At 31.7% G+C, this 128171-nt stretch overlaps 3 protein-coding genes across 6 annotated transcripts in view; all 3 read right to left on the bottom strand.

Annotated features, from left to right (window-relative positions):
• Positions 1-6709: 6709 nt before the first annotated feature.
• Positions 6710-48521, bottom strand: LOC143055449 (uncharacterized). Of its 3 annotated transcripts, none has more exons than XM_076228592.1 (18): positions 48188-48508; positions 38859-38947; positions 36665-37160; positions 36295-36395; positions 35338-35830; positions 33549-33650; positions 31968-32075; positions 30618-30719; positions 28921-29028; positions 27572-27673; positions 25874-25981; positions 24436-24537; positions 18667-18774; positions 16921-17022; positions 15596-15698; positions 13172-13607; positions 12577-12755; positions 6710-9980 (listed from the first exon to the last, which is right to left on the bottom strand). In XM_076228592.1, exons 2-18 carry the CDS (start codon positions 38872-38874, stop codon positions 8595-8597), a joined length of 4152 nt encoding a protein of 1383 aa, XP_076084707.1. In that variant the 5' UTR covers positions 38875-38947; positions 48188-48508; the 3' UTR covers positions 6710-8594. The 3 variants fall into 3 exon arrangements, with proteins under 3 accessions (XP_076084707.1, XP_076084709.1, XP_076084708.1); XM_076228593.1 differs by having other exon boundaries at positions 9838-11664; positions 48188-48521; XM_076228594.1 differs by lacking the exons at positions 27572-27673; positions 28921-29028; positions 30618-30719; positions 31968-32075.
• Positions 48522-82695: 34174 nt separating this feature from the next.
• On the bottom strand, positions 82696-107961 carry LOC143055435 (uncharacterized). 2 transcript variants are annotated; one of them, XM_076228578.1, is made up of 11 exons: positions 107781-107961; positions 98890-98980; positions 97975-98470; positions 96071-96168; positions 95001-95496; positions 94636-94733; positions 92519-93017; positions 88140-88242; positions 87180-87618; positions 86643-86821; positions 82696-86553 (listed from the first exon to the last, which is right to left on the bottom strand). In XM_076228578.1, exons 2-11 carry the CDS (start codon positions 98903-98905, stop codon positions 85156-85158), a joined length of 3822 nt encoding a protein of 1273 aa, XP_076084693.1. In that variant the 5' UTR covers positions 98906-98980; positions 107781-107961; the 3' UTR covers positions 82696-85155. The 2 variants fall into 2 exon arrangements, with proteins under 2 accessions (XP_076084693.1, XP_076084692.1); XM_076228577.1 differs by lacking the exon at positions 107781-107961 and having other exon boundaries at positions 98890-98998.
• Positions 107962-118355: 10394 nt separating this feature from the next.
• Positions 118356-128171, bottom strand: part of LOC143055447 (uncharacterized) — a 21130-nt gene continuing 11314 nt past the window's right edge. The window contains exons 8-11 of the mRNA XM_076228591.1: positions 126944-127046; positions 125923-126361; positions 125355-125533; positions 118356-122164 (exon numbers count right to left, since the gene is read on the bottom strand). Coding sequence (XP_076084706.1) covers positions 120767-122164; positions 125355-125533; positions 125923-126361; positions 126944-127046 — 2119 coding nt within the window. The 3' untranslated portion in view covers positions 118356-120766. The remainder of the gene's footprint in view (positions 122165-125354; positions 125534-125922; positions 126362-126943; positions 127047-128171) is intronic.

Raw genomic sequence — 128171 nt, 5'->3', positions numbered from 1 at the left:
TCAAGGTCAGTTATAATTGATTTGTCTATTTTTAGAAACGTAAACTGGAAGTTTTATTTTTTTCACTGCAGAAAGTGTTATCAATTTTGACAGTGATTAATGCATTTCATTTCATAAAAAAAACGAGTATTTTAATTATTTTTTAGGGATAATGCATTTGTTACGGTCGACGGGAATAAAAAAGCATGAAAAGTGAATTTTATTTTTATTCTGGAAATCGGCAAAATCGGTTAAAATTAAAAAATTCTGGCCCTAGCATGACTTTAAACTATACTTGCTAAATAATAGTATGCAAATCAAAATTCTAAAAATCAGGAATCCAATGTTATTGACCTTGATGAGATTTACTGAAAATTCATAAATTATTGTGTGAATTTATTATTGCTATTTTGTCATTTTACATGTTTAGACTAAAATCAATTTTAATTTTTGCGATATTGAGAAAAATCCTGTTTAATTCATAATTTTGTTTTCAAAATTTGTGTTTAAATTGTTGCGGTTATAACCCTGTAGAATTTTTGCAATAATTAAAACATCGCAATAATTTCTGAATTTACAGTAGTTTTCAATCAAACTCAACCAACCGCATTCAAAATGATCAGATGCTATTGATATTCCTGTTTATTCCAATGGTATACACAGGCAAATTTCACTCACATCAATTTCACGTGAATTTAAATTCATGTGAATCTCACGTGAAATTCACATCAATTTCACCTCAAACGAGCTTATACGTGAAACTCGCGTGAAAACATTTTTTGTGAGTTTCATGTGATTCTCATGTGAAACTCATGTGAATTTCACATGAAAATCACGTAAAATATTTTCATGTGAAATTCACATGAATTTTTAAAATAGAGTAATTCAAATAACATCTAAATTTTTAAATTTAATTAAAATAATGAAAAATATCAAATTTTTTTGTTGTAAATTTCACGTGAAATTCATGTGAAAAATTTCACATCAGATTCATGTGAATCTCAATTCACGTGAAATTCACATGAAAATTTTCACGTGAGTTTCATGTATAAGCTCGATTGAGGTGAATCTCACATGAAATTTTACCCTCTCTTTTTACAATTTACAATGTTTTATACAGTACTTAAAATAAAAAAAAGAACAATTGCCAATGTTCGTTTTACCCATTGAGATGACCCTTCTCAAAAAGGTTAACTGTAGGCATAGTTAAAGATGTATTAAGCACCCTTTTCAAATTGTTTTTTAAGAAGTTGCTACCAACGTACGGTAAACGATAGTAGTATAATAAGTTAATATTCATCAATGACTACTTAGAATTTCAATAGTCCTGCATAAAAAAACACTAGAGAACCAATACCATCAGCAAAATATCCTTGTGTAAGTATACACCACTATATATGACAAGAGGCCTGGGGTAATGGTAATTTGTAGTTGTAATGCATTGTAATATTTAGATTTCTGAAATTTGACGTTTCAGGTAGTATATAAGTCAGCAATACTTGGTGATCCGTTTTCAGATTAATCACTCAACAACTTCCTGTTTACCGAACACTTGTATCATTTTACACATGCATGATAGCCAAATTGAAAATTTTCGTCACATTTTTCTCAGGAACTACTATACAAGATTTCTGAAATTTGCTGTTTCAGGGGTTATATAAGTCAGCTATACCGTTTGATGCGTTTTCAGATTCATCACTCAAGAACTTCCTGTACCGAACACTCGTATCATTTTACACATGATAGCCATGTTGAAAATTTTCGACACATTTTTCTCAGGAACTATAGCTACTATACACGAATTTCTGAAATTTGGTTTCAGGGGTTATATAAGTCAGCTATAACGTGTGATGCGTTTTCAGATTCATCACTCAACATTTTCCTGTTAACAGAACGCATGCATTTTACACATGATAACCAAGTTGAAAATTTTCCTCACATTTCTCTCAGGAACTACTAAAGAATTTCTGAAATTTGGTTTCAGGGGTTATATAAGTCGGCTATACCGTGTGATGCGTTTTCAGATTCATCACTAAACCAACTTCCTGTTTACCGAATGCATGCATGATATTTCCACATCATAGCCAAGCTGAAAAAAATCGTCACATTTTTCTCGAACTGCATTACAAGGATTTCTGAAATTTTGTTTCAGGGTTTTCTAAGTCATCTGTGATACGTTTTCAAATTCATCACCCAAGAACGTCCAGTTAACTGAAATATTTGGGCGGGGGTATCATCAGTGAGCAGTAGCTCGCAGTTTTACATGTAAGATTGCGTTGAAACTCCCCTTTTCTCCTGGGAATTGCTGTCTTATTGGTGTATCCAAAAGGTATAATTATATTCGTGATTTAAAATTTCATGCTTTTGTCATTATTGAAACTAGGCTTGTATGAGGAATACTGGGTCATGAAGCACGTGTATTATTGCGAAAATTTGAAAGCAAAATTGCACATAAAAATATATGTAACCCTCCCTAACGTGTCCTTCTTCCCAGACGTGTCCGAAAAGTGTCTGTAATGTTCAATATTCCCCAAACGTGTCCAATTTCATAACCCCCAAATGTGTCCGATAATTGTTATTCGCCAAAATGTGTCCAATATTTAACGCCAGAACGTCTCACGTCTTTTAGCGCTAATACAAGTATCTCCTAAATAAAATCGCTGATAAAGTTTACGGCAATTCTATAATGGGGGACACAGGTGATGAAGTTGTCCTTTATTAGCTTCAGTTAGTTCAATGTAGGATTTTTATGATTATCATCATTTCAAACTTAATCTGTTCATTAACTTGTAATAAATTTTAGATTTCCAGCATCACTAAAGACTCACGATCAAGAGACATAACGTCCAGTGCCAAATATTTCATGCTTTGGTTTTATAGATTCTTTTTATTGATATGACTGTTATGTGATCAACGCCGGTTATTAGTGATTACCGTAATTGCAAATTTAATTTGTACTGTATAAATTAACTTTTAACTGTTAATTGCGTGTTGTCAAGTTGCAAGTAATCTATGCATATTTAGAGCTATTTTTTTTAATTTACTGTATGAATTAACCTTAGAGTGTTGATGGCGTATTTCCAGTTGCAAATATTTCATGCATATTTAGAGAAAACATACATGTTTTAATGTTATTACTGTTCTACTGTTTAATAAAGTAGAATAACTTTAGACTGTTGATTGCGTATTGTCCAGTTTCCAGTATTTCATGCATATTTAGAGATAACATGGGCTTCAAGTTTTTTTGTTTTTTTTTTACATTTGTACTGTATAAATCAATTTAAACTGTTGATTGCGTATTCTCCAGTTGCCAGTGTTTCACGATATTTGGAGAGAACATAAAAGTTTTAACGCGCAGAGAAATGACATTTTGACCCGTCAACTGTACATTTCACTAAACATGTTTACTTACAATTTACATACGACATAGCCGAAATGACGCCCCCACTTATACGCAGTTTTTTTCTGCCGGTTTGAAAAGTACTAACGCTCTATGTGGTATGGGCTTTGCTCATTGTTGAAGGCCGTACGGTGACCTATAGTTGTTAATGTCTTTGTCATTTTGGTCTCTTGTGGACAGTTCTCACATTGGCAATCATATCGTGGCCACATCTTTTTTATACTTATCTATATTTTTAATGAAATGGTTAAATTAGTATACGTTAATGAAATAGCAATAACCAAATAACGCTTGATATGGACAAGTTTTTGGAGTTGGACACGTTTTGACGTTTATACAAATGACACGCTTTGGCTCTGTTTTTCAACTAGACATGTTTTGCAGTTCAGTGACGCCCATGTGCACACGTTTGGGTGGAAGGACACGTTTCTGAGTGGTACATATATACTTTACTTTTTTGTGTTAACACACTTTGTGGACGTTTAGTGGATACTTGCATCGGATATCTACTGTGCACATGTCCATAAAACAGATGTTCCGTGGAGAACAGACTCTCAGACATAGAGAGATAATAAACTGATTCAAATACAAAAATGTAGTTATTTTTTATGATATTAAATGGGCTCTTTGTTCGGTGTGAGCCAAGGCTCCGTGTTGAAGGCACGTACTTTGACCTATAATGGTTTACTTGGATGGAGAGTTTTCTCATTGACATTCATACCACATCTTCATATATCTCTTAACATTTGTTACCTCTAGATTTCTTTTGTTTTGATTTCACATCGTGAACATTTTGACTGTAAAAATTGTTTGCATACTTTGAATTTTTCGAAATATTATCCAAGGAATCCTTATCTGTATTTTGGTACCTGTTTGAATATTTGGATTTCAATGCTCTTTAACTAATTTTTTTAGAAAGTCTTTTTGTGCCAATTGTCATTTCTAAACGTACTTTTTGCGCCAAATGGATTTTTTTAAAGTTTAATTAATTGCACCAATTAACGGAATTAATTTGCTAAAGTTTACTGACCTCAAATTTATATAATAATAAAATTAAAGGTATTATATTTACAATAAATGAATTCAGGAATGAATATTGCGTTCAACTGTTTTTTATGCCTTAATTTAGCATGATCACCAAAGCAAATAGTTTTTACCTTGACCAGGCATATACATATATATATGGTGGGATAAACTACTTTCGTCCCTTAAAAGTATCAGATATACGAGAGGAGAACCGAGTCGTAGAGATCAGGTGTACTACAATTTGATTTCTGGTGTTGGGGTGGGGCCAGGGGTATTTTGTAAATGAGTTTGGTAAGAGTTTGGTCTGGAAATAAATAACCTTGCATATGACAGAATGTTCTGCAATACAAAATGCTGGAATCAACCAACCGTGTACATAAGAGCAAATACAGGTTTGTTGGGCTAACACTAAAAACACCGTGCTTATCATGCGTAGCATCAGAAAAAATAAATTGTCAATCCGAAAAAAATATCCTCCTGCGCCCCTAGCTTATAAAATAGTCGTCCTCTTTTGTTTGTGTCAATAATAGCTTCAAAATTGAACCTTTAATATTGCTTTCTGGCTAGTTAAATAAATTAAGTGAACTTGAAATGTCTTGTCAAATGACTTAAAACAGCAATTAATTCAATTTCGCTATTGTAAACTGCCAGTCCATACCTGGATAAAAGAAGAGGTTCAAATTGTCGCAAACATACACTTTTTTTTTAGCGCAAATGCTACAATGAATTTTGGAAAACAAGCAGCTCAAACGTACGATAGGCGCAAATGAGTAGTGGCGCAAAAAGGGTGTATTTTTTGTGAACATGGATTTCTCCTGTTCTTTTTTTAATTTAAAGTGTTTTGATTCGAGATTAACTGGTGAGTATTTTGTAAACGAAGTGTGGAGTGTATATAAATACGTAATCCTGGTATCTTTTATGAGTTACATTCAGATGGTTATATTACATGTACACTGTTTTTTTTGTACATTGAATTTTGGTGGTGTAAATCGTTAGTTTTCTATGTGGTGTCTCGGTGATAGTTATTCTAATTGTTGGTTGTCTTTTCGTCGGTTTGATTTGGCTTGGTATTGTCTGTTTTTTAAGGACTTATGCTTTTTTTGATAACTCGTATTGTCTTCTCTACATTTACCCCTCTATCTCTCTATTTGACTCTTTCTTTTCTTTAGACTGATAAACAGAAGTCTATAAACGTCTATCTGCAACACGCAAACACCATAATTACTTGGTAAACCGACAGTCTGAGGTGACACTAGTGACCCAAGTGGTGCATGAATGCTGTCTATAGCTAACATTTCAGTAATTGTATGCTAGTGGTTCTTTGGTAATTTATGTTTATCATTAACATATTGCTTAGTTCCTCCTGTTACCTATCCTTACACCGGATAAGGATGTCTTTTAAACTGACTCGTTTTTACTGCAGTTTTAAACATGTTCAACCCCGCATAATGTTTGAGCCTGTTAAAAGTAAGCAGCCTCTAGGTGTTGTTAGTCTTTTGTTTGTTCTTTAAACTTTTGGTTAATTTGTATGTTTCTGATTGAAACTTGGTGTTCATTTCGCTGAACTTAGTTTCAATAAGTTTTAGGGACCATCGAAAACCTAAACTTAATTCATATAGTTTTTTCACTTATCCCATACACCCCTCTCCTAACTTCATTTGGGAAAAATTGATTGACCAAAAAAGGATATATATAAAATTGATGTCAATTAAACAAAACTTGCAGCAATTTTGACCCCACCCCCAACTATTTGAATTAAGTTTTTTTTTTTATCCTTTATTGATTTTTTTTATGTGGTCCTTTATTGTATGAGTTCAAAGTGTTTTGTGGACATTCTATCGTCGTGTTTCGTTTTCCCTTTTTGTCATTTTATCTCGACTTTTGCGTTATAGATATCACCTGTTTTTTTTTATGTCTCTTGTAACTTTCATCCAAATTTATAATGTTTCAGAAATGTTTTCTCTCGTACGAATCAGTGCAACTATGATTTTCATATGAACCTCGAACACAAATAATTTGAGTTATCTCCCTTTTAACACAGTTCAAATCGTGATCTATATTAATTTTAACTGAATTTTCATCAGATTATAGTTTATTAAAAGAAGATCAAAACATTGTAAGTGCATACCATAAATCAAAATGGTTCTTTCCGTTACCTAGACTGAACAGTAGGAAAGGGTGAGTACTTTCACAATACCATTTTAATGCCTTTTTACTTATGTTCTAAAATTATTTGTCCTTTTGGTAATTACGGATGATATACACCAACATTGCTGTTAGGTAAAAATGTTGATTGAAATAAACTACATTTGTACGTACATTTTATTTATAGATTTTACAAAGCAACTAACTCATATAACATGTATAATTATAGCTCAAACTTTCAAACCACAATAATTGAAACCATCAATGATTTAATTTCAGTTGGCGTCCGTGCACAAATGGTGTGCAATGCAAGTTTCTTTTCCCATCTGTTTATGTTCCAAACTCTTTTGATGAGACTCATTTCGCAGCATAATGTCATTAAAATATAACATATTGGAATCAACTGTTCAGTACATTAGTTTTCTTCGCGTCATTATTAACACTAAAACCAGACCGTAATTATACATTAAATATAACTGAAATTCAAGCAAATTATAAAGTGCAATTTCAAAAGTAAAACTCATATCACGATAAAACAATTACACACATGAATATAATGTAAAGAAAAATACAATAATGTACTATGTACTAATACGTTAACGTTCTTGATGCAATCTGTTTCAAGAGTTGATTGAAATCGGGCTTAAGTACATGTTGTCCTCTTGAAACACCTTTTAAACCTACTTAATTTATTGAACTAGTCCGTTTAAGACGTAATGGGCGTCGGTAACTAAACATCATTACTTTTCTTTTTGAAAAAAAATACGCTAGTTTGGATGATAAACATTATTTCTCGATTGATGACATTTTCAATTCGTTAGTTTTTTAAATAGGGAGTCCAAACGAGTCTATACTGTTTCATTTTAAAAGTCATATATGTTATGCATTTCAAACCAAGATAAAACAAGACAGGCTAGGTTAACTATGCTTGATAAATAAAAAAAAAAAAACACAAACTTACACACAACGATACATTATAAAATTAAACAAAAGAAAATACAATGGAAAAGAAGCATACAAAGTCTTTGGCTTTTCGTCACTCAAGTTAACCTATATAAATATTAAGAGTCTGTATTTGACTTGGAAAATTTCATAACTAGCTTGGAAGGTTAATGCATATAATTGCATTGGTTGCAATGAATTACCGTGATTTCCCAGTGAAGTAAAAACCGACAGTTTCTGAAATAAAACCATGATTTCACTTCTCTGACGTCTTGCAACAATGGGTGTTATAGATACGTTGTTGATGATATTGCATCAAAACAAATTAAAAATGCGTTGACGTAGGTATAGTGTCTGTCACTTTTTTTTTTATTTCCTTTGATATATGTCCATGATAGATATAATAAAAAGAATAACTAATCCAAGAATTCAAATATCGATAAATATTACTGGCGACCGAACAAAACTATAATTTGCCCATGCGCTACCCGAATTCGTTACCTTATGTGTTGTTCGGTCACTCAGAATATTTTTCTACAGTACAACCTTTGACCAACTCTTAGTTATGCCCAACATCTGATATGATCAACATCCAATGGTGGAAATTTTTTAGGGTCATATAACCTTGGGATGTTGGCCATTTATACGGGTCATAAACCATGGACTGATGGTCAAGATAATTAGGTTACCGGGTTAGATTCACAGATTTTTATCTATTAAGAAGATGTGTAAATGCATCAGTACTCTACCTGTATATGTAAATTGTTTTTGTCCTAATACGTTTTGTTTAAAGATTAATATATAATTATATATTTTATTTATTCATTTCAAAAGATTGGAAATCATCTACATGTATAGTTTTCAATTTATTATTATTTTTTTCACATGTGACTTTTTTATTCTGTATTTTAATTAGATTCAAGTTAAACACACAGCATAATGCACAGTATAAATTAGTTTATAAGTAGTCCGAGTCAAATGTCAGAATAGGTAACATAGTTATGTAGATATTCAGAACTGATATGTTATTGATACTATCATCCGAATAAGTTTGATAGATATCGTCGGTTTCATGCCAAATTGCCTGATGCTTGATATACGACTATCCAAAAAGTAATTTAGAAAATTTGTCTTTTGCCTTTTTTAACACACCCCTTTCATCTTGACCTGATGCCATACTATCATCTGTAGCAGTAGATGCTTTCATAGAAGCTCGGGTATCACGTAATCGATGTTCAAAAATTTGAAAGGTTTTCCCAATTTCAGCTCTCTTTTTACATTGCTCTAAGGTTTCTACTCTCTGATTAAATCCAGATTTTTTTTCTCGCATTTCACTTTTTATCATTAGTTCGATATACTGTACAGTACTCAGTGGATCGGGACGAAGAGCTATTTCTTTCAATCTATTACCATAGTCAGATATGTCTTCTACCTTGATTTGAATACCAACCTCTAATACTTTGATTTCTTCGTGCATTTTTTCCAATACTTCTTCTTGTGACATTTTCCTCTGGTGTGCCTGTTGGTATTTATCTTTCATTTCCGAGTACGTCTTCTTGACCTTCTGTGTATACCATTGAAAAATATAAGGGACGTTTGAATGTTGTGTCCAATGGCAGTTTTTAGGACACTCGGTGCAATTGCCACCTTCACCCATTGCACAACAGTTTGCTTTTTGACTATCGTTGGAGAAAGCACAACTGTTATGGCAGGTAAAATTACAGGTTAAACAAGTAGTTGTATGTATTCCTTTTCCACTTATATCTACTTTTTCCATCTTACTTTCCTCAACCTCGTATTCAAAGTTCTCGTTGTCCTGTATTTGTTTCTTGTATTTTGTAAAGATATCAAACAGGTTAATTTTGGAGAGACCTAAGTCGATTTTTTCTTGCAGATGTAGAATAGTATTTTTAAGTTGCTGCCTTTTTGTCAAAACTTCTGAAGTAAGAAGTAGACTTTTTGTTTGTAAACCATTGAGACTTTCAAAGAAGTCAGAACAACTTTTCATCCCCATTTCCCAGAAAAATGATGAAAGGGCACATGGGTGATCTGCTCTATTGTCTACGAATAAAGCCGAGTTGTTGAATGGAAAATAAGTATCAAAGGGGAGTGGCTGACAGTCTAATTCCTCCAATGCAGCAAGAACAGGAGGTTTTTGACCATCAGCAAATGTAACAAGAGTGCAAATATTATTCTTTATATCATTTCCGAATAATGCTAAAATTGATTCAAAGATATATTTTTGATTTGTTGTCAATCTTGCATCTGGCGCTTTGAGAATAAAACAAACAGCATCTAATGTGGCAACACCTTTCGCACCATTTGCTGTAAACATGTCTCGAATTTGGGAAACAATAGTGGCATCTTGTTCGAGGCCACGTGTGTCTCCAAATCCTGGTGTATCTATAAAATTGATGGTGTAATGAATTCGACTGTCTACGTCACTGCATATAGTATAACATGTTATCCATTCGGTCTGTGATAATGCCTGGAAGAAAAATAAAGTCAATCAAATCTTATTAACAGAATTGAACATAAAACTTTAATGCAATGTACACTTATTTCATATTAAATTTGTTCACATCTATACATATTAATTTTATAGTCCTATATATTCACCTTTGTTAGAAATTGAGCTGTATATTTGAGATATTCTTGCAATGATATATTTCCTCATACAACAGTTACTATTATACGAGATTTTAACACCTACCGAGTTTTTCCACGCGCCCATTAGATTATAATGACTAATGTATATAAGTTTAATAATGTTATATCTTGCATTTCTATCCAAAATTTATTTGTTTAAATTCTTTTGCCTTCTTCAAAACGACCCTGTCAATTTTATTAGATAACCGATTATCATATGCAGCAGAAGAAGATTACACTGTATCTCGAATGTTACGCAATCGATGTTTCAAACTGTGATAAGTGTCCCATATTTTAGCTCTCTTTTTGTATTTCTCTAAGGTTTCCACACTCTGAATAAATCCCAATCTTTGATCTCGCCGTTCGCCTTCAATCAGCAGTTCGATCCACTGAATTGATCTTTGGGGATCCGGACGTAGGGCTATTTCCTTTAGTCTGTTACTGTAATTGTTCGTGTTTTCTAATTTAGACTGCATCTCAATTGAAATTTTTTCAATGTCTTTCTGTATTTTGTTCAATACACATTCTTGTGAAATCTTCTTCTTATTTGCCTCATCATATTTATCCTTCAGTTCAGAGTTTATTTTCTTGACTCTTTGCGTATACCATTTAAATATAAAGGGTACTTTTGAATGATTATTCCAGTTGCATCTTTTAGGGCATACTGTACAGTGGCCATTTAAACCAATTGAAGAGCATTTGGCTATTTCGCTACCATTAGAACACTTACAACTACTATGACATTGGCAATTACAGATTGCGCAGATTGTGGTGAATATTCCTTGCCCACTTGTGTCTACTTTGTCCATTCTATATTCTTCCACCTCATATTTGAAGTTCTCGTTGTGCTGCATTTCTTGTTTGTATTTTGTAAATATATCAAGCTCTTGTTCAAAAACATGAATAAGGGATAAAGCTATTTCGATTTTTTCTTGCAGATGGCTAAGGCTATTTTCGAGTTTCCACCTTTGTATTAGTACATCCGAAGTGAGACGGAGACTTGTTGTCTGTAAAGAAACAAGACGTTGAAAAAAACTGCTACAGCTTTTCCTTTCCATTTCCCAGAAAATGTGACACAAGCTGTGTTCTTCTCTGTTGTCACGTAAAACCGCATTGTTAAATAAAAAATACAATTCAAAGGGTATCGGCTTATCATCCAATGCCTCCAGTGCAGTTAACACAGGAGGCCTAGGACCATCAGCAAATGTAAGAAAAGTGCAAATATTATTCTTGATATCATTTCCAAATAAGGCTAAAATAGATTCAAAGATATATTTCTGAAAAATTGTGAATCTTGCATTGGATGCTGGCAAAATAAAGCAAACAGCATCTAAGGTAGCAACACTTTTTTGATCTTTTGCATTAAATAGGTCTCTAATCTGTGTAACTATCTTGGCGTCATGTTTTAGGCAGCGAGTGCCTACAAACCCAGGTGTATCTATAAAAGTGAGTGTGTAATCAATTTCACTGGCTATATCATTGAACAAAGTATAACATGTTATCCATTGTGTCCGAGAATTTGCCTGTAAAAAAAGGAAAAGTTATTCAAAACTTTTTTAAGGAATGACTGTAATATTTTTCTGTCTATGAAGGAATAACATTAAAAATGTGGTACACAATGAATAACCCGCGTATTTAAAGTGTGCACCACATTTTTATGCTATTTCGAATAAGCAGAAAAAATATTACAGTCATTTCTTATAATTAAATTCTTAAATCCATTTTAATTACATGTAGTATCAAAAGTACCGGGATTATAATTTAGTACGCCAGATGCGCGTTTCGTCTTCATAAGACTCATCAGTGACACTCATATCAAAATATTTAAAAGCCAAACAAGTACAAAGTTGAAGAGCATTGAGGACCCCAAATACCAAAAAGTTGTGCCAAACACGGCAAAGGTAATTATATGCCTGGGATAAGAAAAACCTTAGTTTTTCGAAAAATTCAAAGTTTAGTTAACAGGACATGTATAAAAATGACCACATAACCGGAGTAAATCAGGAAAAAACAAGAATGTGTCCTCAGTACACGAATGCCCCACTCGCACTATCATTTTCCATGTTCAGTGGACCGTGCAATTGGGATAAAAACTCTAATTTGGCATTAAAATTAGACAGATCATATCATAGGGATAATGTGTACTAAGTTTGAAGTCGATTGGACTTCAAATTCATCAAAAACTACCTTGACCAAAAACTTTAACCTGGAGCGGGACAGACGGAAGAACGGACAGACAGACAGACGGACGGACGAACGGACGGACGGACGAACGGACGCACAGACCAGAAAACATAATGCCCCTCTACTATCATAGATGGGGCATAAAAACGTTAATGACGTCACTGTCACATGACAAAATCATGTCTATGGGATGATAAACAAAACGACGACAGCCAATCAGAAAACGCGTTAGAGAAAGAAATTTGACGTACCTCATTTACAACTCGTTCATGCTCGGAAGTCTCTGTATGTGTGAGTGTGAATCTGAATGGATCTTCAAATCGTACACCCATCACATAGTTTGCCATTACGTTAATTAAAGTAGTCTTTCCCGTTCCTGTGGCACCAACAATCATTATTGTTTTCTTTTTTGTCGTATTTCCTGGTTTTCCTATAAAAAGAAACTACCAAAATCATCATGGATTACAATTTTGAACGTCAAAATAAATAATCGTCTTAAAATTGACTTATTGATAAACATTTATCAATGTTTGTGTGTAAGATTTTGCCTTATACAGCTGACATTATTTATTTCTAGGGTATAACATTATTAGTAATTTAGTTTTATGTTAATATTCATTTCATATTACGCCGACATCAACGATTATCTTTGTCAACAACAAAGAATTTGTACACATATATATTCCACTGTTTAATCCATTAAGTATGCGCCCATCATATACCACTTAAAGAAATAAAAAAAGGATCAGTTCATATTTACGAGAAAGAACTAAATTCTACAATTGACTAAAGGAAAGAAATTAAGAAATGAGTGAGGTTGAAAGTACATGCAGAATGTGAACATACCAAAGGTAAACTTTCTTATTTGTGATCCTTCATTTTTTTCCTGTTGCAGTTCTTGAATTGGCAATCCATACACTGCAGGAATACCTTTACTTATTAGAGTGCAGTTCTTAATTATTTTGAAAGCTAGTGATTCGCCGGTAGTAATCATGTCACTTGCAGGGCCGAAGCATCCTTCTTCATCAGTTCTATTGTTTGCTACCCGAACTTTGAATACGTAAGATGTTTCTGGTTTCAGACCATCAACGTTCATAAACGGTTGACTGCTTTGCTTTGGTCTTTGGAAAATCCTCCATCTGCCTTCAGGATGTTGCTTTATAAATAACTGATAAAACTCTTCCTCTCCTAATTCCCTATTATATTCCCATTTGAGATTGACTTCATGTGATTTGTTCACCTTCTCTCTAACATATGGTTGATAAGGTTTTCCTGGCGTGTCCTGAAAGCAACAACACGTTGCCAGTTTTTACTTTTTTCAATTAATCTTAAGTTTAACTCAAATCTTAACAGAAAAATATTCATATGTAAGCTCATCTATCATGAAACCAAGGCATTACTGCCATCACATTCAACGAAGTGGTTTTAAACTAAAACAAGCAAGCATGAAAAACCTATAATGATATCTAATAATCATGATATTATCATCCATCGGATGAAGTTAGGATATTGTTGTCAGATCATTAAAGATGGCATATGTTTCACATTCACATTGCGATAAGACGTGTCACGGTACTTGTCTATCCCAAATTCATGTATTTTGTTTTGATGTTATATTTGTTATTCTCGTGGGATTTTGTCTGATGCATGGTCCGTTTCTGTGTGTGTTACATTATAGTGTTGTGTCGTTGTTCTCCTATTATATTTAATGCGTTTCCCTCAGTTTTAGTTTGTTACCCCGATTTTGTTTTTTGTCCATGGATTTATGAATTTGAACAGCGGTATACTACTGTTGCCTTTATTTGTATTACTATTAATTCACTCATAGGGTTTTTGCTTCGGATTTGCATTACACATTTATTGTGGAACCAGTAGTTGGCATGATACAGGTTATGTTCTCCTCATATATTCTATGATGGAGGGAATTTGCTTGATTTTCTTATGATAAAGACAATCTTTCAATCAGTTTAATTGAGATCTGGAGCAGGCATGTCAGTAACTGCTAGTAATCATTTGTTAATTTATGTATCAATGTCATTTTCCTAGGTTTCTAAGAACTTTTAATTTTTCTGATATCGGACTCGGACTTCTTTTAAACTGAAATTATGCGTATTTCTGTGTGTTTGTGTAATTACCACTAGAACACACCCGCAAAATTGTATATTTTTATATCGCACGAAAACTGGGTTTTTAACCCTCCACAGATTGATATGTTCTTGTCTTCTATTTTTCTGTATACTATGAACATATAAATACTATAAAATGTCACTGATATATTACATAGAGACTCTTTATATAATACATTAGTGACCGCCGTCGATAGTAAACTATTGGAATTAATAGTAAATATCAAATACACTTGATTTATAGTATATGTATGATCATAATATACAGAAAAAACGCAAAAAAATTGTCCTGGCCCCAAATACTTTTGAAATTCAACCCGACGTATCTTGTCGTTATATTCCAACTTACTATCGATCGACACTGACCAATAGGGGGCGCGGAATCATTTGTATTAAATGTAAGTTATGTGTACTTTAAAAACATTTGAAAGTCTTTTATTTGACTCAAAAGTCAGTCCGAAGACGGGAACAATATCCGGAGGCCTTTATTGTCGTTTTCCTCTCAAAATAATCTAAACTGAATAAAAAGAATAAAGGATGATAAATTCCACAATGCATTGCACATAGGGTGAGGGGTGAGACCTCACTTAACAAGTTTATCTCGGCTGCGTTTTTATTTTGCACCTATCCGTCAAGATCCTCTTACCTTTGTTTGTTTTGATTTTTTCTAAAATTCTTATTCATATATATGTATCGAAGTTTGTCAATTTTTTTTATATAACAAAATGTCTGTACCAAAGTAAGAATATGACAGTCGTTATTCAGTCGTTTGATGTATTTGAGCTTTTGATTATGCCTTTTGATTAGAGACTTTCCGTTTTGAACTTTCTTTGGAGTACAGTATTTTTGTGATTTTACTTTTTTCGTACACCGTCCATTTTCACTAAAACCAGTACATATGTTTCTTTCTGGCAAGGTAAAGTCCGCATGCGGGTACGGGATTTTATTGCTGTGTTGAAGATCTATTGGTGGCCTACGAATTCCTTTAATCTTTGGTCGAATTGTTGTCTCTATGGCTAAGGGAAATGCAATAAATATCTGGCTTACTTCAAGATGAATTGGATCTTCATATTCTAGACAATTTTAATATACTTTCGTTAGTGTAAAGAAACAGCCTACAAATAATATGGAATATATAAGTTACCAAATAATGAGGTTTAACATCCCGAGTCGTTTTCTGTATTCTTTTTTGGTCTTTTAGAGTTTGATTTGTAGAGTGAGTTGGATATAGGTCATCTCGAGTTTGGCTGCAAAACATTTATAAATTCTTTCTATTTAAATATTATTTATTTTGCAAACCAAAGCAGTGAATATCTGTGAAACAAAAAATTGTCAATATCTATGTAGGACTCTAAAGTGCGATTGAGATGCTAATGTACGCTGGTCTATGTTAAAGTACGATGCCTACATACGCTAAAGTTCGATGGTCCGCGAATGTATAGAAGTAAAAACGTAGTTGGATTTTGATGTTAAATGTCGCTTATAGTACCAAACATTAATGTACATATTGGATGATAGACGACGTATGTTTGATTAACAACGTTTAAACCGCCATGTTCAGTACCTAATTTCAAACCTATCGTGCTTTGTCGGCTGAAACGAATGTGTTTGTTTTCTGGTGCTGGAAGAAGGACTTGTGTCCTGCAGTTGACCAAATTTCTATAAAGATACAAAAAAGTATACGCATATGTATCCTATATCCTGTTTCAATTGGAAACGAACAGATACATACACATCATTGTTTACGTTGCAGTCCACTTAGTGGTTCCATTTTAGTGTGATATATCATCGTGCAATAGCAAACATATCACTTTAGCGTGAGACACCATCGTACTTTAGCGTAGACCATCGTCCATTAGAGTACCATGATTGCACTTTATAGTACCATCGCCCTTTAGCGTGACAATCGCACTTTAGAGTTATACATATATACACACAATAATAAAATCAACTCTAACATCGTTATGTTGATTTTCTGGGCACTTCATATAAATATATATACAAATTACGAAAATCTAAATGTAAAAGAGACCAATTCACGAAAAAATAGACAAATATTAAATGTATATATTTTGACAACTAATATCAAATGATGGTTCCTATCTTGACATGAGTTGTAGAACTGAAATATACCTAATCGTTATACCAATTACGAATATTCAATGTATATTGATGTTTTGAACGAGTAATACATTGGTTTAAAACTGTACATGCGAAAAGCCTGTACTAAAGCCTGAGTAACAGGACACAAGTTATGGTAGGGACTCATTTATTGTTTGCTTTTTTTCGTAAATTCCCGTTTTCTTATCCAAAACATCTAAGCAACAAAAATCCAAAAATATACCGTTGGGTATTAAAACATTCTTTGAATAACAAAAGATTTTCACATGAAATATAACAAATGGAAATTGAAGGCAGCTTTAACCAAATCATATTTTTGATATTCATTTTTTTTTAACTAAAACTCACTTTGATAGTTTTTCTATTTCATCTTGTTTAAATTTGATATCGGCCTTTAGTTTTTCATTCTCTCCTTGTAGATATTTTATTGTCGTCTCTTTCTCTTTTAATCTATTTGAAAAGAATTGAACATAATCAAAGCCAAAAGTAATATGAGCTAAAAGAGAGACGAAAGATACCAAAAGGACAGTCGAACTCGTTAATCGAAATAAACTGACAACACCATGGCTAAAAATGAAAAAAAAACCCAAACAGACAAACAATAATACACATGAACCAACATAGAAAACTAAAGAATTAACAACACGAACCCCACCAAAAACTAGGGGTGATCTTAGGTGCTCCGGAAGGGTAAGCAGATCCCGCTCCACATGTGGAACTTGTCGTGATGCTTATGTGATAGCAAATCCGGTAAATAGTCTAATTCGGTAGGTTAATCAGTAAAATGCTACATTAATCACTAACAAAGTTCGTTCACATAAACCCTAACAATATTTGGGAGAAAAACATAACTGGAAGAGCAAAACGGCGTTGTATGATTGATAGAAATTCTGTGAAAGTTTTGATAGATTCTTAAAACGGTTGATGTGAATGCAACATAGTTATTTCAAGATGAAACAATTACATGCTATGTTAATAAACCACCAAAATTATATTTGGTTCAAGAAATAAAATAAAAACATGTTCACAGTTATATCATGGTGAAGATTGTGATACTTTCTGATCAAATTTGATCTTTTCTACTAAAGGAAGAGACAAATTTCACTGAGCCGCAACTCCTCTGAAAACATAGATAGTCGGGAATATTTGTAATATGACGTTTAAAAGTAGTAATTTGTACTTCCTAAAAGAGAGGCGAATGATACCAGAGAGCCATTCAAAAACATACATCAAAAATAAATTGACAACGACATGGCTAAAAAAGAACAGTCAAACTGACAAACAATAGTATACTCGACACAATCCAGATCCTGCTTCACAGGTGTCACCATTGATGTTCTCACGTTATTACAAACCCGGTAAATAATCCCAATCGGTAGGTCACATTCGTGATAAGAGAACGGGATTCCAGTTACGACATTAAGAACATATCCGATTTCATCTGTACAAAGATATTCCAAAAACAGTCTATCAACTCGTGATGTTGTCCGTAAAATTTACATACGGGTGATATCAATTTAACCATTTGGATCTCTTGGTTAAACAGCATCTTATTGAACACCTACCCTCTGTCAAAGAAATTATAATAGGGAATACAAGCCCGGGTATATCGCATCAATTTGGAGATACATACTCGGTATTCTGGCTCTTTGTGAATGTTGCTACAAAAAAATGCAGAGTTCACCATTTGGAAGCTGAAATCATTTCTTTTGTAAAGTTTTGTTTTCAATTTGTTTTTAAATATGTCTTTGAAACAACATTTTGTCTGTAGAAAACGCCATTTTATTTTGGAAAATATCCAACTTCAGAGACCGTTATGGTTCCGTTTTGTATACGCTTTCGAGCAAGCTATGTCTACGTATTTCAAAAGAAATTTTAAAACTGTTTGTTTATAAACTTCTTCTAGTATGCTATACTGTCTGGTTCACATATGCACTAAAGCTGTGTTAAGTAGGGTCTCTTTATCGTGAAATAAAGGCTGTTGTTTGCCTTTGGTCTCTGCACTGTTTGTTTATGTCAAGTTCCCATATATGGAATCTTACATTTTAAATCTGTCGAAAGACGAAGAACGTAGTGCATTAAAAAAATACCTACTGTGACAATTCTTTCAAATATCTTTGCTTTATCTCATTTTTTTGTTCTTCATTCTCCTTCCGTAGCTCGGTTACTACTTTTTCCGTTTCTTTCAACCCTTCAAGTGATCTAAACAAGTACAGATATTCATTTGAACATGTATTAAATATCCTAGTGCATAAAAACTATGACTTGTTATGATAATCTTTATTTTGTTGTTAGAAAGTGTTTTTTTTTCTTGCATTGTCACTATATCCTTATTCTACATAAAGCACTGGGGTAAAGCTGATGACCGTAACTTCATTCACGGTCATCCCAAGATGTCGGATGAAAAATTAGGTCAGTATTTGTATTGTCTGTTTAAGTGTTTCTATATCATTTTCTTTACAAAGCATACATTGGTACGATGTAAATATATAAAAGATTCACACGGAATCAACAAATTACTACGGAGAAATGTGTATGAAAGAGGAAATTGCATTTGAAAAAATTGCTAAGTTGATCGTAAATCATAATCGAAATGACCGTAACAGGATCAGCGATTCATAACAAGGGTGACCGTAATTGGCTAAAAGATGACCGTAATTTGTAAAGGATGACCGTAACTTTTAAAGGATGACCGGTCCGTCAATTCATACAAATATCCATATGTGTATTCATAACTGTTTGTTGAGTTTGTCTCAATAGGGGCTCAGCTAGCGATTATAAATAAGTTTTGTCAATTTCATTTCAACTAATTGCCGTATTTAAAGTTTATGACTATGATATTTGATTCCATATTCCAAGTAAATAATTAAATATTTATTGATAACGACGTTAAAATTTGAATACAAATCAAATAAATCAAATATTTTATTTTTCCAATCATGGTCACACAGGGTGCATTTACAATTACCAATAATGATACAATAAGCAACAAACATGAGACATTGTACATTATATAGATGAAGGAAGATGTGATGTGAGTGCCAATGAGACAACTCTCCATCCAAATAACAACTTATAAAAGTAAACCATCATAGGTCTATGTACGGCCTTCAACACGGAGCCTTGGCTCACATTGAACAACAATCTATAAAGGGCCCCAAAATAACTAGTGTAAAACTATTCGAACGATAAAAACCAACTGTCTAATCTATATAACGCGACAAATATTATAATAGACAAATGAAAATAGCATTAATAACAAAAATACATTAAAAGTACCTTTTCCCCTTCCTTCCTTATTACCATTATTATTTCTATGTCCAGCAATGCACACAAAAAAAACTTATTAAAAGTAAAGTTTGAAAGACTTAAATTATAATCTATAAATATGGAAATTTGTTCATCTCAGTGCAGACACCAAGGGACGGTACTCAAGGATATACTGTTGATTGCGATAGGCAATAAAAACAATCCTCTCCGTGTCAGAAGCAGATGAACAAAATAAATAGAGAAACTGAATCCGGTCAATTAACAAATAATTTTTTGAATCAAATCAAATAATTTTATTGACATATGAATCAAAAACATGATCTGTGACAAACATAACATACATACAAAAATAAACAATACAATTTTAAAACACAAAATGTATTAAATAACAGCAATAGCTGATATTGCAAAACATGGAATATAAATCTGCTATTTGCAGTGTTTTACCAGGAATATACATAACTCTTTTAATACAGTTGAGTTATCACAAGACAACATACTTAAATTTCTCTTACGAATTTAAGTTTATGAAATTGGAACATGAAGCAGAAATAATGTGATATAAATGGTGTATGTCTTAGTTATATTTTGTGCAAAAAAAGAGAAAATGAACTTCATTTTCAATATTACCAAAATTATACATTGCATAGTCTAAAGTTTGGAGCACGATTTATACTGAGAAATTAAAGTTTTAGAATGCTGGTATGCATCTTGCACAAAAGGAAATGATTCTAAAATTTTCTATTCTAGGCCAATAATTCAAAATAGACTTAACTAATTCAAGGTACAATGAAAACCGACCATGTTCAGATAAGGTTGCAAAATTTGTGTGTTTTTTTTTGTGCACACCCAGAATGAATTTACAAAATTTACTGTGGCTTTAAACAAATTAAATTTGGATAAACTTTATCCATGCAAATTAACTGGTTTCCATATCTAAAGTTTGCTATCAAGGGATTGAATGAGCTCCAAATTTCACTTCCATAAAGAAGAATAAGCTTAATAGTATGATCAAAAACATGTATATACTATTTTTTAAGCTAGGATTTAGTGATAATAATTGTTTTCTAAATTTAAAATATGCTTTTAAAGCTTTCTTGTATAATTTATTCAGGGCAAAGGAGGATGTACCTGAAGCACTAAAATACACACCTAGATATTTACAATGTTGTAAACATTCTATATCATACTTTTTGTATTTAAATTTGAGGCGGATATGTCTTCCTACCGAGTTGAAAATCTCAATTTTTGCTTTCTTTGGGTTGAAAATAAGACACCAATGTTGACAATATTATTTTCCAATAATTTAAAGTTTTGACTGAAGACCAGTAGCTGTAGAAATAAGTAAACTGATATCATCGCATACATCAAACAATGGTTAGGTCGCCAATTAATATTTACATGGTCTAGAGATTTTTCCAAATAGATGGGAAGGTCATTGATAAAAATATTAAACAGGCTAGGACTTAAGTTATCTCCTTGTTTTGCACCAAGCTATATAGGGAAAAATATAATACAAATTGACAGCGATACGACGTAAAGTTGAAAAAATAACCCCATTAATTAAACATATGATTATCCAGCGGAATCAGATTAAAATCTTAACATCTGCCAAAAAATCATAAACAGTGCCTTGACAACACTGGATCCGATGGAACTGCAAAATTTATTCTGCATTCAGTTGGTTTGACTGAGATTAAACCCTTCCGACATTTAGTAACAAATGAAAAGCAATATGTTTAGTAATTATTCCATTAGATATGTAAGGATTTCAATACGGAAATGAAGTCTTCGTATAGCCCTATCTCTTTTAGTTTTGCATCAATATTTGGCAAAAGTTCATAAATATAAAAAAAAAAAAAGAAATGGTATGATTGCCAATGAGACAACTCTTCAAAAGACAACTCATCACAGGAGAACAAAATGACACAGAAATTAACAACTATATGTCACCGGACGGTCTTCAACAATGAGTCGACCAAAGAACATACTGGGTAGTCAGCTATAAAAGGCCCCTAAATAACAATGTAAAACAATTCAAACGAGAAAACTAACGACCTAATAAAGTTTATGTTTAATTCCGTTGAACACCCTTCTTTGACACAATCGTCACTGACTTTAAAATTTGAGCAACATCTTTTGAATGCTATATTTTGATCTTTTAAATTTATATTTGGTTTCACTTGCATGTTTTTTTACAGTACTATATAAATCGGATAGATTTAGAAATGTAAATATGGTTGAACACTCCAACCCCCTTGTACAATATATAAGGTGCCCGCCAATAATATATATACAACACTATCGTACAAAGCAGGTGCAACATATATACACCCGTTTCCTTGAGTTATACTACAGGCAGGTTAAAATGTTTAAATAGTAACTAAGCACATTGTCTACAATATAGCTCATGTTCAAAGCTAGCAAGATTCTTCTTTCATTCGGATACGATTTTATACAGTTGATGAACCGGCTATCATGGTACTTGAAGCAAGTCTTATTTTCTTCTACCTATAGGATAATGCAGTCTTAACAATACGTTTTATACCAACACGATTAATTATTTGATACAAAAAAGGTAATAAAAATACGGATATTTCTTAGAATTGATGGTCATCCTTTAAATATTACGATCATCCTTTACAAATTACGGTCATCTTTTTATCAATCACGGTCATCCTTGTTATATGTTACGGTCATCTTGAAAATACTTTACTGACGATTTACGGTCATCTTAGCGGTTTTTTTCAAATCCAATTTGCTCTTTCATACACATTTCTCAGTAGTAATTTTTGATTTCCGTGTGATTCTTTTATACATTTACATCGTACCAATGTATGCTTTGTAAAGAAAACGATATAGAAACACTTAAACAGACAATACAAATACTGGCCTATTTTTTCATCCGACATCTTGGGATGACCGTGAATGCAGTTACGGTCATCAGCTTTACCCGAGTGATAAAGAAGGTTTAAGTCATATAAACGATTGAAAGAAGACAACTAAATAGTTTGAAGATTTTCAGGGAAACATATAAATGCGATGTTATGAAGTAAACGATATCTGTTTATTAATAAGAAAGTCAAGATACTAGTATTCAGAACTTTGATAGATGTGGTTAGAAGTTCTAAAGGTTATGTCTGATGGTCCAGCAATTAGGGTGAGTATATTGTAAACGAAATAAAAAAAAAACTTTAATTTGTAAAGTATAACTCATTGATACTATCAAGTACAATGTAAATTGATCCTGACACATTTTAATTAAACATGTTAAAGTAACTGAAATTTTACAATTATTAAATCTCGTCAATCGCCTAGGACAAGATAAACTAAGGTATGAAATATATCAAACAACATGAACAAATACCAGAGGAATTACACAATCTCCAGACGAGCGAGATAAGATGCGTCGACAGAAAAGTGTTTCCTGTTGTGCATGCATCTCCCGCAGTATAAATCCAGGCTATGTCAGAAATGACAAAAGACAAATAACAGATAATGTATTACTTGTTATTTATTATTGTCTGTTGATTTTCAGTAGCAGTTATTACAAGCTTGGTAAAGTTTAAGCATGTTGTTTATAAAACGAGATAGGAAATATGTTAAATCAACAAATGTATAAAGTGGAGACAAAATTACTACGCCAAAAAATATATCAAACTGTAAAGACTGAGGAACAGAATTCAATTGAATAATAATTGAAAGTGTTTGTCATTGTTAAGGGTATTAATCCTTTAAATTCACATCGAAAGGAGTAGGTCCGGTAAGGGCCAATTTCGGCCTCAATTTTCAAGTTCATCTAACGAAAGATTGTAGACACTTTCTAAACACTTAAGTGTCTATTTCAATTGATTCAATTAGTTAATGGGGAAGATTTTAACTTAATTAGTCATTTAAAACTCCCCGATTCAAGCTTAAATATGAAAAATCTATCAAATATGCCAAAAATCGTCACTTTTCAGATGGTTTTTGTCACAAATGAAAGTGGCCGCATCCGTGTTCATCCTCAACTTTTATATATATTATGTATTATCATCAAATACAACTTACATTTCAATATTATGAATGAACACGAATGCGGCCACTTTCATCTCAGACGGAAACCGTCTAAAATTTAACTAAATTGCTACAATTGTGAAGATTTCAGTAATTTAGCATGACTTAATGATGCTAGTACCCGATATGTGTGCATTGTTTTGTCAAAAACAGCCAATATTTATGTAGCAGAAGCATTCTACTTTGCAATAAATATCTAAACGATTATATTTTCACAATTTTCTAAAACTGCTATATTTTGAGGCCAAAAAGTGGTCTTACTGAACCTACCCCTTTGTAGCATACACAACTAACGTTTGACCGTCAAATTCAGTGCCCGTTCGCGAACAGCACCATTACAAGTCAAACAACTTGAAAAAAGACTAAATGCTGATCAGTACAAGTCCAACCGATTTACTTTGCATGTGTAATCATATTTTTTTCATTAGTTTTTTAATTGCATATTTTTTTCAGAAAAAATGTTATTGATGAAAATAAAAAGGCAGTTTTAACCGAATCATTTTTTTGATACTCAAAACATTTTTAACTAAAACTCACTTTGATAGTTTTTCTTTTTCCTCTTGTTGAAATTTTATGTCAGCCTTTAGTTTGTCATTCTCTCCTTGCAGGTCGTGTATTGTCGTCTCTTTCTCTTGTCTTCTATTAAAATGTTTGTACATGATTAAACCCAAAAGTAATGTGAGCAAAATTAATTAAATACAACACTAGTATGCATGATTTTTTTATTAGTTGTTAGTGGCTTTGAACTAGCTGTCAGATAACTGCGCCTACTCTCAGATCTGTTCATTGTGTCTTTTTGTGTATGGATGTACAAGTACCGGGCCACGTCCACTTGTAATTTTGTCCATCTGATGAGTTTAGCCTTTTTAAACTGATTGGTATAGTTCGTTCTTATGTTGTACTGTTAAACCACTGTCCCAGGTTAGGGGGAGGGTTGGATTCCCGTTAACATGTTTAACCTTGCCACATTATTTATGTATTTGCCGGTCCCAAGTCAGGAGCCTATAATTCAGTGGTTGTCGTTTGTTTATGTGTTACATATTTGTTTTTCGTTCAATTTTTTTCTCACATAAATAAGGTCGTTAGTTTTCTCGTTTGAACTGTTTTACATTGTCTTATGAGGCCTTTTATAGCTGACTTTGCGGTATGGGCCTTGCTCGTTGTTATAGGCCGTACGGTGACCTATAGTTGTTAATGTCGGTGGCATTTTAGTCTTTTGTGGATAGTTGTCTCATTGGCAATCTACCACATCTTCTTTTTTATATTACAGTCCCTGAAAAAGTTTGTGCACATATCCAAAAAACATTTGGGATCGAAACTTAACTGGCAGAGCAAAACGGCATTGCATGATGGCTTAAAATATGGTTAAAGTTTTGAAATATTCTTCAAACAGATCAATATGTAAAAAGAAACTAAACATATTGATCTGTTTGAAGAATATTTCAAAACTTTAACCATATTTTAAGCCATCATGCAAACAGATCAATATGTTTAATTTCTATTTTTTTTTAAATATATCTGTGAAGCAACCTTTTTTCTACAGAAAACGAAATTTGTTTTATTTTATAAAATACCAAACTTCGAAGACCGTAATCGACCCGTTTCTTACTCGCTTTCGCGCATATCGACGAACTTCCGCGAATTTTTAAAACTCTTTCCTTTAGTATGTTATAGTTGCGGGTACATAGTTACACTAAAGCTGTCTTAAGTTGTGTCTATGTAACTCGAAAGCAAGGCTTTTGTTTGCCTTTGGTCTCTGCACGGATTGTTTTAACACTTCTTCTAGTATTGCAATAATTGCTGGTTCACATATGCACTAAAGATATGTTAAGAAGGGTCTTCTTATCTTGAAATCATGGCTTTTGGTTGCCTTTGGTCTCTGCACTGTTTGTTTATGTCAAGTTCCCATATATGGAATCTTACATTTTAAATCTGCAGAAAGACGAAAAACGTAGTGCATTAAAAAAATACCTACTGTGACAATTCTTTTAAATATCTTTGCTTTAACTCATTTTTTTGTTCTTCATTCTCCTTCCGGAGCTCTGTTACTACTTTTTCCGTTTCTTTTAACCATTCCAATGATCTAAACAAGTACAGATATTCATTTGAACATGTATTAAATATCCTAGTTCATAAAAGCTATGACTTATTATGATAATCAATATTTTGTTATTAGAAAGTGTTATTTCGGTGTTTTTTTTTTTGCAAAGTCACTATATCCTTATTCTACATACAGATGGTTTAAGTCATATAACCCATTTAAATAAAAAAACTCAATAGTTTTAACGATTTTCAGGGAAACATATAGATGCGATGTTGTGAAGTAAATTATAACTGTATAATTTAATTTTGGATGCAACGCATCTTCTGATTGGCTGTCGTTATTTTGTTATCAGCCCATAGAAATAATTTAGTCATGTGTCCGTGACGTCATCATCGTTTTTTTATGGTTTTCTACGCTTTAAAATTGAATTTAGAATTAAATTATAAGAAATGACTGTTATATTTTTTCTGTCTATTCGAAATAACATAAATAAATGTGGTGCACACTGCTAAATAACCCGTTACGTGCGTTATTCAGTGTGCACCAATTTTTTTATAATATTTCTTCATAGACAGAAAAAATAGTACAGTCATTCCTTAATTATTAATAAGAAAGTCTAGATACTAGTATACAGAACTTTGATAGATGTGGTTAGAAGTTCTAAAGGTTATGTCTGATGGTCCAGCAATTAGGGTGAGTATATTGTAAACGAAATAAAAAAAACAACCTTTTTAGTTTGTAAAGTATAACTCATTGATACTATCAAATACAATGTAAATTGATCCTGACACATGTTAATTAAACATGTTAAAGTAACTGAAATTTTACAATTATTAAATCTCGTCAATCGCCTAGGACAAGATAAACTAAGGTATGAAATATATCAAACAACATGAACAAATACCAGAGGAATTACACAATCTCCAGACGAGCGAGATAAGATGCGTCGACAGAAAAGTGTTTCCTGTTGTGCATGCATCTCCCGCAGTATAAATCCACGCTATGTCAGAAATGACAAAAGACAAATAACAGATAATGTATTACTTGTTATTTATTATTGTCTGTTGATTTTCAGTAGCAGTTATTACAAGCTTGGTAAAGTTTAAGCATGTTGTTTATAAAACGAGATAGGAAATATGTTAAATCAACAAATGTATAAAGTGGAGACAAAATTACTACGCCAAAAAATATATCAAACTGTAAAGACTGAGGAACAGAATTCAATTGAATAATAATTGAAAGTGTTTGTCATTGTTAAGGGTATTAATCCTTTAAATTCACATCGAAATTTGTAGCATACACAACTAACGTTTGACCGTCAAATTCAGTGCCCGTTCTCGAACAGCACCATCACAAGCGGTAATGATATCATAATCTCATGAAAATCGAATACAACTGAGAACGCTCTGATAAAAAACATCCAAATGATTTAAAGTCAAACAAATTGAAAAAAGACTAAATGCTGATCAATACAAGTCCAACCGATTAACTTTGTATGTGTATTCATATTTTTTTCATTAATTTTTTAATTGCATATTTTTTTCAGAAAAAATGTTATTGATGAAAATAGAAGGCAGTTTTAACCGAATCATTTTTTTGATACTCAAAACATTTTTTACTAAAACTCACTTTGATAGTTTTTCTTTTTCCTCTTGTTGAAATTTTATGTCAGCCTTTAGTTTGTCATTCTCTCCTTGCAGGTCGTGTATTGTCGTCTCTTTCTCTTGTCTTCTATTAAAATGTTTGTACATGATTAAACCCAAAAGTAATGTGAGCAAAATTAATTAAATACAACACTAGTATGCATGATTTATTTATTAGTTGTTAGTGGCTTTGAACTAGCTGTCAGATAACTGCGCCTACTCTCAGATCTGTTGATTGTGTCTTTTTGTGTATGGATGTATAAGTACCGGGCCACGTCAACTTGTATTTTTGTACATCTGATGAGTTAAGTCTTTTTCAACGATTTGTATAGTTCGTTCTTATGTTGTACTGTTAAACCACTGTCCCAGGTTAGGGGATTGGGATCCCGCTAACATGTTTAACCCCGCCACATTATTTATGTATTTGCCGGTCCCAAGTCAGGAGCCTGTAATTCAGTGGTTGTCGTTTGTTCATGTGTTACATATTTGTTTTTCGTTCATTTTTTTTCTCACATAAATAAGGTCGTTAGTTTTCTCGTTTGAACTGTTTTACATTGTCTTAAGGGGCCTTTTATAGCTGACTATGCAGTATTGGCCTTGCTCGTTGTTGAAGGCCGTACGGTGACCTATAGTTGTTAATGTCGGTGGCATTTTAGTCTTTTGTGGATAGTTGTCTCATTGGCAATCTACCACATCTTCTTTTTTTATATTACAGTCCCTGAAAAAGTTTGTGCACATATCCCAAAAATATTTGGGATCGAAAATTAACTGGAAGAGCAAAACAGCATTGCATGATGGCTTGAAATTCGGTGAAAGTTTTGATATATTCTTCAAACGGATCAATATGTTTAGTTTCTATTTTTTTTAAATATATCTGTGAAGCAACCTTTTTTTCTACAGAAAACGAAATTTGTTTTATTTTATAAAATACCAAACTTCGAAGACCGTAATCGACCCGTTTCTTACTCGCTTTCGCGCATGTCGACGAACTTCCGCAAATTTTTAAAACTCTTTCCTTTAGTATGTTATAGTTGCGGGTACATAGTTACACTATTAAAGCTGTCTTAAGTTGTGTCTATGTAACTCGAAAGCAAGGCTTTTGTTTGCCTTTGGTCTCTGCACGGTTTGTTTTAACACTTCTTCTAGTATTGCAATAATTGCTGGTTCACATATGCACTAAAGATGTGTTAAATAGGGTCTTCTTATCTTGAAATCATGGCTTTTGGTTGCCTTTGGTCTCTGCACTGTTTGTTTATGTCAAGTTCCCATATATGGAATCTTACATTTTAAATCTGCAGAAAGACGAAGAACGTAGTGCATTAAAAAAATACCTACTGTGACAATTCTTTCAAATATCTTTGCTGTAACTCATTTTTTTGTTCTTCATTCTCCTTCCGTAGCTCCGTTACTACTTTTTCCGTTTCTTTAAACCATTTTAATGATCTAAACAAGTACAGATATTCATTTGAACATGTATTAAATATCCTAGTGCATAAAAGCTATGACTTATTATGATAATCAATATTTTGTTATTAGAAAGTGTTATTTTGGTGGGTTTTTTTTTGCAAAGTCACTATATCCTTATTCTACATACAGATGGTTTAAGTCATATAACCCATTTAGATAAGACAACTAAATAGTTTTAAAGATTTTCAGGGAAACATATAGATGCGATGTTGTGAAGTAAATTATAACTGTATAATTTAATTTTGGATGTAACGCGTCTTCTGATTGGCTGTAGTATTTTGTTATCAGCCCATATACATAATGTAGTCATGTGACCGTGACACCATCAACGTTTTTTTTATGGTTTTCTACGCTTTAAAATGGAATTTAGAATTAAATTATAAGAAACGACTGTTATATTTTTTCTGTCTATTCGAAATAACATAAATAAATGTGGTGCACACTGCTAAATAACCCGTTACGCGCGTTATTCAGTGTGCACCAATTTTTTTATAATATTTCTTCATAGACAGAAAAAATAGTACAGTCATTCCTTAATTATTAATAAGAAAGTCTAGATACTAGTATACAGAACTTTGATAGATGTGGTTAGAAGTTCTAAAGGTTATGTCTGATGGTCCAGCAATTAGGGTGAGTATATTGTAAACGAAATAAAAAAAACAACCTTTTTAGTTTGTAAAGTATAACTCATTGATACTATCAAATACAATGTAAATTGATCCTGACACATGTTAATTAAACATGTTAAAGTAACTGAAATTTTACAATTATTAAATCTCGTCAATCGCCTAGGACAAGATAAACTAAGGTATGAAATATATCAAACAACATGAACAAATACCAGAGGAATTAAAAATCTCCAGACGAGCGAGATAAGATGCGTCGACAGAAAAGTGTTTCCTGTTGTGCATGCATCTCCCGCAGTATAAATCCAGGCTATGTCAGAAATGACAAAAGACAAATAACAGATAATGTATTACTTGTTATTTATTATTGTCTGTTGATTTTCAGTAGCAGTTATTACAAGCTTGGTAAAGTTTAAGCATGTTGTTTATAAAACGAGATAGGAAATATGTTAAATCAACAAATGTATAAAGTGGAGACAAAATTACTACGCCAAAAAATATATCAAACTGTAAAGACTGAGGAACAGAATTCAATTGAATAATAATTGAAAGTGTTTGTCATTGTTAAGGGTATTAATCCTTTAAATTCACATCGAAATTTGTAGCATACACAACTAACGTTTGACCGTCAAATTCAGTGCCCGTTCTCGAACAGCACCATCACAAGCGGTAATGATATCATAATCTCATGAAAATCGAATACAACTGAGAACGCTCTGATAAAAAACATCCAAATGATTTAAAGTCAAACAAATTGAAAAAAGACTAAATGCTGATCAATACAAGTCCAACCGATTAACTTTGTATGTGTATTCATATTTTTTTCATTAATTTTTTAATTGCATATTTTTTTCAGAAAAAATGTTATTGATGAAAATAGAAGGCAGTTTTAACCGAATCATTTTTTTGATACTCAAAACATTTTTTACTAAAACTCACTTTGATAGTTTTTCTTTTTCCTCTTGTTGAAATTTTATGTCAGCCTTTAGTTTGTCATTCTCTCCTTGCAGGTCGTGTATTGTCGTCTCTTTCTCTTGTCTTCTATTAAAATGTTTGTACATGATTAAACCCAAAAGTAATGTGAGCAAAATTAATTAAATACAACACTAGTATGCATGATTTATTTATTAGTTGTTAGTGGCTTTGAACTAGCTGTCAGATAACTGCGCCTACTCTCAGATCTGTTGATTGTGTCTTTTTGTGTATGGATGTATAAGTACCGGGCCACGTCAACTTGTATTTTTGTACATCTGATGAGTTAAGTCTTTTTCAACTGATTTGTATAGTTCGTTCTTATGTTGTACTGTTAAACCACTGTCCCAGGTTAGGGGATTGGGATCCCGCTAACATGTTTAACCCCGCCACATTATTTATGTATGTGCCGGTCCCAAGTCAGGAGCCTGTAATTCAGTGGTTGTCGTTTGTTCATGTGTTACATATTTGTTTTTCGTTCATTTTTTTTCTCACATAAATAAGGTCGTTAGTTTTCTCGTTTGAACTGTTTTACATTGTCTTAAGGGGCTTTTTATAGCTGACTATGCAGTATGGGCCTTGCTCGTTGTTGAAGGCCGTACGGTGACCTATAGTTGTTAATGTCGGTGGCATTTTAGTCTTTTGTGGATAGTTGTCTCATTGGCAATCTACCACATCTTCTTTTTTTATATTACAGTCCCTGAAAAAGTTTGTGCACATATCCCAAAAATATTTGGGATCGAAAATTAACTGGAAGAGCAAAACAGCATTGCATGATGGTTTGAAATTCGGTGAAAGTTTTGATATATTCTTCAAACGGATCAATATGTTTAGTTTCTATTTTTTTTAAATATATCTGTGAAGCAACCTTTTTTTCTACAGAAAACGAAATTTGTTTTATTTTATAAAATACCAAACTTCGAAGACCGTAATCAACCCGTTTCTTACTCGCTTTCGCGCATGTTGACGAACTTCCGCAAATTTTTAAAACTCTTTCCTTTAGTATGTTATAGTTGCGGGTACATAGTTATACTATTAAAGCTGTCTTAAGTTGTGTCTATGTAACTCGAAAGCAAGGCTTTTGTTTGCCTTTGGTCTCTGCACGGTTTGTTTTAACACTTCTTCTAGTATTGCAATAATTGCTGGTTCACATATGCACTAAAGATGTGTTAAATAGGGTCTCCTTATCTTGAAATCATGGCTTTTGGTTGCCTTTGGTCTCTGCACTGTTTGTTTATGTCAAGTTCCCATATATGGAATCTTACATTTTAAATTTTCAAAAAGACGAAGAACGTAGTGCATTAAAAAAATACCTACTGTGACAATTCTTTCAAATATCTTTGCTGTAACTCATTTTTTTGTTCTTCATTCTCCTTCCGTAGCTCCGTTACTACTTTTTCCGTTTCTTTAAACCATTCCAATGATCTAAACAAGTACAGATATTCATTTGAACATGTATTAAATATCCTAGTGCATAAAAGCTATGACTTATTATGATAATCAATATTTTGTTATTAGAAAGTGTTATTTTGGTGGGTTTTTTTTTGCAAAGTCACTATATCCTTATTCTACATACAGATGGTTTAAGTCATATAACCCATTTAGATAAGACAACTAAATAGTTTTAAAGATTTTCAGGGAAACATATAGATGCGATGTTGTGAAGTAAATTATAACTGTATAATTTAATTTTGGATGTAACGCGTCTTCTGATTGGCTGTCGTTATTTTGTTATCAGCCCATAGACATAATTTAGTCATGTGACCGTGACACCATCAACGTTTTTTTATGGTTTTCTACGCTTTAAAATGGAATTTAGAATTAAATTATAAGAAATGACTGTTATATTTTTTCTGTCTATTCGAAATAACATAAATAAATGTGGTGCACACTGCTAAATAACCCGTTACGCGCGTTATTCAGTGTGCACCAATTTTTTTATAATATTTCTTCATAGACAGAAAAAATAGTACAGTCATTCCTTAATTATTAATAAGAAAGTCTAGATACTAGTATACAGAACTTTGATAGATGTGGTTAGAAGTTCTAAAGGTTATGTCTGATGGTCCAGCAATTAGGGTGAGTATATTGTAAACGAAATAAAAAAAACAACCTTTTTAGTTTGTAAAGTATAACTCATTGATACTATCAAATACAATGTAAATTGATCCTGACACATGTTAATTAAACATGTTAAAGTAACTGAAATTTTACAATTATTAAATCTCGTCAATCGCCTAGGACAAGATAAACTAAGGTATGAAATATATCAAACAACATGAACAAATACCAGAGGAATTACACAATCTCCAGACGAGCGAGATAAGATGCATCGACAGAAAAGTGTTTCCTGTTGTGCATGCATCTCCCGCAGTATAAATCCACGCTATGTCAGAAATGACAAAAGACAAATAACAGATAATGTATTACTTGTTATTTATTATTGTCTGTTGATTTTCAGTAGCAGTTATTACAAGCTTGGTAAAGTTTAAGCATGTTGTTTATAAAACGAGATAGGAAATATGTTAAATCAACAAATTTATAAGTTGTAAACATAATTACTACGCGAAAAATATATTAAACTGCAAAGACTGAGGAACAGCAATTCAATTGAATAATTTTTGAAAGAGTGTTTGTCATTGATAAGGGTATTAATCCTTTAACACACAAACTGAGAACGCTCTGACAAAAAATTCAAATGATTAAAAGTCAACTAACTTAATAAAAAAATAAACACCGATAACACGAATCACATCGATTTACTTTGTGTCTTCAATTTGTTTTTGTTATTCTTTGAATTACATCAATTTTTCAGATAAAGTATTACAAACGGAAAAAGAAAGCAGCCTTAACCAAATTTCTTTTTTTAAATTCTCTATATTTTCTACTAAAACTTACTTTGATAATCTGTCTATTTCATCTTGTTTAAATTTTATATCAACCTTTAAGTTTTCATTCTCTCCTTGCAGGTCTTGTATTGTCGTCTCTTTCTCTTTTAAGCTATTTGAAAGAATTGTTCATAATTAAACCAAGAGGTAATGTGAGCAACATTTAAAAAAAACATACTTCATATGTCCTTGACAAGTTTTGTGCACATCAACCCCAAAATAATTGAGACATATATTTAATTGAAAGGACATGATGGTATAGCATGACTATTCCAAGATGTAGCAATGCCATGTTATGTTACAGAAACACCAACAACATATTTGGTTCAATAAATACAATAAAATGTGCACACAGGTATTGCATAGTGAAGATTAGAATAAAGAAACTTATCAAATAATATATTGTATAATTGGGAACAGTTTCGGGAACATATTTGCTCGTTCATGCATATAGTTAGAGAATATTAAAATAGTATAACATATCATGCATATGGCATACTTACTTACATCCCGAAATCTATATAGGGAAGAAATGAAATATCAGGTACAACGTTACATTATGGGAGACAGTTTCACACGTTCTGCCAAGCATTACAAGGGAACACGACAGGTGCCACATGTAGAGCAGGATCTGATTACCCTTCCGAAGCTACTAAAATCACCCCCAATATATGGTGGGGTTAGTGTTGCTTACTCTTTAGTTTTCTATGTTATGTCTTGTTTACTACTATTTGTCTGTTTGTCTTTTTCGTTTTTAGCCATGGCGTTGAAAGTTTATTTTTTATCTATGCTTTTCGCTGTCCCTCTGGTATCTTTTTCCCCTCTTCACATGAAGGGACTTATATCATATAATACCCTAATAGGAGAATGGTACAGTATTCGATAATCGATTGATTCAACATTTTTTATGTAGTATAAAAAGTTATCAAATGTACAAAGATTATAATTTAGTACGTCGGACGCGCGTTTCGTCTACATAAGACTATAATTACTTTCTTCGTGTCTGGATATTTCAACTTTGTCAACTGTGCTATTTTATTAATCAATTCTATCAACAATATATTCCTGTTATATTCGGAGCACGATCCTATCATTTCCGTTTACTCTATATTAATAAAACCAACCGATACTCAAGTCAACAGAACAAAGCAGCAACATCAAACACATCAATTCGAAAGACACAAAGTATAATACGAAAATACTTGCAGTAATAGACAGCTTGTTAAAAGTCAATATCAGTGGCCGATAATAATCGTATATCCAAGACTAAAATATAAATCAGTTCACATCCAACTTCCAATGGATTACGTATGAGGATGGCATTAACAGTAAAAAAAATATAATCTTGTGCAAAAGCAACAATATTAGTTGAAGAACTTTAAAAGTACATATGTGTAAACAAATAATATATCGTTTAGTTTTAGCTTATTGTGAAAATAACAAAATCTATGCTGATAAAACCAATACTCCAAGATAGATATAACAACAGTACTAGTGTGCAATTGGTAACCATTTGGAATATAGTTATTCAAGGATCGATAAGTTTGACCTGAACCTTACTTAATTTACCGGTTTTGAGGTTAAACACATCATCGTACAAATTCAAACGTGCTATTCCGTTTGTTAAAAATGTTTGCTTCCATACTTCCAAACTATATATTTGTATTTATCAAAATATTGAGAGTGGGTTAAGGATTCGGAGTAAACAAATTCTTGGGTTACTGATTTACCAGGAATACAAAGTTTACGTTAATTGAAATTCAAAACACGGGCATAACACAAGAGCAAATATGTATTACCGTTCCGTGAATGTAAAGATTTCCTTTGAAAATAGGTGATTTTTATTCCGTTTCATCATAGTATGTTCTTCCGCACATATTGAACATAACGGTTCTGGGTATTTACAATCCAAGCAATAACATGTGGCTTGTGAATGTTCTCCAAGTTCACAACAAATGGCGCATCGTACAATTTGCTTTGATATGACTTGGATCTTATGATCTCTGGACATATTTTGTGATTGGTGAATTTTCTGGCAATTGCCGCATAACATGTCTTCGCAATTTTCACAAAAATAGTTTGCCGCAGTAACGATGTTATTAAATTTACATAGATCGCAAGTATAAACATTGTTTGCATCATGTGGTATATTGCCGAGACGATGATTTCTAGTGTTTTTGCTAATCGTGTGTTTTTTCATGCATGCTTCGCAATATCTTTCTTCGCAATCGTGACAAAAATATATAGCTATTGTTGGTTTTCCTCTTTTTTCACATGGTTCACACTTTGGTTCTACAAATAACAAAACAATACTGGAAATTACAATGTAGTAATGCGAGCTCATTTCGGGAAAGGGATTGAAATATATAAAACTGGTAGTGAAGACTTTGGAAATCACGTGTTTCCATTATTACAGTATATGTTTTTAGATGCAATTAGTATAATTTTGGTCTGAACTTTCTTGGATCTAAACTTTTTTCATTTTCAGGTTGTTCTTTTTCATTAATTTTTCACCAGAACTATTGATACACAAGCACAATCTTAATTACTAGTATATTTATGTCACCGTGATGCAAATTATATTTCGTATAAATTCTGACTTAAAATAATATGGTAATGACATAATGCTGTTATCGGTAACAAATTTCGATTTCAGTCAAAGTAACAATCATGCATAAACTAATAAGACAGAGGATAATTTCATAAATATAAGTGATCCCTTATATTTTAAAAGAAAATAACGACAAATCACTGACCTGTACTTTTTTCCTGTACATTGGTGATCAGTTTTTGAGCCTTTACAGTTTCAGTTTCATTCTGAATGTTGGTTTCAAGCCTTTCTATCTTCTGACTAAATCTGAAATGAAATTTTCACTTTATCTGCTTCAAAGATTACATAAGAACCATAACAACATGTCTAAAGGTTTGCAATTATATGTTTCATTTAGCAGTTTGTCAAAGAAATGCAATCTCAATTTGTGATGAAAAGTTAATTAAACCTTAAAGAATACTTTACTGTAAGGACTTTAACTATCATATTTTATTTTAAATTATTCGTTTGTTTACATAACAATTAATTGGTACTTATCTCTTTTAACTACCAAAATATACAACAACACAAATTACTTCAGATTAAGTGTAAACTTGTTCTTGTTCATCTTATGATTCTTTGTTTTCTTCATTAGTTTGTGTTGGTCTGCACAATCATCACACAATGGTTCTGGATCTTCGCAGTTTAAGCAAAAAGCTGTTGCAATTTTGTTCGTATCATTAGCTGAACAAGGATAGCAAGATACAGGCCTTGGTAAAGGTTTGATGGTATGTCCTTTATTCTGTTTTTGAGATAAATGTACCATTGTACAGCTTTCACAAAGGTATTCGTCACAGTCTTCACATCTGTTTACTGGATTGACATTGTGTTGATTTTCGTAACATGGTTCACAATGATGAGTGGCTGGTAAAACATCTTCAATGGTCAGAACATCATGGGCTTTAGATGATTTTTGAGAACTATGGCTAGCAAAACAACGTCCACAATAGTACTCTTCACAATATGTACAGTAATATTTTGAATGCTCATTTTTGTTTGTCAGCGAACAAGGTTCGCATAGTGGCAGTGACTCTAAAATTATTAGGTATATGCTATATGATATAATTATGTATTACTATATTGTTTTTTTTTAATTGACTTTGCTAACATCATTTTCTTTACTAATCTAATACAACATTTATGTACAAGTTAATTTGAGTTGATTGTCTCTTGCAAGTATCAAATTTGAGTCTTTTAAAGGACAGGGCCACATTAAATGAGTAACTCATATCGACATATATAGTCATGGTAATTGTTTTGATTTGTATTGTGACAATAATTGTATGCATTTCAAGATTGTATTCGTGACAAAATTGTGTTGTAGTTAATGAAAGATGTTCGTTGTTTTTGTGCGGTTTACATGTTTTACCGTCTTTTATTCTATTTATTTGTGCGTTTCTCTGTGCTGAGTTCTCTTGCGTTTGTTGTTGCTGTATTTCTGTCACATAGTGTTGTAATTAAAGGTATATTTGTCACCATTGCCATATCAGCGTGATGTTTGGCTGCCATCAAACCAGTTTAATCCATTTCTTTTCTTAAAATATCCTATACCAATCAGGAATATGGCAGTTATCATCAGATAAATTCTTTTCTATGTGTGTTGGCTTTTTTTTTCACTTCAATGTTTCTCTTCTTTCGTTGTTTTCCTCTTATAGTTAATGGGTTTTTTCTTCGGTTTTATTTTGTAAACGGATTTGATTTCTCTTTATCGAATCATGACTTTTGAGAAGCGGTTAACTATTGCTGCCTTTATTTATCGTGATTAGGTACATACAACTGTTTTCAAATTTTTCTAATATGACATTAATGTACACAAAAATCCTGAAATCAGAGGAAAATTCAAAACGTTAATTCACTTATCAAATGGCAAAATCAAATTCTCAAACAAATCAAACGAACGAACAACAACTGTCATATACCTGACAGGGTACAGACGTTTTCTTATGTAGAAAAGGGTGAAGTAAACCTGGTTTTATAGCTAGCTAAACCGTTACATTTTTCTATTTAAGCCATTGCTGTTGCTTAAAGGACTTTCATCTACTGTTTCATGTTCAATCGATATTTTCATTAAAACAAATCCAATATTATGACATAATCAAAAAACGGTATGATTTAAATGAACAAGTAATATACTAGCTTAATGAAGTAAAATATCTTTTTTACAAAATCGATTTTTTTTGCAGTATGTCGTTATATTTGAGATATAATGATTGGCTTTTATATTGTGTAATCCAATGATGTCGTTAAAACCTTAATGACCTCTGGATTAAAACTTCAAGTGATCATAAAAAATGAATTATAAGAAACATTTCGATGATCATTCATGTCTAGCATCTTATATGAAATCTCTGGGGGAAATGTGCTCTTCATTAAAAGCACGTGATAAACATACAACATTAAGTTTGAAAAGTGACTGTAAATCTCTCTTCTTAGAGTCTTCCTTATTTTCATATACTTTTTTTTAATAATTCGGATGACAAAATATGCATGAATACTGGCATCTTGAAATTGTAATGTCTTAAACCTTAGATATTGATTTGACAGAAATAACACCATTCTAATTTTTTTTATGGCCGGGTATAACAAAACAGTATAGATAACAAGCTTTCAAATGACTAATAATATTGCTATGTGTTAGACGGCTGTATTGAAATTTTATGGTAAATTTATATCCATTATATATTCGATTTATAGATATATCTTAAAAAGGCATTTCAAACTTTTATTTACCTTTTGCCCGTTCCATTATCGATATTCTTCTTATATAAATAGTTTTGTGAGCTATTTGTTTTTCACAATTGGTCAATATCTTTGTTATCCTACAAAAATGAGTAAATGTTTATAGTTACATCTTCAGATATAAATTTTGTTGCGTTGTTTAATATTTACTATTCGGGTGTATCAATGTCGATCGCGATGTTAAATCTCCATTAACCTTAACCATATTAACATTTAGTTGAGATTTGACTGCACACGTTTACCTGGTAAGGTTTCTAAAGTATGATTTAAATGTTAACAAAGCGTGGCGAAAATGGTTATTATTAGCTTGTTTATTAATATCTTAGTTAAATTAATGTGACGAAAAGACACAAATAAGTCCACAAAACACTACATAGAACATTTCATTACTAAGCAGCAAGTTACTCACCAGGATGATCGTAAGTCCTTCAGAAGTACGAGATGAATCTGCCCAAATGGTGGCTCATATCATATTGATCATGATGAGCACAACCAGTAAATAAAGTAATTGAGATATAGTGTAAATACAAATTACATCCATTTCGTACACAATTACATATTCGATGTGACTTTTTATTAAAAATACTGCGTCTTATTAGAAATAAATGATATGTTATCTTAAAAGACCATTTTAACAGTGTCCACATTTGAACTGTACATTACATATTAAACACCAATTACGTAATGGATTTTGTATCTCGGACAATGCTTCAGGATAGATTTAACAATTGTACTGACGCTTGTAACAGTTGTATACAATTGTTTATGAGTGACAACAAATTTTCTATTTAATCAAAATAGTGTGCAGATTATAAAGAAAGGTTTGTGTTCTTTCTGAACAATAATACAATGGACATATTTAGATGAGAACAACTGCTTTATACTTCACGTTGTGGAGTTCTAATGAAGAATATATAATATGTACGAATTCAAATTGTGATGTACGTAATATCAAAGATAATTTTTATATGTGCAAAGAGGGACGAAAGATACCAGAGGGACAGTCAAACTCATAAATGTGATGCAAGATTTGTTCAAGAAATGTCATGAAAAACAAAAAAAAAATCCAAATAAAGCATAATGTTTAAGCCATAAACAAATTTTAGATTGGGATTTTAGAATATAATAAGAACATTTTGAATTTATAAATTTTAAAAATGATGCAAGCATGTCAATACGTTCTGTATTTGAAATGAAGTGTATACAACAGAATAATGAGAGCTAGTATCCCATGAAACCATTCAAAATGAGAACAATTGTCCAAATGGCAGGTTAAAAACGTCTGAAATCTTTTTATATTTTTGAAACATCGATATAACAGGAAAACGAAAAGTACTTCTGAAACTTTGTTACATCAGGTGGTTTTAGAGCCTCATTATTCCCTAAAACTAATTGTTAGTGAAAAATGTGTATTGTTTTAATCACAGTAAATTCAAATTTTGAACAGTTTCGCTGACTCTTTAAAACTTATATTTTCTACTAAAAGTACTAATAACACTATGAGCATTTATAACTGTACAGTTAAGTCTGCCTTATATCTTGACTTACATCTATAAATTGACATATAAAATGAGGGTCGGTTAATATTAAAACGTTACGACAAATATGATTTCAGCTTCCCAATTGTTAATTTTCAATTTGTATTCAATACATTCCATGCGATTGCATACGAAGTATACTGTCAATAATTCGGGTTTGTATTTCCTATCATGATGTCCTTGATCGAGGGTTGCTAATCACAAGGAAGCTATTAAATCAAGCGTTCCAAATTTTACGGACGGCATCACCAGTTGGTTGATTGTTATGGAATATTCACTTTACAGATGATAGTGAATATGTTCCTGAAGTCGTAACTACAAAATGTATCATCCCGTTCGCTAAGAACGAATGTGATCTACCGAAATAGACTTTTTACAGGGTTTGTACTTACATACGCAACACGACGGGTGCCACATGTGGAGCATCTGAGATCACCCCCAGCTTTTGGTGAGATTCATGTTTTTTAACCTTTTTACTATGTTGTGTTTTGTGTACTATTGTTTGTCCGTTAGTATTTTTCATTTTTCGCAATGACTGGTATTTTTTGCTCCTATAGTTTTAACCTGATATCTGAATAACATGAAGTTATTGTAGAAAACAATTAACATACATTTTGTCATTATTCTCACAATTGACACGCTATCACTTAGATAGGGAAACACATCAAAGGTTTTCTACTAGTTGTCTTTCATGGGGAATGAGAACAGGAAATGTGAATTCTCACATTAACTGGTATCTCTTGCATGTGTCTTGTGTAAAATACAAAGCTATAACAACGACACTCTCATATTACCTTTTTCACAGTGTAGAAAGAAAACGATATACATTTCATTTGACTGAAGTGTCGGGAAAGAAGTCAAAGTGAAACCAGAAGGTTTACTAATTTAATTATAAATGCTAGATTGTTAAAATTCAACATATACCAGAAACATAGGTATTATATGTTGCAATTATCAGGAAGGAGCTTCTTGCAAGACAGTAACTAATGTGCCACTCCGAGAGTCTACAATACCTTCTGGTTGAAAGCAAGAGATGTCATTTATATATGACCTGTTAAGCATAGTCCCTCGCATACACATACACACATAGAGAATTCTGGATGATCGTTTAAAAATGCGAGATGGCGCAGATTTGGTTAAGCTTGGATGGCTTTTGGATCAAAGATAAATTTTCAATCGTTGACAAAGCCTAAATCCATTAATTCTTTTCTTGCGAGAAAAAAATTATGCTAACAAATAATTTCTATGTTGTGACCCTCAGCAATACATTATAAATTTATTTTACACAAAATCCAACATTTATCCCCTGAAACTCATTAATAAAAGTCTTATATTTTTTGTAGGTGTTTATAAAAAATTAGTATTTTAGAAAGTGAGTATATTTTTTTCTAACAAGCCTTCATACAAAACATTTTGACGTAAATTCATTACAGTATGATTAAGAAAGAAAATTAGGTAGTACATGATTTCCTTAATGTAATTTGTACCTATCTCAATTGCTTATAAAACACGTGTCTCATCACAGCGTAGAAAAGACTGTCGTTCCGTTAAAGCTAAGGAATATATATATAATTTTTTGCCCTGAGTTTAGTACAAAGTGCACGAATTGACTTGTATTAAATATAGCGGCTGCACTGATCTATCAATTAGGATAAGACATACTCATAATTCTGTTATCTTCCGCATATTGATGAGCCCATAATATTAAGTGATGATTGTAACATATACGGTATTTAATATTTTTTTAAATAATGCAAGTTTGTTTTCATTAATATGTTTGCTGTCAGACGTAAAGAAGTTATGTACGTAATGAATAATTGAAATCAGTAGACTTTTCATTTTTGATTAGATTCAGATAGTCGACTTTGTATAAACATTTCTTTGAATGTTTGTAATGATGTTTGCATCTCATTAAAGTTATCAAACAGTAATCTTCAAAACACATCATAATTTATATTTTCCATAAACATTGGAGTTTCATAACACTTGACAACCAAAGTACATACAAACTGCTAAGTCTTTTTTCATTAAAAGTGTATAAACCTCTGCATTTTTGGGAAGGCATAATCAATTCTAAAAATAATTGTGATCATGAAAAGTTTATACATATTGTTTTATGCAGATTTTAATCTGTTATCAGATACAAGATATAGTATAACAGGTATTAGATTTTCAAAGGATTAATTTTTTTATTCATACATATAATATATAGAAAGTATTGTAGAACTTACACAGGTACTTTTTGATATAAGATTTTATAAAGATTTAATAACACAAAATATGATGTTATGCATTGTGTTGGTGAATATACAAACCAAAGTCTTCAATTGATTATTTAATATACAAACATCTTTTGTCAGTTGACACAATCATCTTTAGCAATATAGTCGTCACAAACTTACGTCACTGTTATGATTTGAGTTGGATTGAAATTAAACCCTCACAAAAACACAAAGACTCATGTATCATTATGACTGATTTTATTATGCTATGCTATTTTTAAAAAATGACTTGATAAAGCAAATGTTATGGCATGAGTTGTCGTGGTGAATACACACACCGTCTTCAATTTATCATTTGTTATATACAAACATCTGTAATATTTTGACAGTTGACACAGACAACTTAAGCAATATTTTCATCAAAAACTTACGTCACTGTTATATTTTGAGAGAGGTTGACCTACACACCTTATAAAATATCAAAAAGAATCATATATCATTAGAATCAAACAAGTGACTAAAATACATGAAAAGTATTTTTGTTAAAGAGACTTAAACTGGTTTGAAAGCAATACATAATGTAAACTTCTCTGAATTACCAAGACAAGTACAACATATGTACTATTCTCGTTTTTACAAATTAAGTAAACACATGCAATGGATGAACTATGCAACAATATTTTAAATCATAACCTTATATATGAGGGTTTATGTTGTTATGGCCGATTCAGTTTAATACCGTATAGAAAAAGCCATCGATCTAACGTACGCACGTTCATGGTTATTTTCAGAAGAGGTTCTTCTCATGATAAAACCTACATGTATGTTTCTGTTTATCTAATTCAGAAAAATATGTATGAGCAAAATATTAAATTTAGTTCCAATTCTATCATACTGATCTTTGTGATAAATCAATGCGTCCAGTGCTTGCGATTCAAACGTGTAACCTTATTTGTTTTCTATTTTTATTCGAGTATCCCTGAGTAATCTTTTTTGGGGGAAACGGGTGTCTAAAATACAACATTTATGGAGAGTGAAGTTGTAAAATATTGAGACGTATTTATTACTTGAAAGGAATAAGATACAATATAGGAAGAACGTCTGGCCTAAAATTATTACATGTTCAGACATATACATCAAAATTAAACTTTGATTTAACAACAAAGTAAATATGTTATCGACTTTACGCCGGACACAGCTGGTTTGAAAGATATTTCAAGCTACCTGTCATTATAAATCATGTAATGTAGATACAATGTAGATAAACAAAGACGTGGAAAAGCATATATCGATGCAGGCACTGTTGTCATGATGTCACAGAAATAAGGGTTTAGATCCCGCTGAGGAATGAACAAACTTTGATGGCACGCTGATCTAACTTTGTAAGGCCTGAAGTTGAGACGAAATTTGAATACATACTGTATTGTTATGCCATTGTTTTTCTTCATTGACTAGTTGTTAAGGGGGTTGGTATCCCAAAGTCATGTTTAACCTCGCCGCAATTTTGCGCCTGTCAGGAGTCTCTGGTCTTTGTTAGTCTTGAAGGATTTTAAATTTTAGTTTCTTGTGTATAATTCGGAGTTTATTATGATGTCCATTATCACTGAACTAGTATGCATATTTGTTTAGAGGCCAGCTGAAGGACGCCTCTGGGTGCGGGAGTTTCTCGCTACATTGAAGACCCATTGGTGGCCTTCGGTTGTTATATGCTCTATGGTCGGGATTGTTATCGCTTTGACACATTCCCCATTTCCATTCTCCATTGTATGCCAATTGAATCCTGCATGACTTACTTACATTCTTAGCATTTCATAAGTACTTTAATTTGTTCACAACAATTTACAGGCAAAATGTGAATTAGTTTAACTACAAAACTATAGAAAGGTACATAACGTCAGTATTAATTTCAAAGAGTGATGTAACGGTTCAAAAACGTTCTATAGTATAAAATGGAAAGCCAATTGTTACGCTTTTGAAGACACGTCTGTAAGTTTCGATATATATTTTTGCAGATGCAAGAAATGGGATAGAAAAATCACTACTTAGTCGATTTGCAATCTTTGGCGTTTTAGCTTCCGTAACATTTATTTTTTTAAACAATAAATTTATTTCTATGTGAAAACTTTGCTCAAACAAGAGGAATGTCTTTGGATACAAAATGCGGCACAATTAACCGTACACTTGTCACGTTTTTTTTTGGAACATAACTGTACCAGGGGATGAAGGACAATTTCGGTATAGAACATGTCGAAATATCCTAGAAAGGTTCCAAAAGATATATATCGAGACGACTGCAGTATCATTCGAATGACGGACAAATATTCATTTCCTACATTATAAACAGCTTCCAGAGACCTATTAAGTTTATCGTGAAAATAAAATTTAATGAACTATACATTGTGTATATTAAAGCTGTTAAAGAAAACATAGAGGTGAACACCGATGCTTTCTTATAAGACCCCAACCCGCACAGAAATTATAATTTCATTCCTTGTCGTTATTGGCCTTGATTTTCGTAAGTGTGATTAGCTAGTAAACATGCAGAGTATTTGATGATTAAGAGTAAAGGGAAGAACTTTTAAATGAAATTTTAACATTTCCAATTTTACGGAAAAACAGGCAAAATAGTCCCTCGAGAATAAAACGTAAATTTGTACACACTCAGGCAACTCTTTGCTATACGATTTAACATGACTGAATGAATCCAATATAATGCTATATGATTTTCTTGGTATATACACGAACCGTCTTGAACTTTTTATTTGTTTTATACAAACATCTATAAATTTGATAGTTGACACGGGGAAATTTAAATCGTCGTGACAAAATTACTTCACCGTATTAATTCGAGTGGATATGCACTCTGAAACTTTATACCAGGATAATCAAACAATACCAATGTACAAGAAAAAATATCAAATAAGATTTTTAAAGATAATAAAAAGTGTATAAAACTTGTTTGAAAACTATGCATAATAATTACTGTTTAAATTAAGAGAGACAAGTACAACACGTTTAAATATTTCCTCTTTATAAAGTTTGTTGATTAAGACAGCACTACAGTCTAACAGTGATTTTTTAATATATTTGTTTACATGTTTTATCACATAATTTTTAAGTAAGTATTATTCTGCACAGTTTGTAAAAATTCCAAAATCATAAACACATCACAACAGGAAGTAAACTGATAATGAACTTATGTAAATAAAAAAAACATTGTAATCATTATAAATATATAGGCATTAAGGAGGGGCTAATATGTCAATCATCTGTTGATACAAGTGTCCAGCTGGTTATCCCTAACCACATGATATATAGTGTGATCTTATCTCATTGTATCATGTTTATTGCAACGAAGGTACTTTATATGAAATGAAAGTAAACTTAGAAAAGGAAAAAGATATGAAAAGAAGAAAATCTAAAGGGAAAACATATAACCAAAATGAACACAACTCTAAAAGAGTGTGAAAGTACCTTTTAGAGCCTCTAGCTGACAAACACTTTTAATGTTCTTACTGCAAAGAAGAAGAATATGTCTCTGAATCTGTCTTCTGTTGGGAGTTTTAGGCATATAAACCAAATTTCAATTGATGCGAAATTTTACACTTCCATAAAACTCAAAAATCATGTAGGACAGTCTATTTTCAAGAAATGAGATGGCCTTGTTCTTTTTTTTTAGCATGTCTTTTATTGATATTTAATAGTATATGTTTCTTTTTTAAATACAAATACAAATTATTCTTTATAGTGATAATAATAATGTTAGATATTGATAATATACAGCTGGTAATTTCTGTTATGCTGTTATATTAGACTGTCTGACAGAGGCGGAGCTTTGTCAATAATTTAACTACTACATTACAGATGGTGGTCAAATCTGTGACATCAAACTCCCACTAAATTCAAAGTAAGTGTTGGTCAATGCACACATGATGCACATTATACAGTATTAGAGCATCAAAGAAACAAAGTGCGTGGTTCTGTTGATGAAATATTGGTGTCAAAACACTTCTGAGAGTTCTCAGTGGAATGTTTGTATTTATGTTGCATTAATAGCTGTTATAAGGGAGAAATTCAGTTTTAAGGTAATTTCTCAGAACAATTTTTTTTGAGAATTGTTAGCGAAAAATGAAAACAGAAACTTGATGAGTTGGTACCCCTGTTGGTTTGACTTTGTAATTAAAGGGAGTATTTTCTACAATACCGTGTCCCAGTTTTTCGATAATTTGTTTCTAAATGAATTTATAAGTCTCCATAAATGAAAGGTGCAATGGCAACTACATGTAGCAGTAAGATCAATATATCTTCTTACTAGAGGCATATATAAAAAATCTGATAAACAGTGATTTAGCTTGTGTATGGTTGATTAAAGTGATAAAAACAAATTTTTACTACCATTTGATCGAATGTGACAATTTCGTCCAAGTTGGAGACGACTTTTTTGGCAATTAATGATCTATATTTTGAGATTACTATTATAAAAAAAATATTTTTATATAAAAAGGAGTAAAATTTCAGCTTTAAAAATGAGTTAAAGTTTTTAGAAATGAATTTAGGAGTTTTGGAGAAATTAATCTTAAAGAATTGTTTTTTTTTTGAGTCAGATAATTCTTACCTTAATTAGAAACATGCACATGCAAGCAATGGACCATCTCAAGCAAGATATATTTATTGCTAACAGCTTAAGAAAGTCAATGCGCTAAAAAATGCATTGATCTTACGGGTAACGGTTTATTATCATTTTTAGAAAATAGTATTTTTTTTTCATGCAGAAAATTGTGAAAATTTTAAACATAAAAAATGCAAGTAACGTCATTGACAACTCAAACATTTATCATTTGTATCAACAGGATAAATTGACATAAAAGTACGAGATGATAGAACTCGCCATTACTGAAAGCTAGTTAAAAGCCATAATCATTATCAATAAAAAAAATTAAAAAAATCATGCACCAAAGACTAAAATCAATTAAAACACATCCAAGGGATTTAGTATTTTAACGTCATGGACAGTCAGAAAAGATATGACTTGAGCAATGCCAAATGTTATAATATCGACCGGCTGTAGGGTAGTTTGGTATTAACCACAACATTGAAAAAATGAACCTGAATGTGTATTTGAAAATCCAGCTTGAAGAAAAATTACATAATTCATGTAATTTTGATTTTATTTGCTGATGACAAAATCGATATTTGTGCCAATGTAAACTATATCCAAAAATATAATTACAACATTTGAACGCAACCTTTAGCAATAAGCATGAAAGACATAATTAAAAAGAGTAAAACGATATGTTGGAAATCGTTAGACACTTTCAAGCTGTCATACATTCTATTAGACATAAAACAAATAAACCGTTTTGTAAATTGCCCATAAATCTTATGAAAAGTGAATATTTATTAATTAAATGCAATTTAAAGAATGATGCAATTGTACATGATCGTTGCAAAATGGTTAAAATCTATATAATGACCCTTACATTGTATTAACTCAATTATCTTGAAATAACATAGAACCAGATTTATACATCTAACACTAAAAAAACAGTACTTTACTTACTCTTACTGTTACAGAGTCCTACTAATGTGTGTATCAAAAGCCTGACCTGTATGATCATTTCGATAAAACAAATTGCGGAAATATGTCTACAGGTCTAGTGTTATTTTCAACAACATGCAGTTCGAACGTTGCCATTGGAATTTTCCATTGAGTTGTTAAGCAAAAAAAAATATAAATGTAATCCTTTTGTATTTAATATCCGATTGATAGTTAGATTTTCAGATTTTGAAATGCGCCATAAATATCGTTAAGATGAACTTACTATATGTGTGTTTCTATTTATATAGCACTGAAACTAGTTTAAGGTCAAATTCTCAAAAGATATAAATAGTAACATGTGTAGCAAGATGAGAACTATGTGATTTAAAAAAGTTCTGAATTATTCATTTTTTTTTAAAACAAACTATAAATAACTGGATCATGAAAAGAAAAACTACAGTGTCAAGGTTATTGTAGTTATTTTCACAGATAAATTTCAAATTCAACACTTTCATTATAAAATGGATTTTACATAATGTCCCTTCAGTGTAGCAGTGTGTAGCTATAAATTAAAAAAAAATATTATTAGCATTAAAAACCCAAACTATAGTACACTTGGTTTTTATTTTCCAGCTGAATAACTCCTCCAGGTGTGGTATTTTCTCGCTGCATTCAAGACCCATTGGTGGCCTTCGGCTGTTGTCTGCATTATTGTGGGGTTGTTGTCACTTTGACACATTCACTATTCTGAATTTTAACTTTTGGTAAATTGGTCCTACATTTTTTTATTCAATACTTTTACAAAGAGCTTTTAATATTGTACTTGTATAAATAGTTGTCTAATGCTGAATACTATCTATCGATCTTAATAGAGATCTAATGGTAATCTTTGTTGTTGCGTTCCTGTTAACATCTCCATTTGTCATTACAAACAAGAAAGGAATTATACAAAGTAGATAGAGTTGATAAAGTTTTCTAAGGCAGAACATAAAGTCGATATGTTTTGTCCATGTTCTCATTTAGATTATCGCGTTGTTCTAATTGGGTGTGCTCATGATCACGTCATGGCGTTTGAATAGTTTGTAATATCAAGACTTTTTTTAGCTTGCTATGCGATATGGGTGTTGGTCATTGTTCGTGTTGTTGGAGTCTGTAAAGATATAAGGAAAACTCAAAATTACTGAAGACATTATTATTGTCAAACTTACGTACTATTTCTGTTTGTTGATCTGCAAATTTTGTTACCATAACGGAGCCATCAACAATCAGAAAATGCTTGAATGAAACTATTAATAAGAAATGTGTTTTTTTTCAAATTGTCCGCTGGGTGATAAAATCTTACGTTTTATTTTGTTAATAGTTTACGATGTGTATGGACTTTTCAGTTTTTAAGTCACCTTGCAGCTTAGCACTTTTATTATACTTTTGTATTAAAAGTAGGTGTAATTATATTTGTATTTCAAAAGCAATGTAAAAGTATTAAAAACTTATAAAGACATCTAATGTTGCCATTTCAATTTTTGTCGCTTATTCCATTCTCTTTATAGTTGGTGAGGAAATCTGACAAAAACGTCAGAACTGTTGTTAATCGGCATCTAAGTGTTTTCATTGTACTGGCAAACTTAGCAAACACAAGCATATGAACATTATATAATAAATAATCATTTCAAAAGGTATGATGCTAAGTATGTTAAATTATTTGAATACGTTAGGACACCTGTTTCTGAAATTTCTGGGAAGCCGATTAGCAAGTTGCTTTAAGAAATCACGATGTGTATTAACTAAATAATATAACAAAAGCATTTCCAGAACACAAATAAATGTACTTATAAAATTAAAGCTAAAGGTAAATAATGATATTTTATGAACAGAAGTTTACAATGTAATAACCAAACATCCAGTATATACAAATAACAAAAAAAAAAGGTAACCCTGACTTTTGAACATAACTCTTAACGAACATTGTACAACTGTATATGCCTTTTGAGTGTTGTTAATGTGATTCACTATATATCCAGGTTACGGTTTTATAGCCGAATCGATATGCGATGCAACGATATTTTTCTTTTTGTACAATTCTACATAATCATCCAACATTGGTCTTTAAGAAAGAACTAACTGTCTACATTCATTTTATTCTTAATTAGGTCAAGCAAATTCATACATATAGAACACTCTATGCAAACTTATGGAACGCCGGAACTGTCTTATAGTGTAAATATTTAATGTGTTTTGTCGGTTTGCCCTTACGTCCTGTCATTTCTTCTTTATGTTATGTGCAGATGCCTTTATTTCCTGACACGGCATATCTGTCATGTATGTGTTATGTCAAATTAGTAATTTGTTTGGTCAAACAATTGTATGATGTGTCATTGCTAAACTTTGTTGTGTAAAATATGCATTACAATATGCTGTAACTACTATATATTCTGTGAATACTTCGAAACTTTATAATCAACTACCTTTACATTCTCTCATATTTTATCTATCTTGTGTCTATTCTTCTTTTACGTAAGTCAGTTAATAATTGCGTCAAGCGTTATTGTTATGTCAAATGTTCTAAACGTTTTGTTTTGATACACCTTTGTTCTATGTAAATCTCATGATATTATAGTCTTTTGGCGTTATTTTGTGTTTATACATATGTATCTCCAGTGAAAAACATAATACATCATGGTATAATTCATATGCGTTTTGCCGTACAGTTGATACTCTCTGTTAGCATTCATTACGTCATGTGCAAATGCCTTTTACATTATGTGCAAACAACTTATACGTTTTGTGCAAACCTTGTTTACCTTATGTGCAAACATCGTTCACCCTATGTTCAAACATAGTTTACCTTATGTGCAAACACCTATTGCGTTATGTGCAAATACCTATTAAGTTATGTATAATAACTACATCATTATGTGCAAACACTATTATGCTATGTGCAAATACCGCTTACATTATGTACAAACACCATATAAGTTATGTGCAAATGCCTATTACATCATGCCCAAACATCTATTACGTTATGTGCAAACACCTAGTACGTTATGTACAAACACTTATTACGTCCTGGTAAACGCTTTTTTGACACAGATTAAAACAAAACGCATCAATGAAATGCATTTTGAAAAAATAAAGAAGATTAAAAGTTTGACCTTTCTAACAAACTTTGGATTTTTATATATTGATTGGTGTAAAAATGCTATATACATACGGTGTATCTAGTTTTATGGGAAATTGTTTTGCTCTACTTTAAGAGTGTGCGTTATGCATCAAATTGAGAAAGAAAATGGGGAATGTGTCAAAGCGACAACAACCCGACCATAGCGCAGACAACAGCCCAAGGCCACCAATGAGTCTTCAATGTAGCGAGAAACTCCCGCACCCGTAGGTGTCCTTCAGTTGGCCCCTTAAAAATATGTATACTAGTACAGTGGTAATGGACGTCATACTAAACTCGGAATTATACACAAGACACTGAAATTAAAAATCATACAAGACTAACAAAGGCCAGAGGCTCCTGACTTCGGACAGGCGCAAAATTGCGGCGGGGTTAACCATGTTTATGAGATCTCTTTATCCACAGTTGTTGATATGAATTTATCTTTTTGTTCAATATTTCAACGATTTTCGTATAAATTAGAAACCTCATCTTATTTTCCAAACGGAGAGTCATAAATTCACTGAATATTATTGCGGGATATATGGTATAAAAGAGAGACGAAAGATACCAAAGGGACAGTCAAACTCATAAATCTAAAACAAACTGACAACGCCATGGCTAAAAATGAAAAAGATAAACAGAAAAACAATAGTACACATGACACAACATAGAAAACTAAAGAATAAACAACACGAACCCCACCAAAAACTAGGGGTGATCTCAGGTGCTCCGGAAGGGTAAGCAGATCCTGCTCCACATGTGGCACCCGTCGTGTTGCTTATGTGATTACAAATCCGGTTAATAGTCTAATTCGGTAGGTCACATTCATGAAAGGGAAGGGGATTGTAGTTACGACGTAAGGAACATATCCGATATCATTTGTGAAACGGTTATTCCATAACGGTCAACCAATTCGTGATGTCGTCCGTAAAATTTACGAAGGGATGATATCAACTTCACCATTTGGAACTCTGGGTTTAATAGCTTCCTTGTGAGCAGTAACCCTCTATCAAGAAAATCATGATAGGAAATGCAAGTACGGGAATATCGTATCAATTGGGAGATATATACCCCGTCTGCAGGTGCTGCTGGAATGTTGCTACTTAGAAATGGAAAGTTCACAAGTGGAAAGCTGAAATCATCTCTTTTGTCGTAAAGTTTTGTTTTCAACCGACCCTCATTGATTTTCTAGATGTAAGTCAAGATATGAAGCCGACTTAACTGTATCTGTAGTATCCTTTATCTCCAATTCGATGGGATAGATGCGTTCCACATAGTCACCAAATTTTGAATTGTTTAGTGAAAGAACGTCATCTATATAGGGGAAAGTAGAGTTAAAGGATATTGCTAACTTCTTATCTTTCTTCCTAAGAAGTTCCTGCATGAAGTCAGCCTCATGATAATAAAGAAACAAGTCGGCAAGTAGAGGGGCACAGTTTGTTCCCATTGGGATACCGACAGTCTGTTGAAAAACACGTCCTCCGAACGTTACAAATATGTTGTCAATCAAGAAATTAAGCATCTTGATAATATCGGTTTAAGAGAATTTTTTGTTTGAATCAGAGTGATTCTTTACAAATTATGATTTATCCCTCCCTAAGACAAGATACTTGTATCTACGTTGGCCATTCTTTTTTATGAAGCAAAGTAATACCAACTCTTTCAATTTGTCTTTTAGTTTGGAATGTGGAATACTTGTGTAAAGAGTAGAAAAGTCCAATGTTTTAATACTGTTACGAGATGAAAGAGAGTTAGATTATATGTACTCTAAAAGATTTTTGGAATTTTTAAGTATCCACATCTGATTCACGCCACCTCTAGAATAGGCAGTTTCACAATAACTTTGAAGCCCGTCTTTGATTGCTGATAACATATATGTTAATAATTTAGAAAGAGGTTTCGTGGAGCATTTGGAAGACCCAGCAATATACCGTTGTTTGTAAGGACACTTATGTAGTTTAGGTATCCAATACAGTGATGGAAGATCCAGTTCTTCATCTTCGGTTGAAATACCAAAGGAACAAAGAACAGACCTATGATTATCCAGGATTTCCTCTTTGGTAAGTGTCGTGAGGGTATATGTTGAGTTTCCAAGTGAATTGTCTACACCTAATTCGTTTATCAAGCAATTAATGTAGTGACTTTTTCAGACAAAAACGATGTTATTTGTGGCTTTGTCTGTGGGGACAACAACATATTTATCATGGAGGTCGGATGAGTGTTTAGCAACATTTGGGTCTTTAAAGATTGACGTAGCATGGGCATTGATGAACCCATTCAGTTTATTGATTCTGGTTTGTATTAACGACCTCACTGCCTTAATCCATTCGGATAGAGTGTCTACGTCTTCCTTTTCACGTTTAGCTCATTGCCTGGCATAATTCTCGACTAAGTCCATCAAAATTTTAAAGTTGTATTTCCAATTGATGGATTTAGGGTTTCGATAACACATTTCGTAGAGAAGTGTTATTAACAATGTTAAGGTCACCGGTAATAACGTGGCCAGCAGGATTATATATGAATTGGGAACTAACACAAGTGCAATCAGGAGGTTTAGACTTGAAGTCGTCAATATCGAGATTCTGCAAAACGCGTGTGTAATTGAAAATTTTAGTTGCAATAGGTTTGGTATAGGTATAAGAAATTATTGGTACAGATTGGTATTTAAAATAAGGAGATATTTTCGATTGAACTAATTTATGATGAAGGATATTGCCTAGGTTGACGCCATCGAGACCTTTGTTGGCAAAGGAAAGATTTAGAAAAGATCTTTTCTCTTTTTCATCTTTTCCAATGCGAACTGGCTTGAAAAGTCTGTGACTTGCAATATCCAAAATTATAGCTTGAAGTTTGTATTGGTTTGAATGAGGGTTTGTAACAGTGGATTCCAAACATAAATTGAACAGAGAATGAAGTTTTGAAAGGGGTAATGAATAAAGTTTCGTGCGAATGTGATGAATACCTAAGGGCTTTTGTATGAATGACAGCAAGTCATTAATAGAGACATCATGCAGAGAATATAATGACGATGACCATGACTGTGTCTACGTCGAGGAGTCGAGTTGAAAATATTCATCACATTCACCGAGTTACACGAAGGACTAGATAGAATACCTATACCATCAATTTTGTCATTGCAGCCATACGGTGTTGCAGTTCCCAATTGTCTAATCCAGTAGTCTTCTTTTTGTCTACGGAGAGTCGTTGAAAGATTAGGATTGTTAGAGCTATGGTATATCTTTTCGATAATGCGAACTGTCATAGAAACGATGGAATGATCGGGCTGATTGAAATGCTGGTATAGAATGTCGTTAGCATTGAGGTTAATGTCTGATCTATGACCGCACATACGTTTGTTTAGCCCTTCCTTTCGTTTCACCGACGTATACCAATCCGCAAAGGTTGCACTCTAATCCGTAGACGACATTTATCGATTTACAATTCAGATCATCGTAACTTCTGGTAAAATATGACTTCTTGGTCAAATTACTAGTGAATTCAGCATCTGTAATTAAAATATCACATGTTTTGCAGCCTTTGGTCTCACATTTTGAAATGCAACAGTGTTGTACTGTCTCATCAAAAACCAAAATGTCTTTAAGGAGAACTGAACATGGCTGTATATGTGTAATATTGCTATTGTCACTAGGACGATGATCTGAATGAGTCGTGTTTCAGATATTTGTCATGTCTGGTGATGAGGGGACACCTGCCATATCAGACGACACCATGTCCATGGTGACGTCTGTTTCGGACCTTTTTATACTGGGCGACGTTCGAGCCAGTTTCCTGTTTGATCTTCGTAAGTTCATGCAATTGTTGTTTTGCTACTGGGAGGATGATGTCCTCGGGGACAAAATGTCCACCAGCAGAGACATCAACCCAGTGGTAATAAAAGAAGGACGAAAAATACCAAAGAAACAGTCAAACTCATAAATCTAAACTCATAAATATAAACGGTAAGCTTCGATGCGTTTAGTTATGAACGCGAATGGTTCGATAAATATAGCTAAATACACAATTAAATGTCCATAAAAAGGATTTGCGGCACATCATTATTTTAATCAAAGTACTGAAGTACTGAACATCGGATGAGCGCAGGTTCTTGTGGATGGTCAAAAGCACATGTCACAGAAACAGATCACATCTCTATACCTGAAACTTGGGTTAATTTACAGAGATATTTTTCTCTGATACAAGTTCGTGTTTGGATGATGAATAAATGACAGGAAATTCAACCTCACTGTAATAACTATTATTTTGTAGTGCAAGAAATCAGTATACCTTGGACTATTATACTTGTATAATAATAGTCGTAGAGAATACACTGGTTTGTTGTTATATATATTATTAATATTACGATTGCATGTATGTACCGATTATCAGGTTGTCTGCATGTTGATATCGTAAAATATCAGCTGCGAGACATAATATTAAGCTTTTTGTCGAGTAAGCGCAGCGAACGAGATCAAAAAGCCTTCATATTATGTCGAGCAGCTGATATTTTACAATATTAATATGCCGATAACCTGATAATCGATTTATCGGACTGCATTTGCGTGCTTTGGAAGTATTGTCTTGATAAGTTCGGGTCAAACTTATCAACGTCGGTTCAAACATTATGACGTCGCTGATATGTCCGGGTCAAAGTTATTAAGGCCAGGTCAACGTATTTGACGTCACAAAGCCGTGATATGGAGTTTTATTAAGAGCTGAGCAGATTGATATAGACAGTTGGACGACCGATAAATATCATTTTCATCTATTTGTATATATGATAATTCTATTCTACTATTATTATAGTGCAGTGCAAGTGCATGGTGGACACTCTTCTGTAAAAACAATCAAAGCCTTAAAGGCTGTAAAAGCAATTGCTGCCATGTTAATGTTTTGGGACACTTTTATTTTTCATCTACATATATAAGAATTAAACCTGACAGGACATGGTTGTCTAGTGAAAAGCAGGTTTTGACTTTATATCAACAAAAGACCTAAGTAGGAAATCATTTTTAATATGTTTTATATTTCACAAGGAGACAACAAGTTTACCAGGCTAAAATTGGGGGTAATTATGGATTATCCCCTGGTAGTGTTTGTAACTGGGCAATAATTACTTTTATTTATCTAATTTTAACAATTTTCATGATCAATTTAAATTAACCATTCAGTTAAAACATTTCACCTTTCGAGACGCTAATGTTGAAAAATGGGGCAGAAATAAAAAAAACTTACAAGACATAAACATGTAAAAAATAAATATATATTTCAGCTTACTAAAAATATTTTCATAGTGTTACTTTGACATCATTTCTTAAAACTAAGTCCCACACATAATTGTTCATTTGATATGTGTCATCCTCATACGGTACGAGAAGTTTTCATGTCGCTAAATAGTCTTCTTGTCGCTTAATTTATTCTTCTTGTCCGTTCTTGACGCTTCTTGTCGCTAAAAGTTCTTCTTGTCGTTATCAGTGAGACCGCTATTTTTAGATTACAGGGGGTCATTTACACTACACGTATAACCTGTGTAGTGATTTTTATTTTACGATAAATTTATGAATGAACGATAATTTTATGAATGAACAAGAGCACCTGACCTCTTTCTGAAACACCAATTAAACATATAAAATAGTATTTATTGGAATCCAATCTGAATATTACGTTCACTACTAAAGTCAAAATCCAGTATGATGTCGTTTGTAGAATTAAAGTTTCAATCCAAATGCTATGAATATTAATGTCTATCGATGTCTAAGTCCAAGAGTGAGTGTTTAACTTTAGTGTCTGTATATATATATAGTTGTCATGGAAAATTCTAGAACAGTCTATAATGGAACGTCCTAGAAAGTGACAACGGAAGTTTCTAGAAAAATGTAGAAGTTTATATAACACGTCTTTTATTATGATCATTCTGGAAAGTTCCAATCATTCTGTAATTGCTCCATTGATTTCTAAACTGCACAGTTCTAAGATTATTCTGTAAACAACTATCAGGCCACACAACACAAATCAGGCCAACATTAATAAATACAATAATTACAATATCATAACAATGTCGCTTAGATATTTCTCATATGATATCGTACAGTTTATGCGCTTTTAAATTTCACCTTGCTAAGGCGAACCGTTTTCTTTGTAAGAGTTATCTCCCTAATCACTGTTTATCATCTGTGTGCATCTCCCTCGCAACAAAAAAAGATAGCGACAAAATTTCGTTTACAAATTGTTCGTCACATCCTCAGGATTTTTTGGCTAATTTGGATCGAAGCGATTCGAAGACATTTTACAAAATAAATTTGTTGGTATGTTTTTTAAACTCATAAACAGTTAACTATATAACCCTGGAATGTTTTTATTTGAGGCCCCTAGGTCCTAACTTAGAAAATAAGGACAAGGTCAAAGGTCAAGGTCAAGTTCTCAATTTTGATTTTTCCTTGTTTTTGCATTTTCACCGACACTTCGAAAGATACATATAAAAGAACAAGTGCAAAATGTCTGCTCGATTGTAGCGAAGATAAGCTACATTAACTCTTATACAATTTGATGGCATCTTCTTGGAGTTAGTGCCCCTGAAATGTCTTGATATGAGGTTATTTGATTATAACTTCAATTAAGTTCATTATAAGGCCATTTCACCTTGTAAAAAAGTTAGGTGATACATGACCTTGAAAAATGACTACCGGAAAAGACCTTGAGAAAACCGGAAGTAGCCTTTTTTGCAATGTTTTCATATAAAGTACTCAGAATCCATATATTTTTTTTCATATAGCTACATAAACTGATCACTGAAGACTAAAAATGACTCCCAACAAACCGGAAGTGGCCAATTATTTCCCATTCTACATTCAAAAGTATAAAGAAACTTTATATTTTTGGAATCAGTGTAAAAACAGCTATCATATGAGACCGGAAGTGGTATTTATTTCACCGGAAGTAGCATAATATCTCCCTTATTTCACTCATAATTATAACTAAACCATTATTTATCACATCAGTATGAAAAATCTATCTTCTTTTCAAAATTTTTTTGATGTGGAAAGACTTTCAATTGTTCTCTGAACAATTGGTATTTAATTTTATTTTTATTTATTGTCTAAAAGATATGCACTACGAAATAACTGTTTTCTCTTACCTAATGTTCAAACAATCGTTATTATGCATAATATAATCCCGTTCTATTTTTTTCTAATTGTCCATCCCCAATTCATACTTATCATATAGTTTTGTACAACATAACTCGTGTCACATATGAAGCAGAATCTATAACACTTTCGAGACATCTGTTCATGAGATTAACATCAATATTAATAGGGTCGTTAAGGTCAGTCTTTAGTTTGTTTTAGATGCTTGGGTATTTACATTTTTTTTTTAAATATTCCTTTTGTATCATCCACCTTTCTTTTCTATTTTAATGTCTATTTACATGTATATCATTTTCAAGATTGTTTAACATAGTCTTTACCCAAAAAATAATAATCATAAAAAAAGAGGAATAACAATATTGCATGTTCATCACATGTTGTGAAATAAGTGTTTCAATCATTGTCAAAGATGGAGATAGATATATGTTCCTACATATATATTACATGCATATTGCAGAACCAATAAGAATACGAGTTTTATAAATGAAGCCTTTTTGTATACTTTAAACTCACTTATGCAAAAGAAAAAAAGGAAATCACCAAAATACTGATCTTCAAGGAAAATTCAATCGGAAAGTTCTTAATCAAATGGTAAAATCAAAAGCTCAACCACATCAAACGAATATATAACAACTGTCATATTTCTGACTTGGTGCAGACACTTTTCTTACGTAGAAAATGGTGGGTTAAACCTGGTTTGAAAGCTAGCTAAACCTCTCACTTGTATGACAGTCGCATCCTATTCCATTATATTGACAACGACGTGTGAACAAAACAAACAGACATAATAGGTTACAATTGTCACAAAATAGGTACAACAGCAACACAAACCCGACCAAAAAATTTGGGTGATATCAGATGCTCCGGAATGTTGAGCAGATCTGCACCGCATGTGGCACCTGTCGTGTTGCTCATTTTATTAACAAGCTGGTAAATAGTCTACTTCGGAAAACCTATAGTAATTTCTCGCTTTATAGTTAGAAATTTGTCATTATCATAAAGAGTCATTAATTCACGACACGTTAAATTTTAAGTTCTCATTGGGTTAATATTCGATTAGTCTTTCTGGTATACCACAAATTTTTATATCGACATTTAACAATGGTTAATGATGATAATTATGATAAGAAAAGGTATAGTAGTATACTGTGTAATTTAAAGGTGGCATCACATATTTTCAAATATGTTTTTCAGGGAGTAAAGTTTTGGTAATGACGTGATATTTATGTTATACAAACCAGCCTAATTCTATTTTATAAATCATGGCAGGTGCAATCGATGAATTATGCTTGTATATAATGTGCACGAAATACTGATTCCATTTGACAGGTTGATATATTTTTTCAATTATTGTTCTCACTTTTTTGACATTTGGATATCGTTTAACTGTGTATATATCAAATTCTCAAATTGATTCAAGTCGTTAACAAATGCAAACGGAGAAACAAGATAATAAGTAAATAAATAATAAAGGTAAGACTAGTTATAACAAACTGACCTTGTAACTCGTACATTATATCGGACAACTTCATACTTCTCATTAGGTGATTTTTCAGCATAACTCTCTTCTACAAAAGAAAACGATTGATTCTAATTGACATATGATATGTGCGTTGATTTGTTTTTGGGGGGAGTGATATCTTTGTATCTTTATTGATTTGATTTTCGTCAAAGTTTTATGCTATCCCTTTGATCTTTTGTACATTTTCATTAACTTTTATGCATTAAAATATGTGTTGGCAAATATGTTGCTAGTTCATTGTTTTAACATCTATTTTATTTCACGTTCAGATATATGATATATAATAACTCACGAAGCATCCCATAAGTTCTAGCAAACCTAAAGATTAAGAAGAAAATGACACAAGAAGATTTGCTTCATATCTTGATCGATTCTTCATACAGATGATCTGAAACTAAAATCTATGAAACACATGTTAATTTTCGGCAATACATACATTTTTTTTCTATCACGATATCAATTGGTTGGCCGAGCGAATTATTGTTTTGTTAAACTGATAAGCATCATCATAATCGAATTTTAAGACTGTACGATACCGCGAAAGTCTAATCTCAAATTTAGCTTTTTTATCAATCCTGAAATTTCGACTGAGTGTTTATGTGCTAGCTTCGGATCAATAGGCTGTTTAAGAATCTAAAGCACTATGGGTAATTTTATTGTTTGAACCCCAAAATGAAAACAGCGTCAAGTCATTGGTTGAATTTCTATTGTTAAGGACGTTTTTACCAATCACAACGCTTTGGTGTACACTTTCAAATTATTATTTTAAATACATTCTGAAATGGGGCATTCATAGCATCAAGCGTCTCTTTATCTTCTTATATGAAGCCATGATCCTTCTGGCATTTTGTATATCAAATTGTTTTCTTTATCAGTTTGTTATTGTGAGATTTTATCAGTGGTTTGATTTGGTTTTCTGTCTTTTTAACGCCACTTTAAAGCACCGCTCTTTGATTATTTCGTGGCACCCACTATTTTTTTTGTGGAGTAAGCCGGGATGCCCGGAGAAAACCACCAATTTTTGGTAGGAAAACTGACAATCATAGTCAATTAAAATTGAAGTCTAATGCACCCGCAGTAGCAGGGTTCACACTTACAATCCAGTGTTACTGACTAGTGATTTTAGTATTTGCTACTTAGACCACTCGACCACCGATGCCCTTATTTGATCATTGGAAAACAACTGTGTATAAAGACTTCTTGAGTAAATAGATAAATATAAAATTTCTTTAACATGTTTAAGTCATTTGCAAAGATTATTTTCAAATAGACCTATGATGTTTCATTTGGTTGTATGACTTTTGATGTTACTCTGCATTTATGCACTCCGCAATCGGGTTTTTTAAAAAAGCAGCGTAAACTGTATACTAATTTAGAAGTTCAACTTGTAAATTCTAAAATAATTAACTATCGGACTCCGAAAAAAAGGAAAGTGCTAATATTTTAAATCTAATCAACGTCCAATGTAACATCATGTATTGCCAAAAATAATGTTCGATCGATTGAATAAGGGTCTGTTCTATTGAATTCTTGTAGTATCTCAACAGTTAAAGACTTTCCATTAAGAATTTATTTAATCCGAAAATGTATTGATTTTCATTTACATAAGATCGAAGACTCAGCAGTATTGTTATAAGAAGATGAAATAGAAAAATTATCAAAGTAAGTTATAGGGAATAATCTAAAATACAATTTTTGGATACACTTTCTTCTTCATTTTGAATTATTTTATCCGATAATTTGATAATAGAATTATTCAGTGCTTTGTACATACATGATTTGAAAGATACTTATCTCATATTTTTCGTATACAAATGAGGAAATTATTAAGAAACAGAGGTTTCAACTCTTGCAATTCAATTTGATCCGGGATAAGGTTGATTATTTCAGAAGAGTCTATTTCGTACGCCTCTACAAGTATGTATTCTGGGTTAGTCAACCAGGAGTTGTATTGACCTAAAAACAGTTAATAGAATGATAACAAATTTCGAAGGTTAAAAGTGTGTGCAACTAGTGTTAGATTTTATAATTCTTATCCGAAACGATTAGGACCGATAGTTTGTAAAATTGTGATACGTCAATATCTTTCGGGTCTTCATTTTGTATTTGTTCAATATGTTATGCTGCTGATATACGTTGACATAAAGTTCCTACATTAAATGAAGACCCAGTTTTTTCTGTCTTAACCATAGCTGTGTGGATTATGCTTTTAGAATGATTATGACGAAAACCATTTTAAACATAAATACAAAGCTTGATAATGCTCATAATATGAATAGATTGGTAAGTGTCGTATTAGTCTATTAATCAAAATTTTATTACAATATGGACCAAATATCAAAACAAATTAAATGATGATGATGATGAGAAGAGGAGGAATTCTTGTAATAAAAGTTAGATCACAAGTTCCAGTAGATCGTTTCAATTTGCAGATGAGATCACGATGTCGCCAACAAAGAAAACACTGAGAGTCAATATCAAGAAAGACAGGAAGCAAAACTGGAACTGCGTCCAGATGTACAATCTCACCTTGTGGTAATTTGCATATAATAATATGTTATTGAATCTTATTAAACTTAGTCTAATGTTGAGAGTTGATTTACCTTAACACCAAGTGGATCATCATTAACTAAAAACCGTATTTAAGCATCAATAAACCATTTCCCCTTGAAGCAAACGTAAGCAAAAGGTACATTTGTTTACTGAACTAGATGTGTTTTTCCACAAAATTGTCTATTCAGTGATGTACGACGTAAGCGTATTTAAATATCCAAAATTAACTGAAACCTTACAAGATAATAAATCAAAAACAACAACAAAAAGGATAAGAAATCATATCGTTTCATCAAGGCGATATGGGGAAAGGGAAAACTTAAAATATATAACTTTTTTATGACGTGGACCTACAATAAAATTCCACGTTAAGACAAGGAACACTATTTTATTGAACTTCATAAGTTGACCTTAAATAATCAATTTCAACTAGTAAGATCTCATTCGTAAGTTTACATCGATATTAAGTTGAAAACATCCTATCTCACACTATTTCGTACAATTTGGGAGTAGCAACTCAATTGGTTTTTGACTTTTGAACACCCTTATTCTACTTTTGTCTTTATAAGATGAACCTGTTTTGATTATATCATCGTTACTGAATCCCCATATGTCTGATCCATGTAACAGAACCGCTTTGACTACTCTATCAAAAAAATCTAACTGACAAAAAACTGATAAGATATGGAATTTTCTTCAAATTTTATCTCGTACGTCGCTTTTGTTCCTTTTTAAAGATTTAAGGGCCTTTTTGTAATTTACTGTTTTTGGAATTAAAATACCAAAACGATTTCTATCTTTTGATTTTCAAAATCAAAATGTAAATTGACATCCGCAAGAAAACATAATATTTTGGTTTTAGATACATTATCTTTAAATGTCCTTCTTTTACAGTATGCATGCAAAATATATGAATGTGTTTGAAGATTTTGTGGTGTTTCGGCCACCAAAACATTATCATCTGTATATAATGATTAAAAAGATATTCTGAAATATATCAAGTTGATGTCCTATTTCTACTGTGAATAGGCATTTACAGTTTTTTGTCTAAAATAATTTCTGATTCATTTTAAAACATTGCAAAGTAAAATGTGGACATGTTTTCCTTTTGCCTTACCCCATTTTATATTTCTGTTCATATTTTGTATCATTAACATTTAACATTTTCCCATTTACATTGATTAACAGTAAGTTATTGTCTTATGCCAAAGTATATCCCTCCAAATTTTGTCAAAAGTTATAAATGCAAAATAAAAAGGAAGTTTTTTAAGCATACGATTAATCGTTTTGAGTTGATAAGACCTTGTGACCTTGAGAGAAAATGGAGGAGGTAAGGAAATTGGTCCCTGCAATCGCAGACATAGTAACAAAAACCTTCAAGCCTTTCAAAATTTAGTTACTATGTAAATTCATTGATGAATGAACGGACTAATATAGTAAAAAAAGGCACTTGTAATGTCATTGCAATTTTATATACTTTTTAATTATGAAATCGATCTATTTGACCTGAAGTAAACAATTCGCACATAGTTTTTTTAACAATATAGATATGAGCATCTACTTTAACCAAAATAATATTATACACACATTTATATCTCTGTAAAATACATTTTGTAGCAAAATAACTTTTTGTTTTTAGATTTTCGTCATATCTAAGTTATCTACGGATCATTTCAAGATCCAAAAATGCGGAAAATTCGACAATTAATGATACATTTCAAAATGTTAAATAAAATTGAGAATGGAAATGGGGAATGTGTCAAAGAGACAACAACCCGACCAAATAAAAAACAACAGCAGAGGGTCACCAACAGGTCTTCAATGTAGCGAGGAATTCCCGCACCCGGAGGCGTCCTTCAGCTGGCCCCTAAACAAATATATACTAGTCCAGTGATAATGAACGCCATACTAATTTCCAAATTGTACACAAGAAACTAAAATTAAAATAATACAAGACTAACAAAGGCCAGAGGCTCCTGACTTGGGACAGGCGCAAAAATGCGGCGGGGTTAAACATGTTTGTGAGATCTCAACTCTCCCCCTATACCTCTAACCAATGTATAAAAGTAAACGCATAACAATACGCACATTAAAATACAGTTCAAGAGAAGTCCGAGTCTGATGTCAGAAGATGTAACCAAATAAAATAAACAAAATGACAATAATACATAAATAACAACAGATCTACTAGCAGTTAACTGACATGCCAGCTCCAGACTTCAATTAAACTGACTGAAAGATTATGATTTCATCATATGAACATCAGGCACAATCCTTCCCGTTATGGGTTTAGTATCATACCATCATAACATATATGAGAAGAACACAACCCGTGTTATTACAACAACTGTTTTTAGAATAAATGTGTTTAGTTCCGATGCAAAGACCTTATCAGTGACTCAATATTAACGCCAAAATATGCAATCTTTAATGACTTGACAACAGTATCGTAAGTATATCCCTTCCTAATAAGTCTATACAAAGGTTTTGTAAGTTTCTGAGGTGAATACCGACACCTTTGTGCTTTATAAAGAATATTTTCATAAAAAATTGGATGTGAAATACCTAAACGTATTAGAAGTCTGCATGTTGAGCTATATTTACGAATGATGTCTTTATACCGATAATGAAATTTAGTGAATGTTTTGACTAGTTTGTGATATCGAAAACCCTGGTGTAATAATTTTTCAGTAATACATAAATTTCTCTCGTTAAAATCTAAAACATTGTTACATACACGAGCGAATCGTACAAGTTGAGATATATAAACACCGTAAGATGGTGACAAGGGAACGTCACCATCTCAAAACGGATAATTAACGATAGGAAATGAAAAATCATCCCTTTTATCATAAATTTTAGTATTCAGCTTTCCATTAGTAATATAGATATCAAGATCGAGAAAAGGGCAGTGGTCATTGTTAGTATTAGATTTATTTAAAGTAAGTTCAGCAGGGCAAATTTCATTAATATACATACTGAAGTCGTCATTATTGAGAGCCAAAATATCATCCAAATATCTAAAAGTATTATTAAATTTGTTTATCAGATGTTGTTTCGATGGGTCTTTGCTTATTTTTGTCATAAATTGTAACTCATAACAATACAAAAACAGGTCCGCAATAAGTGGTGCACAGTTAGTCCCCATTGGAATTCCGATAATCTGACGATATACGGAATCCCCAAAGCATTAATATCAATATGCAGGACAAAATAAAAAGACATGAATATTGTCATATGATAGACCTTGAACTTTTTCTTTGAACATCAGATTCAATGTTTTGTTATTGTTGGATTTTTAGGGCCAGAAAGTGGTCATATCATACTAGTTTCTTAAGAAAAGGTAAAGCGTGCAAAATATAGTATCAAAATTATATGTTTGAATTGTGTTCTTACTTCCAGGAAAAAAATCGGAAACACTTGGTAAACCGTACGTGACAGAAGAAAACAAATCAGATCATATCATACTCAAATGGAACACTAACAGGGAATTAGACGAAGAGGAATTTTATCAGATAAAAATGAAAAAACTTCCAGGCGGCTATTGGAAAATTTTCAAAAAAACATACCCATGCATTATTGGAATAGTGTGTGTCAGTGGTCTAAAAGCCAAAACATCTTATGTCCTCAAAGTCAGAGTTGCAAACGATAACACAGGTGAAGAAGGTTCTTTTAGTTCTGAAAGTGACGTTATAACAACTGCCAATTCACCAGCATTCACAATGATGATGATGTCGAAAAAGACAAAAGAATGTTTTCCTGCAGTATATAAACTACCAATACATGAACTCAAGCAAGCAAACAATGCAGGATCTCAAATTAGGAAGTTTATCTTAGATACTAGTTTTTTCTGTTTACTTTCAAAATCACTTTCACCCTTTGTACTATGTTTTTAAAACATGCAAGCGATGAAGTATGATTGCCAAAAAGACAACTATCCACCAATAATTAAATTGTGGATGTAATGCGTCTTCTGATTGGCTGACGTTATTTTGTTATCAGCCAATAGATATAATTTAGTCATGTGACCGATATGTCATCAACGTTTTTACATGGTTTTCTACGATTTAAAAATTTAGAAAAAAATGTGGTGCACACTGTTAAAGAACTCGCTACGTGCGTTATTCAGTGTGCACCATTTTTTTTTGTTATTTCTGCATAGACAGAAAAAATATTACAGTCATTCCTTAATTGTTCAAATAAATGGATAAAAGCTTTTTGGTTTAACACTAATTCTTGAAATAGTTGTTGCAATGATTGTTTACACTCATTGAACCTTATGTTGCCTTTTGGATACATATTGTGCATTATGTATAACTTACTTATTTATTTTCTTCAGAAATACTTAGTTGGTTAGTTAGTGTAGATAGTGTAATGAAGGCATCAGGAGGGACATTACTGGATGAAGAAGATTTGATTGGATTATCGGAGGACTCATTACCTTACCGATGTTTAGATGATTATGTTGATTTGACAATTGTTCAAAAAAGTTTCACTTCATCTGCATGGTTGTATTTATTATCTATTGTAAAACAAAAACAACAAAAGGGTGGATTTATTCTTTGTACATACTGTAATGATTTTATTACTACAGAAAATGGTGATGCTGTTGAATGTGACTTTCGTTTGTTATGGTGGCATATAAGTTGTATTAAATTAAAGAGCAAGCCAAAAGTTAGCACTGATATTGCAAATCATGCAGGTAAAACTGAACTTATGTGTCAATATGTATTTGTAGTTTTGTTTAACATGTATTAGTTATTATGTATAGCTTTCTCAAATGTTTTGCAATGAGATAAACTGGGATGTTTTTGGAAGTTCAGAAGATAAAACACCTTGTACGTAGATACATTATAATTTTGTTTGTTATATGTTTATTGACTGTGACCTCATTTTCATGGCTCAGTGACTAGTTGAAAAAGATGTAGTTGTTTATCTTGTGAAATACTGATTATGAATAAAAGGATAAATATATTTGGTGTATGGGATCCTTGTTATGTCTACATGTCTGTCAGCCAGGGTTCATCTTACCTTGACCTCATTTATGAATATGTTTTAAGCAATGTATCTGATATTTAAAAATTAGTGAAAAAATATTTAATTAGAGTTATGCCACTTGGAAATAATAATTTATTGAATATTGCATTGTAAGCTCTCACCAGCCTGCATTTTTCTCTGAATTATTATGAAATTAAAAGAGATTGTTCATATCAATAATTATATTTTATTTAAATGAGTTTTTTAAATTCAGTGCCAATCAACGATTTCAACATGAACTTCCATCACTTCAACAGATCAATTAGAGACATTAGACATTAGAACAAAGTTCTTTTGTATTTATTTAAAGGGATCCAATATCAACTGATGTTAAAGTGATATTTTAGCATTGTTTTAAATACAGATATTTTGTAGTTTTATGAAATCTAATTTATTCTAATGTACATACAATATATTTATTGCTGTTATATGAAGTTCAATTTCATTCTTTGAAATTGTATAATAAATATATGTGAAAGAATTGTTTTAAAAGTCTTCTAATTTCATGATTTAAATATGGTGACTGTGCATCTATACATGTCTATACTTCTTTGTTTTAATATATAATGTCCTTGTTTCAATAAGGGGAAATTTAATTTATATTAATATTAATATTTCTTTTTTATGCCCCACCTACGATAGTAGAGGGGCATTATGTTTTCTGGTCTGTTGCTCCGTTCGTTCGTTCGTCCGTCCATCCGTCCGTTCGTTCGTTCGTCCCGCTCCAGGTTAAAGTTTTTGGTCGAGGTAGTTTTTGATGAAGTTGAAGTCCAATCAACTTGAAACTTAGTATATATGTCCCTTATTATATGATCTTTTTAATTTTAATGTCAAATTAGAGTTCTGACCCCAATTTCACGGTCCACTGAACATAGAAAATGATAGTGCGAGTGAGGCATCCGTGTACTTGGGACACATTCTTGTTTGATTCTGGTTTGTATCCTTTTTTTTCAAACAGTCTTGTCCAGGACAAAAACTTTTTATCATTTGACCTAAATTTATAATATTTGGCATTAAGGTGTATGTTACCAGAACACAATTTCTGGCACAACACCATGACTTCTGAAACCTGAACTATGACATAAAGGTCAAATAATTTATTTCTGGGACATTTTTGTGTCTATAATATTGAAATGGCTGCAACATAGGAAGACCGTCTATCAAAGATGACCGTTGAATTGACCCTTGATATATAAACTCAAATAGTTGTTTTATATTAGGTCAATTCCAAAATCATATTTATATATACAAGTCTAAATTGAAAACAACGTTCAAACCTTTGATTGTGTTTAATAAAAATAGAATTTTTTTTATGTGTACATGCAAAATAAATTCCTCGATAGATGGATAGAGGCGTTTAAATACTGCACAAATAAATTTTTCTACAAGACCTTAAAAGTGAAAAAGTATTTTTTAACGAAACTCATTTGACTTGGTTTGAATAGGACGAACACAGGATGTTTTTATACTCTACTGACTGCCATTGGTTGTTGCCAAATAAACATATCACCGGATGTAACAAAATGGATCTTGATTATTTATTTTTATACCAAACAGAAAACAATTATTACAAAACTTTTTCTATGAAACCATTGATGTTCCCATGGGTCATCCCCTTTGCCATAGTGATAATTCTTAAAATAATTAAATCTCTATTTATTATTTCACATACATTTTCTAAAAAGAAAAAATAAATAAAATAGTAAGTTGGGAAAATCAACAAAAATGTGATATAATTTTTATACAAGAAACTCATTTTACTAAACAAATGCAAGATACTTTGTCTAAAGAACTTGGTAAAAACATTTTCAGAAGTGATGGTACAAGCAATTCACGCGGAGTAGCAATATGGATAAAAGATAGAATAAATTTTAAAATTATTGATGAGCACAAAGATGCTGATGGTAGATTTATTTTGATTAATATTGAAATAAATGAAAATATTTACACGCTAGTAAATATATATGCTTCAAATAGATCAAGAGAAAGAAATAGTTTTTTTCAAAACAGTTAAATCATATATAAATAAATATGGATTAGGTCAAACAATTCTTGGGGGAGATTTTAACGACATCTGGTCATTAATTGATACAAAAAATAAAACTAAATTCTCTAAACAATTTGATAAACCAGTTACAGGTTTAAAAGGGCTTATAAAATCGTGTAAATTAATAGACATTTGGAGAAGTAGAAATAAAAATCCTAGGCAATTTACTTGGTGTAGGAAAGATAGATCAGAAGCCACCAGAATCGATTACTTTCTGATTTCAAAAGAAGTACAAAACAATTGTAAAAGCTGCGATATTAAACCTTTAATACCGAAAATAACTGACCATAATGCAGTATCATTAAAAATTAATACTGAAAGAGGAAATAAGGGGCGTGGCTACTGGAAATTAAACTCAAGTGTTTTAAATAATGATGACTATGTAAATGAAATAAACAAATTAATAAACAGATATGAAAATGAATCAATTAACTGTGACTATTTAGGGATACTATGGGACAATTTGAAAATAGAGGTAAGAGATGCAAGTTTAGACTATTGTAAAAGAAAAACCAAATTAAAAAAAGATAAAATAAATATCCTAGAAAAACAGCTAAATGATCTCAATAATAAAGCAAATAATGGTACAGATGTAAATCATAAATTACAAAAAGAAATTGAGAATGTGGAAAATTATCTAGAGTGTTTATATAAAGACAAAATTAAAGGACAAAAAATAAGATCAAGGGTAAAATGGTTCGAAGAGGGGAAAAAATAGTGCTTACTTCTTGGGACTAGAAAAAAGTCGTCAAACAAAAAAGATTATAACTGAACTATATGATGAAAAAATGGGCTCGCAACAACTGATCAAGATAACATTCTAAATCTACAAGTGAAATATTACAAAAAACTTTATGAGTCAACTAATCCTTGTGATAATGAAGTTAAAACATATATTAATGAAACAAAATTAACAAAAACGCTTAAAGACTCAGATAGTAATCAATGTGAAGGGGAAGTAACAGAAATTGAATGCACTGAAGCAATTTTTAAAATGAAGCTTAATAAATCCCCTGGTCTTGATGGGCTGACAGTGGAATTTTATAGGCAATTTTGGACGAGCCTAAAAAATATTGTTGTCAAAGTATTTAATTATAATTATGAAAAAAAAGAACTTACAAACTCACAAAAGAAAGGTGCAATTTCACTAATTTTTAAAAAGAATGATCCTCTTTCATTAGATAATTATCGTCCCATAACTTTATTGAATACTGATACTAAACTATTAGCTTATGTGTTAGCTCAGAGACTTAAAAAAGTACTACCATCTATTATTAGTCTAGATCAAACAGGATATGTTAAAAATAGATATATCGGTTTTAACATCAGACAAATTCAAGATATAATAGATTATTCTGAGAAATTTAATATAGAAGGAGCAATCCTTTTCTTAGATTTTAGTAAAGCTTTTGACTCACTAGAATGGACTTTCATGACGGAAACACTGAAACGGTTTGGATTTAAAAGTAGCTTTATCAGATGGGTTGAAACTATGTATAATGACATTAAGGGATGTATCTTAAATAATGGGTGGGTCTCAGGTCCGTTCAAAATATATCGAGGAATACGACAAGGGTGTCCGATTTAAGCGTTACTTTTTGTTATAACAGTAGAATTAATGGCAATAAGACTTAGAAGTAATAAAGATTTTAAAGGTATAAAAATTACATTAGATGGAAAATCTTGTAATTTAAAAATTTGTCAATTAGCTGACCATACAACACTTTTTCTTCAGTCAAGAAAATGAATAAGTTTAGCTCTCAGTATAATTGAAACATTTGGAAGTTTTTCAGGACTTAAGGTTTATGTACCCTTCTGTAGCCATTTTTGTACGAACTTTTCAAACTTCAATTGTATCAAAACTACAGATATTATGAATAATAGATATAGGCCATTTTGTACATATTCCAAGGGGAAACTTGATGCAAAGCATTATTTTTTACTGTTCCATTGCATTTAATAGAAAAAGAGGACTTTGTGGCAAATAAATCAAGATTTTTATAGAAAATCCACAGCCTTTATCCTTGTACTCTCATATTTGGCAATTTGATGACTGATAGATATAAGATTATTGCATGCAGTGCTAGCATTGATTTCCTCAAAAACAAGTTTATAAATGTAGTTATTGGTTAAGACAAGTATAAATATGACCAAAATCAAGTACACCTTTTAGGGTGCGCTCTACTTTAGTGACTCAGCACGAGGTGTTTTGGAATTTACAGGTTACTTAGAACTTTTTGTAAAAAATAAACACTAGCACATCATAGAAAATCAAGTGAGTAATTTATGTTTCAAATTTTATAACAAAAATCTCTGTATTAAAGGCTGTGGATTTTCTATAAAAATCTTGATTTATTTGCCACAAAGTCCTCTTTTTCTATCAAATGCAATGAAATAGTAAAAAATAATGCTTTGCATCAAGTTTCTCCTTGGAACATGTACTAAATGGCCTATCTCTATTATGTATTATATCTTTAGTTTTGATACAATTGAGGTTTGAAAAATTCGTACAAAAATGGCTACAGAAGGGTACATAAACCTTAAGCTTAATAGAAATAAAACGGAAGGGGTATGGTTAGGACGACTAAAAAGTTCAAAAGATAAATATGAAAATATAAATTGGACCGACAAACCAATCAAAAGCCTTGGAATATATTTTGGGTATGACAAAAAAGAGTGTCAAACATTAAATATTGAAAAAGTGTTGGACAAATTAACGAAACTTGTAGAAAGATGGGCAAAAGAAAGTTAACACTACTTGGAAAAATATTAGTAGTAAAAGCTCTTCTTCTACCAAATATAACCTACATTGCTACTAACAGTATCATTACTAAAGAAAATCTACAAAATATAAATAAAATCTTATATAAATTCATTTGGAACGGAGGAAAAGATAAAATAAAAAGGTCAATAATAACAAAAAACTTCGCAGAAGGGGGGGGGGGGGGTTAAACATGATTGATATAGAATCCTATATAAAATCTATACATTTAAAATGGATTATAAAAATATTAGAATCAGAAAATGCAAATTGGTCTGTATTATCAAAACTATACCTTAATAAGTTCGGAAAAAACCTTCTTATTTTCAAGATGAATGTAAATAACACAAAGTTGCTAGATAAAAACATATGGAACAGTACACCAACCTTCTATCAAGAGATGATAAAAACATGGATAAATGTAAATAATTGTGAAAACAATCATCATGATCAAATCGATAATTATTTAGAAATCAGAAAACAAGTTATATGGGGAAATAAATTCATAAAATTTCAAGGAAAATTTTTGTTCTTTGATATCTGGATTGATAGTAACATACTATATATAAATGACATAATAGATAAAAGAGGAAATATATCAGAAGAAATGATTACTTTAAAATTAAGAAATAAAAGGAATTGGATTTCTGAATACTCAAAACTAAAAAAATCTATACCAAAGCAATGGACAGACAAATTAAAATCAGAAGAATCATTCAAAACAAAAGTCCACATCAACCGAACAAAAACTAAACTTAGAGATTGTAATGATGTTCTAACTATTAATGCTAAAAACATAAACAATTTAGTATTAAGTGTGTCAAAAACAGAAATACCAGTAGGATTTTTGAAATGGGAAAGAGTCTTAAGCAAGGGGAGACTAATAAATGAATTTAAAGACTCTATTAAATTTAATTTTGAATATCTTAAAGATAATAAAATAAAAATGTTTAGGTGGAAATTAATGCACTTTATTTTGCCAAATGAGGTGCTGCTTTTTCAGTGGAAAATTTCACAAAACAATTTGTGTTCATATTGCAATGAAATAGATAATTATAATCATTTTTTCATTACATGTTCATATCATAAAACATTCTGGAAATCAATGAAAGTTTTACTAAAAAAAGTCTTCATAGGCGAACATGCAATACGTCTTCATTCGTCGGTTATAGGATACAAAATTCATGACGATGCATACTATGCGCTAAATCATTTGCTTAGCTTAATGTTCTTTTCAATCTATAAAACACATTATGTTTCCAATAAAAAAAACCAAAGCAGTAGACATATTAAAAATTTTTGAATATGAGATAGAAAATACTGTAGAACTATATAGTATGACCAATTTAGAGATCAGCAGTTTATTAACAAAGGTGTTGAATATTTTGAAGAATAATAATGAAGTCATTTTATAGTTAACTAAAGCAACATGTATATATAAAAAAAAACAGATGCTATAGATCTAGATTATGTGAGATTGTATGTGATTTTTTGTTCCTTTATTATAAATGTACTATGCAAGTAATTATTTGTAATTGCTATGCCTAAGGTATGAGTATGTATGAAAGAAATTTGTTTATAAAATGTATCATGTGACACTGAACAAGTATGACTGTATGTGCAGAAGTTTGTTTGTTCAGTAATTATTACTACAAGATATGAATGTTAATGTGGGTAATTCAGATATAAATGAATATGTAGGTGTGTGTGTGTGTGTGTGTGTGTGTGTGTCTTTGTCAATATATAGGTACTTCGACACTTGTACGCTACATCTGTGTGCATTGTTTACAAAATTTGTCAGGTAAAGGTCACGACACGGTATTTATCTGGGTCAAATCAATAACAAATTTAATAAAGACTGAAAGTGAAAGTGCAACTACATGTATGAAAAATATATTTACAATCCAACTTACCTTTTCGCAATATTATTCAAAGCTTTTAAAACCACATAGAAATTAATAATCCAAATTCTCGAAACACTTCAAAATATATTGTCCCAACACGAGGAACAGACAAGTTGTGTGAGGTCACTTGACCGCAATTCGTTTTTGATTAGCTAATAAAAGAACCCCAAAAGTCATTCCGGATGAATGATCAATTTCCGTAAAAATATTATTGTGTAGATATTTGTTCTGAATATATCAAAAAATACTTTTTGTGAAGATGCAAAGACTATTTGTAACAACTATAATAATAGTTTAATATGTGAATTAAACCAATGTAATGTATTAGTTAATTTTACTGAATATTATCCCTGGGTATTCAGTGGTAATTTAACAGGGAAACTTGATGAAATGCTGTACACCAAGTTTAAATTGTTAAACAGCAATATGTGCAATAAAGAATCAATTATAGAAGAAAAAGAAAAAAAACATTTTCTACCTGAGGGTCATGGTTCAACTTTTATCATTCATTGTCCTATATTTTGAAAACTTCATATTTTGGTCCTAAACCATGAAGTTTCTTTACTTGTCATGCTTGTCAATTGTCTAACTTAAGTATCATCCTGCGTGTTTCTTGCCTGGCGACCAGTTACTTGTGGTTAGCACCAAAAGATATAGAAATGAAGATAAATTACACACCTATTAACCAAACCAAGGATTTGTATAGTGTGACCACACAAATTTTGACCAAACATAATATACAAATTAAACAACTGGAGGAATATAGTGCCTACAATTTTAATGCAGCTAGTGATACAAATATTACCAGCACTATTCATCAGGCTAGCCGGACAAATATTCTTAGCACTATTATTGTGACTATAGCCGGACAAATAGCCCCATCACTATTATTCCGGCTTGCCGGACAAATAGCCCCAGCAATATTCATCTGGCTAGCCGGAAAAAAAGCCTCAGTATTATTTTTCCGGTTAGCCGGACAGATAGAAACTGCCAACAATGTATTGATAACTGTTCCCGGGTCCTTGGGTCTATCTAAAATATGGCGAAAGAGTTACACTGAATTTGAAATTTCCTGCTTATGGCCAAGAACCATATATATTTAAAAACTCACGGTCATTTCACCTATATATATATATAAAACATAAAGGAAATTCCCAATATGTATTTGTAATTATAACTCATCTGTTCAATGCCACAGAAAAAAAATATCTGGGACGTCGAAAGAAAAATAATCAAAAAATAAACAAAAGAAGACATGAGTAGCATGACTAAGTATTTTTCTAATCAAAAAACGAAATAATACTGTTTTAGGAACCCGTAGCTTTTCAACGCCTTAATTTTCTAATTAAGGGAGACATATTTATGTGTAGGTCGTAGTGATTCATTCAACCGGAGATGATGTTTTTAAATAACATGTTGTGAATGTCTCGATGAATAGAGACAGAAATAATCATGGTTCTCAGTAAACTATTTTTATGCGCCTCTGTCACTGCACCTTTCTTTGATAAGATAAAGAATGATTTCGTAGAAACAAATTGGTCAAAGAGATTGGAGGACTAATTAAAATGATTGAATTTAATTACACCCAGTTAAAGCATTTTTTGACAGAGGGTATGTATTTAAATAAACAAAAAGCTATGCATGTATATATGACATGACTGGAAAGGACACTGATATACTTTGACTTGAAGTAAGGATAAAAAAAAACATTTCCGGTTTATAATTATGACTTCCGATGTCCATAAAAAACTTGTATACGTTATTCAACCATATAGGTTTTACGTACCTTTTTATAAATAAAGGGAATTACTGGGCTACTACTTGTTAACAGATAGTCATTCCAGACAGTTAACATTATACTGATTTATAAACCTAATAGTTTTACGACACCTGTTCAAAACAGTAAATACAGATTTTTTTTCAGCTTGATCAAGATCATGTCCAGGTGACTCCAATAAGGTATTTAATCCTAATGCGAAAGCCTTAATGGATCTATAACGGACAGATATGAAGTTTAAGCAAAAGTCAAAATCAAAAACGAAAACGATCATGACTCAAGTCCAAGGTTGACGGTCATGTTTCCCAAATGAAAAGATCCAAGGCTTATTACAATATGGTTGGGGAGTTGTACTGACTTTCTAAAATATAAGGGAACAAAATTTCTACAAAAGTCAAGAAAACCGTAATGTCCATCATCATGATCATATGGACAAAATATATAAAAGACACATATAAAAAAACTCAATATATTTAAAACTTGCTGTGTGTAATTTCAATTGACATGTCGTTATGTGAAATATGAAAAGAATAAATATTTTAATTAGATATTATTTAAGTTGAAGTGCGTCGGGCGACAAAATAAATCATACAAATTATTAAAATAAGAAATGATTGTATCAGGGAGCTGTGACGAAGTCTCCAAAAATGTCTATATAAATATACATCCACAATGACTCCTTTTTTCTATCATTTTATAATTTCCTCCTGGGGACCTCTTGTAACTCAAACTTAATAAAGACCCGATGTGTATATCACTAAAAAAATATAAAATCTTTTGACACTTTGTCTATTAAACAGTTTTATTTTGATTTTTCTTGCATGTGAATAATTATTAAAAAAGATTAAATGCACCAAGTACAATTAAATATATTTCTAAAGACGTTTATTTTATCCCCAAGACAACATGATAACTGTCAGGTAGTGTTATAAAGTAAGTACACACTTTTTGTTGTGCCTAGCAATATATTGAGGTGTTCATGACAACTGAATAATACAAGTTTTACCATGGGACTTCTTTTATCTTTTATTTATTGATGAGTGAACGCGTATATATCTGTAAATACTTTGTCTATCAAACAATGTTGTATTGACTCTGCCTATATATAAACATGTTTTAAAAAAGATTAAATGCACTAAATGCAAATAAACCTATTTCTAAAGATGTTTGCTATATCCCCAAGACGACATGATAACTGTCACGATGTGTTATAAAGTAAGTACACACTAGTGTGTGTGCCTAGCAATATCTGGGATGTTCGTGACAATTTGATATAAACGATGTATGTTTTAGATAGCATTGATAAAGAGCCTACTACGTTAATTTTGAATAATAGATTAGAAATACACTTTCAAGAGATGAAACCCTAATTTGTTTTTAATTTAAAAATATATAAACGGACACTTTTGAAAAGGTATGTTATAAATTCTAATCATACCGTATTACTGAAGACTTACACGATGATAACCTTGGAAAGTGGTGTCCAGTGGTGTCGACCTAGTGCTTTAAAAATGAAAACAACACGTTTGATAATTTCTAGGGTCCGAAGCGTTTTTCTAGAACGCTCATTTATAAACGGAAAATATTATGAATGTTTGCCATTCATCATGTCAGAAAAGAAGTTCTGACTAGCCAATAGTACCATCCGGGCCTGATAATTCATCAGCAAAGGTGTTGACTAAGAGCTTAAAAAATGAAAAAAAATGGTATGGGTCCGAAACGCTCCTATGTTCATCCTTTTCTTTTGGATTTCTTCAATTTTTTTTTCGACAATTGTAAAAGAATGCTAGTCTGAAACAGAAACCAAAATAGCAAAACATAACATTTACTCAAATGATAATAGATGGGTTAACACTAAAAGTATGTTTTTAATCTATAATTCAACACTAACGTATTAAACATTGTATGCATGGTATCTAAAGCATACAACGCATATAGAAAGATGTCACGATTACCTCAAAATATCGCACAAACATAATATTATGTAATTATATAATGACACAACGTCACATTTCTCAAGTTGTCTTGTGAATAAGGCAATTATCTTTTGAAACGGACGGTTATTATGTTGTCTTGGGGATAAAGCAAACATCTTTTGAAAGATTTTAATTGTGTTTGATGCAATTAATCTTTTTTAAAAATCATTTATAAATTAGTAGAGTCAAAGTAAGATTGTTTGATACACAAAGTAATTCTTAAACAAACTAACACTGTAGTTACATATCATATATACTGTGACAAACGTTAAAACTTATTCTCCTTAAACGTTGTCTAAAACAATACAAAAATATACATGCTTTGTTTCGCAACCAGCTGAAAAGTGCACACGATCTCTATAGTTACATTGAGTTAAAACCTGTTGACGTGATACATTAGTATTTTCCAGGTCAGTGTATTTATCTACAAAAATGTTCACCTCGGAGGTTCACGACAATCGATTAATAATCTTAGGGACTTCTTTTGGACATTCTGATATCATTGGAGTTTGAACGTTATGTCATGGAGGGGCATTTGCAGAAATACCAGTAAAAGGACTGGGAAATATCCAGAGCCGCTAGGCGAGGAAAATGTGGTCCCAAGATTTTTTTTCTCGCAAATACCACCCCATAATATGATATATCTGTTTAATTACACCAAATATATTTTGATTGAAGCTATCTGTAGAGTTAAGAAGAAACAAAATTATAGTTGGCTATTATACCACAAACATGTTTAACTGTATGCATAGTTTTCAGGATAGGTAGAGACTATCATAGTACTGCGGGAAATATATTTACATGTACTTATACGCCTTAGTGCTGTTTTTTCATGGTATTTATTGGGTAAAAGTCATTGTCATCCCATCGTGGAAGAGTTTTTTTTTGTTAATATTCCTTTTTACTTGATATACACAAAAAAGAAAAATCACAAACATACTGAACTTAGAGGAAAATCTTATCGGAAATTCCATAATCACATGGCAAAATCAAACAACAAAACACATCAAAAACGAATGGACAAGAGGCATTTTCAAATGTAGAAAATGGTGGATAATGCATTTTTCAATATACGATTTGTTTACAGTTTTGTTTATTACCTCTATTAATCAAGTCATGTTGTATTAATAATTGAGAAAAGAAGTTAAAGTTTTAAAACAAATTGTGCGGGAGGTCACTTGCGAGGCTACAAAAGGAATATCAAAAAGGCAAATACCACGGCATGGAGGGCAATTCGAGGTATATTTACCGGCAGTGGTGAAAAACATGCAAATTCGTCTGAAATTTAAACTGGCTACCAACCAATTAAAATCTGGTATTTTTATATAAGGTGTAAAGATTTGAAGTGGTTAATTGGTGCTTGCATCTGCGTCGTCTTATCAAAACAGGTTACAGTAGTCATTTACAATAGTCATTGTTAAACCCTTAGTAGATTAGACCATGAGGCCATGTTCAAACTAGTACTTTGACCTATAATTTTTGACCTTGTACACTGTGTGACATGGATTGAGAGTTATCCATCATGTAGAAAACTGTGGACTGAATCTGGTTTTATAGATATCTGTAGCTCTGTATGACCGTCGCATACGATTCCTTTATATTGACAACGATGTGTAAATAAAACAAACAGACATAATAGGTACAAATGTCAAAAATAGGGATACAGCTTTCAACATTGTGTTATTAGTTTAATCACTATTAAAAAAACAAATATGTAATCAAACAATTACCATGGCCAATTAACGCAATTTAACAGTACAGAGCCATGTCACATGTTACAAAGAAACAATACATAAAAACGTGAAGGAGATCTATGAAAGAGGGACAAAAGATACCAAAGGGACAGTCAAACTCATAAATCTAAAACAAACTGACAACGCCATGGCTAAAAATGAAAAAAAAAACAAACAGAAAAACAATAGTACACATGACACAACATAAAAAACTAAAGAATAAACAACACGACCCCACCAAAAACTAGGGGTGATCTCAGGTGCTCCGGAAGGGTAAGCAGATCCTGCTCCACATGTGGCACCCGTCGTGTTGCTTATGTGATTACAAATCCTGTAAATAGACTACTTCGGTAGGTCACATTCATGAAAGGGAAGGGGATTGTAGTTACGACGTAAGGAACATATCTGATATCATAAGCAGATCCTGCTCCACATGTGGCACCCGTCGTATTGCTTATATGATTACAAATCCGGTAAATAGTCTAATGCGGTAGGTCACATTCATGAAAGGGAAGGGGATTGTAGTTACGACGTAAGGAACATATCCGATATCATTTGTGAAACGGTTATTCCATAACGGTCAACCAACTCGTGATGGCGTCCGTAAAATTTACGAAGAGATGATTTCAACTTCACCATTTGGAACTCTTGGTTTAATAGCTTTCTTGTGAGCAGTAACCCTCTATCAAGAAAATCATGATAGGAAATGCAAGCACGGGAATATCGTATCAATTGGGAGATATATACCCCGTATGCAGGTGCTGCTGGAATGTTGCTACTTAGAAATTGATAGTTCACAATTGGAAAGCTGAAATCATCTCTTTTGTCGTCAAGTTTTGTTTTCAACCGACCCTCATTGTCAATTTCTAGATGTAAGTCAAGATATGAAGCCGACTTAACTGTATCTGTAGTATCCTTATCTCAAATTCGATGGGATAGATGCGTTCCACATAGTCACCAAATTTTGAATTGTTTAGTGAAAGAACGTCATCTATATAGCGGAAAGTAGAGTTAAAGGATATTGCTAACTTCTTATCTTTCTTCCTAAGAAGTTCCTGCATGAAGTCAGCCTCATAATAATAAAGAAACAAGTCGGCAAGTAGAGGGGCACAGTTTGTTCCCATTGGGATGCCGACAGTCTGTTGAAAAACACGTCCTCCGAACGTTACAAATATGTTGTCAATCAAGAAATCATGCATCTTGATAATATCGGTTTCAGAGAATTTTTTGTTTGAATCAGAGTGATTCTTTACAAAGTATGATTTATCCCTCCCTAAGACAGAATACTTGTAGCTACGTTAGCCATTCTTTTTTATAATGAATCACCATACATTCATATTTTGTAGGACAATATGTATGTTCCATGCCCATAGTCGTCTTTACTATAAAATAATAATCTTTTTCATGCAACTAAGTAAGTTTGAATAATAATAAATATTCAAATGATATGATTGCCTGAATATTTATTTTTCTTTGTCATGCTCGCAGTAATACGGAAAAGGGAAACAATAACTTCTTCTATATTTATTACGCGTCGTTTGGTTATATGGTGGTTGTCGATCATCTTTAATTTATTTGATGATTGCGACTTTAAGTGAACTAAAAGAGGGGCGAAAGATACCAGAGGGACATTTAAACTCATAAATCGAAAATAAACTGACAACGCCATGGCTGGAAATGAAAAAGACAAACAGACAAACAATAGTACAAACGACACAACATAGACAACTGAAGAATAAGCAACACGAACCCAACCAAAAACTAGGGGTGATCTCAGGTTTTCCGGAAGGGTGAGAAGATCCTGCTCAACGTGTGGCACCCGATGAATATATTATGAAGCAAACCCTGATCTAACGGTAGTTGTGCAAACAATCAATATATGGGTACATCAGGGAATATAATTATAACAGCACTTGGTCAATATTGCTGCTAGTGACGGTCCAAAAGGATTTCAATAATCAGTTTGTTAGAACTAATTTGATTGATAAAATACTTTTCTTAAATTGTCCTTTTATAATTAAGAAAATTTGAAGAAAACTCAGGTTTCCTATCCCTCAGACAAAGTTGAACTTCGACAGATTTATTTCTATCATAAAAGGTCCTTTTTGGTGCAACAGCTCTTTATGATTGGATTTCAATTACTTGGCTATGTATGTACCTAATCAAGATGAATTCCGAAAAATGTCTAGGAAGCATTAATTTTTAAGTGTTCATATATAAATGTTTGTTAAATCTACTAGTACGGACTACATTGTCAGTAATTGAAAGTAGCGTGTTTATTAACAGTTACCTCTATGGAATATCTGTTTGGATAGCTTTACACAAAGAGACATTTGGATACCCGCAATAACACAGTTGTAACAAATACATCCTTTAATTTACATTGAAGAATGACGCATGAACGTTTATTACCAACTAAAATCAATCAATTGTACTTCCGACAAGTGACAATAAAAGAGGGCAGAAAGATATCAGAGGGACAGTCAAACTCATAAATCGAAAATAAAACGACCAGCCATTGCTAAATATGAAAAAGACAATCAGACAATACTACACACGACACAACATCTAAACTCAAAAATAAGCAACACGAAACCCATAAAAAACTAGGGGTGATCCAAGGTGCTTCGAGGGGGAGGGGGGGGGGGGGTAAGCAAACCCTGCTCCACATGTGACATCCGTCGTGTTGCTCATGTTATCCGGTAAATAGTCTAATTCGGTAGGTCACATTCATGAAAAGGAAGGGGATTGCATACGTAGTTATGACGTAAGGAACATATCCGATAACAGTCAACCAAATCGTGATGGCGTCCGTAAAATTTATGAAGAGATGATTTCAACTTCACATTTGGTTCCTTGTATTTATTAACTGTACGCATACATTACATCACGATGCTACTTGTGATGGAATAAAACTAAATTTTACTTTTTACATGAAATTTATTATCAGAATACACATAAGCAACTATATATATAAATGCCAAACAAATCTTAGCAGTTAAAGGATTTTTTTTCTACTTGAGCGATTATAAAAGAAATAGACCATTTGATAAAATCTATATACTGTCATTTATGTATAACAGTCAGGACTATACTTCGTCAATATTGTTTCCCTGTTACGCTAGTTCAATTTTGAAATCGTAGAAATGGAAGCCAGTGTAGGGATGACGCTCTTCCATTTAAGCTCTTTAAAACCGATAGATTTATCCATATAGTACCATTACGATCCTTATTTTTATGTTGAATTTTAAAAGACAAATGTATCTACTAGCTAATGAGCATTAGTTAATGTTTTTGTCTACATTAAATCAACTTAAAACTATTGTCTGATCGGTTGTTAGGCGGAATTTTCGAAAATTCATAGATATCTAATTAAATATTTCGTGGAAGGGCAGACTTAAAATTTTCAGTGTTCGAAAACTATAATCCCTAATTATCACACACAAAAAAATGATTTGTTTCCGAAAATATGCATTTTAACATCCAATTTAAAATACTATCGTCATGTACTTTTAGTAAACATTAGCTTTTCGAACACATCTACTCAGTTTTTGTGATTCGTTAGAAAGGTGTCTCACCTGACCAATATATTTCATCTTTTAGTACTCTGTATTTCTTACGTTATAAAGTCAACCTTAGCCTTGATATATAAAATGATAGAATCTGAAGCGAGATGTTTTGTCAAATACCCTTGCTTTATACGTTTTCAAGACAAAATAATCAACTGAAACACACCCTAACATAAGAAGATACACCAGAATTTTCTTTCCGATACATTTGTTACCCTTTTTTTTTTTGGAATTTTTTCCTGAGTCACATAATGGAAGGGCAGACACAAAAAATACCGAACTAATAGATTGATATGTTCTCCGTCTGTGGTATTTTTTGTTTTGAAATCGGATGTTATGCATTTTCTACATCCAACTTGACATATATTCATGTCGTGGACTTGATAAAAAAATATAAAATATTGGTAATAAATAGAGCGCATTATACATGTTATATACTAACATCTATAATAACTATATATATATTTCGTTTGTATATGGATTATACCGTTGGTTTCCTCGTTTGAATGGTTTTACACTAGTAATTTTTTAAGCCCTTTGCAGCTTGCTGCTCGGTGTAAGACAAAGTTCCATGTTGAAGACCGTACCTCGACCTTTAATGGTTTACTTTTATAAATTATTTCTTGGATGGAGAGTTGTCTCATTGGCACTTATACCGCATTTTTCCATATTTATAACTCTACGCACTCAACAATTCAAAACAAATACAATACAAACAAACAAACAAAAACAAAATTAAACATAGCATACAATGCATAAAATGTTACGAATGACACAAGCAGCTTAACAAATGTTTATACCATTAAAAATACGTCACAATCTAACATCAATGCAGTCATTTGAGAGTATATAATATGAGATATATAAAACAAACATTTGAAAACTACAAGAAATTATTTAAAATAAGTAATTCTTTTGTTTTGATTTACACTATGCTTATTTTTAATTTTTTTTAAAGAATCCTCATCGTATCATCGGCGGTAGTTGAATAACACTCACAATTAAATATATATAAGCCATCTGTTATTGTCGGATAATTCTCATATGATTTGCATATCTGTTATTGTCGGGTAATTCTCATATGATTTGCATATCTATAAATTCTTTCAAATGATTTTTATTTTGGAATTTTGGTTTTAATTTCGATAAATCATGTATCCGAAACTACATTCGTAACCTTCACTGTGATCTATTCATGCGAAATACACATGCATGCAGGTTTCCCGGAATTTTAAGCTCGTTGATATTGAAAAACATATACATAATTGTACACAACAGTTGTTTCTATTCATTTCATAGATAAAAAAAAAAGAAATCATAGATTAAATATATACCAAAGATACTAGGATTATAATTGTGTACGCCAGACGCGCTTTTCGTCTACATCAGACCCATCAGTGACCTCATATTAAAATATTCATATAGCCAAACAAGTACAAACTGAAAACTGAAAAGAGCAATGAGGATCCAAAATTACCAAAAGTTGTGCCAAATACGTCTAAGGTAATCTATGCCTGGGATTGAATTATTAAAAGAGACTTTAATAGTATTATGACGCTGCACAATAACAATAAGGAGGTTAGGAATTTACACCATTTTGGTCTCTTATACTCCCTTCATGCATTGGACATATTGTTGATATTAATAAACTTTTATCAGCGATAAACTACGTCTTTGAATATCATCGGAAGTTGTTTTCACGGATAAGACAATTGGCAAGCATTGAAAATGCTCTATTTGTAGGATGCACACATCTCAAATGTGTTTGTAGTCAAATCATTAGGTGCTTAGATTGTTGTACTGACATATGTTTAACCAAATATTATTTGCTTACATTTTTCTTTTACTTTTTTATATATGTTTTTTTCAACGTTGTAAGATTGCGTGTTATTATCAGACGCAGTAGACGCTTTCATGCTAGCTCGAGTGTTGCGTAATCGATGCTCAAAAATTTGGCACGTTTTCCCAATTTCAGCTCTCTTTTTGCATTGCTGTAATAATTCTACTCTATGATTAAATCCAGATTTTTTCTCTTGCATTTCACTTTCAATCATCAGCTCAATATACTGCACAGTACTCAGTGGATCCGGACGAAGAGCTATTTCTTTCAGGCTGTTACCATATTCAGTTATTTCTTCTATTTTAAACTGTATGCCAACCTCTAATACTTTGATGTCTTCGTGCATTTCTTCCAATACTTCTTCTTGTGACATCTTTTTCTGGTTTGCCCTCTGATATTTATCTTTCATTTCAGAGTATGTCTGTTTGACTTTCTGTGTATACCATTTGAAAACATAAGGGATGTTGGAATGTTGTTTCCAACTGCAATATTTGGGACAAACAGTACAGTTACCATCTGTACCCATTGCAGAGCAATTTGCCTTTTCGTTATCGTTTGCATAAACACAACTGTCATGACACGTAAAGTTACAGGTTAAACAAGATGTGGTGTGTATACCTTGTCCACTTATATCTATTTTTTCCATCTTATTTTCTTCGACCTCGAATTCAAAGTTTTCGTTGTCATGTATTTCTTGTTTATATTTTGTAAAAATTACCACCTGTTGCTCCAAATGATTAATTTTTGAGAGACCTAAGTCGATTTCTTCTTGCAAGTGTTTAATTGTATTTTCAAGCTTCTGTCTTTTTTTCAGAACCTCAGAAGTAAGGAGTAGACTTTTTGTTTGTAAACTAAAAAGGCTTTGAAAGAAGTCCCCACAACTTTTCATACCCATTTCCCAGAAAAATGGTGAAAGATTTCTCTTGCTGTCTGTTCTGTTGTTTGCAAATAACGCCGAATTGTTGAATTCAAAATAAGTCTCATATGGGAGTGGCTTGTCGTTTAATGCCGCCAGTGCAGCGAGTACAGGGGGTTTTTCACCATCGGCAAAGGTAATAAGGGTGCAAATATTATTCTTAATATCATTTCCGAATAATGCTAAAATAGATTCAAAGATATATTTCTGTGTAGTTGTCAATCTTGCATCAGGCGCTTTGAGAATAAAACAAACAGCGTCTAAAGTAGAAACACCTTTTAAATCTTTTGCTGTGAACAGGTCTCGAATTTGTGAAACTATCTTGGTGTCTTGCTTTAGGCCCCGTGTGTCTCCAAACCCAGGTGTATCGATAAAATTGATGGTGTAATCAATCTGACTGGCTACATCGCTGCATATTGTATAACATGTTATCCATTCAGTCTGGGATAGTGCCTATAAAAAAGAGAAATCAATCAACATTCAGTAAAACAAAACAAAAAAACAAATACAATAAAAGATCTCGTCTTCAAAAATCAACATACCTCATTACCACATCGTTCTAGCTCGCAATTCTCTAAGTGTATAAGTGTGAATCTAAAAGGGTCTTCCCACGTTACGCCCATTACGTAGTTTGCCATTCCGTTAATTAATGTACTCTTTCCCGATCCAGTTGCACCAACAATCATTATTGTTTTCTCTTTGGTGTTGTTTCCTCGTTTTCCTTTGAAACGAAATAAAATATGTATTTATAAATAAATATAATAACCTATGTTTTGAAATCTGCCAATTGTCCTATTGGTAGATGAATACTCATTATGTACCTTCTTATATCTTGTTTAGAGTACATACACATTTACGTTAACAAAAAAGCATATTTGTAGTATTGAATGAGTATGCAACAACACTACAAAAAAGAAGAATGAAATACTTGATCATCATGTATCACTGATTATCCAATTAAGAATACATAAAAAAAAATACGATAAAAATGCATATTTGTAGTATTCAAACAGTATTGAAGCATCTCCAAAATGAGTAAAATTGATGCTAAACTTTCAAAAAAAAAAAGGATGAAATACCTAAAATAAACTTTCTAGTTTGAGAAATTGAATTTCTTGCTCGTGGGATCTCTTGAATCGGTAATCTATACACTGCAGGAATACCATTTTCTATCTGTTCGGATCTCTCCATTATTTTGAATGCTGGTGATTCGCCGGTAGTAACAACGTCGCTTTCAGGACTAAATGAACCTTCTTTGCCCATCTCAAAATTTGCTACGCGGACTTTAAATACATAAGATGTCATTGCTTTAAGCCCATCAATTGTCACAAAGCAACAAATGCATGGCTTAGGTTTTGGAAAGACATTCCATTCACCATGTGGATATTGTTTCATTACTATCTGATAAAACTCATCTACTCCTAAGTCCACCTTATGCTCCCATTTGAGAATGATATGATCAGATTTGTTCACTTCTTCTGTAACGTATGGTTTATCAGGTGTTTGTACCTTTTCTTCCTGAAAACACCAGAAAAAATTGGGTTTTCATAAGACTTATAGTAAAGGAAGGGCGAGAATACCAAAAGGGACAGCCAAACAGACAAATAATAGTACACTCGAGGAAATATAGAAAACTAAAAAATAAGCAACACGAACCCCACCGAAAACTGGGAAGATATCGTAAGGTTAAGCAGATCCTGCTCCACATGTGACACCCATGGTGTTGCTTATGTTATTACAAATCCGATAAATAGTCTAATTCGGTCGGTCACACTCTTGAAAGTGGAAGGGAATTAGATTTACGACATAAGGAACATATCCGATATCACCTGTTGAACTGTTTTCGGTAACGGTCAACCAACTTGCGCAGTAATTATACTTTTTGAAAATAAAATAAAAATTATATGAAGAAACTACTTAAATTCTATCAGTATGGAAAAAGAATATGTATTGAAACTGTGATACAAGTGTTCATAAAGTTTTAAGTAAGTGTATTGATCATTAGCAACAACATGTAAAAATCCAAATGTATTCATTACCACAAGGTGATCTTTAACATCTTGATGGTTTTCCTGATTAAGTTCTTGTTCTTTTTTATTCTGTTTGATCGACAAATCTGTAATCGAGACATCTTCATCTTTTCTGCAAAGCAATTAATTTACAATATCAATTAACAATACCATAACAAATTGTAAGGCAGAAAGAGGTATGGCCAATTTCCCCTGAGTTCTTTTCATTCGGTAAGATAGGTAAATCATGTTTTAAATGGCCCGATAGATGGTAATTATAGTACATTAAAATACGTCACATCATATATTTTCATACCTTGAACTGGTATCCCTACAAAACAACAAGGCCAAGACTTTTGATCTTTGCATATTGATTTTATCTAATTTTTACACCCTTTATGCGCATAAGGTACCATACCACGTAACTTGTTAAGAAGCCAAATAATATTGAACAAATTCAAATATGATGCTGTTTTTATCATTCTGAATATATGTTTATCTGTATTTGTCCTGGTCTTTGAGGTTTTATCGTCTATAAGATAAATTTTGATCATATATATTTTAACCAGACAACAACATCTGACCTCCGTTGGTCATAGAACACCTTGTGTTACAACCACACAACACATGTTATATGGCATTTTCTGTCATTTTAACAAATACAACAGCTTCTTGATGTTTTACATACAATCACGATTTGTAGTGTAATTGACCCGTTCTGCGGTGTTGTTTTATTTTGTGATGACTGCTGACCGGTGCAGGGACAGTGGTATAAATTTCAGGACAAGTATCAACACAGTTGGTGAATTGGCGAAAAAATTGCCGTTGACTGCATTTGTTACACATAATACTATGTTCAAAAAGGTTTCCAAAAATTGTCTGTATTGTTTTGAAAATTGTATAAAATAAGTTATGTGTATATTACACATGCAACATTTGAGTTTCGTTGCTATATAAAAAAATTTCGTGTTATTGGTTATGTACAGGCATCTACTTTAGTTTGACGGCAGTTTTTCCTTGCAAATACGTAATAAATGTAAATACATAAATAGAAAGTAACTCAAGAGTATGTACAGTGATAGAAATCCACACAATAAGCGATACATTTTTTTTTTTCTATAACTAAGCAAACATCCGAAACAACATGATAAAAACATAAATATTTAATATTTCAACACAAAAAAATCAAAAATCTATGTGAGATAGGAACTCTTTCTTGATAATAATCTTTACTTTCAAGTTCTAGGCTCTACCGACTGAGCCACGGCGGTGCATATAATTATTTCTGGTATTAAAATAGGTACACTTTAGTTATGTTCCACTTTTTCATTAAAATGTTGTTTTTAAGTATTTAGGACACACTAAACCAAATTCATTTTTGAGGGGAAAAGTTGTATAAATTACAACAATAACAAAAAAACATAACTTTCTTTTGGTTTGAAATGTTCTGCTTGGGGGATTCCATGTTGTCCAACCTGAAAACACCCTAAATTCCGCATATTTGACTTTCATCCTTTTTGAGGATTGAATACACTTTCTTTCAAACATATCATAATATAAATATCAAGATATTGATAAAAAAAACAAAAAACCATACCATGCATAATAATAGCTTAAAGCCAGTTGTTTTGGTAAGTTAGACACAGTGTGTAATACAGACTAGTAAGAAGAATCTTTTGGAATTTTCTATGTGGTATAGCCACTGATATTATGAAGAAGTGTATACATTGTTTCGTCTCAGCAGAAAAAACACTGCTAGTTTCAGAAACTCAGCATTCCTTTAAACAATATTTGATTTGTTATTATTGTTTTGAATTAAGAAAGGAAAATGGAAATGGTGAATGAGTGTAAGGCACAACAACCCGACCCAAGAGCAGGGAACAGCTGAAGGCTACCAATTGGTCATACAAAACTCTGGAATATATATAAATGAAATAAATTTAAAAATCATAAAAGAACAAACACAGGCCAGAGGCTCCTGACTTGGAACAGGCGAAAAAATTAGCCAGGGTTAAATATGTTGCATGAGATCTTAACTCTCACCTATACTTCTAGCTAATGTAGAAAAAAAAAACCAAACATCAATATGCATAGTAAATCTCAGTTTTAAAAGAAGTCCGAGTCCAATTTCAGAATAGGCAACGAAAGAAACTACGCAAAATGACAAAGATTTATAAATTAGCAAAGGACTAATAGCAGTTATCGACATGTCAAATCCAGACCTCAAATAAACAGATTTAAATATTATGTCTTCGTCGTATGCTAATTTTAGAAAAAAAAATACTCGGAAAGGCCTCGGTGGCCGAGTGGTCTAAGAAGTAACTATTGTAAACACTAACCAGTCAACACCAAGGTAATGAATTCTGAACCCCACTCGTGCGGGTGTACTCGACTTAAATCTTAATTGACTAGGATTGTCAGATTTCCTATCGAAGGTTGGTGATTTTCTCCGACTACTCCGGCTTCCACCACCAATAAAAACAAAATGGCCGCCTTGAAATAGCCTAAATGCGGTGCTTAAAAGTGACGTTAAAACACCAAAAATCAAAATCAATCAACAACTCGGAATCACTATCGTAGTACTTGGATATAGAATTGAAAATTCAACATATATATTGCACAATTTTCGTGTTGCTATCATTTTATCTTTTATAGGAGCTTATGTTCTGACAATATCTTAATTGTTTGCTCATGTGTTCATGAATTATAAGATTCTACAGGCAAAGTATCACACAAGTTTAACTTCAAGGATTTGTTCAGACTCTTTTTGGTTCTATATTTTTAACAGCTGTACAGAAATAAAAAAAAAACACCATTACATTCTAAATTCCAATTAAATATTCCTCTACATGTCTATAAATAAAACAATATAGTTTATTTCGAAAATTTGTGATTTCACGAAAGTCGCAAAAAATACGTAAGTTTTTGTGACGTTGATCATCTAATGTGACGCACAGTTTATATTTCTTTTATAGTGTCTATGTGTGCTGTCGTAAATTCATTGCAGGTGTTCGTTGTTATTCCACGGTTTATATGTTGTAAATGACTATTATGTTATTTATTAATGTCATAGGAAATGAGTGACCGATGAAAAATAATATTAATCCAATTCTTGAACCGATGCTTACATATATCATAAACTTAGTCTTCTGTGCACGATTTTATCATTTTTTCGCCTAAATTTCGTGAAAACGTCAAAAATATTTCAATCAGTCAGTGTTGTTGTGAAAATATGGCAGCATATTAATGATCGTGCTGTGAAGCCGAAGTTTAACGATTGTCACACGTTTGTAAACAATGAACAAAGAAGCCTTGATATTCAGGTAAGCTCGTGTTAAACAGGTACAATAAGATGTAGTGTATCTTGATGTCGGAGCGATGTTTATGTTTGGTTTTCCATTCACACTTGCGTATGGCAATCACCGGATTTTTACGATAAAGGTCACGCTGCATACGAAAAATTTGTCTGCGAATTGTTTGCTGGAAGCAAGCAATTACATAAAAAGTATACTACTTTTTAATTAAAAAGTATGTGTTCACTAGTTTTATAATAAAAACTAGCCATTTAGTTAAAAAAAACAACTATGTATAACATTTTTTTCAATTGAATGTTTCACATGACTCTAAGATTTTTCTCTGTGCTGGGCGTTCACTTGTTTGTTTGTACTGAATTAATTTCTGTCGAGAAGTCTTTTCATTTTAACGGTATTTTCAACATGTAAGCGGGATGTTTGGAAAGCATTAAATACAAACCATTTATCCGTTAAATGTCCTGTACCGATTCAGGAATATAGAATTGATATCTACAGTCTGTTTCTTTGTTTGTGGTTTTTGCTTTTGTTGTAGTTCTTCGTTTCTACCATGTCTACTATTCCGTTGTTTTTCTATTTGTGTTTCTGTTCTTCCGTTGTTTTTTTATTTATAGCTGATTTGTTTCCCTCGAATTAAGTTTTTAACTCCGATTTGTTTAAACTTAATCGAAAAATGACTATTGAAAACAGTGTTGTTCTACTGTTGACTTTATTATATCATGTTTAAGCATAATTAAACATATTTAATGATTTTAAAAAAGCTTTGCTAGCAGTTAAAGAATACAATACAACGAAAATGATATTCCGAATAAAATTTAAAAATCAAAACTGCATGATACTGTTTTTTCCTCTCCTTGCATGTTAGTTTAACGAGTTTAACAACGTTGTGATGTGGGTTATTGTTCAGTATTTTTAAAAGTTTGTAAATCTTTAAATGACTTTTTACCTTACCTGTGTTATTTAGTTGTTTTCTCGATGACGTTTAGGGCCCATTTGTTATTTGATTAATCAAAATAACATGAATTATATACAAAACCTACGAAAAAAAAATTGTTGTACGTTGAGAATCATACTTAGATAAACAATAACTTTACTTACCTTTTAAAGAATTTGGAGATTTCCATTGAAAGCTGATGATTTTTATTTCTTTTCATTGAATTATGTTCTTCAACACATGATAAGCATAATGGTTCTGGGATTTCACAATTCAAGCAATAACAAGTGGCTTGTGATTCCTCTCCTAGTTCACAACAAATGGCACATGGAACATGCACGCTTTTTTCAGATATCACTTGAATTTTGTGATCTCGTGAAATAGATTGAGAATTATGAATTTTCTTGCAATCAACGCATAAGTTTTCTTTGCAGTTATTACAAAAAAAGTTTGCGACATTTATGATGTCAATATATTTGCAATGATCGCAATTAGTAATATTATGTGCGTCTAGTAGAACATCGCTTATACGGTGGTTTTTAGTATTTTTGCTAATCGTGTGCTTCTTCATGCAGGTTTTACAATATCGTTCTTTGCAATCGTTACAAAAAAATTCAGCCGTTTTTGGTTTTCCTCTGTTTCCATATGGTTCACATTGTGGTTCTAGAATAACAAACAGATTGAAACAGGAAAGTGGCAACATGTACAATGCAGTCCTAAGAAGTTATGGAGGTTCAAAAATTAAACTACAAAATAAATGTAGTGCCATAATCTGACTCTCAGAAATGATTGTATCGGGCATGGCATTATATGTTCTGAAGGTGCACCTTAAAACCTAATACGGGATACTAATGGACTTTCATCTGCCTGAAATATCACGGTTTTTGTTTTGTTTTTTTCTATTAGATCCAGTACTTTTCAAATAACAGATCTGATAGTCCAAATTCCATGAAGATAATAAAGAGAATAAGGCTTTACCGACACCACATTCGAAGACGCTCTTTCCGGGATGACGGATAATGGAACAGTTTACCATCGTGGTATTCCATCCTTAACCTTTATACAATGCGGGATATCGATCTACTACACACACTGTTCATGACCAGGCGTCATTCATCACTGAGTTCATAATTTGTCTACCAGCAAAAAAAACTACCCAGCCGACCAACATAGCCCTATACGCAGCAGTTTGTGAAGAATACACTCATCATAGATACCAGGACTTAATTTTGTATATACGCCAGACGTACAAAAGACTCATCAGTGACGCTGGAATCCAAAAAAGTTAAAAAGGCCAAATAAAGTACGAAGTTGAAGAGCATTGAGGACATAATTCCTAAAAGTTTTGTCAAATACAGCTAAGGTTATCTAGGCCTGAGGTAGAAAAGGCTTAGTATTTCAAAAATTCAAAATTTTGTAAACAGGTAATTTATCAATATAACCATTTCAATGATAATTCATGTCAGCACAAAAATGTACTGTAGAAAGTCGACGTTAACCAAACAACGTTAACAATAGTCAACAACCAAATCGGCAGCCTTTCTAACTTGATTACAACAAAACATGTAAATGCTCATCAAACGTCTTCGGTCATGGAGCTGACCGTGTGAGAGCTTACCAGCCAGTCAAGGTCGTTAAACAGCGTACAGGTTGTTAGGTTAAGTATCAAGTGCTTTTAACCCTTTTCCATGTTATCGTCAATTCTGGCTGTATCAGTATAATCAGCTCTTTAATATTGTAGTATTAGGAAAGTCTTAAACACAAATAAAAATACAATTTATTATTATATACCAATACAGGTTATCAGTTCAGTATTTTGATTAACAGAAGACTTGTTGAAACTTCTTCTCTTTGTTCCAGTGTTCAAATTGATCCAACTCATAAAATAATCGATCCTGGGCATGTCTAAATATTACTTGCCTGTTTCACGTTGTACCAAATATTGTCCAATGAAAAGTCTGTTATGAATTTAAATTACTTTTGGTCTATGTATACGTAAGCAGTATTGAAACCCGCCACTGGTAACTGAAGCTAGTTTGTATGAGTGCTTAACATATTATACTGCTGAACAGGTTAAAATTGCATTTATCTGAATGTGTTGGATTCAATAATTAACTAAAATAAGTTCGGTGTAAGATGAAAGAAAGATAACACTTCATTCCTTAAATGCATCAGAACCGCTATTTATTTGTATTTCAATGAAAAATAGAACGACTTCAGGAATATACAATGTAGGTGTTTCTTTACGTTTGTGTTCAACAAATGAAAAAAACAAAAATACCTATTTCTTTTACTTGAACATTGGTAACTGGTATTTTAGCATCAGTTGTATATTCATTATGTCCAACACTTCCCATCTTTTCTTCCTTTGGATTGAACCTACAATGATATATTCACATCTACTACATTAATATTAAGTTAAATCTATAACATGATATCTGAATTTTTAAAATTAAAATATCTAACTTGAGTTTGCAGAAGGCAATTTTAACGAATATCAATTCGTAATGAAGAGTTAAAAAAACCTTACAAATTAAATAACTTGATATCAAATTGAACGTTACTTAAAGTTTTAATATTCTAGCCTGTGCAATAAATAAATTCGAATTGCTGACTCCTTAATTAAAAATAAAAAAATAGAATTACTTCAAAAAAAGTGTAAACTTATCCTTGTTGATCTTATGAGTCTTTGTTTTCTTCATTAGTTTATGTTGGTTGACACAATCATCACATAATGGTTCAGGATCTTCGCAGTCAAGGCAGAAAGCTGTAGCAGTTTTGTTCGTATCATTCGCAGCGCATGGATCACATAACAGAGACCTTGGTAACGCATTTATTGCATGCCCTTTATTCTGCCTTTGGGAAAAATGCACTGTTGTACAGCTTTCGCAAAGATATTCGTTACAGTCCTCACATCTGTTCACTGGATGGACATTTTTCTTTTTTTCAAAACATGGTTCACAATGGTCAATGACTGGTAAGAAATCTTCAATGGTCAGAACATTGTGGTTTTTAAATGATTTTTGAGCCCTATGGCCTGCAACACAATGTTCACAGTAGTACTCGACACAATCGGTACAGTAATATTTTGCATGTTCATTTTTGTTTTTCCCCAAACAAGGTTCACACTGTAGCATATTATCTGAAATATATTTGTATATGGGTGATATATGATCATCCGAGTAATTACCTATATATGCGAAAATGTCATCCTGTATTTTCCCTGATTCTTCTGACATTATTATCTTCATATTATCAAAGTATTTTGTTCATAGATATTTCTTACTATTATCAATATTAAAGAAAAATGCTGTGAAAATCCAATTTGCCACCCACTTATGTCATTATTGTTTATATAAAATACTGGTAGTACCAGAATTCGTGATTCAAGTATGGTTTGATATGTTATATTGATACTCTTTGTTATATATATTTTGAAAATTTATCAAACTGTACCAGTATTACTCCATGTTATATTTTACTGCATCAAAAGTAATTCTATACAAACTTAGTCATACATTTCTCATGAAAAGTTTAAAGGTTTAGAGATAACATATTTCGTAATAATGCCATTAACTTACCGTCGCCCCTTTCCAATTCAAAATATTTAGTATAACCTCAAATGAAAGGATAATTTAATAAATACACTTGTAAATGATTACTTGCATTTGAATGAACAAAGTATAAAACAAACACTAGACATGCAAGATACCTACCTGACTCCTGTTCTTGTTCACCAATGCCTTGCATTGGATTTCCTGAAACATGAGATCCATTCTGAATGTTATCCTGAGTTTTTTCTGTTACACTGAATCTGAAATGATATGTTTACTTATGCTGATTAAAAAAAATGGTTTAATAATTTTGCATACACGAACGAATCGAATAAAATGAGATACATTAACAAAATCAGATGGAGACAAAGGAAGTTCATCATAAACAAACGGATGTTAAAAATAAGAAATCATAAGTCATCTCTTTTATTGTTAATTTTTGTATTAAGCTTCCCGTTAAAGATATAGATATCACAATCAAGGTAAGGAAGTGTTTATTTTAAGTATTAGTTTTATAAAATGTCATTGACTTACATACAGTTATTGTCATTATTGAAAGCTAATTATGACAAAAATGACAACATGTTATAATAAAAGGACATAGTAATAAAGCAATTGAGGAAAAAATAAAATCGGGTTGCAAAATTAAAACCGAGGGAAACACATCAAGAATAAGAGAAAAAAAAGATATCACAGAAGACAGAAATACAACAACAAAAAAACAACAATGCAACTAGATACCAGCTGTCATAACCCTGACTTGGAATTAAATTATATATCAGATTTTAGTTCGACTGGTCTTTGCTTATTTCAGTCATATATTGAAACTCATAACAATACAAAAACAAGTCCATAATGAGTAGTGCACAGTAGGTCCCAATGAAAATTCCATTATCTTTACAGTTCACTGAATCTTCAAAGTGAACAAATATCTTATCTGGCAAAAAGTCATGTGCCATTACTCATTCTTTCAACAGATACAGCAGGGACATTTTTCTTAGAGTTTAAAGTTGATAATGGAAATAAGGAATGTATCAAAGAGACAACAACCCGACCATAGATCTAACAAATGTATATATATTCGTATTCTGACTTTTTAAATTCCAATTAAATTAGATGTTAACCTTTGGTCATGGAAGATGTTTATGTTTTCTGTTATATTTCTTTTGTAAAACATAAATAACAAGTAATCTGTTTTCTATTATAAATTATCTCAATTTGTTATGATTAATTATTAAAAAACAAATAAGGATTACATAAAACTTTATTTGAAGAATTTTAATGTAAACTAGAACACACCCGTGATATCGCGGGTCCATGACTGAATTAAAGTATATAACTATGCGCAAGCCTTATTTTAGTATTAGTATTGTGATCTGATAAATTCATGCGGATTATAAGATACACACTTTTCTCTGCTTTCAAATCTTTCTGTTTGAACCCGTCGAACTGGAACTTATCAATTATTGGTAATATTAATTATTTGGAAAACAAAAGGTCCTGAAATGGAGTATTTTTTTAATCAACAGCATTGTCCTATATTAGTTATAAATAAAGTTGAATTCTTTGATTCGCTGTTTTACGTCATGCCCGCTAACAAATTGAAAACTGTACCTATACGCCAATAGGTAACAATTTGACAATTTAGTAGTGTCAACCCTGTGATTGTGACCCGTGTATATAGCATATAAATCCTGAATACACCGTTTGCTGGTGCGCCTGTCAGATGTGGAACGTACAGATAAGGTAATAGGTAACAGGTGAATATACTATTGGTATCGGTATCGGACTCGACCCAGAACTCCTTAATTATTGGCAATATTAATAACGTGGAAAACAAAAGGGCCTGGAGTGGTGTAATTTTTAATCTACACCTTTGTACTATAATAGTTATATATAAAGTTGAATTCTTTGATTTGTCGTTTTTACGTGATGACGGCTGACATATTGGACTTCGTAATTTTAGTATTATAGATTGTCTTTGGTACTTTAGTCGCATTTTCTTTTCAATTAGAATATTTTTATCTTTTTTTGTTTTTGGTATAAAAAGAAAAATTGAAAATTACTTCAAATTAAGTGTTAACTTATTCTTGCTCATCTTGTGATTCTTTGTTTTCTTCATTCGTTTGTGTTGGTCTGAACAATCGTTACACATCGGTTCTGGATCATCACACTCTAAGCAGTAAGCTGTTGCAACTTTTTCAGTATCATTTGATGAACACGGATCACAAGATATAGGCCTTGGAAATTGTTTTATAGTATGCCCCTTATTCTGTTTCTGAGAATTATGCATAATTGTACAGGTTTTGCAAAAATATTCTTCGCACTCCTCACACTTGCTTACAGGATAAACATTTTGTTGATTTTCGAAGCATGGTTCACAATGATCACTCGATGGGAAAACATCAGCAATGGTCAGACCCTCATGGTTTTTAAATGATTTCTGATTCTTATGGCATGCCATACAACGTTCACAGTAATGTTCGTCACAATCCTTACAGTAATATTTTGCATGTTCATTTTCGTTTTTCAGCAAACAGGGCTCACACTGACGCAGAGACTCTGAAATGAATAAATTGGCAGCTTTTCTTTATCAATACACTGTACAGTTCTTACAAATATGTAAGTTTGACCATGAAATCATCCAAATTCAACTTAAAAATCACGGTATAACGATAATAAAGCAACAGAGAAGTGAAACTTTCTTATGAATAGGGCACGATTTCAAACTTATGTCAAAAGACATTATTGACCTTTCAATCTACCTAGATTGTCATTCATTCAAAATAAACACACACTGAGAAACATTAAAAGAAAACGATTTAAACATACATAGCTCAAATCAATAAATGCCACTTGAGATATATCACGTTTATAATGATTAAGTATGAAACATTCTTATAGCCAGCAAACATTATAAAACGTTTTTTTTTCTAATTTATTTATCTATCTGAGAGAGAATTTCGTAATACATTATTTACCTTGTTCCGTTTCCATTGTCGTTAAAATCCTCCACTTTCCAAGTTTGTAAAGTATGTATCCTTTGAACAATTGGCTATGATCCTAGTTTTCCTAAGTAATTATACATAAAAAAAATTGTTATATTTTGAAATTTACATGTATTCATTAATTAGTTATATATAACTTTGACAAAAAAAGTAGTAGTGTAATAATAGAAATAATTTGACAATATGATTTGAGTTAATTAAGTTTCGTAGTACCTGTTCATTTGTGTAAATGTTAAAAACATTCCTTCTTCTTTTTATCTTTTGTTTTCTTTTAGTTATGATACACGTGGTAAACCCCAATAATAATTAAATCAAATGCAAAAGATGAGTTGTGGTGTACTCGAATTAATCTACAGGCTCCAAGAAATGGAATCACACAACTGACATTTTCGCCTAAAACATATAATGAATTACCGATATGTGATTTGAATGGAAACTTATATGTTATCCGAGATCAGATTTGGTCTAGGTCGTTTAGTACGATCTACAGACGTTGTGTATTTGTGATACTCATTGATATAGGCAAAATAATAATGCATTGCTTTAAAAAAAAGGTTTGGGGTGCAAGACCCAAATTCAGTAGCTCTTGCATCAAAATCATAAGATGAAAATGTAATTATTAAGTAATAAACTGTGGATCCATCAATATTCTCGGGATACCGATTTTCGTGACTTTTGTTGGTACATATTAATACAAATTTAAATGTTAAACGAGTCACAAATTTGCTATTTGAATGTTTACAAACTTTGACAAGAATTGTCATAAATATGAAGTCTTCATATGTACCGAGATTGAAATATTATATTGGTGCCAGAAGCGTGTTTCATCTACAAAAGACTCATCAGTGACGTTCGAATAAAAAATATTAAAAAGCCAAAAAAAAGTACGAAATTAAAGAACATTGAAACCAAAAATTCCTCAAATATTGGACAAATATAGGTAAGGTAATCTTTTCCTAGAAAAGTCTAAGTATTTTGAAAATTCAAAGTTTTGTAAACAGATAATTTATAATTATGAACATATCAATGACAACTCAAATTAACACAAAAGTGTTTCCTCAATCCAGGAAATATTTCCTCAATTCGGAAGAGGTGAAACCCATTAAAATTAATCCACAGTAGTATTCGATAGTGAACTCATAAAAGGGGAAAAGATAAAAGAGAGCTGTCCTGTAAGTCGACAAAAAAACATAAGAAAAAAATCATTATGTGGTATTCTAATGGTAAAAAAGATGGAGAAGTATGCAATTTAGAATGTGTTGCGTCAGGTGTATTAAATTATAATACCGGAAGAACCCTTAATAACTTTTAACATATAATTTTCTTTTTGGTTTCGTACATCACAAGTATTATTATTATTCTAATCACATTTCCCTTATATGAAATGAAATTTGATGTTTGATTTATTCAAGGTATATTGGTCTATAAATAAACTACACTGTCATCGAATATTGTAGAATTCTATCAACGTATGGTCTCTTTAATTAAATCGTATGCCCTCATTTTCTTTTGACCATAAATTATGTCTCTCTTCTGATCAAAGATTTTTCGGAATTGAGATAATTAGTAAAATAATTGAAAAGATATATAATTTATTATTTCCAAAATCAAATAATGTATCTTGCAATATAAGGTAATGTTCTTGCCTGCTAATCTTTCCTCGTTTAGTGAGTATTTTAGTTAGTCATTAATATAAATTTATGTATAAAACGTATTGATATTATGCAACGACCCTTCTCACGAAAGCACTTGATCGTTATCAATAACGATACCTGTACACAATAAATAATTTATACATTTTATTTGTTATCAGACAGATTGAAATTCACATGCTGATTTGTTCTCATTACAAACATATACATACAATCCTTCGCCAGACGGCTTACAATTCAAACATAGTAACAAGTTGAGACTTTCTTAAAACACAAACATAAAGTAAATCATTTTACATAGTTTGTATTCCAATATATGCAAAGGGGCATAAATAATTCACGGGGGTTTGTATTTATACTAATCTTACATTTGATTTGCCTTATATGCACACTGATTTATCTATAACGATTGCGATAGAGTGACTCCTTATGCTTGATGTTTTACAAAACATTGTACATCTTATGACCCAAATCCGTGGTTATTAGATCCATTAACTATTTATGTTCTTATGATATGTTTGAAGGATTCATAATTACATACTTCGAAAGATCTAAAAGAAATCAAATTGTCGCCCTTCTTTTTTTAGGAGAGAAAATCGGCTTTCAATTAATCGTATCATCGTAAATTTACATTTCAATGATTTCCTGTATATTCTATTAAACATCATCCTTGAATGTCTTCGTTTTCACCGATTTGATATTGTTTCCGTATTGATATAAAGCAGACAATGTTGCAGTGTAAAAAAATATGGCGTTGTCGAATTGCTGACTTATAAATTCAGATTTGTTCACAGGGGTGTACTCAAAGAATATAAAGATTGTTATATAAGATAAAGTCATCCCATATCATATGACTAAATTGTGTACATCGGACTCGCATTTTGTTTACAAAAGACTCATGAGTGACGCTGTTATAAAAGCCAAATTTTTATTATCAATCATCACTTAAGGTTTATATTGCACAAAACAATAATATCTGTACATATACATTGTTGTATATTCCATAGAGTTATTTTCTAAGATTATCTAATGCAGTATTGTTTTCAATGTTTAAAAAATGAAAATGAAATAGCGAGAATATTGCTGTTATAAAATATAAAGAGAAGAGGATAAATGGCAAAAAGTATAAAGAATAGAGAAATATGGCCTAAAATATCAAAGAATACAGACATTAAGAACCCCGAATCCAGACCATCATACTAGTTGCCTTAATGAACGTTAGTTTGTCTCTGGGAGATTTGGTTATCATACGGTTTCTCTTTATTTCTATGTCTAATAATTAAGATGCGAGCTTTCATTATTTGACAACATATTACATATTACATTATAAAAAAGACTATTTTTTTGCAAACTACCATAGATTTCCGGTAATTGTTCTGCATAAAACCACATTGGAGTCCCTGTATTTTTTTTTCTCAAGTTGACCTCATCAGCTACCAACCCTATCCAATCATTACAGAAAAGTTAATAAACAAATCTCTACGGCAATACTTTTGTCCGCACAATGTGTAAAGGGGGGTTGGATAGCGGATGTCTACTGGAGGAAAAAATCAAGGTTGCTGTTCGGCTTTTTTTTTAAAAGACAGGTCCAAAGTTGGGGTCGGACACCCAACCCCACCCTTACCGAAAATGTAATAAAATTTGTCCGCACTAGGTGCAAAGGAAGGTAGGTAGCTGAGGTCTACAGTAGAAAAAATACAGAGTGTTGTTCTGCTTAGTTTTTGTTTCTAAAGTAAGTCTAAAGTTGAGGTCGGATACCCTACCCAACCCAACCGTTACAGTTAATAAAAAATATTATGCGGCAATACTTTTATCTGCACTAGGTGAAAACGTAAGCTAGAGATCTATGGCCTTTTTGATCAAAATTACAAGTTAATGTATAGCACGGATTAATCTTTTTTAAGCTAATAAATAATTTCCTCGCCCACCATATTCATACTTTGAATACAAAACATAAACCTTTCGTCAAATCATAATTAAGCGAATTCTACTAGTTCAGATGTAAAATGTTTTGTAAAACAGTTTTGTGTGGCAAAAAAAAAGGTTAATACACGAGTGCAACTTTCTTTTCTTCTAATGCAGAACAATTATTATTTTTCATGAACTATTTGACAGGATGCCGAGAATATTGAAAGCTTTTTAACACAATAGTGCAATTTTGTTATCATTTAAAAAAAAATCATAATTATTTACGATTCTATATACCCACAAAAGTGTTTAAAATTTAAAATGAAAAGCGTGCAGCACGCTGTGTAATATATTGAAAGCGATTCGTATTGCCTTCATATAACTAATGAACCAGAAATGAAATTTTAAAATTCATTGAATAGTGTCTTTGGCTGCTTAATTATATATTAAAAACTGATGATATAGTGGTTATATATTAATAAAAACATTTGAAGTACGTTTGAGTCTTATCCGACTGACTACTTGAGCTTGGTCTCACAACTCCGCATTTTCATTACAGCCGATTGCATTGAGTGTGTAGACAAACGTAATATCTTTGGTTAGCTTGCTTGTTAGCTGAACCGTGAAGTAATTATTAGTAAGGTATACTACCCTCCTGTAGAAGTAGCCTAGTCATACAGACAGATTGATTGGTTATCTGTCGGACTAGTCTACTCTTAAAGGAGGGTAGTTTACCTAACCTAATAATGCAAGCAAGCTAACCAAGGATACTACCTTTGCCTACACACTCAATGCAATCGGCTGTAACGTTTTACATTACAGGTTGCAACATCTTGCCAAATTCTTGGGTTCCATAAACGTTTGGAAAATTATTGTAATCAGACGGCTTGGGTGACCCTAATTAACCCGAACGACGTAGGAATTCGGGTTAAAGGGTTACACGAGCCGTGCAGATTAAATCCAATATACCGATTTGATTGGCCAATAACTGTTTTAACACATATCGCCATCAATTTACGTGAACGTTTTTACAAATATGCAAACGATATTCGGCGATCCACGGCTTCTAGTAAAGTTTCTTGTAGAGTAAAGAAAGGTGAAAACACGCCTTGATGTTGTAAGAGTTTGGTATGTTTTAAATATTATTTTTTTTATATTTAGGCCTCTTCTGAAATTGTTACATTATTTGTGATTTAATTAAAAAAAAATTCTGTTAAATTTATTCATATTTTTTTTTTGAATCAGTGACGATTAATACTCAGAGATATTGTACTTTCAAATCGGTGATTTGAATAAAGATTAATTGCTTTTCTTTCCTTAATGATATGCTTAGAGAAAGATGAACCAAGGAAGATGTTAGTACATAAATTTAAAATGTTAAATAAACAGACACGACGATTCTCTTTCCAATCTTTAACCCCGACTCCAAATTTAAATTCGATACCGAAATAGTCCCTTTATAGGAATAAATATGCAAAAAATCGTAATGAATTTCATTGAGTCTCAAACTTATTCAAATCCGATTTCATTTATTTGAATATTCTTAAGTACATTATTTCTTTTTGGCAATTACAGAAAATCGTTATTATCTGTTCTGACTTTAAACACTGATTTAAGAATTACATTGTGTACACAAAATAAAATAAAATATTTTATGTCCCAGTTTAGATAATAGAAAAGGAGGGAGAAACATTTCTTGTTTCATCAGGGGCCTCAATTGCCAAGAAGTAGTTCTTCTACTGTAATCACTAGACAGTCAACACTGAGGGTTAATTTGTTCTCCTTTTCTTTTAATTGTCGAGCTAATCTATAATCATACACAATTCAGTAAAGCTTCAATGTGAGGTTTAAATGTGTGATTTATTCATAAGAAAAATTAAGAAGGACATTAAAAAAAAAACGACAGCTATGAATTCAAAAATATTTGGTAAAATATTGATAAAAATCAACATTTAAGAAACAAATCAGAGCATGTAATAAACAAATATGTTGAAAGATATCTTAGGCAGATAAATATTGTTTACCAATAAAAAAGTGTAGACTAAAATAATCAAAAACCCATGCATGTCGGTGATTTTATAAAACCATTAAGTTAGCGTGCTGTATTTTGTATTTGGATCAATTGTCAATCTTGCATACTTCATATGACTGTTTCAATCGAATTCAGATTATATCTATGTAGTAGAATATACTAGTTCCTACTTCAAATTCGTATCAAAAGATTAAGTGAATAATTTCATATGAAATTTATTATTAATTATATGAGACTTATTTTGTTTTGATAACAACACTCTTAAATACATATACCCTTTACAAAACAAAAGCCTTGTTTGAGCATTGTTGACAGGGTAATTCATCTAATATATTCGTAATATTTGCTATGTAATTAGTATTAACAAGATCTGCAAAAGGTAGATTCAGATTCAGATTCAATAGTTTATTAATGTCTCACCACATACAACATGATTAAAACAAGATACAATTATAAAATTAATTATACAGTAAACATAGTTAAAACAATTAAATACATGTATGTGCCATTCTTAAAAGAATTATGAGAGACTATTAAAATACAAATAATACTTATTCATTTTATAAAATACTACAAATACAGTAGTTAATGATATAATGAATAATGAATCAACAAATTTTAAAATCTTTTGAATATCTTTGAAACAGAGCAGGGGACTTGTTTTGTTACTTTAACTTGGATTTATTTATTATACGTAGTTTAGACTGACGTTGTATACATTTCAAATAAAGTTTTTTAATCAAAACTAATAACGCATGTTTATATTATAGGCATCCATCACATAACACAATATCTCGAATGTACCAGATCATTGGTTTTAAAACGGATTCGTCTCTTGTACAAAACTGTCATCACGCGTGCTTTACTTATATTATTGTTGTTTTAGTTGAAATGCCTCTTAAAGTTAGTAATGTCGTTCGGTGAAGATCATTTGTAGTATATTTACCTTAAAATTATATTTTAATTGATTGCCGTGTCATTTATGTTTGAAAACATCTTTTAAAACTAATGCAACCAGAGAAAAGAAAAGATTTTGCTCACCTGTCTATCAATAAAGGGTTTTCCATTGAGAGTTGGTAATGTTTAGTTCTTTTCATCGACCTATGATCCTCAGAACATGATGGACAGAGCAATTCTGGGATTTCACAATCCAAGCAATATAACACGGCTTTTGATTGCATTCCCAGTTCATAGAAGGAGCAATTTTATTCATAGATTTTTCGAAAGCTTTCGACACATTATAATGGAATTTTATGTATCATACTTTAGAATATTTTGGTTTTAATAAACCCTTCATAAATTGGATAACAACCTTGTATACAAATATGAATAATTCTATATTTAATAACGGTTGGATATATGCCCCTTTTAGACCCCTAAGAGGTATCCGGCAGGGGTGCCCGTGCTCTTCTTTACTTTTCGTAATGTCAGTAGAAATAATGGCTAACCAACTAAGGCAAAACAACAAAATAAGAGGCATAGAATTAAAAATTGATAGTAAAACACATTGCTTAAAAATCACGAAAGTGGCTGATGATACAACTCTATTCCTAAAATCTAAAGAAGAAATTCGAACAGCATTAAATATAATCGAAATTTTTGGAACTTTTTCTGGATTACAACTGAACAAAAATAAAACGGAAGGAATTTGGATTGGTAAACTAAAGCATTGTAGAGTTTATATAAAGTAGATGAAATTAATTTCACGGACAAACCTGTTAAAGTGCTAGGTATATATTTCGGCATTAATAAAAAAAAGATTGTGAAAAATTAAATTGGGATACTAGATTTGAAAAGAGTCGAAATCTGATTACATCGTGGAAAAAAAGAAACATAACCATTTTAGGGAAAATTCTTATAGTTAAAACTCACATTATACCACAATTTACTTTTTTAGCCAATGTTACAGTTTTAAGTAACTCAAAAATAGTTGATATAGAAAGAGAAATCTTTAGTTTCATATGGAATAGTAAGAAAGACAAAGTTATAAGACATACTTTGGTAGCAGATTACAACCAGGGAGGGCTTAAAATGACCGACATAAAAAGCTACTTCTCCTCTCTTAAAATAAGATTGGTCTCTAGATTGCTACAGGCAAAACAAGAAAATTGGACATTGATACCAAAGCTATTTTAAAATAAATTAGGAGAAAATTTCCTCATTTTTAGAATGAATTTAAACAACCAAACTTTAAAAAAAACTAGATTACATAACTAAGGACATTCCAGAATTTTATTTAGAAATAATAAAAAGTTGGATTCTATTTCATGAAACGAACAACACAGAATTGAAAAACTTTGTCGAAATAAGAAAGCAAGTTATATGGGGTAATAAATTTATAAAATTTCAAAAAAAGCCGCTTATTATGCTTAACTGGATACACAGTAATTGTATTTATATTAACGATATTATTGACGATAATTGAGAAATTGCGCAAGATAAAATATTTAAAAAACTGCGAAACACTAAAAATTGGATAGCAGAAATTTCAAAAGTCAAAAACTCAATTCCAACCTCATGGCTAAAAGCTTTAACTACGGAAAAATCTATCAAATCAAAAGTAAATGTTAACAGATTATTTATCAATATAAACAAAGAAAACATTGAAATTGAAAATTTAAGCAACAAAAATGTGTATCAATTGCTCGTTCAAAAAACATTTTTCCAAACATTGGCATAAATAAATGGAAAAATGAATTAGAAATAAATTATAATTTTACAAAATATATGTTTAAGTTTATACACCAACATTTAAAACTAAATAAACTTAAAATGTTTAGATGGAAATTAATAAGTTGCATTTTACCAAATAGAGAAAATCTCTACAAATGGAAAATCGACACTAGTCCATTTTGTCAACTTTGTCAACTTAAAGGCACGTATCAACAGTTTTTTTATCGAATGTAAATTTCTAAAAGAATTTTGGGAAATCATTAATGAAATCTTATCTCAAATAAATTCTAATAAAAACATTAACTTAAAAGATATTGTAATAGGCTACAAAATAACAGATAATAAGTATATCGGATTCAATATAATTCTGACAATTATTTGCTATCTACAAATCATATTATGTATCCAATCAAAGAAATAAATCTACTAATGTATTCAATCTCTTTAAATCTGAATTTGATGAATACGTAAGATCCTACAATCTACACGAATATACGACTGTCCAAGTGCTTCAAACTTTAATTTCTCCAAAAATAAAACACTCTCAAAGAAGATATTTCTAGAACACTTTAACAAATATAAATAAAGAAATGACTTACCTAATATGTTTAATTTAAAATCCAAATAAAAAGAAATAAAGTCGCCAAATTCAACATACATCCTTTAAAAAGCATGCTCTCTCTCACCTTTAAACAAGGTAAACCATCCGATCAAGAAAATCGATATCACACACTCTTAAATCATGTTATTTTTAAACGAGATAATTGACACCAGACAATCAATTTCGGATAAACGTATTATATGGGCGTTATTTAATTATGTATTGAAGAAAAGCATATCATTAATTTCAGATCAGAGTATTGAATTGTATTATATTATTATTGAACTTTGTATTTCGTTGTAATATTCTAATATAAAATTTAAGAAAATAATACTTATCTATATGAAACCCTGTTCTTATAGATACTAACCATTTCAGGGTACCTTACAGTTAAAGCTGTAGCGGTGAGGTTATTATTAACAGATTAAGTGCAATAAATTTATATTCAAGTGTTAAAAAAAAAAAAAGGTTGTCGTTTGTTGGTGAGGGTTCATAATTGTTTCTCGTTTCTCGTTTTTTATATAGATTCTACCGTTGGTTTCCCCGTTTGAATGGTTTTACACTTGTAATTTTTTGAGGCTCCTTAAATCTTGCTTTTCGGTTTGAGCCAATGTTCCGTTTTGAAGACCGTACTTTGACCTATGATGGTTTACTTTTATAAATTGTGACTTCCTTTATGAATATATAATCATAAGATGGATCTGACTTTTGTTTTTTGGCAATAGATGAATGAGGATGATTTTTTAAATTTCAGCAACACGCCAGGAGTGACAGCAAACCCTCCCCGTGCCCTATACAAGCCTCATTTATTATAAGTTCGCTGCTAGGTTTGATTCCCTTTTTATTTATATTCCAGGATGGTTCCAGAAATTTTTAAAACGGGAAAAGAGGCAGGGGTGCTTTAACGTGTATACTACAATTCTGCACGAAATGAAAAAAAAATCCATTTCAAAAGTCTTGAAATTTGTTTTACATGTGTTATTTCTGGGCTTTTTTTTTAGCTGACTATGCGGTATCGCTTTTCGTATCATTGTTGAAGGCTGTACGGTGACCTATAGTTTTTTTGTGTGTCATTTGGTTTCTTTTGGAGAGTTGTCTCATTGGAAATCATACAACAACTTCTTTTTATAATTAATCACGAATCTGACACTCGCGTTTCACCCGACATTTACTGCCATATCTCATAACTTCCTTGCCTCTTCTCTCATTCCCAGATTTTTTGACATTCATAGTTCCTGCAGTTTTGTGTATTTTAACATGTTCGTGTTCGCCCATTTCCTAATTTCCTGAAGCTTGTTCCACCTATCAAATTTATGACATACTAGTATGTGTCTGTTGGAGTCTTCTTAGTTCCAATTACGATTATCAGTTTAAAAACAGTTGTAGTGTAGACAAACTAATATTTACCGTGCAATAAAAAAAAAGTAAAATCACAAAAATACTGAACTCAGGGGAAAATCAAATCGGAAAGTTCCTAATCAATGGCAAAAATCAAATGACACAACACATCAAAAACGAATGGTCAACAACTGTCATATTCCAGACTTCCCAGTAGTACTTTACACAATCTTTACAGTAGTATTTTGCTTGCTCATTTTTATTGTTCAACCCGCAAGGATCGCATTGTGGCAGAGTTTCTGAAATACATAACTACTTTAAATTTGTCAAATATAAACAAACTCTTGTGAAAAATTTTTTGTCGCATCAATAGTAATTTATTTAGTTGAATTGAATTTCAAATTGATATTGTTGATGTCATTGCCTATAGTTTGTTTACGTAAAAAGGGGATGATATCTTACTTTATCTTAATATGACAAGAAATACCTTTGTAATATTGCTTTTGCATGGGTCTCCGTATGTGGTCTGTGAAATCGGACAATGGATATCTCCTTAAAATATTTTTACATTGTTCTTTGACTTCCATTCCATGCATATTGAAGAAGTTCTTTTATTTGTAAACCCATATTTGAGTGAGTACTTAAGCTTGCATCGCATTTATAAAAATGAACTGCTGGTTTATATAAAATACATACTGCTTGATGGGTGCTTAGCAGACGACGAAAATCTGGGCGTCACACGCAGTCTTTGCTATTTCACAAGGGTCGGTAATTTTATTTTGCCTTGAATTATATTTAATGCAATCAATTTTTTCAGGCTTGTTCCTAAAATCTCACCTATTGGGATAATGCAACCCTAGGGAACTCACAGGTCATTCTATATTAAACCTAATTTTTACTTTTTTCTTATGAAGATAATGTTTTTTTTTTGTGGAAAGACCCGCAATTGTTCTCTGAATAATTGGTTTTTTCTTCTTATTTTGTTTCTTCTTCTTCAGCCACATACGGTGCTTTGTGGTTTTTCAAGATGTCGCTTAGATTTATGTATATGATATCGAACAGTTATTGCGCTTTTGAAACTAACCCTGTTTAGCCAAACGCTTTTTGGTGTAAGAGTTATCTCCCCAAACACTGTTTTTCTTGTGTACGCATCTCCTTTGCAACCGTTAAAGATTATGACAAAATTATTTCACCGATTTGCTCGTTAAATTCTTAGGATCTTAAAATATAATTTTGACCGATGCGGTAAAAAAAGCTCTATATAAAACTTAATTGTTAGTCGTTAAATATACATAACGGTTTAAAGGGTACGCTTGCATTAAATAAGAGTTTTTTCCCCTCTTTTATCTAAAATTATGCATATGGGGATACAACTCAATAACCTATAATTAAGACTTTTTTTTTTAATTTAAAGTCCTTGGTTTGATGACGTTGAATTTGAGCTCAAGGTCAAGGGAAATTGACGTTCTAGTTATTGACCTTTGCTTTTACCTCCTATGTATACATGGAAGACCTTCAATTGTTCAGAGAGTGTTCTCTGAACAATTGGTTTCTAATTTTAAATTATATTACTTTTAATGAAAATATATCTTATCTAAACACTTATTAAAACCTAAATATGTTACACGTACTAACAATAGATCGGGAAAAGACCAACCAAACATGTGTAGACAAAATATCGAAGATAAGACAAGCGACGGTGGTAAGACTTATCACAATGTTGAACAAGTGATATGTTGTATCGAATTTCATATCAGCTAAGCTATAATTTGAAAAATAATGACACATTTTCGTCATTGTCAACATTTATGCCATTATACAATTCCTTCTTGAATATGACACAGTTTTGACATTTTAATATCCCATTCTCACGTTGTATGGTTTTATTAAACTAAACGTATCAATAAAGTTTGAAATAAGTTTAAAATTCAAAATAGACAGCTATACTTTTATTTGTTTATTGTAATATTATTATCAAAACCATTCAAGCGTTTGAATCAAACTATCTAAATGTTTACAAATCAAAACAAGGATTTCCAATTATAAATTTGTTAAAAACATATGTTTTTATGAGAAAAAATCAAAGCCTTACCTTGAAATTCGGCCATTTAAATTTTATCCTGTTGTAATCATATTTATTATTTTCATCTTGTTATCTACCTTATTACAAATATCTGATATAATTATCAACTCCATAATTTGGTCTTATACAAACTTTTACGTCACATGATTCAATAATAGCTGCATTACGTCTGAAGGATATAGATATCCCCATGATTGTTGGGTTTTCTTTTACAAAAGCAGTAGTTTGTTTAAAAAAAGACCATTTAACATAAAAAAAAAAGTGACAAAAGGTGTGCGTCTATACGCATTCATAGCATTGAAAGGTTATCAAATGCTGTAATTCAAAACATGATATTCGAAGGAACGACATTAATATATTATTTACTTCAATGTAATTGCACATTTCAAGGGCAATGACAAATGCGACTTAGCTGTAAAACAAACTCAAGTGATTATACAATTTATCAAGCGTTTGAAGAGTACAATGAGTTCAAGATTAAAAATGAAAGAGCTGCCAAAAATAAAATATAAACCACAACAACCGCGGATACAGATGATCAAACAGAATTTATTGATAACAAATGTACACAAAAAACTTACGACTACTATATTTAACAGAGAAGAAGAACTCTTTTATAATTACCAAATAGTATGTTGTTAATTGTTTGATGAAAGGTGAGAAAATTAAAAAAAAAACAAGTTCTCAATAAACTATTCCTAAAGGTTTCGATACTGTTTCAAATCTTCCTATTTTACATTTGTTTAATAAATAAAGATGCTAATTGCTGAAAGAGAATTGAGGTTGGACAAAAATGCAAAACATCACTGACAAGACAAAGATAAGGAAAAGGACACTGACATCTTTACAATAATAAAAAGGCGATAATAATCTACTCATAATTGACAATGTGATTTATGATGTCATATTAAACGTGCGCGGTTATAATTAAAAAAAGAAGGGTTTAATATACTCTTTTTTAAGTATAAAAGGAGATATAAGTTTACTACCGGTTTACAAAAACTTCTACAAGTAGTTTTACACTGATTCAAAAACTATATAGTTGGTTGACACTTTGTTTAATCGGTTTAATAAAGATCATTACCGGTTGACCGCTACCGAGGTTTACAAGGCCCTAGTTCATTGATCTTAAAAAACAATTCTTAGTCTATTTCAATATGGTTGAAGAGTTCTATTGAATTTAGAATATTTTAGGGAACTAAGCATCTGAGGTCCACAAACCCTTCCACTCAATGTTTTTAAAGTTGCACTATGTTGTTGATAAGTACTTGCAAAACAATGTATCGATAACTGTTCCCGGGTCCTTGGGTCTATCTAAAATATGGCGAAAGAGTTACACTTAATTTGAAATTTCCTGCTTGTGGCCAAGAACCATATATATTTAAAAACTCACGGTCATGTCAGCTATGTAAAACATATAAAGCAAATACCCAATATTTTTTTGTAATCATAACTCATCTGCTCAATGCCACAGAACAAAATATATCTGAGACGTCGAAAGAAAAATTCAAAAAATAGATAAAAGAAGACATGAGTAACATGAATAAGTATTTTTTTCTAATCAAAAAACAAAATTATACTGTTTTTAGTAACCCGTAATTTTCACTTTTTCAAAATTATTGCTTTTCAACGTCTTAATTTTCTAATTAAGGGAGACTCATTCATGTGTAGGCCGTAGTGATTCATTCAACCGTAGATGATGTTTTGAAATAATATGTTGTGAATGTCTCGATGAATAGAGACAGAAATTAACAAGGTTCTCAGTAAACTGTTTTTATGTGCCTATGTCACTGCACCTTTCTTTGATAAGATAAAGAATGATTTCGTAGAAACAAATTGGCCAAAGTGATTTGAGGAAAAAATAAAATGATTGAATTTAATTACACCCAGTTAAAGCATTTTTTTGACAGAGGATATGTATTTAAATAAACAAAGAGCTATGCATGACTGGAAAAGACACTGGTATACTTTGACTTGAAGTAAGGATAAAAAAAACATTTCCGGTTTATAATTATGACTTCCGATGTCCATAAAAAACTTGTGTATGTTATTCAACCATATAAGTTTTACGTGCCTTTTTATAAATAAAGGGAATTACTGGGCAACTACTTGTTAACAGATAGTCATTCAAGACAGTTAATATTACACTGATTTATAAACCTAATAGTTTTAAGACACCTGTTCAAAACAGTAAATACAGATTTTTTTCAGCTCGACCAATATCATTTCCAGGGGACTCTCAATAAGGTATGTAATCCTAATGCGAAAGCCTTAATGGATCTATAACTGACAGATATGAAGTTTAAGCAAAAGTCAAAATCAAGAACGAAAACGATCATGACTCAAGTCCAAGGTTGGCGGTCATGTTTCTCAAATGAAAAGATCCAAGGCTTATTACAATATGGTTGAGGAGTTGTACTGACTTTCAAAAATATAAGGGAACAAAATTTCTACAAAAGTCAAGAAAACTATTCCACGTGTTCCACTCATGTGTGTATGATGATCCAATTACTTGGAAAAACATTTATCGATAACTGTTATGTTGTTTTGGAATAACCAATAACAAGCAAAATCCTAAATAAAGAAAATATTATTGACCATTGTCCTTGACCGTAATGTCCCTCATATGGACTAAATATATAAAAGACATATATCTAAAAACTCAATATATTTAAAACTTGCTGTGTGCAAGTTAAATTGACATATCGTTTATGTGAAATATGAAAAGAATAAATATTTCAATTGGATATCAGTCAGCCGATGCTGTCATTTTTTTTAAGTTGAAGATCTGAAAAGGAAATTGAAAACAGTGTAGATACCATTAAGGTTATTCAGTAAACATAGTATTAGCAAATGATCTTTTTCTTAATCATTACCTTTTTTTCCATTGTCACGAAATAAAAAATATCTGATACGTCGGGCGACAAAATAAACCATACGAATGATTAAAATAAGAAATAATTGTAACAGGGAGCTGTGACGAAGTCTCCAAAAATGTCTATATGAGTATACACCCACAATGACTCCTTTTTTCTATCATTTCATCGTTTTCTCCTGGGGACCACTTGTAACTAAAACTTAATAAGGACCCGATGTGTATATCACTGAAAAAATATTAAATCTTTTGACACTTTGTCTATTAAACAGTTTTATATTGACTCTTCTTACATGTGAATAATTATTAAAAAAGATTAAATGCACCAAATATAATTAAATATATTTCTAAAGATGTTTGTTTTATCCCCCAAGACAACATGATAACTGTCAGGTAGTGTTATAAAGTAAGTACACACTTTTTGTTGTGCCTAGCCATATATTGAGGTGTTCATGACAACTGAATAATACAAGTTTTACCATGGGACTTCTTTTATCTCTTATTTAATGACGAGTGAACGCGTATATTACTAAAATATCTGTAAATACTTTGTCTATCAAACAATTTTGTATTGACTCTGCCTATATATAAACATGTTTAAAAAAAGATTAAATGCACTAAATGCAAATAAACCTATTTCTAAAGATGTTTGTTATATCCCCAAGACGACATGATAACTGTCACGCTGTGTTATAAAGTAAGTACACACTAGTTTGTGTGCCTAGCAATATCTTGGGTGTTCGTGACAATTTGATATATACGATGTATGTTTTAGATAGCATTGATATAGAGCCTACTACGTTAATTTTGAATTATAGATTAGAAATACCCTTGCAAGAGATGAAACCTTATTTTTTTTAAATTTAAAAATATATTAACGGACACTTTTGAAAAGGTATGTTATAAATTCTGTTCATACCGTAATACTGAAGACTAACACGATGATAACCTTGGAAAGTGGTGTCAAGAAAACAACACATTTGATAATTCCTTGCGTTCGAAGCGTTTTTCTAGAACGCTCATTTATAAACGGAAAATATTATAAATGTTTGTCATTCATCATGCCAGTAAAGAAGTTCTGACTAGCCGATAGTACCATCCGGGCCTGATAATTCATCAGCAAAGGTGTCGACTAAGAGCTTAGAAAATGTAAAAAAAAAAGGTTATGCGTCAAAAACGCTCCTTTGTTTATCCTTTTCTTTTGGATTTCTTCAAATTTGTTTTGACAATTGTAGAAGAATACTAGTCTGAAACAGAAACCAAAATATCAATACATAACGTTTCCTCAAATGATAATAAATGGGTTAACACTAAACGTATGTTTTTAATCTATAATTTAACACTAACTTATTAATCATTGTATGAATGGTAACTAAAACATACAACGTATACAGAAAGATGTCACGATTACCTCAAAATATCGCACACACATAATATTATGTAATTATATAATGACACAACGTCACATTTATCAAGTTGTCTTGGGAATAAGGCAATTACCTTTTGAAACGGACAGTAATCATGGTGTCTTTGGGATAAAGCAAACATCTTTTGAAAGGTTTTAATTGTGTTTGATACACATAATCTTTTTCAAAAATCATTTATAGATTAGTAGAGTCACACAAAGTAATTCTTAAACAAACTAACACTGTAGTTACATATCATATATACTGTGACAAACGTTAAGACTTATTCTCCTTAAACGTTGTCTAAAACAATACAGAAATATACATGCTTTGTTTCGCAACCAGCTGAAAGGTGCACACGATGTCTATAGTTACATTGAGTTAAAACCTGTTGACGTGATACATTAGTATTTTCCAGGTCAGTGTATTTATCTACAAAAATGTTCACCTCGGAGGTTCACGACAATCGATTAATAATCGTAGGGGCTCTTTTTTGGCCATTCCGATATCATTAGATTTTAAACAGATATGTCATGTAATGGAGGGGAATTTGCAAAAATACCAGTAAAAGGACTGTGAAATATCCAGAGCCGCTAGGCGAGTAAAAAGTGGTCCCAAGACATTCTTTTGCAAATACCACCCCATAATATGATATATCTATTTAATTACACCGAATATATTTTGATTGAAGCTATCTGTAGAGTTAAGAAGAAACAAAATTATAGTTGGCTATTATACCACAAACATGTTTAACTGTATGCATAGTTTTCAGGATAGGTAGAGACTATCAAAGTACTGCAGGAATTATATGTACATGTTATACGCGTTAGTGCTGTTTTTATATAACGTCATGGTATTTATTAGGTAAAAGTCATTGTCATTACATCGTGAAAGAGTTCTTTTGTTAATATTCATTTTTACTTGATATACACAAAAAAGTACAATCACAAAAATACTGAACTTAGAGGAAAATCTAATCGGAAAGTCCATAATCACATGGCAAAATCAAATAACAAAACGCATCAAAAACGAATGGACAAGAACTGTCATATTCCTGACTTGGTACAGGCATTTTTAAATGAAGAAAATGGTGGATAATTCATAATTATTCTTCAATATTCGATTTGTTTAAAGTTTTTTTTATTATCTCTATCAATCAAGTCATGTTGCCTTAATAATTGAGGAAAGATGTTAAAGTTTCAAAACAAATTGTGCGGGAGGTCACTTGCGAGGCTTAAAAGGGAATATCCGAAAAAAAAAGCAAATACCACGGCATGGAGGGCTATTTGAGGTATATTCACCGGCAGTCGTACAAAAAATGCAAATCCGTCCGTAATTTAAACTGGCTACCCACCAATTAAAATCTGATATTTTTATAAAGGTGTAAAGAAGTGGTTAATTGGGGCTTGCATCTGCACCGTCTTATCAAAAAAGGCTACAATAGTCATTTACAATAGTCATTGTTTAACCCTCAGCAGCTTAGACCATGGGGACGTGTTGAAACCAGTACTTTGACCTATAATTTTCAACTTTGTACACCGTGTGACTTCGATTGAGAGTTATCCAGGTATTTCATCATGCAGAAAATTGTGGACTGAATCTGGTTTTATAGAAATCTTTAGCTGTCACTTGTATGACAGTCGCATACAATTCCTTTAGATTGACAACGATGTTTAAATAAAACAAACAGACATAAGAGGTACAAATGTCAAAAATAGGGATACAGCAATCAACATTGTGTTATTATTCTAATCACTATAAAAACAAATATGTAATCAAACATTTATTATGACCAAATAACGCAATGTGTAAGTACAGAGCCATGTCATATGTTACAAAGAAACACTACTGCACATAGTCGTGTTTACTATAAAATAATAATCTTTTTCATGCAACAAAGGAAGTTTGAATAATAATAAATATTTCAATGATATGATTGCCTGAATATTAAATTTTCTTTGTCATACTCGCAGTAATATGGAAAATGGAAAACAATAACTTCTTCTATTTCTATTACGCGTCATTTGGTTATTTGGTGGTTGTCGATCATCTTTAATTTATTTGATGATTGCGACTTTAAGTGAACTAAAAGAGGGACGAAAGATACCAGAGGGACATTCAAACTCATAAATCGAAAATAAACTGACAACGCCATGGCTAAAAATGAAATAGACAAACAGACAAGCAAAAGTACACATGACACAACATGGATAACTTAAGAATTTTTTTTTCTATCATAAAAGGTCATTTTTTGTTTATACAGCTCTTTAAGATTGGATTTCAATTACTTGGCTATGTATGTACCTGATCAAGATGAATTCCAAAAAATGCCTAGGAAACATGAATTTTTAAGTGTTCATATGTAAACGTTTGTTAAATCCACTAGTACGGACTACATTGTCAGTTATTGAAAGTAGCGTGTTTATTAACAGTTACCTCTATGGAATATCTGTTTGGATAACTTTACACAAAGAGACATTTGGATACCTGCAATAACACAGTTGTAACGCAAACATCCAATAATTTACATTGAAGAATGACACACGGGCGTTTATAACCAACTAAAATCAATCAATTGTACTTCCAAAAACTGACAATAAAAGAGAGACGAAAGATACCAGAGGGACAATCAAACTCATAAATCGAAAATAAAACGACAAACCATGGCTGAAAATGAAAAAGACAATCAGACAATACTACACATGACACAACATCTAAACTGAAGAATAAGCAACATGAAACCCATACAAAACTAGGGCTGATCTCAGGTGCTCCGGGTTGGGAGAGGGGGGGGGGGGTAAGTATTTATTAACTGTACGAATACATTACATCACGATGCTACTTGTGATTGAATAAAACTAAATTTTATCAGAATACACATATTAAAGCAACTATAGATATAAATGCCAAACAAATCTTAGCAGTTAAAGGATTTTTTTCTACTTGAGCGATTATAAAAGAAATAGACCATTTGATAAAATCTATATACTGTCATTTATGTATAAAAGTCAGGACTATACTTCGTCAATATTGTTTCCCCGTTACGTAGGTTCAATTTTAAAATCGTAGAAATGGAAGCCAGTGTAGGGATGACGCTCTTCCATTTAAGATCTTTAAAACCGATAGATTTATCCATATAGTACCATTGCCATCTTTATATTTCAGTTGTATTTTAAAAGACAAATGTATCTACTAGCTAATGAGCATTAGTTAATGTTTTGTCTGCATTAAGTCAACTTAAAACTAGTGTCTGGTCGGTTTTCAGGCGGAATTTTCGAAAATTCATAGATATTTAAAAAAAAATCTAATTAAATATTTCGTGGAAGGGCAGACTAACAATTGTCAGTTGTTGAAAACTATAATCCCTAATTATGACACACAAAAAAGGATTTGTTTTCGAAAATGAGCATTTAAACATCCAATTTAAAAGACTATCGTCATGTACTTTTAGTAAAAATTAGCTATTCGAACACATCTACTCAGTTTTTGTGATTTGTTAGAAAGGTATTTCACTTGACCCATTTATTTCATCTTTTAGTACTGTGAATTTCGTAAGTTATAAAGTCAACCTTAGCCTTGATATGTAAAAATGATAGAATCTGAAGCGAGATGAGGTATCACATACCCTTGCTTTATACGTTTTCAAGACAAAATATTCAACTGAAACACACCCTAACATAAAAAGGTACACTAGAATTTTCTTTTCGATACATTTGTTACCCATTGATTTTTTTTACCTGAGTTACATAATGGAAGGGTAAACACAAAAAATACTGAACTAACAGATTGATATGTTCTCTTTCCGTGGTATTTTTTGTTTTTGAAATCGGATGTTATGCATTTTCTACATCCAACTTGATATATGTTTATGTCGTGGACTTGATAAAAATATATAAAATATTGATAATGAATAGAGCGCATTATACATGTTATATACTAACATATATAATAACTATATATATGTTTCGTTTTTATATAGATTAGACCATTGGTTTCCCCGTTTGAATGGTTTTACAATAGTAATTTGTTAAGCCCTTTACAGCTTGCTGTTCGGTGTAAGACAACGATCCGTGTTGAAGACCATACCTCGACCTATAATGGTTTACTTTTATAAATTATTTCTTGGATAGAGAGTTGTCTCATTGGCACTAAAACCGCATCTTTCTATATTTATAACTCTAAGCACTTAACAATTCAATACAAATAAAATACAAACAAACAAACAAAAACAACATCAAACATAGAATACAATGCATAAAATGTTACGAATGACACAAGCAGCTTAACAAATGTTTTTACCATTAAAAATACGTCACAATCTAAAATCAATGCAGTCATTTAAGAGTATATAATATGAGATATAAAAAACAAACATATGAAATCTACAAGAAATTATTTAAAATAAGTAACTCTTTTGTTTTGATTTACACTATGCTTATTTATTGGTTTTTTTAAAGAATCCTCATCTTATCAACTGCGGTAGTTGAATAACACTCACAATTAAATATATATAAGCCATCTGTTATTGTCCGATAATTCTCATATGATTTGCATATATATAAATTCTTTCAAATGATTTTTGGTATTTTGGTTTACACTTTGATAAACCATGTATCCAAAACTACATTCGTAACCCTCACTGTGATCTATTTATGCGCGATACACATGCATGCAGGTTTTACCGGAACTTTCAGCTAGTTGATATTAAAAAACATATACATAATTGTACACAACAGTTGTTTCTTTTCATTTCATAGATAAAAAAAAGAAATAATACATTAAATAGTTATCAAAGGTACTAGGATTATTATTTTGTACGCAACACGCGCGTTTCGTCTACATAAGACTCATCAGTGACCCTCATTTTAGAATATTTATAAAGCCAAACAAGTACAAACGTGAAGAGCATTGAGGATCCAAAATTCCAAAAAGTTGTGATAAATACGTCTAAGGTAATATATGCCTGGGATTTAATTATTAAAAAAGACTATAATTGTATTATGACGCTGCACAAGATCAATAAGGAGGTTAGGAATTTACACCATACAGGTCGCATATACTCCCTTCATGCATTTGACATATTGTTGCTATCAATAAACTTTTATCAGCGAGTACGTCATTAAAATAAACTACGTCTTTGAATATCGTCGGAAGAAGTTTTCACGGGTAAGACAATAAGCAAGCATTGAGAATGCTCTATTTGTAGTATGCCCACATCTAAAATGTATTGGTATTCAAATCATTAGATGCTTAGATTGTTGTACTGACATGCTCTAATATGTTTAACCAAACTTTATTTGCTTAACTTTTTCTTTTACTTTTTTAAACATGTTATTGTCAACTTTGTAAGATCGCTTGTTCTTATCAGACGCATTAGACGCTTTCATGCTAGCTCGAGTGTCGCGTAATCGATGCTTAAAAATTTGGCACGTTTTCCCAATTTCAGCTCTCTTTTTGCATTGTTGTAATAATTCTACTCTATGATTAAATCCAGATTTTTTCTCTTGCATTTCGCTTTCAATCATCTGCTCAATATACTGCACAGTACTCAGTGGATCCGGACGAAGAGCTATTTCTTTCAGGCTGTTACCATATTCAGTTATTTCTTCGACTTTAAACTGTATGCCAACCTCTAATATTTTAATGTCTTCGTGCATTTCTTCCAATACTTCTTCTTGTGACATCTTCTTCTGGTTTGCCCTCTGATATTTATCTTTCATTTCAGAGTTAGTTTGTTTAACTTTCTGTGTATACAATTTGAAAACATAAGGGACGTTGGAATGTTGTTTCCAACTGCAATATTTGGGACAAACAGTACAGTTACCATCCGTACCCATTGCAGGGCAATTTGCCAATTCGCTATCGTTTGCATAAACACAACTGTCATGACACGTAAAATTACAGGTTAAACAATTTGTGGTGTATATACCTTGTCCACTTATATCTATTTTTTCCATCTTAATTTCTTCGACCTCGAATTCAAAGTTTTCGTTGTCATGTATTTCCTGTTTATATTTTGTAAAAATTACGACCTGTTGCTCCAAATGATTAATTTTTGAGAGACCTAGGTCGATTTCTTCTTGCAAGTGTTTAATTGTATTTTCAAGCTTCAGTCTTTTTTTCAGAACCTCAGAAGTAAGGAGTAGACTTTTTGTTTGGAAACTAAAAAGGCTTTGAAAGAAGTCCCTACAACTTTTCATACCCATTTCCCAAAAAAATGGTGAAAGATTGCTCTTGCTGTCTGTTCTGTTGTTAGCAAATAATGCCGAATTGTTAAATTCAAAATAAGTCTCATATGGTAGTGGCTTGTCGTTTAATGCCGCCAGTGCAGCGAGTACAGGGGGTTTTTCACCATCGGCAAAGGTAACAAGGGTGCAAATATTATTCTTGATATCATTTCCGAATAATGCTAAAATAGATTCAAAGATATATTTCTGAGTAGTTGTCAATCTTGCATCAGGCGCTTTAAGAATAAAACAAACAGCATCTAATGTGGAAACACCTTTTGAATCTTTTGCTGTAAACAGGTCTCGAATTTGTGAAACTATCTTGGTGTCTTGCTTTAGGCCCCGTATGTCTCCAAACCCAGGTGTATCGATAAAATTGATGGTGTAATCAATTCGACTGGCTACATTGCTGTATATTGTATAACACGTTATCCATTCAGTATGGGATAGTGCCTATAAAAAAAGGAAATCAATCAACATTCAGTAAAACAAAACAAAAAACAAATAAAATTAAAAATCAATTGTTCAGAGAACAACTGAAAGTCTTTCCAAATTTAAAAAAAATGCATAAGAAGATAGTTTATTTCATACTGATGCGATAAATAATGGTTTAATTATGATTTTGAATGAAAGAAGATAGATAATATGCTACTTCCGGTGAAAGAAATGCCACTTCCGGTCTCATATGATAGCTTCTTTTACACTGATTCTAAAAATATAAAGTTTCTATATACTTTTGTATGTAGAATGGGAGATAATTTGCCACTTCCGGTTTGTTGGAAGTCTTCAGTGATCAGTTTATGTATCTATATGACAAAATATATGGATTCTGAGTACTTTTATATGAAAAAAATGCTACTTCCGGTTTTCTCAATGTCACTTCCGGTAGTCATTTTTCAAGGTCATGTAACCTATGTACAAGGTCAAATGGCTTTATAATGAACTTAGTTGAAGTTATAATCAAATAACCTCATATCACGACATTTCAGGGGCACTAACTCCTATCAGATGACACTAAATTGTATCAGATTTAATGTAGCATAGGTTTATTACAATAAATCAACTATTTTGCACTTTTATACGTATCTTTCAAAGTGTCGGAGAAAATGCAAACACAATCGAAGTCACAATTGAGAACTTGACCTTGACCTTTGACCTTGACATCATTTTCTTAGTTAGGACCTTGGGGCCTCAAATTAAAAAAATATCCCAGGCTTATACGGTTAACGGTTGAAAACACATACCGACAAATTTTGTAAAGGAAGATAACTCCTATAAAATTTCATCGAATCGCTTCGATCCGAATAAGCCAAAAATTCCTGAGGATGTAACGAACAATTTGTAAAAAGAATTTTGTCGATATCTTTTTTTGTTTCGAAGGAGATGCACTCGGATGATAAACAGTAAATAGAGAGATAACTCTTATAAGGAAAATGGTTCGGTTTGCAGGGTGAAATTTAAAAGCGCATAAACTATACGATACAATATAAGAAATATCTAAGCGACATATTGCAAAACAATAAAATTGAGAATGGAAATGGGAAATGTGCCAAAGAGACAACAACTCGACCATAGAAAAAAGCAACGGCAGAAGGTCACCAACAGGTCTTCAATGTAGCGAGAAATTCCCGCATCCGGAGGCGTCCTTCAGCTGGCCCCTAAACAAATATATACTAGTTAAGTGATAATGAACGCCATACTAATTTCCAAATTGTACACAAGAAACAAAAATTAAAATATTACAAGACTAACAAAGGCCAGAGGCTCCTGACTTGGGACAGGCGCAAAAATGCGGCGGGGTTAAACATGTTTGTGAGATCTCAACCCTCCCCCTATACCTCTAGCCAATGTAGAAAAGTAAACGCATAACAATACGCACATTAAAATTCAGTTCAAGAGAAATCCGAGTCTGATGTCAGAAGATGTAACCAAAGAAAATAAACAAAATGACAATAATACATAAATAACAACAGACTACTAGGAGTTAACTGACATGCCAGCTCCAGACTTCAATTAAACTGACTGAAAGATTATAATTTCATCATATGAACATCAGGCACAATCCTTCCCGTTAGGGGTTAAGTATCATACCATCATAACATATATGAGAAGAACATAACCCGTCTCATACCAACAACTGTTTTTTTTTTTTATCGCAAAAACAAAATGTGACAGAAAAAATAAATAAAAATCAGAACAAATACAATAGGTCTTTCCACAGAAAAGTGGAAAGACCTAATAATCAGAAGAAATACAATAAGTCTTTCCACAGAAAAGTGGAAAGACCTAATAATTAAAAGCCAATTGTTCAAAGAACAATTGAAGGTCTTTTCACTACAAACCCTGTATTTTAATATGAAAATAGTAAGATTAGGTTGAAAATGTCATTTTAATCGTCAAATGATAGCTTATTGTACGCTGATTCCAAAAATATATGGTTTGTTTACAACAAAAATTTAAAGAAGGGAGATAATTTGTTACTTCCGGTTTGAAAATTTTTACTTCCGATTCTATTTGAATATTTACTTGACACTTATTTAAAAAATATTTGGTTTTATATACTTTTATATTAATAAAGTACAAAACAATAGCTTCTTCCGGTTTACTCAAGATCACTTCAGGATTTTTTATCCAGGTTAAACAGTTTGATACTATTGCCTAGTGTCTCATTATTTGCTCATGGCTTTATCATGTATTCATGTTAGGTTAAAGCAAAGGTCAAAATCTAGAACATCAAATTAAGCTATGACCTTGAAATCAATTTCAATATTATAAACCAAGGACATTAAATCAAAAGACCTTAGGTCTTAATTATATTTGGTTAATGAGTTATATCACCATACGCATATTTTTAAATACAAGAGGGAAGAAAAATCCGTTTTACATTCAACGTACCCTTGCAATCAAATTTTTGGTGTTACGACATGTCGCAACTAACAATTTAGTAAAAATAATTTGTCCATATCTTATACGGTTTTTTGAAATAAGTGAAAATAAGCCAATTTCAAAATTTAGAATATGACCTTGACCTTTGACCTTGACCTAATTTCATTTTTTTATCCAAGCATCTCAAATCAAAAGATCCTAGGTCTCTATCACTTCTAGTTTACAAGATAGACATTCATATCACTTATATCAAATGCATAAGGGGAAATAACTCTCATATTGAGTGTTCATATAGCTTCGGTCAAAATAGAACAAATCATGCGAAGGATATAACGAGCAATTTTATAAATAAAATTATCTTAATCTTTTGCGATTGCGAAGGACTAGTTGACACAAGGAAAACAGTGTTTGGGGAGATAACTCCTACAAAGGATAGTATTCAGTTATGCAGGGTAAATTTGAAAGGCGCATAAGCTGTTCGATATCATATACCAAGTATCTAAGCGACATATTGCGAAACAAATATTAATCGCAAGAATAAAATTAGGCAAAAGAAAAAATGAATAATCAGAAGAAAAACAATAGGTCTTTCAACAGAAAAGTGGAAAGACCTAATAATCAGACCAAATACAATAGGTATTTTCACAGAAAAGTGGAAAGACCTAATAATAATAATAATCAGAAGAAATACAGTAAGTCTTTCCACAGAAAAGTGGAAGGACTTAATAGAGGATCTCATCTTCAAAAATCAACATACCTCATCACCATATCGTTCTAGTTCGCAATTCTCTAAGTGTATAAGTGTGAATCTAAAAGGGTCTTCCCACGTTACGCCCATTACGTAGTTTGCCATTCCGTTAATTAATGTACTCTTTCCTGATCCAGTTGCACCAACAATCATTATTGTTTTCTCTTTGGTGTTGTTTTCTGGTTTCCCTTTGAAACGAAATAATATATGTATTAATATATAATTATGATAAACTATGTTTTGAAATCTGCCAATTGTCCTATTGTTAGATGAATACTCATGATGTGTCATATAATATCTTTTTTAGAGTACATACACATTTACGTTAAAAAAAAAAGCAGCATATTTGTAGTTTTGAATGAGTATGCAACATTACTACAAAGAATAAAAACGATGTTTAATTACAAAAAAAGAAGAATGAAATACTTAAAATGAACATCATGTATCACTGATTATCTAGTTAAGAATACATGAAAAATATACGATAAAAAAGCATATTTGTAGTATTGAAACAGAGGGCAACATCTCCACAATGAGTAAAATTGATGCTGAACTTTAAAAAAAAAAGATGAAATACCTAAAATAAACTTTCTAGTTTGAGAAATTGAATTTCTTGCTCGTGGGATCTCTTGAATTGGTAGTCTATAAACTGCAGGAATACCATTTTCTATCTGTTCGGATCTCTTCATTATTTTGAATGCTGGTGATTCGCCGGTGGTAACAACGTCGCTTTCAGGACTAAATGAACCTTCTTTGCCCATCTCAACATTTGCTACGCGGACTTTAAATACATAAGATGTCATTGCTTTAAGGCCATCAATTTTCACAAAGCGACAAATGTATGGGATAGGTTTTGGAAATACATTCCATTTACCATGTGGATATTGTTTCATTACTATCTGATAAAAATCATCTACTCCTAAGTCCACCTTATGCTCCCATTTGAGAATGATATGATCTGATTTGTTTTCTTCTTCTGTAACGTATGGTTTGTCAGGTGTTTGTACCTTGTCTTCCTGAAAACACCAACAAAATTTAGTTTTTCATAACACTTATAGTAAAGGAGGGGCGTAAATGATAACAAAAGGGACAGCCAAACTCATGAATCGAAAATAAACTTACAACGCCATGGTTTAAAATGAAAAAAAAAAAGACAATCAGGCAAATAATACTACACTCGACAAAATATAGAAAACTAAAGAATAAGCAACACGAACCCCACCAATAACTGGGGGTTATCTCGGAAGAATAAGCAGATCCTGCTCCACATGTGACACCCATTATGTTGCTTATGTTATTACAAATCCGATAAATAGTCTAATTCGGTCGGTCACACTCTCGGAAATGGAAGGGAATTAGAGTTACGACATAAGGAACATATCCGATATCATCTGTGAAACGGTTTTCTATAAAGGTCAACCAACTTGCGCAGTAATTATACTTTTTGAAAATAAAATAAAAAATCACATGACGACACTACTTAAATTCTAGCAGTATGGAAAAAGAATATGTATTGAAACTGTGATTCAAGTGTTCATAAAGTTGTTAGTGTATAGATCATTAGCAACAACACGTAAAAATCCAAATGTATTCATTACCACAAGGTGATCTTTAACATCTCGATGGTTTTCCTGATTAAGTTCTTGTTCTTTTTTATTCTGTTTGATCGATAAATCTGTAATCGAGACATCTTCATCTTTTCTGCAAAGCAGTTAATTTTTAATGCCAATTACAAATACCATAACAAATTATAAGGCAGAAATTATAATGCAAATTAACATTTACCATAACAAAGTGTAAGGCAGAAGTGTTAAACAAAAGCTTATAGTTATCATAACATTTTAAAGAAATCATATAATTATACACTCGACGATAAAAAAAAAACCATAGCAGCAGACCATATATGTGACCAGCCACGACATATCCAGGTTTATGGAGGTAGAACGTCATTGTGAGAAAATCGCCGTTAAGTATATGCCATTTCCAGGCTTATAGGAGGGTACATTGTCTAAAATTTGATTTTTGTATATTTATCGAATATTCCTAAACAAAACTCTCTGTCATGTTAATATAATGACATATTTGAAACGAGTCAGTACTACGGAAGCGTATTAGCGTCACACATTTTTTTTTTCTTCCTATGTTTGCGTTATAACGCAAATCTTTGCGTTTTAACGCAAACCTAAAGCGTTATAAAGCAAACCTTTGCGTTATAACGCAAATGTCTTGATTTCAATTATTCATTCAGTGTTGTTTATATGTCCGTCTGTCATTCATTTCGGATGTGATTTACTAGTAGATAAAAAAAAAAAGAAACATAAATACAAGGCCAAATCATTATAATAAATATGCATAGAAATAATGAAATACTTGAAGTGCAATTATACATAAATTAAGACTGATTTGTGCATCAGAAAATAGATATAGTTTAGTATATAGTCATATTTAAATTGAAAGATCAAAAATAATGTCATACAATTCTGAAACCTCCAAGTCAAATAGACAAAATGATCTTTCTGCTTTAAAATGAATAATTAATAAGGAAACATCTTTTTTAAATCTCAGAATATGATCAAGATTCTTTGATAGAAAGTCATTGAATTTTCTTTTCAATATAATGAAGTATTTTTAAGGCTTTTTAACTATTTTGGTCTGAGCGTCACTGATGAGTCTTATGTAGACGAAACGCGCGTCTGGCGTATAAAATTATAATCCTGGTACTTTTGATAACTATTTACACCACTGGGTCGATGCCACTGCTGGTGGACGTTTCGTCCCCGAGGGTATCACCAGCCCAGTAGTCACCACTTCGGTGTTGACATGAAT

The sequence above is a fragment of the Mytilus galloprovincialis genome, chromosome 12, assembly GCF_965363235.1.
Source record: "Mytilus galloprovincialis chromosome 12, xbMytGall1.hap1.1, whole genome shotgun sequence".
Lineage (NCBI taxonomy): Eukaryota > Metazoa > Mollusca > Bivalvia > Mytilida > Mytilidae > Mytilus > Mytilus galloprovincialis.
This window is presented reverse-complemented; position numbering and strand designations above follow the sequence as displayed.

Coding starts and splice junctions, on each gene's coding strand:
- LOC143055449 (XM_076228592.1), bottom strand. Junction 24,538..25,873: donor TATTTAAAAGAATTGTCACA/GTAGGTATTTTT, acceptor ACATTTTAATAG/AAGACAAGAGAAAGAGACGA. Junction 13,608..15,595: donor ATGTTAAACCTCATTATTTG/GTAACTTATATA, acceptor TGTTGCTTTCAG/GACACGCCAGGAAAACCTTA.
- LOC143055435 (XM_076228578.1), bottom strand. Junction 93,018..94,635: donor TGTTCAAGTAAAAGAAATAG/GTATTTTTGTTT, acceptor TTGTTATTCTAG/AACCACAATGTGAACCATAT. Junction 86,822..87,179: donor AACTAGAAAGTTTATTTTAG/GTATTTCATCCT, acceptor TTCGTTTCAAAG/GAAAACGAGGAAACAACACC.